Genomic DNA, 122336 nt, shown 5'->3' with positions numbered 1-122336 from the left:
TGCTTGGCGGACCCAGGAATCTCGTTAGCTCTGCCGAAGCTCTGAAGGGAGGTCCCGCCGGAGTGGATTGTCGCCGGATTGGACGCCGATGACAGTTGCGATACCCGTCAGTTTTTCCAGACAAGGAAAAGGGACCCTGGACGCCGGACAAGGACCAGACGAAGGTGGGAAGTCGGAGGCGTTCCGCTTGGTCATAGACTCACTATTAACACTAGTTAACCGGCCCTGGACCCCCACGGCGTTGCGCAGATGCGGTTGAACCCGAAGCGACAAAATCGACAGAAGCGACGATGGAGACAGGCAGCAAACGGAGTCGATCGTCTGAGACCAGCGAGCGTGTCCGTCATCGGCTTCCATTAGTGTAATGTCCTCGGTCAAGGGGAGCGAAGCCATTGATGATCGAGATCTTTAAACTACACTACGAGGTAATTGATTTAGTTATTTTCCAACGAAAGCGGGTGGCCGATTTACAACCTACCTTGCAGACAAAGCAGGATGGACTGATGCTTTTTTGTTGGAGTCAAAATCTCCGACGCCTGTACGGGCTAATGCTGGTTATCCTGCTTTTCAGGCCCAGTTCTCGAAATTGCTGGTGAAGGCTTGAAGCTGTGTTACTGCAGTACAGCCCCACCACGGCTCCGTTGCCTTCAGTGTACGGATCCGCAAGTGCTCTGCGCTGTGGTCGGCCAAACTCAAACGTTTTGGGATCGTCTACCAAGGGCTTGGTTCTGTTGAGCAGGCGGGTAAGGAAGCCAATCTGTCTGGGTTAGTGTACACTACACAGTAGCCTAACAACCGGATTCATGTACTGTACGGATACTGTATGTACTGTACAGTACATACCTTATTAGGAGTGCATCAGTGTACATACCCACCTAAGTATGGACTGTGTGGCCGGGGATTGCGGGAGATACACTAGCATTCCGCAGCTAACTTACCCGCTGCGAAAGTTTAGCGGATGTGCGGATCACCGTCTCTAAGGTTCCTCCTACTACCTATGAATTTGTATGTAGGTACGTACAATACATACATACAGGTACATACATACAGTACGCTACACTCCATGCTACCTACCAAGGTGTCTAAAGAAAATGGCAGCTTCAGGGGCCATCAGGAATACAGGTGGTTTATTCTCGGATAGAAGGCGCCATAAAAAGACCTTGGAAGACACCGCCTACGGGGTACATCTTCTAATGCCTGTAGGTACGTTCCTTCTCAGGCCAAAACAGAGCCACAACGCCCTCCTAACCTTGCTCTTCTCTCTCACCGTAACTAGAGCGGCCAGCGCTACGGATCCCATTCACTTTATCCACAGTCTCAATCCTTGTCAACCGGCGCCGTTATCTGCTTAGTTCACACACTACCGTAACACCTTAGAACATACGGAGTAGGATCCTCCTCTACCGAGGCAGACGGAGCGCGACACAATGGCGAACATCAGCGCGGCATCGCTCTGATGAGCGTTGATGGGATCGGAATCCTTGTCACCGCGGTGTTCAGTGCCATCGACCCTCCTCTGTTCATGAGCTGTTTCGGTGCAGTGTGCTAAGCGTTGGCTCCTCGACAAATCTGCGCAGCTCTCTTCCGCGGCCAGAATCGCTCCAATGGTCCGGCTTGGCTTCTTGTACGGATTGCATACGTAGTGTCTCGGTCGCTCTACGTTCGTCTTCACAAGAGGCTCCTGAATCGGCTCACTCACTCCCTCGCTGCTAACTCGTCCAAAAATCGTGTCGAAGCGCAGACTCCAAGGCCCGGAGAGTGGAAGAAAGCCGTAACTGTGTTCAAATCACGTGTCAGGCGATGACTACCCAGTCCCATGAAAATGGTTTGCTTCTTGTTCTCCCTTGGCCGTGTTGGATAGAACGTTGAACGGGTCAAGAACGAACCTACACTATATGTATGAGAGCTTGATTGCACAGGATAAAGTTTATCTTTGCCCAAAGGGCAACCCCCCAGTGCGGACGGGCATTTCCAGGATGTGAATAAAGTCAGTCTTGGGTGTTTTGTTGCGGGTACTTTTAGGCCGTCTTGCCAAGGACAGCGATAATATCCCTCGGGAAGCAGGGGGAGGCTTTGATCTGGTTGAGTATCAGGAGTAACGGATCTTCGCTGGCGAGTTTTCAGCCATATAGTAGTTGCAATCCGTACACAGAACGACTTCAAGCTGTTTTTTGGGTGCCGCGAACCGTGGAAGGGATGAGTGGCGGCCTTATGAACTTGGATTGTGGCGTTCGAAGATGTGACAAGAAGAACCCGGACCCATGGTCATCACGTTTTTCTGAATATTTCATGATGCCCCGGGAGGTAGAGCAAGAGGATCTGTCTGGAAGTCTCGGCCAAGACAAGGTTCTGGATGCACTTGTTCAGTGCGAGCAAACTGTTCTACCTCTCAAAACAAACATTGAAGGAGCTCTAGGATCGAGACGCTTGATTTCACGATCATGACCAGCTGGACATGCGAAAAGTTACAATCAGGTCCAGAAAGGCAAAAATACACAATCGGTTCACCTGCCCATAACTTGTTATTGATTTGCATTAATTCCCAAGGTACTCAAGGTGGAAGGGGCTCTGTTGTCGCCGAGTTGTCGAGGCCCGTCAAGTCACGTGAACGAGCGCCGCGGCTGAACGCTCCTACCCCATTTTTTAAACGCGTCCGCGCGAAGCCGTTGCCAGTTTCTCTGCGGAAGTGCAACTGAAGTGGAACCAACGACAGCACCGATTTCAAGACGTCAGGGACCAATCTTTATTTCAAACACAGCCATATCATTTGTCGTTAAGATGCCTCCAGGTGAGCCCACTGTCATGCTGGACGCCATTTGTGAACACGCCGACCTGCTGGAAATCCAACCCTTGGACCCTATAACACCTGGCAGAAATCCAGTCTGACAAGGCATTTTGCAGCACTCAGTGATGAAGAAGCTTCCGATCGGGAGGAGTTCGAGCGCCTGTCATCGCCCAAGAAATCCGGCCGCTCGAGGAGTTCGACTTCATATAACCAAGACATTCCCGATGATGATGATATGAAGGGCAAAACCAACGGCAATGGGGGCGAAGATTACGAAGAAGATGAGGAGGAATTCGAGGAGGAAGTGTACGACAATGGACAGTGCGTTCGTAGCCGGCTGAATGGTTACTAACCATGGCGTTTAGGTATGTGGTCGAGAAGATTATGTCACACATGATCGATAAGGTGAGGCACCGCCAATTGTTTTCCGGGACTCAACTTGTGTCTGACGTGAGCAGAATGGAAAACCGTTCTTTGAGGTGAAGTGGGAAGGGTATGAAAAGAAGTCTGATCGGACATGGGAACCGGAAGAGAACTTGATGTAAGAATTGGCATCCCCAAGTTATGCGCCCGCGCTGACATATTCCGTCCAGTGAGAACGCTTCCGAAGCGCTGAACGAGTACCTCGAGAGCATCGGCGGCCGAGAAAAGTTACACGAAGAGACAGCGAACGCGCTCAAGACCAAAAAACGAGGGAGGCCATCTTCAACCACTCCGCAAGGGGGTGGGAAAAGATCGAAGCGAAACGGCGACCACCCGGCGAATTCGGAGCCGCCTCTGAGCGCAAAGGCGGCGACATGGAAGCCACCGCCAGGGAGCTGGGAAGACCATATTGCGCACCTAGACGCCTGCGAGGACGAGGAAACTGGGAAGCTAATGGTCTACCTCACGTGGAAGAACGGCCATAAAACGCAACACCCCACCAGCGTCATTTACCAAAGGTGCCCTCAAAAGGTATGCTACTTCTTTGCAATTTTGCGAGTCCTAGAGACTTACCTGTCATAGATGCTGCAATTTTATGAGCAGCACGTCCGAATAGTCAAGCGCGAGCCGTCAACCGAAGCCCAATGAGCACCAGCCATTCCGTCCTTGAAGCAACCGACAGATTCGAGAACAAGTCAATCTTCATCTTCCGTTTCGTTCAATATAGCGTTATGATATGGCACTCTCTTTGGCTGCATGACGTACCTTTCGGACTAATTTGATACTGCCGTTTGGATGTCGACAGAGAAAGGAAGCCTTCTCGCCTTCGGCTCTTGGCTTGGTCTCAAGATGCTGTGTCTCAATGCAAAGTGAGTTCTTTTAGGTGGCCGTCTCTCTACGCAATCCAGGTGGGTTGTATGAATTAGGCACAATGGACTTCGATGTCGCTGTTCCATACAAGAGCAACTGCATGGGAGCTCGCTTTCCGAAGACAGTGTTTACTCGTTGAGAGTTTCGGCTATGACGTCCAGGCGCAAGAGCCCTGTTGGCATGTTGGCAACAGCTGACACAGCTCGACGGGAGCTGGTCCCCTGTCTCCCGCCGAGCACGGGGCGAATGAGAGCAAAGGACTGCTGGAGAGGCTGGTTGAGGCCCCACCGAAACGGTCTGCCAGCACCCCTGTCGAGCCGGGGTCTTTTGCGCCAAGCTCGCTCGATGGGTGTGCCAGCCTTCTCTTTTATTGACTTTTATCAGGTGGCGGGGCAACCACCCTATTTGACTGCGTGCGTCTGCTGCCGCCGCTGGCGGCTGGTTGCCCAACTTGACCTGCACTGCTGCGTCCCGTTTTGTTCCCATCTAACGACCTGAGGGGAATTGTCGCGTTGTACTTGTATCGTTGATAATATTTTCGACAAACTATTGACGGAACACCACCGGCACGTCCTGCACTCCTTGCGCAACGTCGAACCCCGCCATCGACGGCGAGCTGCTTGTTCCTGTAAGCTCTCCCCTCGGGTCTCTTCATACCCGATATTCAGAGCTCTTGCAGCTAACGTTTGACGAAAGCCCGTCTCAAACTGTGACGACTTGGCACACTTGCACCGTCTAATATTAGACTTGAAACTTGCTGTAGCCTTACGAGCGGCTTCTGGCTTTACTACCCGCCAACTTGACCGACGCGCACAAGCATCGCCGCCGCCGCGGACTGCCGGGTTGTACTACCGCAGCCTATCTTTCTCCCGCCGTGCCACGAGCCGCCCTATTTTACGCCCATACTCCAAGAGAGGGCCGCCGGGGCACCAAAGAACAGCCAGACGGGAGAGAGAGAGGGCAGGGAAAACCGGAAAGATGAAGAAGAACGACGTCATCGCCGTTATTATCATCATCCTGTTCATCGTGCTGGCGCTGATTGCGTTTGGCATCTACCAACTCGTCAGGCTCGCACGGAATAACGTGCATGGAACAGTGACGACGTCGTCGAGCGGGAGTAGTGGGGAGTTGGGAGACGATTAGACCAGCTCTCCCCCCGCCCCCCCCCCCCCAAAAAAAAAAAAAAAAAAAAAAAAAAAACACACACACACACAGCGAAAGAAAAGCCCGAAGACCAAGGCGGGCAAATAGTCACGGAGAGCAAGGCGCTTCATCTCGGGGGTGCCTTCGCGGACGTCGCTCGCCATGATGCGCTGTCGCTCGCGCTTGGGGCCAGTAACCGGGGATTCCCCCCCCCCCCCCCCGGGAACGTTTCGGGTTTTGTGACAGGAACCAAGGCCCTGGGAAAACGTATTGTGGATGCCGTGCCCCCCTCACACTCGGGTGGGGTTCGGTTTAAGTCCGTGCGGGAATGAGAAACGGTGATGGTATCTTATGACGACACATGGGTGGGTGGACGGCTGTTGTTGTCTGTTTGCATTGCATATCACGGCGGGATGCGTTTGGGTACACGGCGTTTATGATGATTTGTTGCGCACGAACTTTGTGTGAGGGAAACGAGTTTTGAAGACAGCGATGCAAAATGAGGTTGCTCAAAGATGGATGGACTTGCTTGGAGGTCATGTGTATGTATGGAAGAGATCTCTTGTATACCGGGGACCTGGTGGATGCCAGTTAAGAATAGTTGGAAGGCAGCCTTGTGCCATCGCATGATAGCGTGGTGACAAAATCCGAGGTTTATTAGTTATCTTGAAAATCCGGCCAAGTACAGAATTCGCCTGTTGGGCTCATTTGGAACAGAGAGCGCGGCTTTGCACGCCCGGTGGCTCAGGATGTCCTCGGCATTCAGAGCCTCGTTGATACGGCCCATGACCCGGTGATTCAGGCCTTGATGGGCGAGGCGGCTGAAGGCGAGGTGGTCAGACCGGAAGGTGGCAGGACCGTGACTGCCCTCACTATCGACCTCGAGGCGCGGGACCGGGTCAAGTTGGCAGGGAAGATGGTCGTCCCGGAATACTCTGGCAACCGCCTCTACCAAACACTTAGGGGCTTGGTTGAAACCGGAGAAAACGGGGAGTTTCGCATCCGCAGGCCAACATCCTGAGCTTGTTCAGCCTTGGACTTGCGCGCAGTGCCACTTGGACGGGTCGTTGTCGGCAGGGCCCCTGGGTGTTGCCCTTGGCCAGTAGTGCTGTTGACGACAACAATCCTGACCATGAGACTAGGCCCACGGGAAGAGGATAGTGGAATGAAGGGCCATTTGCAGTGTGCAACAAGTGACTTGATGTTTCGCCAATTGATGCACGGCATGGATACAAGAAATTGCCTGCTTGAGAAATACTCTCTAGCGTTTCTTCGTCTTTGGTCATCATCGCATTTGTGGCTGCAGTGAGGTGGTTGGCCGCTTGCTGGGCCTGGAGGTTTCGACATTTAGAACATGCAGCTGTCTCTGTCCTGGGAACTCATGAAACTTTGTTCATCACTTGTTGTGTACGTTAATAAAATAAAGCATGCACAAATACTCCGTACGCTCACAATTTGTGTCCTCTGAAAGGGGAAGGTGTCTCGATAGTAATATCTAGTAGGTACGTAGAGGCAGTAATTGCGGGCCATAGGTAACAAACAACAGGAGCTTTCTTCTAGAAACAAGAATGATTCGTAGTGTCAACGACACCGTAAACTCGATTTCCCAGTCTCGCAAATAGCCTCGATGTAAGGTGTTCGTTCGCAGTCAAATTGTGGAGACATCGAGTCCAAAATCTTGGTGGTCTGGGAAGCAATAGATCTAATAAGTCAAAGTTTGGTGTTAAAAAGATTCACTGTGTGAACAGCTCTTTGCCACCCCGCAGCGGGCGGCTGCCTCCATTTCCGAGGAATCGGTGCTGTTAAAACTTGTGATCCAGTGTGGCACAAAAACATTCTAAAGGGATGTGAAACCACTTCTGACCAACACAAGAGGTCACCCGGTCGGCAGAATAAATCCGATTAGAAACCAGTGTAACAGCCCGAAGTTATCACACCGTTTTTTCCATTGCGCGAGCTGAGGAGTGGGTTGCGTGTTTTTAGCCAGGCTTAACTCCGGCAACGGACATTGAACGAGCCCAGGGACAGCCCGCTGGGAAACAAAATTGCTAGGCAACTCCTGTGGTTCTGTTACAGACCCCCGCGTCAAAGGCTTAATAAGTCGGAGGAAAAGCCCACTTTCCATACCTTCGTACTGCCTAGCCACGACCCCCGTCCTCTTCCCAACACCTACAAAGCGCCTCAATACCCTATTGCAACCTCTCTCACCCGACCGGCGTCACTGTTAGCGATTGCATCGTCACAGCCGCCATCCCAATTGGTAGATACGGTCGCGGCGCCGGCTTTCGGCGACATCATCACTCATTATCCGGATTCCGGCCGGCCCCGTCCTTGCCGACGAGCTGCCTACCGTGCCCCGCATCCTCGGTAGAGCACCTGCGATCGGACCCTTGTTGCGTCGCCCTTCCCCCCCCCCTCTCCTCGCCCGCCATCCGCGACAGTCCTCTCTCTTCAACAGCATCACGACCTCCGAAGCGTCTTCCAAAATGTCGACTGGATCTAGCGATTCCGGCACTCAAACGCCCTCGGCGACCGTGGAGCAACCGAACCTCAATGGCGCTCAGCAGTCCTACACTTTTCCAACCGAAAAGCTGAAGCGCCGCCAAACACAGCCTGGGAAGACACCCCTCGTGCTGGTGGCCTGCGGGTCGTTCTCTCGTACGTTTCTCAGTTGCTACTTGCTGTCCCATTCCCACTGCTGACGGATACTATGCAAGCAATAACCTTCCTCCACCTCCGCATGTTCGAGATGGCAAGCGACTTTGTCCGGTTCAACACCGACTTCGAAGTGTGCGGCGGATATCTGTCACCGGTACGACTCGGAGAACCCCCTCCCCAGAGCAGGCGAGAAGCAGGGCTGACAGAGGTATCATCACGTGTGCAGGTCAGCGACGCTTACAAGAAGGTGGGGCTAGCGCCCGGCGTCCACCGGGTCAATATGTGCGCGAGAGCCGTCGAGCAGTCGTCCTGGCTCATGGTCGACCCGTACGAGACGGTCAATTGTGACGAAAAGGGGGAGCCGCGATACGTGCCGACCGCCAAGGTCTTGCGCCACTTTGATTACGAAATCAATGAAGTGCTCGGAGGTATCGAGGGCACAGATGGGCAGAGAAAGAAGGCTCGGATTGCGCTTCTGGCTGGTGCGTCAAGCTTCGCCAACAGGCCGTCGAAGGTTTGCTGACCTCAATGTTGTTTCAGGCGCCGACTTGGTCATGTCTATGGGTAGGTTTGCTGTCCAGTCATGCTCACACGACGCCGACTAACTTGGTTTCTTAGGTGAGCCTGGGCTTTGGGCACCAAAGGATCTCGATACGATCCTCGGCCAGTACGGCGCTTTCATCATCGAGCGCTCCGGGACGGATATCGACGAGGCTCTCGCCTCCCTCAGGCAGTATGAGCACAACATTTGGGTGATCAGCCAGGTCATCCAGAACGACATCAGCTCTACTAAGGTTCGGCTGTTCTTGAAGAAGGACCTTAGTGTCAGGTACCTGATTCCGGATCCCGTCGTCGAGGTTTGTTCTCGTGCCCCAAATCTTAGATCGTCGAACAGTACGCTCACGACGCCACAGTACATCGAGGAACACGGCCTGTTTTCGGAACCCAGCGCGAACAAGTCTAGGAGCCGGACACCGGATGTTGCTTCTGGGCCTTCAGACAACAAGCCTACCAAGGGCTGAATAGGCTTGAACACTCGAAGACAAGCCGACCTCAAAGAGAGACAGATGCACACAATTATAGAGCGGGCGATTGTGACCCGCCCCATCATGAGACAACCCCGCCAGGGACGGGGTCAGCAAGACGGGCTCGGGATGGTAACGACTTGTTACGCCGCCCAGCACCTACAGCGTCCGAATTGGGCGTTGAGATACCCGGATACATCTTACCTTGAAGAGGCGTTTGGAGTCGGGAGTTACTTGGTCTTTAAGCTCAAAGATTCGCACGGCAAGCTCCAGTCTGAGGCAGCGGGAGCGTCCGAATGGGGTCTTTTGAGGAAATGCCTGTCGGAAGAGCGGCCAATTGTTTGGTTCTGGTTTCCGGGGATAGATATGTTTTTCTCGTAAAGGGCGGGCGGCCATGAATGTCTTTTGCGATGACATCATTGGCGATTTGTTGCGCTCTCGTGCGTTCGTCAATGCTCTGGATTGGTCGGGGTTTGGGGCGGATTTGCCATGGCATGTGGCTTGCATAATGCAATGGGAGCATGCACTGCAGATTCCAGCCTCTACGGCTCCGGCCCGTTGGGTCGGGGCCAACTCTTTGGACAGCAATGTTGTTTAGCCGTCACGGTTGTTGCTTGGGTATGCATTAGATTGCTGGCATAGGTCGTTATTATCGATAATTTGGATAATTCACGAGGCTCGGTTTTTTTTTTCTTTTTTTCTTTTTTTCCCCGCACACTATTGTCCGCACGACACATGGCACCCGCGTCTCTCTCTCTCTCTCTCTCTCTCTCTCTCTTTTGGATTGGACTCTCTCTGCCAACTTTCCCTTTGTTTTCAGCGTGTCTTTGATCCAAGCCACGCTGCGGACGTGGAAACATGGTGAGGATGACGAGTTCGAGGAGGGAGAGGAGAATGCTCGGCAGATTCCTGTGCAACAAATAAAATCGACGACGATAGAGAGGGTTCCGCCATTTCAAGTCACGCTTGCCTGGCAGCGGTTCAATGTGTGTGCGTGCGTGTTCGTGCGCATTTTCCATGAGCAACAGAAACTTGACTCCCCAGGAGCGTGAGACACAGACACACATAAACACACATACACCTTATTTTGCTTACAGTTACAACCGTGAATTTGAAAGAAAACAAAAGCCATATATACGCGACGGGGGTATCTCCGATCTACATGGACATATCACTACGTCTTTCTATGCGGCCTACGACCCATCTCTTCCTTCTTCTTTTTCTCCCCCAAAGTCCTCGTCAATCCTTTCCCTGAGCCATTCCGCAATCACCTGCTCCGCCTCCCCCTCCAAACCAAGACCCTCTTCAAAAGAAAATGAGGAAGGGGAGGAGGAGAGGGAGCAGGAGAGGGAGGAGGAGAGGGAGGAGGAGAGGGAGGAGGAGAGGGAGGAGGAGAGGGGAACCTCGAACGTCTGCACCCGCCTCTCAATCTCCTTCCACCGGTCCTCCTCCCCGTCCGCCACCCCCTCCCCCCCTTCCTCCTTCATCGCGTTGGCACCCGCAGTGATGCCCTTCCGGGGAAACTGTTTCCCCGGCCGACCGGTCCCGCCGCCGCCGCCACCACCGCGGCGCCTGAGCTCGTGCATGTCCAGGCTGCGCATCATCAGCCCCGCCAGCTCGGCGGTCTGCGCGGCGAAGCTGTTCCTGCTCTGCTTCCTTCTGCTTCTGCTGCTGCTGCTGTCGCTGCCCGCCGGGGGACGTGGCCCGTGTTGACGGGAGGAGTAGAGGAAGAGGGCGGGGGGCAGGCGGAGGGTGGAGTCGCGGGGTGGGAAGACGAGGTAGCCCTTTCGCGGGGGTTTCTGCTGCTTGGCGAGGAGGGCCGCCCTGGAGAGGAGCTCCGCGGCCGTCTCGCCGTCTCCTTCTTCTCCGCCTCCTCCCCGTTCTGCGGAGGCGGATGGGGAGGGGGAGCGGTTGGCGAGGGCGTCGATTGCGGCGGTGAACTCGGACGAGAGCGTGCTGGCGGGACCGGAGGCGGAGAGCGGAGTGGTGAAGTCGTCGGGCACGTGGAGGTTGGCGGAGTGGAAGAAGAAGCAGGCGGACGCGAAGGGGTCAAAGAGGTTGGAGGGTTCGGCGAACAGGCCGGGGGCGTGACGTTCGAGGTCGGTGAAGATGCCTTCTTCTTCGATAGGGTCCTCGTTGAGGTTGACGAACGGGGACGCTAGGCCGCGCCTTCTTCTCCTCAAGCTGGACTTGCTCCTGAGCCTCTGGACGGGATGATCGGGTAGGAACATGGTCCAGTTATAGATGCCATTGTAGGCTATCAGACCACGGACGGTCATGGGCTGGGGCGCGGCAGGGACGTGGGACTCGGTGAGTGCTAGACCGGCGGCGAGGCTGGCGCCGAGGTAGGAGCCGTATACGTAGGCGTGACGAGGCTTTGCAGATGCATCGGTGCCGGACCCGAGATTGTTCATGATCCAGGAGTATCCAAAGTTGACGTCGTGGAGCGGAGTGGGCCAGTGAAGGGGATGCTCTGGCCGTTCATCTCCCTTCTGTTCCTGTCCCTGCCAGCGGTAGTTGATGACGGCGGTCGGATAGTCCTGGAAACATGACGGGAGCTGGTTGGCGGAGCTGGTCTCCTGTCGAGAGAATGGCGGAAGGACAATGACCAAGGGAGTGCTGGGATCGTGGTTGGAGATGTTGTGGAGGCTGTTGCGCTGTTTAGACGAGGCTCTCTCGCTCACTCGCTTTGCTCACGAGAAAGCTTCGAAGCTCACCTCACAGTAATGTGGCCCGCGGATGCACATGGGACACGGACATGTTCAACCGACGGACGGGTGCTCAGGAGCCTTGGTCGCCCGAACCATTGAGGAGTTACAACGACACGCCACCGCACTCTTGTTAGACACGACCATCGCGACATGTCTGTCGTTTCCGTGTTTTGATGGCCAGGTCCCAAATAGAGGTGAGAGCAAATCCTGGTCTCATTGCATTCTCGATTCTGAATGTTAGGGATTGGTTTAACAAAACAGGAATCCGCTGGCCCTGAGAGTAGATCCAAGTGAACTCAGTCTTGCATCTCAATGCAGATTTGGGTGGAATTGGACCCGAAACCCAGACGCCCCCAACAATGTTTCGATCGAATCGGGATAGATGTGGTTTGGGACGGTTTGGGACGGCCTACACGAGAAGCCCAGAGCTGCACCTGCATCGACCAAGCCTAGCCAATCACAGGCCGCCATTGGCAGAAGAAGGACATGAATTTCGTTTGGTTAGAACCTTGCAGGCCTTGCAACCAGACGCCGTGGGTAATTTGCAAACACCGCCAGTAACGGCATCTCACCGAACAAGCGATGGAACTGAATGAAATGCACCCAACTTGATCGTCGCCTATATAGCTACTTATGTCGTCTGCTATCCCCAGGCTGCGAGCTGGCGTACGCTGAAGCTGAAGACCACCATATTTCTTCCATAATACCTGTTGGTCGAAACCGTGATATACTCGAGAACGAAGATCACAGCATTTCGATAGTGCCACTGCTCAATGGCTACTATGCGAAGCAAACCTGTATCTGGTACGAAATGATAAGCCTCGAGATCTTGCCTTGTCTTCTAACCCTTCCCAACCGCCCTGCTTTGTAAGATCCCGCAAGACCGAACGCCATACGCCATGAATAATAGATGTTAATACGAGAAACGGATCGCATCGTCTATCTGAGCGAGGAAGCCGTTGTGTTTGTCGCAATTTCCTCCAAGGAGCCGAGGAATTGATCGGCGAGTTGGTCGTAGGAGGAGACCACGAACCCAACAACTTCGCCAAACGCTAGTAATCCGATGTTTCGGAAAATGGAAGGAGGGAGTCCGTATGATCCCATAATTAAAGAAGCCGTCGGGAAGACAACGAACGGCCACCAACTCCGGGCTACGCGGCTTGCAAAGAGCGACTCGTTCATCGAAGTCGCCACGGCGGCTGTCTCCTCCAAGGAGTCGAGGATATCGTTTGTCATGTTGCTGACCTGCTTGAGCATGCTGGAGTGGTCTTCAAACTTTGTCGCGAGCTCTTCGGTTGCCGTGCTCAGGCGCTCCATGCCTTGCTCGAGAGTCTCTTGGCGATGGGCGAGCACGGTGGTTTGGTGATGGGAGAGTTGCTAGATGGGTGGTCAGCAGGGGGGCGCCAAGAACGTTCAGGCCTTGACTCACGAGTTGCTGCTGGAGAGAAGTGGACGAGGCAATCGCTGACGAGACAACCTCTATCAGCGCGTTCATGTCATCGTTGATTCGCTGCGATGCTTGTTGCACCGACGTCTCATGCGCGAAAGCAAGCTGAGAGTTGCTGTCAAGAACGTTCCCGACCAACAGCCCTAGCAGCTGCTGCAAGTTCTCTGCGTGATGAAGGCCATCGCGGTAGGATTCGGATGTCTTCTTCAGTGCTAGATCCAGATCCTCGGAGAGGAAGCTTTCTAATCTTGCCAAACCTTCACTCAAGCGGTTGAGTTGTGGGTTGAGCTGGTCAAGCTTTTCTGCCGACTGTCGCGCGCGCCTGTCAAGCTCATCCATGCGCTTTTGAAGCTCAGACTCGACGCCGTCGGTAAGCCGGGCAATGACTCTTGTGAGTCGCTGGTAGAGCAAAATATGCTGGGCTAGACAACGGTTAGGCACGTCTGACTACGAGCCTCTTCGGAAAATAACCCACCCTTTTCGTTGTCTGCTCTTGCAGCCTCGCAGAACCGCAGCGCCTTGTGACGATAGCTCACCCAGGTGCTCCAAGCAGCGTCCGACGCCGCCAGTCCTGAGAGGCAGAGACCAATCTCGCCCGGGCTCACATGCAGCTGGGGTTCATTCCTTATGGCGATTTGGCTGAGGGACGGTTCACGGAACTTTGCGCACTCTTTCGGTATCGTGAAGCTGCCGCGCTCCAGGTCGCAGATGGCTAAGCTGGCGGCGTACGAGTCGACAAAGTCGCGAACCTTGCGGCCGCTGTCGGTGAGGATCGTCGCTTCGTCCTTGCCATCCACGAGCTCGCAGTTGTTGACGAGAAGACGAGCAGCGACGCGATGGCAAAGCGGTTCCGACTCAAGTTCTTGGAGCTCGCTCAGTGCTACAGCGTAAATGTTGGGCAACCGGGACTTTTGCAGCATTTCGGGGGGCTTGTCAGAGTTCGTTGCGACTGCGAAATTAGCTGAGCCGCATAAACTAGGAAGTTGGGGAAATACGTACAGGATCCCGCATTTCTTATGTTTCTCCAAGAGACACTGCTGATGCAGGGGACCCAGAGAACCAGAAGGACTAAGAAGGTCTGCATGTTGGTCGTCCTTTGTTGCTACGCGAGCAAGTCGCAAGTCAAGTGAAGTCAACGAGAGTATGTTCAACGAAGGCGGGTGTGTTGGTGTTTCGGCTTCCAGAACAATATACGATGATGAACCGGAAAGGCTTGTGATGGGTGTTAAGGAAGAAAGGGAAGGGCGGAAGTCGGGCAGTGGGAAGATTCGTGGGAGTCCATGGCGACATTTCGGGAAGGAGCATCCTGAATGGGTTTGGGACGTCGGACTTTTTGGCGGCCAAGATTGTTGGATGGCTGTGTCGTGAGTGATTTGAGGCTGTATTTTGTTCTTCGTGCGTCCTAGACAAGGTGTAAACCACGAACGATACTGCAACCTTGGCCGCCTCAACTGGAACATCATGAAGAGCGTAGAACCAGGCGACTCTAGTGTTCGAATCATGAACTATCCACCTTATAGTGTACGACAATTACAGTAGGATTACAGTATGTAATAGAGGATTGAAAAGAGGTTTCTAGCTGCCAATTCTGGAATCCTGCGACTGAGCTTGTCAGTAGAGTGATGCTCGTTAAGGGTGAGGCGTGAACGGCAAGAGACCCCTAAGGAAAAATAAAGAGTGTTTGGGCCATGGTACGAGATCAAATTTAAATGTTAACTTTGCTCAGACAGGCATCGACAAATCACGAAGGCAGCCTGGCTCAGACCGCAAACAATGTACGGAGTAATTCGGCAAGTTGGCGATGGTCTTGTGGTGGTGAGAGACATCCCCCGAGTGGATGAGTCAGCAAGTGACCCACATCTGCAGTGGCACCGCCCGATGCTTTACCGGGGCTGGATCTTTTTTGAGCTGCAGCAGCATTAATCGCATCAAGAGCGAGTCGCACCGCGTCGCGAGTTGCCAGTCCGCCGTCACCCCACAATGCTCGCCCTAAGGACAGGGCGACAGGCCCTGCGGAGGGCACTGGCCGCCACTCCCTCCTCGGCCGTCACCTTACCCGGCTTCCTCGTCCCTGCGTTCCAGACGCCGACGGCGCGAAACTTCTCGGCGACGACACACCGGCCCTCCAAGCTTGGGAGGACACCGCTCTCGGTGCCGCCCGGCGTGGAACTCCAGATAAGCGAACCGTATATCAAGAAGAACATGACGTCGTATCTGAAGACGTACAAGAGGAACATCACAGTGACGGGGCCGTTGGGTGAGCCGAAATCCCATGCCCGGGCGAAGCGCTGGGAAGATAGCCATTGGTCGGCATGCTGACCTGTTACAGGGACGCTGAACCTGGAGATTCCCGATTACATCAACGTCAACCACGACCCGGCCGCTAGGAGGGTAGAGCTCAGCGTGAAGGACCAGAACCAGAGGAACCAGCGAGAGATGTGGGGTACGGACCATTGGAACAGACGAGCCGAGCAACCGGAGCAGGTGGGCTGACAGACCGATCGATAGGCACCACATGGTCGTACCTTAACAACTACATCATGGGCGTGTCAGAAGGGCACACGGCCGTTCTCCGCCTCGTGGGTATCGGATACAGGGCGACGGTCGAGCCGCGGCCCGAGATGGAGGAGTACCCCGGGCAACAATTCGTCTGCCTCAAGCTGGGCTTTTCGCACCCGGTCGAGATGGGCCTGCCCGAAGGCGTGAAGGCTAGCGCGCCACAGCCGACAAGAGTACTGCTCGAGGGCATCGACAAGGAGAAGATCATGCAGTTTGCCGCCAAGATCCGCAGGTGGAGGGTGCCCGAGCCGTACAAGGGCAAGGGAATCTTCATCAACGACGAGACCATCAAGCTGAAGCAAAAGAAGATCAAATAGACGAGGCATTGGTGGTCAGTATGTTGTGTATGTCTAGCTATATTCTCCGCCGCCGGGATATTTTTTTTGGGTGGCGCTGTATCTTGTGTCTGTGCCATAGATATGTACATTATTGGGGCGTTCAGATGGACAAGAAAGATTTGGCTTCATTTCAGCCCGAGCACTTCCTGTACGACCTCGAGAACGCGTCCGTGGACTGCGGCGGGAGCGGCGATCACGCCGCTGTTGGTCGCCAGCGTCCTGCCGACGCCAAAGTCGAGACGCTGCCCCTTGGTGTCGGTCACCTGGCCACCCGCTTCCCGAACGATCAGGTCCCCGGCCGCATGATCCCAGATCTTCTCTTGGTACGTCTTGGAGGTCGGCAGGCGTAGGTAGATGTCGCCAGCGCCGCGGGCGATCGAGCCGTACTTGGCCTGCGAGTCCATCCTGACGCTGGGCTTGGTGATGCCCAGCCTCTGGGCGATCTGCGCAGCCTCGGACTGGTTCGAGTGGCAGGACTCGACGCTCTCGCAGAAGCTGGCGCTCGCCATGTCGGTGACCTCCTTCATCTTGATCCGCTTCCCCTGCGCGAGCCCGCCGGTCCCCAGCGGCCGGCTCGTCGCACCCTGGCCCACCACGGCCGAGAAGATGACGCCCCTCCCCTCCGCGTCCGTCTGGTTGGCCCCGATATCCGCCGCCAACGGCGCCTCGTCGTCGACCGGCAGGTTGGGGCACCCCAGCACGCCCACCTTGACGTCCCCGTCCTCCAGCAGCGCCAGCGCCAGCGCGTACTGCCCGCCCCTCAGGAACCCCTTGGTCCCGTCGATCGGGTCGATCGTCCACACCCGCCCCTTCCTGCCGCCCGGGCTCCGCCCGAGGTCGAGGACCTCGAGCAGGTCGTCCACATCCTTCACCCCGCCGCCCAGCAGCCGCTCGGCCGCGTCGTCCTCCAGCTTGGTGTCCCGGACGAGCCCCCAGATCGGCTCGCGCAGCTTGTCGTCGCTGCGCAGCTGCGCGGCCTCCTCCTCGGCCACAATGGCGTCGCCGGGGAAGTTGGCACGCAGCGCGGCGATGATGAGCGCCTGCGCGCCAAAGTCGCCAATCGTGACGGGCGAGGCGTCGTCCTTGGAGACGGTCCCCTTGGCCTTCTCGTGGAAGACGCGCTTGGTGAGGATCGCGGCGCGCTGCACGGCCAGCTGGGCGATCTCGAGCTCACGCGCGTAAGGGGAAGCCATTCTGGTGTTGGTGGTGGTAGTGGGGTTGGCGGTGGTGATGGCGGTGGTGATGGCGGGGTGGACCGTTGAAGAGGGGCGAGGGAAGTTGTGGTTGAGGTGGTTTAGAATGAGACCCAGGCGCCGGGGGATGGAGGTGCTGGTGATGTTTGTGAAGACCGCCAGGACGAGAATGGTCAAGGAAAAAATCGAGATGGGATGGAGGGTCAGTTTAGACTTGCGTCGGCTCGAAGAGGCGGCAGTTGATGGTTTCTTCTTGGGGATGCTCATCAATCCTTTTTGGCAATGTGAGAGATTAAGTGACGTTTTTGGCCCGCTTTCTGTTTCTGCCCTCGTGTGTGGCTTTCTCCGCACCGCTCACAGCAACAGATGCGGGTGGTGAAACTTGGCATATATAGAAATAGATACCAGTGCGTGACTTTGATCACACAGTAATTCTTCTGGTGCCCTGCTTTCTTGACGTTCTCACTTCTTTCGTTGTATCCTCGAGCCGCACGGCGGTACTACTGTAGCATGGATGGGAATCAGTACTGTGGTACATAGTAATTACGTTGCATGTAACTACGGATACCTTACGGGTTACAGAGTACCGACTGGCAGGTGCCAACAGCGATACCCAAATCGGCATAGTGGAGCTTATCGAACTTGAAGATTCAGAACTATAGACATTTGGCATTCATTTAGCGGCCCAGGAAGTTCCTTTTCATGCTCTTTTCCCCTGTCCTCTCGTCTAGTTAGGCACGGGTCATTTTACGTCTTCTCTCTACTTTGGCTGCGCGGTCCTTCATTGGAACTCACTATGTAAAACAATGTTTAGAGAAGGCAAGTAGCTAACCGTATGTGTAGAACGCGTCAAGAGCAATGTAGGGTGATCTACATCGGGAGTCAAGACACCAAAGGAAGCAAGATACGTCGACCCAGACGATATAATTACGTATAAGTCTGACACAGATATTTAACGATATGATAGTTAGAGAAGCTCGTTCGAGACCAGCGATATCAAGATTCTCATTGGATGCCTAGTCCTCATTTCACCCTCGAACAGGAGCGAACTGTGTAAGCGTTCTCGATCTTCCACCGAAACATGCAAGTTTCCGAATAAGTAGTTGCAGATCCGTCTCTCTGAGAACAAGAAGAATTCACTAGAGACTTAACTTTCATGCCTGTGATTTTGGCTGAGCACAGCACAGCACATGATATTTTCATTCAGTTCGTAGCAGCTTCACAGTTTGCCTTGATACGGCGTCCGTCCCTTGGGTTGTTTCCCCTGATAAGACAAAGTGATCTTGGGACCCCTCAAGATTAGAAGGGAAAATGAATTTGGAACAAGTCCTCGTTGTGAACCTTAACATATCAAAAGCACTCCGTTCCCCTCAGCACTCCATCGCGGTCCATGATCACGTCAATAGAATTGTACGCTAATCCTTCCACATTGATCAGGAATGACTCAGTTAAAGTATCTAATATGTTCCTTTAGTTTAGTAGTATACAAGACACGATCAAGTTCCCTATCCCGCGACTATACATGTCCACGTTCCAGGTTATGTGTCAGAATGTCTCTAAAACAAGGGAGGAGAATCTGACAACTAAGGAGCAAAAAGTGTGGGATAACCAGGAATCGAACCTGGGTCCTCTCGGTCGCTGTGTCTAAAACCACAACGAGAAGTACTAACCACTATACTATTATCCCTTATTTTAATTTGGTCCAAATTTGGGGTCCATGAGGGGTTGCCCAACAGCGCTGGGCGGCATCCTTAACCAGCATACAATGTTTTGTCTGCTTTCATTGGAAATGGTACCCATGATGTCATATTTCAGAAAACACGCTCAGTCGTGATGTGGAACGATGAGTAGATCGAGTTCCGCAGGTGTGAGCTGAGGAGGAGTGTTGAGGGCTGAGAACTCCAGGGTTACTTTACAGTGGGTCTCTAAGGAAAGTTTACGCTACTCATTGTCGTCTATTTTTCCTTCTCTTCACTAATCGGTATCCAGCGCGCTAGCAGATAACCAAGAAATGGTCTCACACCGAGTCGCAGCTCCCTTAGTCATACCAGATCGCGTTCATGCCGAACCCGGGCTCGGGGATGCGCACGCGCGCCACGCGGTGCAGGAACTCGTCCTTCCAGCGGTACATCTCCAGCCAGCCCTCCTGGTCGTCGGTGATGGCCATCCAGTCGTCGCTCCACGGGCAGGGCGAGACGGCGTTGCTGTGCCCGCCGCTGGTCGGGGTGGGATTGAGCAGGATCTGGCGCTCGATGCTGCCGCAGTCGCGTAGCTTAAAGGCGGCGACGTAGCCCTGCAGCTCGAACTTGTTCGCGCGCGACGAGGCAAACATGTACCGGCCGCTCGACGTCAGGGCCACCACATCGGCGCGGTACAGGCCCTTGCCCGTCTCCCTGTCCCGGGCCGGGATGCCGGGCGGGATCACGGGGTAGCTGTGGTGGGTGTAGACGGGCATGTGGGTGGCCGGATCGATCACGTACTCGCAGATGCGGTTGCCGGCCTCCATCAGGGCGTACAGATAGTTGCCGGACGGGTGCATAGCCACCCAGCGAGGGTGGTCGCCGGGGTCGGGAGCGTCGATGCTTCCGATCAGCTCGACCTCACCCGAGGGCAGCTTGCGGTGCGTCCACAGCTTGTTGGCCGTCAGGTCGGCCGAGTAAAGGTACGTCTCGGTCGGGTCGAACACCATGCCGTGAATGCCCGTATTGGGTTGGTATGGGTAGTTCTGAATGTTGGTCTCGAGTTTGCCCGTCTCCGAGACGGAGAAGACGTTGCCGTAACCAGCATGGTTGTAGAAAGGGTTGGCGTAGACGGCATACGGCGGCTTCTGTGCCGCGAGCAGAAAGATCGCACGCGTGTTGGTGTTGGCGTCGTTTGCCTTGGCTAATGAAGGATGGGACGGTCAGTGGATCGGTTCGGCTACAATAATTAGATCACGAGATAGGGAACACACGGTCACCGCCCATGGGATGTGACGCCTCGTGAACTATTTCAGTCGGGCTCCGGACGGCAAAGCTTGACCATTTCTTCATGGCCGCGCCGTAGAGGTTCTTCCTGGCATGCTGTGTCCATTATGATTAGCAACTGCCGCGTCCACTGCGCGGTCAATCGGGGTCGTACGTCGAAAGTCATCCATGATATCGGCTCATCGTACGGGATCTCTGTGCGCTTGACCAGCTTCAGCGTCAGGTTCTCGTCGTCAAACTGCACAGTGAAGATGGCCCCTGGCGGGGTCCAGGTGCCAATCATCAAATGGTGGAGGGGCATGGCTCGCTGTGGCGTCCGGCTGCCAGTGCCGAAAGCTGCTGGGGGAGTTGCGGAACAGTTGCTCGAAATGCAGAAACAGAGCCTTGAGGAAGGAGCAATCGTGAAGAAGCAGCGCAAATCGTACGATACAGAATTAGAGTTGAACGGGAAATCGCCATTGCTTCCCAATAGCTATCCCTCAATCTGTAGCATTTTCCCTGTCCCTTTCCCTTTCGTTTGCTACTTTCTTGGCACCTGACACCATGCTCCATGAGCGAGCTGTGTGAATCTTTTTCCCCCGGCGCGGCCTGGCTCTCGGAATTGCGACGGTGGGGTCGGCAGCAGTGGCGGTAGATGGGTGATCGCCCAGAATTCCCGTTGGCGGGTTATTCTGGCGCCCGCGCTGCTGCTCCCCCGCCACGCGACAGTGGGCGGACCCCGGCACAACCGCAGAACCTTGTTCCACATTCCTCCCACGAAGTCCCGCGCGCCCATCTCGCGCCATCCCACGCGCACCCGCCCTTTGCCGGCCAGAGCGTTAGGGTAAAGGCTCATCCCCGCTACCTCTCACCTACCAAGTCCTGTATGGATGTATATCCAGTACACGGTCATGTGCTAGAGTATGGCGAGGGCGAACTCCTGGAGGCCGTCCACTGGACGTTCACATCGTCATACAGAATGGAAGAAGGCCACCGCGCGGGAAACGACGCATCGGATCTTCGGTAGAGCCATTTGAACCCGTACCGGACCACTTCCGATCCAACATTGGGAGAGGACAGGACTTAACCGAACGACGGACCGACGCTCTTCACCGGGGGTTACGAAGGGTCCAGCGCAGCATTCCCAGCGACCTGATGTCTCGGCTGAGGAGCGCGCTTCACCCATGGATCCCCTGCCCCGCCCGGAACCCCTTGATGGAGCCCCTCGCAGGGCTAAATTTGTCCCGACTTGCCTCCCACCCCCAACCCCACTCCCGTGATGGTGACCTGGGAACGGGCAAGCTGCCGTGACAGCACCCCGATTGATTTCAGCGGGGAAAATGATGCCACAGGGGAGCTCTGCGCCTATCACGTTGGCGGGATTCACAACCGGCCGCGATGTCTTCACTGGAGCGTAGGGCGAGATGAGATGACCACCCTCATCTCTATATAAATCAGACAGAACTCCTGGCTTCCTTGCTTCCCTTTTCCGCTTCCTGTTCCCATCCATCACCTTGCGTATCTCTGGCCTTGTGCTTTCTGCCATTTCCTCTTCTTAAGGCTCCCGGTATCGTCCTCCAAGGCTCGCCCTTCCACGACATAGCTCCCTTCTCCTGTACACCACACGCCCCAATTCTATCCTGATACAAATTTTTACCCCAGGCTTCACAATGGCCTCTGATAAGCCCTCCCACCGGTTCGACCCCAACTTCACCAAACAGGTGATTGAGGGTATGGGCCCCAACACCAGCCCTCGCGCCCGCGTGGTGCTTGGTGCCCTGATCCGCCACATCCACGACTTTGCTCGTGAGGTTGAGCTTACCATCGACGAGTGGATGGAGGGCGTCAAGTTCATCAACTCCCTGGGCGAAATCTACGTCAACAGCAACAAGACCCGCAACGAGACGCACCGCATCTGCGATATTCTCGGTCTCGAGTCGTAAGTTTTTGCCATCATTTGAACATAAATAAGACCCACTGTTCTGACAGCCACCGCAGACTCGTTGATGAGATCGCCCACAAGATCGTCTCGGACACCGGCTTGGACCCCACCTCGTCCTCGATCCTGGGCCCATTCTGGTCGCCTAACGCCCCTTTCCGTGAGCTAGGCGGCGTCATCTTTCAGGACGGCGTGCCGCCCGGTGGCCGTGTGGTCAAGATGCACGGCGTGATCCGCGACATCGTGACGGGCAAGCCCATCCCCAATGCCGTCTTCGACATCTGGCAGGCCTCGGCCAACGGCAAGTACGACTTCCAGGACCCGGAGAACCAGACGCCCAACAACCTGCGTGGCAAGTTCCGTGCCAATGACGAGGGCAAGTACTGGTTCTACTGCCTCCACCCGACCGCCTACTCGCTCCCGCGCGACGGGCCTTCGTGGCAGCTGCTCACCTTGATGGACCGCCACCCCATGCGCCCCGCTCATATCCACATCATGGTCACCCACCCAGAGTACCAGGGATGCACCACCCAGCTCTACCCCAGCGACGACCCGTGGGTCAAGAGCGACACCGTCTTCGCGGTCAAGGATGACCTCGTCGTCACGTTCAAGCCCCTTGAAGGTGACGAGAAGGCGACGCTCGAGCTCGAATACAACGTCAACTTGGCCCCCAAGGGCTACAAGGGCCGCCTCTAGAAGGGGGAGCGATAGGCTGTGAACAGCGGCTTGGTGGATGAAGATGTCGTGTTGTTTTTTGTACATATGTTGTCCTGTATATACTCTGCTTGTGGCACTTGCCCCAACGCGGTCGAGCGGCGGTCTTACGAAGAGAGTAGCGATTGCATTTTTAGGGGGTGTTGGATGGTTGCCCCTTCATCTTTCAGAATCAAAGAAACGTTCATAAACAAGAGAGCGGGTGCCTGCGCCTCATTGCGAACAGGACTCTCGACTTGCTGCCTGCAGATGCCAGAGCCGTCAAGTGTCTAGGGTTCAAGGGAGGGTAGCTGAGGACCTTTCAAGAGAATTTGCAACGACTCCGGCCATTGGGACGATACGGTTCCCTATCGTATGTCAACCCTCTGCCCGGGGAAGTCAAATCTGGCCCTGCGTAATGGTAATTATCGGCTGTTGATGTTTTGTGTCTCGTACCGACTACATGGTCCGGGGAGGCTTGGAGGGACCTCAACGGCCGAGGCTGAACAAGGGGGCCAATGAGCTTTGCGTATGTACTAGTATGTATGCAAAGTATGCACAAGATCCCCCTTTTTCTACTCGCGAGCTCTGAAGCATAGCACAATGTGCCTCGGAAGGCTCTCACAGTAAGACAGACTTATACATAGGCACTCTCTGCTTGAGCCTAGCAAACTTGTTCACGGTCAGTACAGCTTATACAGAGTGCCTGCCCAAGTCTCTCATATGACAAAGGTTGTATGTAATGAAGTATTGGTTGGTAAACACGGCTGTTGGGTGGCAAGAAAAAGGTACAACAAAAACTAAGAAAAGTAAGAAGCAGCAAACAGTAATCCCGCCGCTTGCGCACCTGAGCACAAGCTTGCTGCATAACAAGGGTGAGATTCGAACTCACGCCCCTTTCGAGAACACGGAGACTCTCTGGGAGGGCTGCGGATCAAGGATTCGCTAACTCCCTAACGTGGCGCCTTGGACCGCTCGGCCGCCTCGCCTAGGCGGAAAACTGAAGAGCTTGTTAAGGTTTGTGGGCTAGGTTTCGGTTTGATAAGAATGCTGCACGGCGGAGGGTTGGATGTGTTCTCCCGTATGTGGAGTTGGGAGGCAGAAAAGAGCAATTGAGAGGGAAGGGTCCAACAAACAACGCTCCCAGAGCTTTCTAGTGTAGTGTAAGGGAACGGGGTGGAATGACGGGCCCAAAGGACAGCTAGACAGTTCTCAGATCTTAGAGCTCTTTTTGAAGGATGATGACCAGGAAGTATTCAGATTCGGATTCTTCTGGGCTGCACGGCCCAGCATCACCTATCGGACGACATAAAAAGGCCACACACTTCTCACTTTCCGGCACCGTCGATTTTGAACAATTCTTCTTTGACAGGATATGTACAGCACCACAAACGGGTTTATTTCTTCTCTTCCGTCTTCTCCTCCGGTTTCGGCGTAGGCAGCTTGAAGGTCTCGGGTGTCCGATCGACACCAGCGCCGACCTGCTCCCAGGCGCTGGACCCTCCCTCAAAGTTGCGGAACGCCTGGGTGAGCTCGAGCGGTTCCGTGACAATCCGCTTCTTCTCCTCGTCGTACCGGATCTCGGTGTAGCCGGTAAGGGGGAAGTCCTTTCGCAGCGGGTGGCCTTCGAAACCGTAGTCGGTCATGATGCGGCGCAGGTCGGGATGGCCGACGAAGAAGACGCCAAACATGTCGTACGTCTCCCGCTCGTACCAATTGGCGCCATCGTAGATGGGGGTGAGGCTGGGCACCGGCGTAGTCTCGTCGGCATAGGTCTTGACGCGGATTCGGGAGTTGTGTCGGGTGCTGAGGAGGTTGTAGACGATCTCGAACCGCTGGTCGCGGGTGGGGAAGTCGACGGCAGTGATGGTGCTGAGCTGGGTGAACTCGGCGGCAGTGTTGTCTACATCGCAGCGATCAGAGATTACCGGCCCAACCACACCCTGCCTGTCAAGAAGCCGACTCACATTTGAGGAAGGAGAAGACGGGGATGACGCCGGAGGGGCAGATGTAGATGGTCAATTCGTCCTTCCAGACCGAGAACTGCTGGATGTACTTGGGGAGACAGCCCATGAGCCACGAGCCATACTTGTGCAGGTCGTCGGCCTTGGACTGGTACTTGTCGGCCGGGTTGACGATGGGCACCTTGAGGGCGCCGACCTGATTGCGGGGCGCGGTGCGCGGGTTCTGGGCATCCTTGGGGACGGCAACGTTTGCGCGGGCGGTTGTCGCGAAACACCTCACGACGGCGACGGCGTCATTGCGGGCTGCGACCGACGGGTTCGCCGGCCGCAGGGCTGAGGCCAGGGCCCTATTTCTGCAGAGCTTGCTGGCCATGGTCAGGGTCGGGAGGCGGCGCCAATTGATCGAGTAATCAGCCGTTGTGCCTCGATCGGAGGTGTGCTTTACGACTCGATTTCGGCTTGACGTCGAGCTCGAGCTCGGTCCATGCAAGGCCCATTAGCGAGTCATGTGCAAGATCACGTGAGGGTATGATTCGAAGTACGTTAAGCGAATATGCTTCTTCAACAAGGTCTGCTCTTTCCCCATTCTGTCAGCGACGTTTTTCTTAGAGGGGCCTTTACATCCCCTGCTCGGTGACCAAGTTTTTCCGACTACTTCTTTGCAGCATCTCCGCATCAAGTACGAATAACTCCGTACGGCCGTTCAGCTGGTGGTTTTCGTCGAGGGCTCCCTTTCTCGCGTCGCTTCTTCGCCCAACCACAACCGGCGCGACACGTGCAGCAAGATACGCTAAGCCAAAAGCTTACTAGCGCCTTTTTTGGAACCTTTTGCTGGAAGGCTCTGCATTGCCTCCATTCCCTCTCTGCAATCTGCAAACCGCTTCCCCTCGTCCAATTCTACCATCAAGCAAGCGTTGTGGAGGATACCATACCCATGCCCTCCTTGTAAAATTTCAACCGGCGACAGGCGTTCAACAAAAGGGATCATTTATTTATTCTTTCTTGCTGTTACGCGATTTACTGCGCTCCGTCGACGACACATTAATTTTCCCGCCTCTCTGCTCGCTCGCGACTCCGTCTTCGCACATCACGACCCTGCTGTGCCCCAGCCGAGGTTCTCTGGCTGTAGCCGATCACCTTGCTCGATCTTGGCACATATAACAAAGCTGCAACCATGGCGCCACAAGACACGTACATCGACGATGAGGAGGACTGCTGGTACGGACTTCCCCTCGCTCTCGCACCCTTGTCTTGGAGCTGCCGAAATTCCGGCCGCTGACCGCGCATCTCACAGCCCTCTCTGCATCGAGGAGTTCGATCTCTCCGACCGGAACTTCCGACCGTGCCCTTGTGGATACCAGGTATGGAACCCCAGCGCACCTATCCGTTCTCTCCGTGCGTGGCCTCTGACAAGCCGTAGATCTGTCAGTTTTGCTTCAATAACATCCGGACGAATATGAACGGTCTGTGCCCCGCTTGTAGGCGCCCGTACGATGACAAAACCATCCAGTGGAAAGTGGTCACACAAGAAGAGTAAGCCGGATCGACCGTTGGACATGGGAACGCCTGCTGACCGCGGCTAGGGTCGCCGAGTTTCGAGCCAACATTCAGAAAAACCAGAAAAAGCGTGCTGCCGAGCAGCGCCAAAAAGAGGCACAGAAGCGCGAAGCCGAGAAAGAGAACCGCAAGAATCTGGTTGGCGTCCGGGTGGTTCAAAAGAACTTGGTTTATGTGACCGGTTTGACACCGACAATCCGCGAAGACGAGTTGCTCAAGACCCTTCGCAAGCCCGAGTTCTTCGGCCAGTACGGGAATATCCTCAAAATCTCCATCAGCAGTCGCAAGGGCACCGACGGACAAAGCCAGTCTCTCGGCGTTTATGTGACGTTCGAGAAGCCGGAGGACGCCGCTCGGTGCATCCAGGCTGTAAATGGGTCCCAGAATGGCGACAGGATCCTGAGGGCCCAGCTGGGGACCACGAAATACTGTTCTGCCTGGTTGCGACATGAGCAATGCACAAACCGGCAGTGCATGTTTCTCCACGAGCTGGGCGATGAGGAGGATAGCTACAGCCGGCAGGATCTATCTTCGATGAACAGCATCAACTCGCAGCGTCCGATCCATAATTCGGGCCCCACTCGCTCGGCTTCGAGGCAGCAAGCCCACCCCTCGCCATCCCCCGCAGTTGCGCAACCCATGGCGAGAAGCTCGAGCAAGGACGGATCGGACCATGGCGGCGATGGACCGGCGCTTCCGCCCTCAGCAAACTGGGCACGCAACCCACAGGTCCGGAGTCGCAGAGGCAGCCACGCGACAAGTGCTGCAGCTCCCAGCCCTGCTACTTCGAATTCGGTACCGGCGACTGCCGGATCCGCCGTCGAAGACTCGTCAGCGGATTCTTCTGCTGCCACGGGTGCCGCTCGGCCTGCGGCGGCTACCGTGTCAAAGAAATCTTCAGCCACGCCAGCGGAGAAAGCAAAGCGGATTCCCCAGGATGCTCTGAAGTCGCTGCTAAAGTCTCTGGAGGGGTGTTCGCTTGCCTGGCCTAAACCCGGTGGCGATTTACCGCCAGAGGAGTTCAATAAGCTCTATCCTCCGCTCTTCGACATCCGCGGCGGAATGCGGCGCCGCGCCCTACGTGCGGCCGAAGAAAACAGCAGCGTTGGAGAACAGCAGTCGGGTGGCGCCCAGGAGGCGTCCGAAGGCGAACCTGAGAGCAGTGGTAGTCTGGCACTAGGCGGGGAACCCGAAGATCGCGACCATGGCCGCGACGGGTCCGGCTTTGACCCCCGCCGCGTTGCGCAGCTGCCGATTCAGAGGGCCGGCACAAACGATCTTTTTGGCCAGGCAGTCGGCTCCGGTTTCGCTCAGACCACCGCGAATCTGGCTGCCATTGGCGGGAGCCGCACAGTGACGCCCCAACAGCCCGCGTTCATGCGCCAGCCGGGTAACTTTGTCGACCACCTGTCTGCGCAGGCGAATCTGTTCCAGGGCCAGGGTCACAACCGCCAGGGCTCGCGTTTCAACTTTGCCAACGACGGGAGGGATGCTGCGTCGGCTACGTCAGTGAAGCTGGCGGCCAACCCCAGGATCATGGCACAGCAGTCGTCGATGATGCCGTCGTCTTTCCACAACCAGCCCGGCGGCCAGTACTATGCCAACTCCATGCCCGGGCCGCCGCCCGGTCTCAAGTCGACAGGCACGCCTCCAGGCGTGTTTGGACAGCACGGCTTCGGCTCCGCCGCATTTGGCGGCGCTACGAAGGACGCCAATGAGATGCTTCAGCTCTTCCGCGGCCGGGGTGCCGGCGGCCAGACGCACGATGCCGGAAAGCGTGAGTACATGTTTTCTTCCTTCCCTACTCAGTACCCACCCTCCGCCTCCTCCACCCCAGCTCCTGTTTCGAGCCACCTGGCAACGCTCTACGGTTCTCAGCCGGGAGCCTTCCAAGATTTGGGTTCAAAGCAGAAGAAGAAGGGGAAGAAGCACAGACACGCTAACACTTCCTCCTCTGGGGGGAGTGGTCTAGTTGATCTTGCGGACCCGAGTATCCTGCAGGCGAGAATGCAGTCTCAGCAGCACTTGCAGCAACAGAGCAATGCCGGACTCGGACAGGGACTGTTCGGTGGTCAGTCGCAAGGTGGGTACACCAACCCCGGCATGATGTACAACCCGAATTACCGAGCCTGGTGATCTCTGGATCCTCTGCACCATTTTCGATTCTTACTATCTATCGTTTCCTTTCCTCGTCTTTTTTTTTCTTTTTTTGTTCTGGGAGGGGGCAACACACGTTTTGTTCTTTTTATCACACTATATATCACGACGGCGTCGGTAGCAATGAGCGGGATGATGGTTCACGAGAACAAACAATTTTCGATTCCGCTGGAGCATCTCACGGAAACCGGTTCCGATGGAGGAGCCGCCTGGCATTTGGCGTCAATTGCATTTTCTGGGCAAAAAGTATGGGCACGGCACTTTTTCTTCTTTTCTTTTTTTGCGGGAGAATTGCGAGCTGTGTCTCGCTATGCCTCATTTGCTTCCCGAGGTCAGGAGCTATTGCATCACCGCGGGTTTTATCGGGTTACGTCAGGCAAGCTCTCTTCGTCTTCCTTATGGTTTCCCCATGTACGTTAACTTGGGCCCCAGGTTTTGCACCGTCGGGGCTGAGGTGGCATCGGTGGTCATAATAGAGCATCATTACACCGGTTTCTCAAACAATCGGTCCTCGCACTTCACATATTTTCGGAAGACGATGTTGGTAGTCTTGACGTAACCCAGAGCCCTCTCCTGTACATAGCGCCGTTGGCTTGTTGTGTTGCTCCCTCCCTCGCACGAGTCGTTTTGTTGTCTTCAGCTCTCCTTGTCTTTATCTCACTGCATTGCTGATCGACGGGCTAATTTTCTTGGTTTACGTAGACGATGAGCTGCCCTCCCTCGACGAGGTCAGATCAAGCGTAGATGCCCTCGTCGCCGACGAGCCCATCAACGCAAATATTCGGCTGCCTCCGGGCGCATTCGAGTCGCTTAGCCGCTCAGGGACACCGTCAGTACCTCCAGGGTTCTCAATCCCCAGCGCCCACCCGTCCCCGGCCGTCTCGCATTCGTCTCTGTTAGCCAACAGCGTCGGTCGTCAGACCCCTCCGGTTGCGCTACCTAAGGTGCCTGTCAAGCCTCCCGTCGCTGCATCTAGCCCGCTGCTAAAGAAGGCCGTTACGCCGGTACCCGAGTCCAAGAAAGCGGTCAGGACCCTTGCCGCCGAAAGCGGTTTGTCGAAGGACATTGCCAAAGCGAAGCAGAAGGTCTTGCAAGATGAAGACTTTCCGGCTCTTGACTCGCCTAAGCCTAAACCCGCGACCACGCCCGTCGCTCAACCCAAGCCAGCAGTGATTAAATTAGGTGCATCAGGCAGCAAAAAGTCACCGGAAAAGGCGGCGGACAAGGTGAAGGAGAAGGCTAAGGACAAGGACAAGGAAAACGAAAAGGACAAGGAAAAGGAGAAGGAGCAGGAAAAAGAAAAGGAAAAAGAGAAGAAAGAAACGGAAAAGGGAAAGGGGGAGAAAGAGCAGGACAAGGAGAAGGAGAAGGACAAATCCTCGCCAGCGGCGGCGTCCAACCCGGCCCCAACCTCCGAGAGAAGTGAAACGTCTACGCCGGGGACCAAAAGTTCCGAAAAGGTCTCGGACAACTCTTCCGAGAAAGCGGCCGACAAGGTGGAGAAGCGCCCAGTCCCCGGTGTCCTGAACATCGCCGCGGCGACCAAGGTATCCCAGGTCAAGAACTCAGAGGCAAACTCCGCGACGGACAAGGCGACCTCAGAGCGCGATTCGGCTTTCCCAGCGTTGCCGACCCCGACTCCCGTCTCGGCTCCGTCTCCCCTCCCTCGGACAGGTCCGAAAACTCTTAGAGTCGTGTCCACGCCTAAGACAGAAACACCGTCGACTCCGGTCCTGGCCGGCCCTGGTGTGAAGTCCGTGGCGGCAGCAGCGGGGGTACGCCCTGACACCCCCGCCAGCGAGTTGATTTCGGACAGCGCGTCCATTATCTCGGCTTCTATCTCCGCTTCGCGCACCAATTCTCCGCCTCCATCCAAGATCGGCTCCGCCCCTCCCCGAACCACGACCAAGAGCCAGCAGCGTAAACAGCGCAAAGAGGCCTTGAAGAAGGAGTCAGCGAGCATCGCCGCGCAGCCCGTCAAGGTCGAGCCGGCCGTTGAGATCGGCCCTATCGTCGGTCGCAAGAAGAAGCAGAAAAAGGACAAGGAGAAGCCAAGCAACAAGACTGCTACTCCTGCGGAAAGTCGTCCCGATACGCCTTCGACGACCAACCCAGCCTCTGCCAAGGAGACCAAAGAAGGTTCCGAGAACAAGGAGACTAAGGAGACCAAGGACGCCAAGGACGCCAAGGACGTCAAGGAGGCCAAAGAGGTCAAGGAGGAGTCTTCGGCCTATCGGTCGACGGCAAACGAGACGACCACCTTGACTGACGATCCCCCGTTGCAAAGCCGGTACGCTAGCTTGAAGAGTAAGGCCAGCGACAAACAGGACAAGAGCCAAGATGCGTCGACTCCGAGAACCCTGCCCACTCCCGCCTCGGTTTTGCGCGACCTTCAAGCGGCCGAGCTGGTACCGAGCAACTTGGAGGACCTACCCATCTTCAAGCCGGTCAACGTCCAGGTTGACAAGTCGCGGAACGAGGCTGTCATGACGGGGCTTCGGGAGCAAGCGGCCAAGAACTCCATGGCACCAACCAAGTCGATCGTCACGGAGGACGACCAAGCCGCGCTCCTCGCGGGCAAGCCGGTCCGCAAGGTGGTGGACGGCACCCGCATCCTCCTGACTCCCAACGGGGACTGCATTCGAAACCTCAGCCCCGAGGAGGAAGATCGCTTTCTCGAGCTCCAACAGCGCGTTGCTGAGGCGGCCGCCAGTCCCGCCGCCTTTGTCTCATCTCGACATGAGGCCGGTGGTGGCTTCAGCCTCATCAAAGGCCGCGCAGTGCCCAACGGGCCCCCGAGTTATTTCCCACCGGCACCCGGTGCCTATCCCTCCGACCCGGTGAACAAGATCCAGCGCGAGGAAGCCATCTATTATATCAACCAATACGTTCTCCCGCGGCTGAACCTCAACTCCCGGGATATGAGCCTGCCCAAAGCAATGTCAACTTGGACTACTGACCCGCGGGGATCTGCCGCCGCGAACCTCAGCTCAGTCGCGCCGTGGCTGTATGGCAGTATTGGCGGCAGCTCATCATCCCCTTCTCACCTGCCACCGCTGTCCCACGATGACATCCTAGACGCCGGCGCCGCCGCCCCGGAGCTGAGCTATCCGGGTCCGGTAGGAGCATTTGCCGACGACTTGCACCACCACGACACGTACGTCGATATCAATGCCCTCAACGCGCAGCTGCCCACCGTAGAGGAAGTGCTTGGCAATGCCTCGGCCTCCACTTCCTCCTCCAAACAGCACCACCACCATCACCACCACCACCACCATCATCATCATCACCACCACAGCCAACAACCACAGCAACAACAGCAACAGCAACCAAACCAAGCCGCATCCTCCTCCTCCTCGTCGTCGGCTCTCCCCGCCGGCACGGCCGCCGGCGGAGGCAGCGGCGGCAGCAACAGCGGCGGTAGCAACCTCACTTCGCCCGGCGCCTTCGGCAACGTCCCGCTGATGTCGCTCGAGGACGCCGAGCAGGCACTCTCCGCGGCGCGCAAAGAGACGGAGAAGCTGGAGAAGAGCCTCAACCAGCTGATGCGCAAGAACCGCAGGCTGCTGATGGCGCCGGTCCAGGGGCCGCCGGCCATCCCGGCCGGCGGCGGCGGCAGCGGTGGAGGGGACGCGGGCCATTGACTAGCCTGGGCGCCGTCGCCGTCATCCCCCTTGTCGTCCGGGCTCGGCGGCGGCCCCATACTGGGCAGCGTTGGTCCTGCGGCGGCGACGGCGGCGACGGCGGTGGTGATGGAGGGGAGGTATCAAGGCGGCCGGCGCGCCCCGGGCGCCGCCGCGGGGTGGAGGAGGAACGGAGAGGGAGGGAGCGTGTTTGCCAGCCGCCGGGACGCCGTGGCGGCCGCGGCCGTGGCCGTGGCGCTCGCGCGCCTGCTCAGGGGGCTGAGCAGCATGGGGGAGGCCGTCTTCGCGGCGGTCTGGATGGCCGTGGTGCTGATGGAGAGCGTGGTTGCCATGGCGGCGAGGGGGGCGGTGGTTGCGCTGGAGGTGGTTTGTGCGGTTCTGGATTGGGTTGGCGCGGAGTACTGAAATGTTGTCGGGAATTGGGAGAAGCTAAGGTACGACAAGGGGGTGGGGGTTTATTTGGGCGAAGCCTAAGACCTTTGGGCTCAGGTTTCCGCTTCCCCCCCCCTCCTTCCTCTCCGTAAGAGCTTTGTTAGGGGATATGTATGGATGACGGAGTCGTGCAGCGTACATTGACGCTGTGCCTGGCGAGAGGCAAGACGTGGGTGCTCTGCACCACGACATGTGCGATCATCTGACGCTATAATTCGTGTGTTGGAATGTCTGTGGGATACACATGCTGGAAAATTGACGGCAATATTAGGCCATCGATCTGCTCTTTATTTATCTACCAGCCAGCATATCGGAATCATCAGCACTTGATCTGTACTTCATTAGATAGCAATTCTTCTACGCTGCTGCTCCAGTACACAGAGCGTTGGGCGTTACAATTTTTGACGACACATGTAACCCGTATTACACCGTTCCCGATCTTTTCCCCTCCCCATCTCAACGTTTAAACTGCTCGTGGCATCCCGAAGGCGTGGAAATAAGGGCATACAGAATGTATTATACCGGTGCCGGGGATTCTCACTCAAGAATCGCCTATCGAAGGATCTTTTGCCACTGTGCCTCCTCCTCGTGAATGACTGACTTGTGAATCATCTGACGCAATCCCCCGTACCTTTCCTCTTCTTGCTTGCTTGCAGATGCCGTCTTGGCTATATGCTGAAGTCGTCTCCAATGTCATCACTCCCTTGGTTGAGAACGGACAGTGTGTCTATGTCGCCTTTCTCAAGCGGGTATTCGGAATAGTCATTGAGATGATATGATCAAGATGGCCAAGTCGGAAGCAGATAGATCTTAAGGCAAACCTTGTTATTCCGGGCGTATTTGAGGTACAATGCCGGGACAAAGTGAAAGGGGAACGAAGTCGATCGTGATGCTGGCTGAGCGCAAACGCGGCAGACTCCGAGCCAGCTCCGACGGGGAACGGCAACCATTGCCCACTTAGTGTAATGGTAGCTCATGCGATTTCAAGACCGCGATTGGTGGCGGAGATTTTCAGGGGAAGAAGACTTTAGGTTTCCCGCGCCACCTCGAGCAGGCATGCACATAACACCTCCTGACCGAAACTGCGTTTCTCGACAGGTCCCTTCCCGGAAGGGCCACGTCCTCGGCTAGGAGATAAAGACAAAAAAAGAAAAAGGACCCAAGAATCTTCGAGGTCCGCAGAGCGTCGCTTGGAGGCAACGGAACTGGCCCAAAAAGGGGCTCGAAAAGGGGGGCAAAAGGTAATGATTCCTTGGAAGGGGCTCAATCGGGGATCGAACCCGAGACCTCGCACATCTTCTTGCCTGTTTACTACAGGCGGTGGGTTTTCCACCCGAAGCGCGAATCATACCACTAGACCATTGAGCCGAATCCATTGGTTGATTTCAGGTGACGGAGATTTGGAATCATAAGGATTAAACTGAGAGAAGACCAATCAACCTTCAACCTGTACGGTTCTTTCAAGAGCGAAGGGTTTCGCAGCCGCTGCAAGCCACGTGCAAAGGAACCGTTTCGTCGGGCGACTAGATACATTGTGCAACCTTCCCACGTGAGAAGAGAGTCCTTATTAATTCAAGACCTCTTAGTTTAGTGTTTGCTGAAGCAAGCAGTCTGGACCACAAGATTCGGAGCCAGCTTCGATCTGCAGTGGCCTGCGGTGGGAAAAAAAAAAAAAAAAAAAAGCCTCCGATACCGGAAGGGAAACTCTTCTTTCGCAAATCGAGGTAATGTGCCCGAGGGAAAATGTGTTTTGCAAGCAGGCCGCAGCCAACATCAGCTTAATTAACTCTGTGGGCTATTGTGTGATTCTCCCTCGTTTCTCGTTTTCCCTGGGCGTGCTTGTCAGTCAGGTGCATTTCTGAGTGATATGCGAGGCCCTACTAACCTTGTGCGTACATTCCCTAGTGTACTGTGTAGAGCAACTGCGGTTAAATCATTCTGTTTCTCTGGACTGACAAAAAATAAGGTAGGACGCCACGTGGGCAGGTTTCCAACCTTAAGAGCAAGGACCATGAGGTATTGAGACACTGAGCTTCAGCTGGCTCGGGCGGGTTACCGCATTTAGTAGTAAGATGCGGAGAGAGTGAGACAGCGTTGCACATTTGCGAACGAATTGTAAGAAGGTGCAGGCTGCTTCTACCGTCTCGGTGCTTTGGCACAAAGTCTGGGTAAGGTATGTCGTGCTTAGGAGCGGTGATGACTATTTACGCCGTACATACCTACCAGTTGCCGAGTGAGCTAACCGCCTGTTATGGTCTGGGCTGCTGTGATTGCCGTGACCACCGCGCCACGGCAGAGGGTGCCCCTGGCGATGATCCAACAGGAACTTTCCAGTACGAGCTTGGCAAGAGCCTTGGTTACACAGCAGGGCAGTCCTGTCAATAACCGTTTGGATTGACATTGTACGGAGCACAAGAGATCCAGAAATTCCCCTTACCCTGATACGACCATTGGCCGACGCCGCGGGGTTGAGCAGGAGGATGATGATCAGCTCCCCTTTCAGCCAAGTGATGATGCATGGCAAAGCCTCGCCTCCAAGCTCAGCCTCCGAATCGTCCACCGCAGAGCAGGACGAGACCTCAGCCGGGGCCAGCCGCGGCTCAAGATGCTTGGACATCTTTTCACCCTTAGCTTTCTCCTCACCGCCTCGAGTCTTTTACCATCAGCAGAACACGCCCCCCCCTTCCTATTAGACCACCCTCATCCAACCGAAGATCTGAGGTCGCAGAGAAAGCCCAAGTTCGCATGGCGGACGCGCGCGATCCGGCTGGTGCTGTTGGCCAGCCCGACCACAGCACGCTCGAGGTTGTCGAGGGACACTACCACGACAAGGCAGTCTTCAGCAAGAATGACAAAGTCGCCTACGTCCCCTCCCGCGGGGACTACAAGGTAGTCGTCCAGCAAGAGACCGACGCTCAGAAGCCCGCCACGCCGGGCGCCTACAGCGACCAGAACCAGCCCGAGCAGTATTCCCCCCAGACGACGTATGCCCCAGGCGCATCTGCCTGGAAAGGAGACGCCTTCTCGGCGAGGGAACCTCCGCAGACGGACGGGGGAGGCAAGAAGATTCTTGGATTGAAGAGGCGGACCTGTTTCACCGTCATGTGGGTCGCCTCCCTCCTGGTGGCCATCGGCGTCGGCGTCGGCGTCGGCGTCGGCGTCTCGATGCGTTCAAGCAGCGGCAGCGGCAGCGGCAGCGGCGGCAGCGACGAAGGGGCCGACCTGGGGTCCGACTCCGCCATGCCTCCGCGGACGACGACTCCGGGGAGCACGGGGGCCGGCTCGGCCGACAGCAGCAGCAGCGTGACCGTGACCGGGTCGGCCTCGCGGGGCGCGACCCCGAGCTCCGTGACCCTCACGGCGCCGCGGAGCACGGCGGCGGTGCAGATCGGCGGCGTCGGCGGGAGGTGCTCCAACAACTGGGGCGCCGACTGCATCTGCCTCGACCGCGACGTCTGCGTCAACCGGTGGCAGGGCGAGCCCATGACGGGCACCGGCCCCGGCGACTGGCCCTGCCCCGATGATCCCAACAACATCGTCGCCTGCATCGTCAAGCCCTGCCTGGGCAAGCCGGAGGGGTCGCAGTGCATGTGGAGCGAGGCGTGCAGGCAGGTAGATAACAGTAAGTGCTTTTTTTTTTTTTTTTTTTTTTTTTTTTTTTTGCTTTGTTTTCTTCCTTTTCCCTTTCGTTGATTCCCCTTCTATCCCCTTTCTTTTTTTCTTCTCTCTTTCTCCTCTTCTGTTAAACTGTTAATTCTTCTTTCTTCTTCTCCTTGGGTATCCTGCTGCCACTTCGTTCTTCCTCCTCCTCGATGGATGTTTGGAAAGTAGCGCACTCCAGGCGCTAACCAGCCGCAAGCAACCGCTTCAGGTCCGAGATGCCCCGGTGGTGAGGACTTTGTCTGCTGCGACCATCTCTGGTAGACAGAAGAGTTCGAGCTTGCTAGGGAGGTCAGAGGCGATCAAATCGCAGGGTATTGTACCTTCTGCAAACGGTTGCTTCGTTGGCTCTCCTTACCTATGCGTTGTGGGAAACTTGAGTTGGTTCAAGACGGAAGGTGCAATTTCCTCTAATAATTGGACTAGGAACGCAGACCGCTTCATCTCGCGGGAGAAGGGCAAACCGCGACTGCCTCGAAGAACCGGCGTCCGCGGCAAGAGCCCAAGGCGTCAGGGCTCAGCACGGAATCTTGTTGTACGATACCTAGGGTTTTGCCATGGCTGCGCATTACGAAGAGGCTATGAATCATGTGATGGGTAATGTGCTTATGACCGGCTAGGGTGCATAATAGAAGAACCCGTCTTATTTCCTTGGGTCCTGGACATGATCATTTTTTAATCATTTCCCGGACGTCTCTTGCCTTTTACAAGGTGCATTCATGGACCTATATTAGCAGAGCTGCCTTGTTGTGCTGTTGATGGTTATTATCTTGCTACTCAATTTTTTGTAAGAAGTCCGAACCTGCTGATTATTAAAAGGAGACTCTGACAAATTAGCAACAGTTGATAACCTAATTAATCCAAACGAACTAGATGCCTGTTTAATCAACATACCCGGGCTGTGAGTCAAGCTGCATGCTCTTCATATATATATGCTGTGCAGCCTTTGAATGGTTGATATTAACTCGTCCCAGGTCCCTGAAACCGACCAGCAGCAAAGGACCTTAGCAAAGCCCCTCGAGTTCAGTGCTTACTAATTTAGGCGCGCATATGCGCTTGGATCCCTTCTTGCAGTGATGTGCTCAAGAAAAAAAACAAACGCCGCCCAACCTTGACAGAACCCCACATCATACATCAGGCGAAACATTGTCTTACGTCAGGAAATTATAAGTCCTCGTTGAGTTCTTCTGCAGAGAACGCGACCATGTGCTTAGACTTTTCCAATTCAAAACGAAGGGAACTCGCGAAGCTTCTCCTCTCCTTTCAATCACCCTTTGATCTCAAATTGGCTCCGATATCGCACACGAGATGCAAGCGGGCTGTTGGTCTAGTGGTATGATTCTCGCTTTGGGACCGCAGTGTTTTGCGAGAGGTCCCGGGTTCAATCCCCGGACAGCCCCAGACGCGACCAATTTTTGGTGTTACGTGTGGCTGATCTTGTGCAGAAAAGGTGAAGAGCAACAATGAATGCTCTTGTTTTTGCATTCCTTTATGTTTCAAGGCACCATTGTGATTATAGACCCTGGTTAGCACGGCTTTGTCAATTTGGTACCCAATTCGGGACGTCTAACATCAACCAGATTATAAGTGGTTTTATATTTGTCGCCGTTGTTCTTCTGAGCCTAGGACATAACGATGGTGTCCGAGGCCACGGCTCTATCGTAGCTGCCCCTTCCTTCCCCCTACCTCTTCCTTCATGCTACTCAAAAACCGCACAAAGCCCTACTCCCCACCACCGACATTCGAATGCGACGTCCCGGGCCTACTCCCTCCCAACCTGCGCAGCTTGCTCCCGGTCTTGGTGTTGAACAGGCTCTTGACCCTCCTCAACCGCGACATCATGTCCTTGTCCTTCTTGGCCCTCGCCTCCTCGTCATCCAGCCCATCGGCGCTCTGCCGCACCCCATCCCTATCCCCATCCCCATCCCCATCGTAATCCTCATCCGCGTCCCCGACCGTGATCCTCGGCTGGCAGCCCGCTGTAACCGGCCGCCCGGGCGTCTTAGGCACCCCGTCGTCGGCTCCGGCCCTTCCTCCGCTACCATCACCGCTCAACGACGACGACCCCGCCCCGGGCGCGGGGACGCTGCTCTTGCTCCTCCCGTGGCCAGGGAGGACCGCAGCCTCGATCCTCCGCCCTTCCTTCTCCGTCGCCTCCTTCCGCCTTCTGGCGGCGCTCCCGCTCCCGCTCCCGGCCCCGGAAATCCTCTCCCGGATGAAGGCCTCGTTCCTCAGCCCCTGCACCAGCACTTCCCAGGCCGCCATGCCGGCAGGCCCCGACGAGGAGGAGGAGGAGAAGGAGGAGGAGGAGGACCGCGCGCCCGGGTTCCGCTGCGCCGCCGGGTTCTTCCACGGGCAGAAGAAGCGGTGCTCGCGCAGCGGGTCGAGGTGGTCCATGGGTGCGGGGACCACCACGGCGCCCGTGGCCGGGTCGACCTCGCGCGACTTGAACATCCACAGGCCGAGGCGCCGCAGGCAGGTGTGGCACGACGCGCTGTTGGGGACCGGGTTGCCGAGCTGCGGGTGGGTGAGGGACTGCCACCCGAAGAGGGCGAGCGCGAGGGCGGGGCGGTTGATCGTCGGCTCGGCCGGGGCAGCCGAGGCAGCCGGGGAAGGTGTGCTGGCGGGGTTGGAGTTGGAGTTGGGGTTGGGGTTGGCTTGGTGATTATTATTATTATTATTGTTTTTGTTATTATCTGCCGCCGCTGCGGGGGGATGCTTCGGCGGCGGGTCGGTGAAGAAGGTGGGCGGGAGGTACGTGATGATGGCGTCCAAGTCGAGACCCGGCGGTAGGCGGAGGTTAAATTCGTAAGGGAGGAAGGCAGCGCGCTCGCACAGTTCGTCGTAGCGCTGGCGGAGACCTTGCAGGGCGAGCTTGGGGTTGGGGAGGGGCAGGCGAAGGAGGGAGTCTGGTCGGGCAAGATGGGTTGGTTAGTTAGTATGCGAGGGATGTGCTGCGAGGTACAGGACAAAATAAATGTACCAAACAGGCAAAGGGAAGGGGGGAAAGAAAAAAAAAAAAATTAACCCACCATCACAGCCCCTCTTCCTCCAGAGACAGTCCTCCGCGTGCGCCTCGACAATCAGCCTGACGTAGGTGTCGACGACGGACTCGGCGACCTCGGACGCGATCAGCACCGCGATCTCCTTGCCGTCCACCTCTTTCCGGTTCACCTTGACGGCCAGCTCGCGGCCGCACAGGGCGCACTTGACGCGCTCCTTGCCCTGGCACACCCAGCCGCGCTTCGCCCACTCCACCTCGTTGACGCGGTCCGGCTTGGGCGCCCAGTCGGTCAGCTCCTGGAAGGTCGCGAGCCGCCGCAGCAGCTGGTCGCGATCGCCGGGGCAGTACTTTGGCGGCGGCGGCAGGCCGTCTCTCGGGTCGGGCGCGGGGCTGGCACTGGCACTGGCACTGCCGGGCGTCCACTTCCTCAGCGTCACGTTCGAGACGGTTGTTGTTGTAGTTGTTATTGCCGGCGGAACGCTGCGTATGCTCGCGGGGGACGACCGCATCGGGGTGGTCTGTAAGGTTGCGTACTTGGAGGGCGTCGGCGTCGTCGTCACCTCGCCGAGACGTCGCCTCTTCTGGAGATCGAGACTGCTGTCGCCGCCCGCCATCGTCCTCGACGGGTGCGCTGATGACCGCTGCGAGAGTGGCGACGATGCGGGATCCAGGCTCTCGCGGTCGCTGCGGTCGCTGCTGTACTCGTTCGGTAGCTGGTTGCCGATGCCCTGGAGGAGCGCATTGAACTTGCGCTTGACGGTGGAGTTCATTTTGCTGTGTGCCGCGATGTGCCTCTTCCACCGTGTACTGTGCTCGGCGGCTGCACTGCGGCTGCGCTGCGGCTGGCGATGGGTGCGGATGGTGGTCGCCCGAGTGACGGACCCCACTGTTTGGGTCGTTCGCGGCTGGCTTCAGCAGCAGCGTTCAGTGGGGGGAAAAGAGCACCAGCCTGAGCTTCGTGTATGTACAGTAGTTAGTGCAACAAAGCTAGGTAGGATAGACGGTGTGCAGAACATCAAGATCAGATGAAGTTAAAAATAAAGCAAATTTTCTTCTGCCCGAAATGCTCGTTCCTGCGAGCTTTTTGACCCCAGACAATTTGCGATGGGAGCTTTGACAAGTTAGAGGAGAGGACCTGGAAGAGCAGCTGGATTTGTTGGCGTGTTAGCTTCCAAGCCCCGCACAGTGCTAGTTAATATTCAACCAACTTCATACCCCAAACTCAGGGACTTGCACTACTGCTGTGTGTATTAAGTTATAGTCTTGTTTGGTATCATCAAGCCACTTTCTGACGGAGCGTCTGCCGCGAACCTCTCTACCACACAAATTGAGTGTCATTGATCACGTCATCAACGGGACAAAACACACATCAAACATGTTCTCTGTAGCATTCAACAAGAACATTATAGGGGTATCTAGAGCAATGCATTCCATGTGGATCCCAAACTCCCTCAGTCCCCAGATTCCCTTAACGTCCCACTCTCTCATGTTTTGGCCAAAACCTTCATTCTTAGTCGTGCGAGAGTAAACCTGCTATCCCAAAGAAAGACGAAAAAAGAATGTAAAAAAAAAGAGCACCATCTCACTCGATCCGCCTCTCGCGGTACCCGATCCCCTGCACCCTGACCCGCAGTGCCAGGGAGCTGAGCACGACGCTGATGCTGCTCAGCGCCATGGCCAGGCTCGCCCACACGGGGTCCAGCCGGACGTGCTGCCCGCGGCTCACGATGGGGTAGAAGGCACCCCCAGCCACGGGCAGGGCGATGCAGTTGTACACGACGGCCCAGCCAAAGTTGAGCTTGATGCGCGAGAAGACGACGGCCGACAGGTCCAGCAGGTCGACTACCGCCCGCAGGTCGCTCTTGACCAGCACGAAGTCGGCGCTGCTGATGGCCACGTCGGCCCCGGACCCGATGGCGACGCCCACGTCGGCCGTCGCCAGCGCGGGCGAGTCGTTGATGCCGTCGCCGACCATGGCGACCATGGCTCGCTTGGTGGCGGACTGGCCCCTGCTCCCGCTCCCGCTCCCGCCGGCACGCGCTTTGAGCGTCGACTGGAGGTACTTGATCTTGTCCGCTTTGCCGGTCGGCAGCACGCCCGCGATGACCTGGTCCGGGGGGATGCCGAGCTGGGAGGCGACCGCCGAGGCGGTGGTCGGGTTGTCGCCGGACAGCATCCACACGCGGGTGCCCCGGGACCGGAGGGCGCGGATGATGCGCGGTGCCTCGGGGCGGATGGGGTCCGAGATGGAGAACGCCGCTGCGAGAGTCCATGATTGGGAGTCCGCGGCGCGGGTGGCAACGAGAGCGACCGACTTGGCTTCGGATTTCCAGCGCTCGAGGGCGGCCGCTGTCTGGGCGGGGATGGCGACGGAGAAGTCAGACATGAAGGATTCATTTCCGACGGCGAGCTCGAAAGATGATGCCGGGTCGGTGGCCCGGTACGTCGCTCTCAGCCCTTTTCCGGCAACTTCTTGGAGGTCATCAACCGTGGCCCGGGAGGATGTTTGGGTGCTGCAGAAGGAGACAACGGCCTTTGCGATCGGGTGACTGCTGTTCTCTTCGACCGCCTTCAGCGCTGCGAAGAGGGCGTCCCTCCGGGCGGCCTCTTGGGCGTACACCTCGGAGTCGGTGATGCTGGGCTCGCCGCCCTTGGTGAGGGTGCCCGTCTTGTCGAAGACGACGCAATCGATCCTGCTAGCCTTCTCAAACGCCTCGCCACCGCCCTTGGCGAGGATCCCATGCTTCGCTGCGAGACCACTGCCCACAAAAATCGCGGTCGGCGCCGCGAGAGCGAGGCCGCAGGGGCACGCCACAACGAACACGGCAATGGCGAATTGCAGCGAGAAGGCGACCCAGCCGCCGGAAGTAACGTCCAGGTAATGCTCGGGGATGTGGCCACCTAGTCCGAGCGAGAGCCAGAGGATCCAGGTGAGGACGGCAATGAAGGTGACCACGGGGACGAAGTACGACGTCAGCATGTCCGCGACCTGCTCGATCGGCGCCCTCTTCGTCTGGCCCTCGCGGACGACGTGGACGATCTGGTCTAGCATCGACGACCCCGCCACGCCGGTGATGCGCACCAAGAGCGAGGCATCCTTGTTGACCGTTCCCGAGAACACCTGGTCGCCCACCGCCTTCTTGACCAGCCGTGACTCTCCCGTCAGGCTAGACTCGTCAAAGTTGCTCTCCCCCCCCACGACGGTGCCGTCCGCGGGCGGCGACGCGCCGTGAGTGACGCGCACCACGTCGCCAAAATCGAGCAAGTCGGCCTTGACAAGCACGTCTTTCTCCTTGTCCGTCCCGTACCCCTCGACGAGGGTCGCGGTCGTCGGCCGCAACTTCCCCAGCATCTCTACCGCGTCTCCGGTCTTAGACTTGCTGTAACCCTCAATCAACCGGCCCAAGAGCAGGAAGAAGGTCAGGAAGACGACCGAGTCAAAGTAGAAATTGGAGTCGTTCACCTCGTCCAGCTTGTTCGCGGCGGCGGCGATCAGCTGGCTCACGGACGAGATGTAGGCAATGGTGGTGCCGAGCGACATGAGCGTGTTCATGCTCCCGAAGCGGTAGAAGCGCTGCAGGATGGGGACCCGGCTGCCGGGGCGCCAGAGGGTGCGGATCTCCTTGATGGCGCGCCGGTGGAACAGGTCCGCGGCAAAGAAGTAGACGGGCGTCGCCATGATGAAGAGCGCAATCTGCGCGCGGCTGATGCCCGACGTCCACGGCCTCATCAGGAAATGCTTGGTGGGGTTACTGGAGGGGAGCAGGGACATGTAGACGATGCCGATGATGAAGGTGGGGATGCAGACGACGCCGGTGAAGATGACGCGTAAGAGGATCTGGAGGCGGTGTTTGCGCTGGATCTGCTTAGAGCGCTCTTCGAGGGTGGGCGGGTGGTAGATGGCGGCGGTAAACCCCGGGTCGCTGGCCTCGATGGCGGCGAGGATCTGGCGCACTGTGAACGTGGGCGCGTCGGGGACGTAGCTGAGCTTCATGATGGGCCGTTTGCGGCTCGGCGGGGTGAGAACTTCGAGGTGTCGCCTGAAGCCGGCGAGGCTTTTTGTCACGCGGTCCGGGCAGTGTTCGCAGTAGAGGCCGTCGACCCGGATCTCGACGGTCCGCCTGCGTTCTTCGGCCGCTTCTTGGGCGAGGTTGATTACCGTGTCAAGGGTCGCGTCGTAGCCAAGATCCTCAATCGCTTCCACTAGCCTGTCGGCGTTGGCCCGGCCCTCAATGTCGGCCGAGGCGCTATTGGTGAGTAAGTTGACAGTGATGTCCTTGACCCAGTCCTTCTTCATCAGTTCCCTGGTGATGGTGTTGGAGCAAGCGGCGCAGGTCATGCCCCCGATAGCAAGGCTCGCTCGCCAGAGATCCGAGCTTTCCGTGGCTTTGCGCTTCCCTTGGCTTAGGTCAGTGACCGAGTCCAGAGTCGCCTCGTATCCGAGGTCCTCAATGACTTGAACGAGCTCGTCGGCTTTGTCCCTTTCCTTCACGTCCACCACGGCGCTGTTTCCGACGAGGTTGACCACAACGTTTGCGACCCAGTCGTTCTTCTTGAGGCCCTCGGTAATCATGTTGGCACAGGCGGAGCATGTCATGCCTCCCACGGCGAGCGATACCCTCCAGAGTGATGGCTGATCCTTATCGCCTCCGATGGCGATAAAGGGGCTGGATGACGTGGTGGGTAATGGAGCCAAACTAGTGATGGGCGTGCTCGGAGTGGTGGTATGTTGGGACACGATGTTCAATACTGCCTTCTCGTCCGTCAGGGTGCCCACGGTGCTCCGGCACTGTTCGCAGTTCTCGAGATGGGCCCGGCTCTTTTCAGACGGGGAAGCCTGCGACGGCACGGGCCGGAACCAACGGGCGAGGCCAGACACCGGAAGGCCCATGTCGTTGGTGCTGTTGCTGAATCTGCTGTCGCTACTCTCGCCGTTCGGCTGAAACTCTCCCGTTTCAAGATCCGAGTCGGAGATAGTGCCAGACGAGGTGGTTATTCCGCATACTTCGAACCCGCTCTCCTCAAGGGCTTGGCGCATCTGCCGGAGAGATGCGTCTGGGGCGTGCTCGACGGTCACTACAGAGGTGACAACGTTGGGTGAGACCCATTTGACGAGAGAGCCGCAGGATCCGTGGAGGGCGCTCTTTATCGTCGACACACATGTGGGACAGTGAAGGTTGGCGAGCAGAAATGAGGTTGAGACTGTCTCGGACGGCCCGGCTGCCACCGGTCGGCGGCTGGAGGGTGGTGCCATGATGGTACACAAAACAGCACCTGGCTGCGGGCTGTCCAACTCGGGCTGCTCTACCCCCACTGCTTAACTGTTGATCTGCTGAACCAAGAGAACAGGCAAGCAGTGTCAGAGCCCGGGTGGCCGGAATCTACCGGTGCCTCTTCGGCTGCTTGGTGCCGAATTGGTAGCAGAAGAGTATGTGTGCGACCTTGGGTGATTGGCGATGTGAGTTGAACGTGGCACACGAACATATATTAAGGGTTGCCCTTCTGGGAAATATGCGGACCTTCGGGGTGCTGTCACCCAGCAGGGTTATATCGGCTGAAGTACGAAGTAGCTGTTCTGTGCAGCGTTTGCTACCTTATTTGCTCGTAAGGAAGAGGTAGTAATCTTGGAATGCGGGACGGGAGGATGGATGCAGGTTGGAATGAAGAAGAATTGGCGAGACGATGCATCGAACAGGAATAGAAGTCGGACTGGATTATATTAAGATTGATGATCAGAGGGGGGCAAACAAAGGGCGTATTATAAATTATTAGGACGGGAGGGGGGGCAACTGACCTGTTTCCATACGCAGAAGGTCATCGATGGATGAATGGTTTCTACGCTCGTCCCCGTACCCGAGTGATTCATCAGCTGCTCTTTTACGCACAAATGTCGCAGGGTTTGGTTTGTTGCCGGGTGCCAAGATTAGCAGCGGCGGTCTGGATTCCGTGATGTTTTGGGGATCCGCCAGTCAAGGGTGGTCAGTTTGGGCAGGGTTCATGCGCAATACAGCAGAACATGTTATTTTGTAAGTGGTCGCGGGTTGACCTGCCCTGCTTTGCTTCGTGCAACGGCGTGATGACGGTGACGGGACGACGGTTGCTGGTTTCCCCGGATTGTTATACCTCTGTATTTCGGATCTTAAGTATACACTCTCCGCCACAACACACAGGATTGGCGGATTTCAAGAGGAATGTCGTCAGTTGGCTGATCCAGTTGTGTTCTTCTGGAAGTCGATGCCAAGATTTCGATGCAGCAAATCAACGGAGGAAATCAGGGTGCGGCCAGGCAAGTCAATCGAAGGGAACAAGGTGTGGCAAAGATCCAGATGGGTTCTTCTCATTGGTGCCCAAGATTCGGCGCACAAAAGCCGCAGCCGGGTTCGGGGACCGGCTGCCCATGGCCCCACATGACGCACCTGCCACTGCCCGAGCTGGAACCCACTTTTGTGCCCGGCGACTTCTTGCTCTGCAAATGGCTGGAAGTAACTACCTATGGCCGGGGCGGAAGTCGGCCGGCATCCTCACGGTTCCGCTTAGGTCGGCATGGCATCGAACACCGACTGCCGCCACCCTTCCTGCTACGCAGTATTCCGCATATACTCCGTAATAGCGCGTTCCGCCATCCGGCTCAGCGGTCGAAGCAGTGCTTCGAAAACCACTTCGCACTATGCATTAGATGCCAGGCTAGGAGAAAGTGTTTTAGCAGCCTCACGACAGCTCCTTCTCCCTCGCACTTCTTGTATGTACTTTGCTTACTCTTAGCATACTCACCCAATCCGGAAAGAGCGACCTAGGTGCTCGAACCAGTCGTTTCGTTCCACTCTTGAAAATAATGAGCTCATGCTCGGCCCTACAGATATTCTTCTTCAGCACGGAGTACTGTGCTGCAATAGAAACCAATACCAGTTGTAACTTGAAATGTTCAGACTTCAGACTCCGGGTATCGGAAGCGCAACCACGTGCCAATCCACGTGTGCACTAACGAAACCTTTTTGACTGGCTAGAGCCCCCCACAGAATTACCCATATACGGCTAGCGTAAATCACGCCATCGACCTCCATCAAACGCGATTTCGAGACGAGGCCCAGCGAGGCAACATTTGGAACGGCTCAGGGTCCAGATTTTTTCGCCATGAGACTGCGGCACTTATTATTACGGAGCAGCCGCGCGGGCGACGTGGGTTGCGCAGGCTGCGCGGGCGGAAAAAAAAAAATATATTTGTGTACGTAGGATAGCCGTCTTGTTCGGTATTTTCTCGGCCTCGCCTCAATAATTACACCCTCTCCCCCCTTCTCTCTCTTGTTGAGGTCCCATATTCCCCAGCAGTTCTCGCTGGCGCAGTTGCTTCTCTCCACTGCTGCAGTTCGCAAGTGCTTCGAGGTAGCCCCCGCGCCCTTTTCTGCCCTCCTACCTCGTTCTCTCGCGAGCGGTCGGGTTCGTGCTCTTAAAGAAGCGTTCAAGGGCCGGTTCGCCACTGCCATTGAAGCCTGCGACAACTTGCCGACGATGCAATTGAAGGACGACGCCGCGACGGGCGGCATTGCGCCGGTCCCCGAGACCAGCGCCGTGCCCGACGTCCTCGACAAGACCCCCCTCGGCTCCATCTCCGGGCCAACCTACGCCACCGGGCAGCTGCTCGTCCAGCAGACGGCCTACAAGCTCTCCGACAAGATCTTCTCCTTCTCCCCGGAAACCTTTGATCTCGACCTGGCCGTCAGGGAATGGTCGCGGGCCGACGAGAAGAACATCCACGGCGAGACGACGACGGTCGTGCCCCTCCAGACCCGCGCCGGCGCCGGCACCTTTGCCCTGGGCTACATCTTCTCCAGGGACTTCGACCTCAGCAAGCGCCACATCCCCCAGACCCTCCTGGCACCCTCGCTGAGCCTCCGGCACCTGCGCGCCACCCTGGACCAGCTCTCGCTTCTCTACGGCGTGGCCAGCCCCTTTGTTGCCCACATCGCCGCCGCCGACTACTCGGCCCGCGACGGTCTCGTTGCCGACTACGAGAGCGCTCTGCAGATCGCCGAGGACCTCGGCCTGGGGCTCGTCGCTAGCGCCTCCGCGTACGAGGCCCAGCACATGTCCCTCCTCGCGACCCTCCTGGCGTCCTTGCTGCCCACGCTGCACACGTACGACGGCCTGCGCACCGCCCGGGAGACGCTCAAGGTGGTGGACGCGCTGAGCGAGGGCGCCATCGCCGAGACGTATAAGAAGCTCGCCCGCCAGGTCGGCCTACTCAACAAGAGGCTGGACACGGCCGGCAAGGTCGTCGAGCTCCTGCGCCTGTTCAACGCCGAGCTCGGCACCTCGTACGCCCCCTTCGAGTACCACGGACACGAGTCTGCGGAATCCGTCCTCGTGGTCTTTGGCAGCGCCGAGGCCCAGCTCGCCAAGCAGGTCGTCGACGCGCTGGCCGCCCGGGGCGAGAAGGTCGGCGCGGTCAACGTTCGCATCTACCGGCCCTTCATCGAGGAGGCCTTCCTGGAGGCTCTGCCCGAGTCGGTGCGTCGGATCGCCGTGCTCGGCCAGGTCCGCGATGCCGTGGCCGTGGGCGACGCCTCAGTGCAGTCTGCCCTCCACTCGGACGTGCTCACCGCCGTCTCGTTCGCCGACCGGCCGCGCGAGCCGGTCGTGGTCGACGTCAAGTACGCCGCGTCGACCGTGCACACTCCCAGCTCCATCGCCACCATCATCCACCAGCTCACCGCCAAGGAGGATGGCCAGGGCGAGGTGAGCCTGGTCTTGCACGCTCTCGAGCAGGCACGCCAGTACACCTTCTGGGACGTCGACGACTCGTCGGCCGTCGGCGCGCCCGCGGCCCTTGGCAAGCTCCTCGCTCGCGAGGCCCCGAGCCACGTCTACGTCCACGAGACGTATGACAACCTGATCCAGGGCGGCGCGGTTCGCACCGACATCAGGATCACCGAGAAGCCCGTCGAGGCACCGTTCGCCGTCGAGGAGGCCGACGTGGTGTTTGTCGGCGAGGAGAAGCTGCTGAAGGATGTCGACATCGTCAAGGGTTCCAAGCGGGGCGGCAAGCTGGTCCTCCGCCTGCCCAACTTCAAGGAGGAGGATCTCGAGAAGCGCATCCCCGCCAGCGCGAGGAAGCAGGTACGGGAGAAGGGCCTGGGGCTCCTCGTTTTGGATTCTTCTCTCTCGCCTGCTCTGGAGAAGAAGGACGCCGAGCTCCTCCTCGCTCAGCTCGCCTTCTTGAAGGTTACGCAGCCCGAGCTCACGGTCGCGGAGCTCTCCAAGTTTGGCCAGCTCGGCCGGGACAAGGCGGCCCTTGCCGAGCTTGCCGACGCTCTCCGGCAGGCTCTCAAGGCGGTCGAGGTCCCTGCCGCCTGGGCCGAGGTTTCCGAAGCCCCGGCTGCCCCGCTCAGGGCGCTGAAGCCGACCAGCTTCGCGCCGTTCGAGAAGGACGAGCAGGAGCCGGCCGTCAAGCTCGACAGCTGGCAGGAGGCGGCCAAGGGCCTCGTGTTCAAGGAGGCGTACGGCACCCGGACCGAACTGCGTCCCGACCTCACGGTCAAGACGTCGACGGTCCGCGTCAAGGAGAACCGCCGGCTCACGCCGCCCGAGTACGACCGCAACATCTTCCACATCGAGTTCGACCTGGGCGACTCGGGCCTCACCTACAACATCGGCGAGGCGCTCGGCATCCACGCGGACAACGACCCGCGGCAGGTGCTCGAGTTTATCAAGTTCTACGGCCTCGACGCGGACGACCTCGTGCAGGTGCCGTCGCGCGAAGACGCGGCCGTGCTGGAGACGCGGACTGTGTACCAGTCGCTCGTGCAGAACCTCGACATCCTGGGCAAGCCGCCCAAGCGCTTCTTCGAGGCGCTCGCCGGGTTCGCGACGGATGAGGCCGAGAAGAAGAAGCTCGAGTTCCTGGGCGGCAAGGAGGGCGCCGAGGAGTTCAAGCGGCTCTCCGAGGTGGACACGGTCACGTACGTGGACGTGCTGCAGATGTTCCGGTCGGCGCACCCGGCGTTCGCGGACCTGGCGCGGATTGTGGCGCCGCTCAAGCGCAGGGAGTACAGCATCGCGTCGGCGCAGGCCGTCACGCCCGGCTCGCTCTCGCTCATGATCGTCGCGGTCGGCTGGGTCGACACCAGGGGCCGCACGCGCCACGGACAGGCGACGCGCTACCTGTCCGGGCTCGAGCCCGGCGCGGCCGTCACCGTGTCGGTCAAGCCGTCGGTCATGAAGCTGCCGGCCAGGGACACGGCGCCGCTCATCATGGCCGGCCTCGGCACCGGGCTGGCGCCCTTCCGCGCCTTTGTGCAGTACCGGGCCATGCAGAAGGCCCAGGGCAAGGAGATCGGCTCCATCCTGCTCTACCTCGGCAGCCGCCACCAGCGGGAGGAGTACCTGTACGGCGAGGAGTGGGAGGCGTACCTGGACGCGGGCGTCATCACGCTGCTGGGCGCCGCCTTCTCGCGCGACCAGCCGCAGAAGATCTACATCCAGGACCGCATGCGCCAGACCATGGCCGACATCGTCAAGGCCTACATCAAGGAGGAGGGCTCGTTCTACCTGTGCGGACCGACCTGGCCCGTGCCGGACGTCACCGCCGTGCTGGAGGAGGCGATCGCGGCGGAGGCCGAGCAGAGCGGCAGGAAGGTGGATCCCCGCAAGGAGATTGAGCGGCTCAAGGAGGACGGCCGCTATGTCTTGGAGGTGTACTAGATCGGATTGTTTATATGTTGCGAGCGAGTTGGCATCTTTTGTTTCTTTTTTTTTCTTTTTTTTTTTCTTTTCTTTACTTTATGTTGCTGTCTTAGACTATACCTCAATACCTCAACACCGATCGATACTTTTCGTTGTCAAGTCCAGTGAAGTCCCGTCACCACGCCAAGTCCTGAACTGCCAATTCCCCTTTGAGCGTTGTCAACAAGAATGGTGATTGGGACAGCTACGGACCGTACATAGTAATAATCAGCGGTGACGGGGGTGCCGTGCGGGGGAGCTCCGCCTAGTGGGCCGGGGCGGTGCCACTGCCCTTGAACGGCGGAGAATCCCAGATCTGGGGGTTGGTGGCCTAGTGTAGCGCTAGCCTATTAGAGGCACACAGAGCGTGTTAAGTCCGGCGTAACCCGCCGCAGCCCGCCGCAGCCCGCTCGGGAGTTGCTTAACCGGGGGTGTGGGGTAGCTTCTGGGGGGTTCGGTCCGGGGGAGCAGGAGCGCCCCTCGGAGTGTTTTGTCGGAACACGCATCATTGTTCAATTTGTCGTATTTCTGCTCTTCTACCGAGTCCTTTGTACAACTTCTTACCCTTCTCACCAACATTCTGTTTGTTTTCGACCAGGGGCTACTGGGGGTTAGCCCTAATTACGTCTTGACATTGGAACTTCTAGACAACCGCCAAAACAAACGGCCTACTCTCGTAATTCAACATACATTTCCCCAGTTGGAACTTTACTAATCAGAGCAGTTCGGAGTTCGGGATGGGAACCGCAATCCGCGTCCTGCCTTCTGTATGCCTCCCGCCTTCCCACATCATGCCCTCATCTGTCTTTTTTTTTATTATTATTTTTTTTCTTTCAGACACTGACCGAGAGAACTCAAGAGGGCCGCCCGCGCCGTCAACCTCCTCCGTACGGTGCAGTACACCCACCCGCCGTCGTGCCCATGCCACGCCAACCCGGGCCATCACCACCACGCCGGCCCGTCGGCGTCGGCGGCGGCGGCGACGACGGTGTCGCGATTTGCGGACCGCGCCTCGTCGGCGGCGCGTGGCGGGCGGCGGGGGTACGCGACGCCGCGTGATGCGGCGCAGCAGAAGGAGTACGCGTTCGAGATGGCGGCGTCGTCGATCCGGTTCGGGCCCGGGGTGACGCGGGAGGTGGGCATGGACCTGCGGAACATGGGGGCCAAGCGGGTGTGCGTGGTGACGGACCCGACGGTGGACCGGCTCGAGGCGATGCGGCAGGTGCGCGAGGCGCTGGACGGGGAAGGGGTCGAGTACCGCGTCTACTCCGGGGTGCGGGTCGAGCCCAAGGACTACAGCGTCAAGGAGGCGGTCGAGTGGGCGCGTGGGTACGCGCCCGACGCCTTCCTGGCCGTGGGCGGCGGGTCGGTCATGGACACGGCCAAGCTGATGAACCTGTACACGTGCTATCCGGAAGCCGACTTCATGGACTTTGTCAACGCGCCGCTGGGCAAGGGCCGGCCGGTCGACCGCAAGCTGCTGCCGCTCGTGGCGATGCCGACGACGGCGGGCACGGGCAGCGAGACGACGGGGACGGCCATCTTCGACCTGGCCTCGCGCCGGGCCAAGACGGGCGTGGCCCACCGCAACCTCAAGCCGACGCTGGGCATCTGCGACCCGCTCAACACGCGCACCATGCCGGCCGCCGTGCGCGCCTCGTCCGGCCTCGACGTGCTCTGCCACGCGCTCGAGTCGTGGACCGCCATCCCCTTCAACGAGCGCACCCCGCGCCCGGCCAACCCGATCCTGCGGCCGGCCTACCAGGGCGCCAACCCGATCAGCGACATCTTCTCCCTCAACGCCCTGCGCCAGACCGTCAAGTACCTGCCCCGCTCCGTCCGCGACCCGGACGACATGGAGGCCCAGACCGAGATGCTGCTGGCCAGCACCCTGGCCGGCGTCGGCTTCGGCAACGCCGGCGTCCACCTGTGCCACGGCATGTCCTACCCCATCTCGGGCCAGAACCCGGGCTACCGGCACGCCGGATACGAGGTCGACGCGCCCCTGATCCCGCACGGCGTCTCGGTCGCCGTCTCCGCCCCGGCCGTCTTCCGCTTCACGGCGCCTTCCAACCCGGAGCGCCACCTGGCCGCCGCCGAGGTCTTCGGCGTCGACGTCAGCAACGTCAAGCGCGAGAGCGCCGGCGAAGTCCTCGCCGACGCCCTCACCCGCTTCCTCGCCGACCTCGGCGACCAGCCCGCCGGCCTCCGCCACCTCGGCTTCACCCGCGACCACATCGACGACCTGGTCGAGGGCACCATCCCCCAGGCCCGCGTCCTCTCCCTCGCCCCGGGCCTGGCCAAGGAGCTCGAACAGGAGCGCGACCAGCTGCGTCGCCTGTTTGAGGATGCTCTCGAGCATTGATGACATTTTGTCTTCGTATTTTCCCATTTTCTTTTTCTTTTTTAATCTTATCGATTTTTATTTTTTTTTCGGATGAAATCAGACCGCGCTCATTGTGCGCAGGGGGTATAGCTTGTGGTTATTGTTTGTTGATGGCTTAGCATTGTGAGTAAGGGGGGAAAATTCGCATCGATCCGAAGCCTGAGGGCATAACGTTGTATGACTTGACAGTATAAAAAGAGCACAATAGCCGAGGAATCAACTCAATCACAAATCAACATGGCAATTCTCTGAGCGCAAATGGATTCAGCACACCGGCTACTGTACAGGTAAGTTATTGTTATGCTCATGGTCTCGACGCCCGCCGTGTATATGCATAAATAATTCTAGCTTTCCCTGTCTACGCCCGAGACGAACGCTCAACGAAGGGTACACTCGCAACGTACTCGTGAGGACTAGAGCCGAGACCGTCCTTTGATATCCAGCTGCCTAGCATTTGAAGACCTCCAGATCGTAACTTGCCCTCAATTTCTTTTGCACATCACCATGGTGACCCTCGGCTCCTTTTGTCGCCGACCCCTGGACCGGGTACGGTCAAATGCTCCGGACAACGGCAGCACCTTGGAAGGACACGGCGCAAGCGATCTCGACGGTACCATTACAGCCCATGACCCGTCTGATCTCACCCATCACGCCGGCCCCGTCGGCCAGCAAGCCGAAAGCCTACCTGACGAGACCGCGTCGTGGCCGCGCTCGCGCCCGGACGCAACCGACCTTCATCTGACTTTCGAGAGCAACACCCGCCATGAGGGTGACCTTGCGGCGTCGGGGATCGCAGCGCTGGAGTCGCCAAGGGCAGGCGACCACAGCGAGGCGGGTTACCGCTGTCCTTCCAAGTGCGCCTGCACCGAATTCTACTACGACGCGGACGACGAGCGGGATGAAGAAGACGAGGACGGCGACGACGACGAGGATGAGGTCTACGACCAGCCAGCCGTCGTCATCATCCACCAAGGGGCCAGCGGCGCCATCCCGTTGTCTTCCCGCCCCGCCCTTCTTCACAACCCCAACAACGCCTTAATATTCGCCTCTTTCGCTTCCCGGCACGATTCCCCAGCCTCGTCCACCCTGCGCGCCTGGTTCGACCTGCCCTCGCCCGGCGCCTCCGCCTGCGCCACCCCCTCGGTCGTCGCCGCCAGCCGGGACGAGGAAGTCAGGATCGGCATCGACGACGACGACGCCTCCGCCTCAAGCACGGCCGACGACCGCTCCGCGCTGACATACTACACCGACACGGCCTACGGCGACTACGACGACAACGACAACGATGATGACGAGGAACACGTCTTCCGCTGGCGCGGCGACCTGGTCACGGCCGCCGAGCTGGCCGACGCCGCCGCGGTCGTCGAGCTGGAGCTGGAGATGGGCCTGTTGGCGGACGGGCTGGCGCGGCGGCTGCTGCAGGGGAGCAGCAGCGGTGGCGGCGACTCGTCATGGTCGTTGTCGTCTTGGTCGTTGTCGGGCGGCTTTGATGAGTCCCAGTCCGGCGGGTCCGGCAGCAGCGACGCGGACTCGGTGTGGGATGCCGATGGCTGACGGGACTCGGGCTGCGGGTCAGAGGAAGTGGGAATGGGAAGGGTCCAGAGGATGAAAAGGAAATGAGAAAAAAAAAAAAAGAAAAAAAAAAAGGGGGGGGGGGGGAGGGGGGGCAGCGGCGTCCGGAATCAAGGTCGAATAGGGACGGACGACAAGATCCGGGTAGGCCCGGGGCTCCTCGGTACGGGAGGAGAAGAGGGTAATTAAGCTGGGTTCCGCTGGTCGGTGTGCCATTTTTGCTCTGTAGTGAATAATGTCTATGTATGTATACATGGAAATCCTAGTGACGTTCATGGACGTAAAACTGCCATAATAATTGGTCAGCAAAGTGCCGAATTTGCGCACCGAGGTAACATTACCTGCGTTGGTTGGTTTCAATATGAACTAACCAGTTGACCAACACCACCCCCAACAGGACCGGCTTTCGTTTCCGCGTTTTCAAAGCAACAAGACAGACCGCCAGAAGCAAGGTATCTCTCCGGAAGAAGGAAACTGTATATCTTCATGAATCCCCCAACACCCGGGACTATCAAGACATGTCCGCATATACATAACCCCCCCTTTTGTTTTGTTCATTCCTCACCTGGCTCCAAGACTTGAAAACGCTGCCCTGACCTCGGCACGCGGCCATTCGAACAGCACGTCCCCGCCATACACATCCGTCGTGACCCTGCCAATGCGCATTTCCACTTCCCCATAAAACTTCTCGCACTCCTTGGTCACCCGGGCCACAAGGGTATTGTTAGTTCCCGAAATCCCGCCTCCTCCAGCACCACCACCAGCACCACCGACGCCCAAGCTTCCGCTACCTCCTTGGCCTACTCCTCCGCCTCCGCCAATACCGACGGCATCCTCGTCCCCAAAGTGCTTCTCCACACGCTTCCTCAGCGCCTCGATCCCCTTCCGGACCTCGCGCCCGTCATAGCCGCTCAGGATCTTGTTGAACACGGCCTTGCTGTTGCTCGGCTGGGCGGCGACGGCGGCGGGGCTCTTGCCGCCGGCCTGCAGCTGGGCCTCGATGTTCTCGAGGTGCTCCAGCAGCTTGCCGAGCGGGCGGCGCACGACGGCGTTGATGTACAGGCCCATGTGCTCGGCCAGCTCGCGCTGGGCCGCCTCGCGCCAGTCGTCGAGCACCTCGAGGTGGCGCGGGTTGTCCACCTCCTCGAGGAAGTGGTTCATGTTCTCGATCAGGAGGATGTGGAAGTTGAGCGCCTCCTTGTCCTCCGGGTCCGCCGCTGCCGCGGACGGGTGGGCCGACGAGAGGGCCGTCGCCGGCCCGGTCCCGGGTGCCGGATTCTCGCGCGCAATTACCTTGAGAGAGTCGAACATGGACTTGAGCAGGCGGTCGTATTCGCGGTCGACCATGCGCCGGATGGGGAGCGACGGGTCGACGTTGGCCAGCATGTTCTCCACGGCCGTCGTGAAGTGGGGGAAGATGCGGATGAAGTGGATGACGCCCTTGCGCTTCTTGATCTTGACCTTGGTCTCCTCGATCGCCCGGACCTGGTCGTCGACAAACTTCCTGAACTTGGCCTCCAAGTTCCCGTGCAGCTTCTGCAGGATGTTGTTGAGGAAGTCCTGGTTGGACTGGCTCATGTCGGCCATCTTGCGTTCCAGGGTCGCTAGGACGCCGACGCCTTGCCTGCAGGGGTTCGTTAGCAATGGGGACCTTTTCGCATAGGCGTAACGAGCAATAATAGGGTTAAGTCTTACAGAGGGTCCATGCTGAGCACCCAGTCCATCAGCTGCTGCAAGCTCGACTCGAGGAACGAGAAGATCGATTCCATCGCCTTGGTGACCCGGCGGGCAAGGTCGCGATCGGGCTCCATCAGGCGATGCCGCTTCAGATCCCCACCGCGGCGATCCTGGGGACGCGAAGCCGCGACGAGCTCCGGAAAGTCGGACTGCTCGAGGGTGGTTGCGTGAAACAAGTCGACAATGAAGTTCTGCTCCATTTCCACCAACGGTAGCAGATCATCCAGAACGCCGGCAAACACCTCGTACGGCAGCGCCCGGCCGTCGGGGGTCTTGTCCGCAGCCAGATTTGTCCGGCTGCCGTCGCCGAGCGGCGACCGGAGGCTCCTCGCCAGCGTCTGGCTCCGTTTGACCGTGAGCTTCCGCGCCGTCGTTGCCAGCCCCTCCTCCTTCTTCTCCTGCTGGGACGTAAAGAGCAGCTCGCTCTCGTCGCCCGTCACCTTCCTGACGTTCTTCTTCCAGGCCTCCACGGCGTCCCTGAACTCGGTCTTGTAGACCGGATGGCCCTTGTCCTCGTAGATCTGCAGGATGCGGTCCCAGTTGGCGAGGTCGACGTCCCTGGCGTAGAGGATTAGCGGGCTGTACATCCACAGCAGGTCCCTGCCGGGCTCGTGGTTGCGGGCGTCGGCCTTCTTCGAGAGAGCCCCGTCGAGTGCGGCCTTGGTCTGGCGGAATGCTTCCGAGAACTGCCGTTCCATGAAGATGACGAGCCGACGCATGAACTGCGAGCTCTCGGAGAGGTACGTCTCCCTCTTCTCTTGGACGATGCGCATCTTGCCGTAGTCGCTGTCGAGACCCAGGCTCTGGTCACCGTTGAGGTCATCGCTCTTGCGGGACTCGTTGTTGCCCAGGGTCGGGTCGATCTTGATCATGGCCTTGAACAGCGTGACGAGGGCCGCCTCGATGTCCTCGACGCCCGAGGCGGTCTCGAGTGGCGCTGTCTTGAGCGCGGCGAGGTCGGATTCGCCAATGGCACATGTCTCCAGCAGCGACTCGAGCTCCTTCTTCAGAAGCTTCTGGTTCGCGGCCTGCACCTGGAGACCTTGGCCCTGGGCCTCGATGTATGCAATGTCGTCCGAGAGCGTCTGTGCCGGGTTAGCAGGCGAACCCCACGCCGATCACGCAATGGCACTGGACTTACGGATAATTCGACGCTATACAGGGTGAGCAGGTTATCGAGCTCATCACACTCGCTGATCGCAAGGTCGATGCCTCTCTTGATGGCCTCGACCCTTTCGTCCCCTTCCTGGAAGCGAGCGAGCCAGCCGCCAGCCTGAGCTTTGCTCAGTTCGCGATCCAGGTCTGCGCGCATCTCCTCAAAGGTCCGCGACCGCATCTTCTCGCCTGGCACCCACCCGAAGTAGTCCAGCCACTTGGCAAACTCGTTCGCGCGGTTGTCGAGGAGAGAGGGATCTATGCCGAGCGTCGTGAGGTATTTGGTGTCGTTGCCTGCCACAACAGACCGACGAGGTCCTTCCTCCTCGGCCGAGGCTTCGGCCGCCTTCTTGTCCTCGGCCTCCTTACCCCCCGACGATTGGGCCTTGCTTGACGTAGTGGCGGAATCGGATTCGGTCACCTTGACCTCCGGGATGCCCGGGGCGGCGTTTCTATCGGCTGCCTTGGGTGGCGGCTCTACACCGGGGGCGGGCTCCGGCGGCTTTTGGGCCGGTCTGGGGGGAGCCGGGACCACACTTGTAATGCCATCTGGGCCGTCGCTGGGTTTGTTCTGACTTAGAAGCAGACGCTCTGCTGCGCCGCCAGGCCGCGGCTTGAACGCGCTGGCAGCATTCGCGGCTTTCCGAAGCGCCCCGGCAATCTCTCCTCTGGATCTCTTCTTGATCATGGGCCCGAGACCCGGTTTGGTTTCCTCCTGCGGCTCCGGAGGAGGCTGGGGCGGGGTATTGTCGGCCGGAGGGGTGGGAACGGGTGATATGGCAGTTGTCGGGGGAGGAGCAGAGGGTGGGGTTGAGACGGCTGCGATGGGTGAGCCCGCCGGTAGATCCGGCCTGGTGGTCTCCTGGGGTGTCGTGACCTGTTCCGCTCGCGGCGCGGGAGCCGGTGCGGGGGCGGGAGCGGGAGCGGGAGCGGGCGCCGGCGCAGGCTCATTCTTCCGACTGATCGAGTCCTTCCGTGGTGAGACTCTCTCCACGTTTCGCGGCGGCACCGTGGGCTCCCGGCGCATGCCCGGGCTCATGAGCGGCGCGGGGATCAGGTTCTTGTCAACCTGCAGCGGCCGCAGAGGGTCCATTGGAGGCCGCTTCCGCGCCGGAGGTTTATCCTCGGTCACTGATTGCAGAGTCTGCTCGGGGGTCCCGTAGGGAGACGCTCCGTTCGCCCCGTCTCTCGTGCTCGGCCGCAGACTGGCACCATCGTCGCTTCTCGTGATGGTGGACGCGGCTATCGATTCCTGGCTCTTGTTACTAGTTGCTAGCCTGAGCAGCGACTGCTGTTCTTGAGATGGCCGCCCGGTGTCGATGCTTTGGGCGGGAGAAGACTTCCCACTGGGGCCCAGGGCGCTGCGAGATGGCACCCTTGCTGAGATACCCGGCGCGGGCATGCCTTGGCCGCCATGGGGGGGGTTGTATCCAGAGGAACCGGCGGGGCCCGCGCTGCTCGCGGCGCTATCGGGCGCAGACGGCCGAGGAGGCGGTCGCTCCTGACGACGGGACACCTGGGCTCCGCCGAGCACTTGTTCAAGCTCGCGCTGCTCGAACCCCGTCAGCGTGGGGTTGCGTCCACCGGTATATTTATTGTAGATCTTGATCAGACTGGCGATGAAGAACTTCTTCTCCTTGTCCGTCTGGGCCTCCCAGTAGTACGGCTTGCCGAGCGTCACGACGAAGCCTACATCTCCGGCCCACTGCTGCGCGTTCGGGTTGACGGTCGGGCTGGTGAAGGACTCGATCGCGCTAAGATCGTCGAGAAACCAAGTCTTTCCAATTGAGAAGGTACCATTGGGATTCTCCTTAGACTTGTGCACTCGGACGCGGCCCGACTTGCGCACGGCCACGATGATGACCCGCGGTTTCTCATATTGGGGTGCTCTCGCGGACGGGGGCGGCGGCGAGGACGGAGACGTCTGGTACTCGGTGATTCTGATATGGGTAATGTACGTTTCGATAACTATATGTGACGCGAGCTATCAGCGGAAAAGCCTCGTCCCAACCTTGGGTAAGGTAACGAGAGAAGCTCTCGACGGGGGGAGTGGGCGCGTACCGGAACCGTCCTCGTCACGCTTGGCGAAGCAGCTCTCGATGATCCTCCTCTTCTCGTCTTCGAATATCTCGGCCCTGTTCACCTCGCGACCGTTCATGGCTATCGCAGCGACGGAGAGGCGCTCCCGTCAAGCGAAAGGATGCGGAGTATATCTGAGAAACTCATGAATGATCGGGCAGCGACTGTTGGTGGGGGAGCCGTGACATTTTCGGGGTTGCCGCTCGCAACAGTGGATTGAACAACTTGCGCGCGAATCTCTGTTGGCGAAACCGGTCGGCATTCATGGACTAGCCTAGGCTGCGGAACGGCTCCGATGCGCGGCCGGGTCTAAACTTGGGGGTTGCACCAGCGCTGAGCTCTCTTCTTTTGCTTTGAGATCCAATAGTAGGGATTGTGGAGACGTCGAGTTGGATGAGAGACTTGAGGCGCGCGAACCCCTGTGACGGCACTGAGCTCGAGAGTGGCAGCCGCCCCAAGTGGCTTATCAAGGCCCGTGCGGTCTCAAAAATCCCATGCTTTGATCCACAGCACCCAAGACGTACTAGTAGTGTAGGGGGCCAAGCCGAAGCCACCCCCGCCAAGAAATCTGTCAGCACGGAGTACTCCGTACGGATAACCACATACTAACTCCATAGAGAGATAGTTGCTCCAAGGGAGGGAAGGCACATATACACGAGGATATCCAACGTTCGAGTCGAACATCACTTTGTGTCACACACAGTTATCCTTTCCTCCCCTCGAACAGAAAGAATATATATTGCTTCGTAAAACCGACCATTTTTATGGATCGAAGGCCTCATGTTCACACTCAGCACCCGTCAGCCCCTAGCCAATCGAGACCACGCCCTTTTCCCACTGACAGCCCACCACAACAGGCCCCAACTCCAACCCCGAGCCAGCGATATATGCGACGCAAGTTAAAAAAAGGCCAGACACTTTCCCACGGACCCTTACTCCGTACAACCCACCATGTGGCCCTTCCGATGAACAAACATAAAGTAATCCGTACAGGACCAACGAGCCAACCTCTGAACCCAACGCCAAGACAAAATAAGCTCACTACACCCCCCACACTCCTCTCTTATTCTACTTCTTCTTCTTCTTCTTCCTCCTCCTCCGAATCCCACACCTCCACAGGCGGAGGCGGCGCCTGCCCCTCGTCCACCAGCAAGCTGTCCGGCGGCAGCACACCGACCTGCGACGACGACAGGTGCAGCAGCAGCCCCGTGCCGCCGCCGCCGCCGCTCCTGTCCCGGTCGTACCGCGGCAGCTCCGGGAGCAGCGACAGCTCACCCGAGTCCGGCAAGGGTGGCCGGGGCACCGAATATGCCAGGTCGGACGACGACGACGACGACGACGACCTAGCTGGAGGGAAGGACGGGGACGGCGCCTGGCTTGGGGACGCCGAGACGTCCGAGGCGGTTGTTGCCTGTGAGGGGGGCACGTAGCGGCGCGCGTCGCCGTCGTTGCCGTTCGATGTCGAAGCCTGGCCCGTGGTGGTGGTGGGTTGTCGCCGCGTTTGACCTGGACTTCTTGGCTGGCGGCGGACGCGGAGCTGCTGGCTCGAGTGTGGGGGTGGCATTGCCGCCGCCGCCGTTTCTGCTGCTGCTGGCGCTGAGGCCTTCAAGGCGACGGAGCGCTTCTCGGTTGGGCTCTGGCTTGCAGGGATGAGGTACTCGTCGTCTCGGTGCTGCTGACGGCGGCGCTCGCTCGACATGAGCTGCGTGGAGTGAATAATGTCGCTGCGTATTTGATCCGCCAACTCCTGCGATATGGTCATCTCGCCTCCTTCTTCTTCTTCTGTCTCCTTATCCCCCGTCTCCTCGCCCTCGTCCTCAAAATCTCCTTCCGCAAAGAGCGGACAGCGCAGATTCATCAACAGCTGTCCCACGATCGCCGGCGGCACGTACTTGTACCTCTGCGGCGGCCCGGCGCCCAGTCCGTTGTCTTCCATCTCAGCCAGCGGCACCGGGTTGTTGAGCTGATACACTTGTAGCAGCTTATGAGCAAACTTGTAGCCCAGCGTGCCCCGGTTGAATTCGGTATTGCCGCGACCGCTGTGGCTGTCGATCTGCCCCGGTTCCTGCGCGGGCCCTAGGGTGGCCATGTATTTCACTTCGCCCACCGGCAGCTCGGTGAAGATCCAGCAGCGCGATGCTTGGACAGGGAATCTGTAGTTGCGGAACACGTGGTCCCTGATACCGTTGACGATGTCCTCGACAGTTTTTGCGTCGATCGAGATGAGGATATCAGACCGGTCTGTCTGCGGGCTGAGGGAGCGGATCACCTCGAGCGGGACGCGCTGGCTCTCCAAGGCCTGGCTGTAGAACTGAGACCTGGCCTGGGACCGGGACTGCGTGTGCCGCTGATAGATGGGCGACGACCCGTGCGGTTCCCGCGGCGTCTCCTTGCACACTTCCTCTCCTGACGACTGCGGCATCTCGATCTGGACCTTCCGGACGATTGGTGTTGGGGTGCCCGGCGGCTCGCTAGTTGATGACTCGGGCCCGTTGGGCTCTGGCGTAGACTTGCGCTTCGTTGTGCCATCTGCGCGCGGCACGCCTTGCGACGTTGCTTTCCGAAGGATCGAAACCGGCATTGGCTCTTCCTCGGCCTCGCTAGCCGTCTCTTCAGAGTCACCCAGTTGGGGGGTGGCATGGCGACCCCTGCAACTTGACTCGCCCATACTGCCATGAAACCGCGATGCTCGTGGGGCCGCAGACGGCCGCTCGCTTCGGAAGACCGTTGGATCCTCGGCCACTACTAGTTCGGTTAAGGGTTCGCGAGAGGTACCGCGTCGCGTTCCTACACATCCAACATTCTCCGCCGACGCCGTCCAAAACTGGGATGCGGTATTGGGGCTAACCTGGCCCGCCCTGTCAGCCGTCTGCGACCTTTTTGCCCCCTTTGGAGTTGGGGAGCCGCCATCATCCCCTTCACCAGCCGCATCTTCATCTTCCCACATCTTGATGGCGGGGGATTCGTTTTCCTTGTTCGACCTGCTCGAGCTTGCGGGGGTCTCCGTAACCGCAGCCCGTGGCTCTCGTGATGACTGCGAAGGAGGAAGACTTGGGTCTGCCGCTATCTCAAAGTTGTCCACAACAGGATCTCTCCTAAGGGGCGTCTGCTGCGTGGATCGCGTCTTGAAAGGTGTCGAACCAAGACTTTCCAACTCATCGTCCGAGTCTGGAATCTCCGTGAACAATCTCTTTCTCCTTGTCGTTGGCGTCTCCCCGCTTGGGGTGGAGCTCACACCCAGCTCGAGACTGGCAACGGGTATCTCGGCCAACGGCTCCCGTTTTGGTATTTGCGAAGGCGTCTCGCCCCGTTCCCTCTTAACCGGCGTGTCGCCTGCTGTCGAGGAAAGGTACCCCGCGCTGCTGCCGTCCATACTGTAACTATCCTGGATGACCAGACTCCGCGGCAGTTTGGAAACCGTTTCGATTGTTGGGAGCGGGGCATCGACATTCGTCGATTTCTGGGTCAGCGGAGATCTGGCGGGTGGAATTGGGCTGTGGCCTAACAAGGGCGTGAACGGCGTAGGCTGCGAAGACGGCACCTCGTCAAGGTTGACTTTGATACGCTTGCCCGTTGGAGTATGGGGTATGGGCGTCGCCAGCGCCTTGCCCTTCCCCTTCTCGGGCGGCGCGGAATGCTTGACGGAAGGGCCACCACCTGATGACGGCAAGCCCGCCGACTCGGCCTCGTCTTCCACTCGCAGCTCGTCCCTATCCATTTCGGGAACCCGATTACCCAATAACTGCGTCAAAGTCTGGGTCTGAAAGCTCGGCCCCTTCTTCTCCAGGTTCGGAGTGGGCATATCCCCCATCGTCTTCCTCCTCTTCGACCTTGGATCGGCGGTTTTCCTCCTCCCGGCAACGCTCGCCGCCTCTGCTTCTCCTTTCGACTTCAATCCCTTCTTTTCCTCATGCGGGCCCCCGATCACTTCGTCTTCAAGCAAGTCCCCTTGCTCGAACCCAGACGAGGAGCGCACATAATCAATTTGAGTCAACGTCTGCTGCTTCAGACTCCTTCTGCTGGCGGTGGCGGTCTCCTCCTCGAGCCGCGCGGGCAGCGACCGGCGGCCGCCATATTTCCTTACTATCTTGCGGCGCGCGGGGAAGGTGATTTGTTGGGGTACAGGAGTGGATTCATATCTTTTTGTCTTCGTCGCTTGGGTCGTCCGCGAGGTTGTGGCGGAGGTTGCGTCCTCGGCTGGGGTTGCGCTGTCGTTGGTCGTGAGTGTGGCCGGATTGCTCTTCGTGTCTGGCGCGCCCGCGGACCGCCGCGGGTTTCTTCGCGGTGGCATTTTACTTTCGTGGTGTGAAAGTATTGCTGTTTGGCTGGGAAGGGTCTCGTGTCTGCAATCTGGCGTGACTTCGTAGAGAGGGCCGGTGGATATGCGTGGTTATAAATGTCAGTGTTGGTGTGTGGCTCCGACTCGGCAATGCGACGGAGCAAGTAGGTCGATCAGACCATATACAGTCGACGATGTCGTTGTCTCCCAAGGCCTCTTCGATATATTTCGATATAACCAGGCTATTTTCTCAACAGGCGGACACCGAACAAGCGGACCGTAGTGGATCGTCTTCGACTTGGAAACTGAAGTCAAGTGTCTTCTTGTGCTTGGATGCGAGGCTTGGCTTCGCTGTGGTCAGTCGAGTGCAGGGCGTAAAGCGCGTCAGACAACGCGTTTCAAGTGGGGCACTGCAATCTGAGTGAGCGCGTCCGATACTCCGTAGGTAACTACAGTACCTGCTGAGTACAATGAGCTGCTGTAAATTACCAAATCGAGAGCAAGGCCAAAAAATGACATCATAGGATCTCAAACCGCCGTCACTAATCTCGCAAGATTGTGCTGCTCTGACAGGAATTACGATTTGAAACCAAAGATCGACTCAAGATAAAACAAAGTGAAAAACTGCCAACGGTGCCTGGAAACTCTCCTAGAAGATATGAAACCAGCAAAACATTCCAATAGTTTTATCAACCATGTCAAGTCTCCAGACCCCGCAAAACCCAACTGCCACTGGAGAGAATGATGCCGTCGGTCACCAATCTGAAGTGTATTAAGTAGTGTACTCGTGCACTCCGTAGTGAGGCTGCGAAGTCATGCCCTTTGAAAGAGCCCCCGAGTAGACACTGAGAACATATCCTCCTGTCTCCTTCGCCTCGCAACTGGAAGCAGACAAAAAAGAAACAACTAAAAAAAAGCCATCGCTATTCCCCATCACCCACACATTATCTTGGCCGCAACCAGCAGCCAACAAGAAATCGCTTGACCCGCTTCCTGGACAGGGACCTCGTCCGCCTTCGACCCAGCAGTCCAAAATCTTCCCAATGCTAGTGCCAACGTCCATTTGCCAGTCTAGATAACGGTGCTAGTTGAAGAGGCAGAAAAGAAAAGGTAAAAGTCAACATCCGCAGCAACCGCCCAGTCCCTGCCAGATTCACGGCAAGACCAGACAACGACACCCTTCCGAACCATTCCGCTTTGCTTGCATTCATCGCTCTTCGACGTCGCCTTTCGTCCTACCTCCTCCTTTCCCCTTCTTCGTCCATCTTCCTCACCATTTGGTCATAAACGGCAAACCAGACAAAATCAAGAACATAGAGTCAATCCCCAACAAACCAGATCGCCGAGTTTTCTTCATGTCATGTCGAAGCCCATCCCTGAATGCCAGTCCTTTCCACGCCGAGTTCATGCCATGCTGCCCAGTCTGGTGTAATTTGATAACGACGACGCGCTCCTCAACAAAAAGCAGCTACCAAAAGGAAGAAGAGGGTTTTCGTCCGCCCGAGGCCAAAGAAAATCACAACAAATGCAACTACAATGAGTACAGAAACCATTAACTTTGTCCCTCTGCCGCAGCGTCCTTGTTCATTACGACAGATGGAACGCCCCTTGGCCCTCTTTGATGGCCGTGAAGAGCTTCTCCCGCAGGACGTCAATGCTCGAGTAGTCGGGCAGCTTGAGGTAATTCACGCATGTCATGACGCTGGGGAGATAGTCGTCCGACGTGTAGGGCGCCTCACTAGGCTTGCAGACCACAGTGAACATGGGCGTAAGCTTTTTGAAGCCTGTTGTTGTCGGAAGCACGGGTTAATCATCATGCGACCTGAGCGAGCCAACCAAGGGAGAGAGAAACGTACCGCCAATGGGGAGCTTGGGGCTCCCGGTAGTGAATTGCAGGAAGTCGCGGCGCTGGGCCGGCGTGAACTCGCTCATGGCCTGCAGCAAGTTTCTAACCGTCTTGCTGTCCATATTGTACCCGTGATCCGCCTTGACCGAGTCCATGAGAGCTGGAAAAAAGAGATTAGCAGTCGTTCGCAATGTGTGACGGCGGACCAGCAATGCTTACTCTCTAAAGACCAATCCTCGTCTACCCGCCCAAACAACGAGCACAGCTCGTCCGGTGTGAACGCACTCAGCGCTGAGTACGGGAACACCTGCGAGAAGCCAGCCCGGAACGCATCGATCTGTCGACGGACCCCGGATCCCAGAGTCATGTCGATCACCTTCTCCAAATAGAGGTCGACGTTATCAATGGTAACCTGAGTCTGCGCTCCATTGGGAATGAGCTCAATCTCGGGGTAACCAGGTAGGGTGAAATCCAGGTATAAGTCGTCAATGCGGATCTTGTCGATCACGATGTTCTCGATATCGATCACCTTCTGCGCCGCGGATCGGTTTGGGTCCTCTTCGATCGCCTTCTTGGCCGAAACAAACTTCTTAACCACCATGAGCGACTTCGCAACGACAGGGTCGACAGACTTGATCGCCCCCAGAGAGGGACGAACAGCGGCGGACTCATCGCCGATGCGGAAGAAGATGGGGTTGAAGTTGATGTCGATAATCCGTGAGTCGATCATAGACCGTGCGACAAACTTGCCCAGTATCTTGAAGAGCTGCAAGATCTTCTCCCCTTCCTCCGAGGCGGCAAATTCGTCGCTGAGCGGCCTGGGAAAGAGCCCGTTGGTCGCAGAGACATATTCGTCATGTCCGTTGGGATCGTTATCACGCCATAGCTTCAGCTTCTTCTTGCAGAATTCTTTAGAGACAGTTGAGTAGAACTCGAGCGTGGGCCCGAGTCCAGTGCCGACTTCGTCGAAGTACTCGACCTCCAAAATACTCTGAGAAGCGCCGTAGAGCTCCATGACTTTGACGGCCGACTCGAGAATCTTGGAACGAGAGATCCTGACCTTCTGACGCTGCAGACGGCCGAGGAATGGCCTCTCGTCCCGACGATCTCTTCGAGCCTCTTCCTGGGACTGGGCGTTTTGCCAGCGGCTCATAGATCGGGCGTAGCCGAACGAGGTGGACTGCAAGAAGAGATGGCGGGTCTCGAACGGAAACAGGAAGGGGTAAAGCCTTGCCAGGTCCTCGCTCCAGCTAGGGAGGCAGTTGCTCGCCACGATCAGCGGCTCTTCGAGCTGCCGATTCAGCTTAGCTGTAAGCTTGGTGTTGACGAACTGCGACAGGGGCTCAACATTAACCCTTAGCGTCTCCTTGTTTTCGGCAAGAACGTCGTCAATATTGGCGTTGAGGTCGTGCAGTTTCTTGAGGAGGCGCAGGATGGATGCAGTAACCGGTGACTTGGACAGAGATCCAGGTGTGCCACCCTCCTCGGCGTCCGACCCGTTCTCAGCCGTGCTGCCAAAGGCGGCAGACTCTGCTGGAGGAGCGCCGGGCACCCGCCTGAACTTGATGGGATGCACGGTCGACCAGATATTGCGGCCATATTGATCATCAGTGTTCTTTGCAAAGCTGTGCACGGCTCGGTAGATGGTGGTATCATTGGGCACGACTTTGCCGTCGATACTGAATTCGATATGCCAGTCTTGCGGGACCGACTGGATGGCAGCCGCATAAGACATGGGCCGCGAAGACGCGGCTGGGGTTGGACTTGCCGTAGCCGACGTCAACGCACTTGAGCGGTTGGGCAACGCGGCCGTGGGCCGACTCTGACTCTGCGACGGCGTTGGCACCTTGGTTCCGTCCTCCTTGCGGGCAGTCACTTTGCCTCCTGCGACCTCCAAGTTCACCGCAGAGGGATCTGGGGTAGGCGCGTCCTCCATTCCCTCGTCGACGTCACCAACCATATCAAGGGCGCCGTCGTCGCCCATCTCCTCGTCATCGGACAGTTGTCTCTCGTCAGCACACTCGAGCGAGTTTTCGAACTTGTCCTCGGCAGCAGGCAGCGGGTGCGCCGGCGTATCCCCATCCGACACGGCTTGGCGACGAGAGGACCGACGCAGAGAAGTTTTCTCCCTCGAGGACGATGGTTCAGGCGTCGCCGGGGAATCATTCGGCGGGTCTGACCTGGACTTGGATTTCCGCGCCGACCGCGGCGTGGGAGAGTGCGAAGAAGCAGCAGCCGGGGGAGGAGGGGGCGGAGTCGAATTCGAGCCGCTTGACGGGGGGAACGAGCGCTCCATGAGGCGAGCTGCGGCCGCACTCATGGGTAGACCCGAGCTGGCCATTGCGGCCAAGGCGCGAGAAACCGCGTCCCGTTTGGAGCCACGGGGTCTATCTGAAAGACTGATCCGCGGCCTCAGGTAATCATCGAGGGACTTGAAGGTCGTGATGGCGTGGATCGAAACCATGATGTTTCGGTAGTGCCGAGGAATGTCCGAATCTTCATCTGCCACGAGTTTGAGCCGGAGTTGCTTTGCGAGCATAGAGGCCGCACTGCTGCGGTTACTATCAAACGATTGGTGGTGAACGGTAATGACCTCGAAGTGTTCGGACCTGCTCAGCAGATCCTGAAGCTTGTGGATCAGGACGCTGAGAGGAGTGGCTGGAGAGTCGGCGGTAGCGGTCTTAGGCTTCGACTTGACTGTGTATCCCATAAAAACCTGCAGGAATGCCGTCTGTGCCGCTACGGCAAGTTGCTCATCGGGGTTACTCAGGACCTCTTCAAGAACACGGACAACGCCGGACGCGAGCAGCTCAGCACTTGTGACACTCTCCAATAGGTCGGAGTCGAAGTATGACGCCAGCTTCCTGAAAAGCTCGGTGCCACTCTCAAGCGCGAGCTGCGACGGGAAGGCACGTCGAAGGTAAAAGTTCTCGATATCGGACGCCAGCGCCGACAGGTTGTCAAGGATCTCGGTGGCCTTCTTCTTCATTGCCTTGGACTCCTTTTCATTTTCGTGTATTTCGAGGAAGCGCTTGGCATTCGCGATGATTCTCGCCTTCATGGAAGGGAGATCCGAGATGAGCCGTCCCGGAGGGCCAGAAATCGACATCGTCGAGCCTTCGGAACTGAACGGAGAGGCCGATAGGTCGTCACGGTTCTGGTCATCCTCATTGTCATGTTCCTGACCCTCGTCGTCTTCATCATCATCTGAAGAGTGGTGAGAGCGATCCTCGTCCTCTTCCTCAGCCTCCCCATTCTCGCCCTCATCATCCTCGCTCTCGGACTCAGCATGGTCAGATCGGTCGTCGGCGGGCTCTGCGGACGACCTGTTCGACTCCGGCTCGGGCTCCGTTTCTGGCTCAGCCGTCTCCGGGTCCGGGGACGGGGACCCATTGGTCGAAAGCTTTGCTTCAGGCTCCAGATCCTGACTGGCCAGCTTCGTGATTTCGGAAATGACACCCTCGCGGTAGAGTTGGTACCGGTATACCGATCCCAGTCGCCTCATGAGTAGGTCAGCGGCTCCCACGGCAGACAAGACCAGGGAAGGGTGGTCCTGCTGTGAGATGATGGAAGCCAAGAAGGAGGCATAAGAGACGGGTTTCAGGGCTTCAACGAGAATCGCCTGGTCAAGATTCGAAAGCATCTTGAGTTGGGACATCAAGACCTTTTGACGAACAGTCAAGTTGACAGTGCTCGAGTAGGCGTCGGTAAGTGTCGGGAACAAAATCATGGAGAATCGCCGGACCTCTTCCTTGCAGTCTTCCAACAGTTCAATCCGCTTTTCATTTGAGGTCTTCTTGCGAGAACCCGACGAGGTTGCCGAGACGGATTCCGGGGAAGAGCCGACCTCGGGAAGGCCGACTAAGGCGGGATCCGCCGATCTTGGCAGGTTCGGCAGGAGCTCGCAGATAACGTTGAGTGTCTCGATAATCTGATCCCGGGGGCGGTGGATTAGTGCCTGCATGATGAGGACACTGTCGAGTTTCGATGCGAGATCGTCGGTGCCGCTCGGCGGCGAAACACCAGTCAAGATCTGATAGAGCGTCTCGACCACGTTCATTTTAAAGAGCTCGGCTGAGAGGCGGGGGCTCGCCCGCGCGGCGATAGCAAGAACCCGAAGGAACTGCGTGTGGATATGGTCCCCAATCAAGTTTGTGCTGCCCGGGAGAAGCAGACGGAGAATGCCCCTGAGCAGGTCGACGCTGATGAGCTCCTCCAGCTTTGAAGGGTGGAACCTAAAACTCTCGACGATGCGCGTGACGCACAGGGAGCCTTTCTCCACGACCTTTTGGTCACTGCTTCCAAGGACATTGAGCAGGATGGGCATGACATCTCGAACGACGGGAAAGGATTCAAGGTCGAGATTCTGGCAGCAGTTTGCAGCGGTAGTGACTGCGACACGCTGCGTGCTAGTCGCGAAGAACTCTAGGTAGGAGAGACACGCGGTCAAGCCACCTTCGCGAACAATAGTCGAAGGGTACTCGAGTGAAATCTTCTCCAGCGTGCTGAGCGCTTGCTCGGCCAGGTCGATAAACGAGATTTCGAGCAGCTTCTGGCACAGAATAGGAACGGCGTGGCCATAGACAACATTTGATGTGGTGGCCGGCAGGGCTTCCATGAGATTTGCCAGACAGCGGCAAGCCAACAGCATGATCTCTGGGTTCTCCTCCCCCGTGAGCTCGTTTGGCTGCATCAAAGCTACCAGCTCCTTCACAAAAGCATCCGGCGAGAAGTGCCCCGAGAGCGTGTCCTCGTTGTGGATGAGCAAAAGCTCAGAGAGCTCTTGCAAGGCAATGAGCTGCATCGTGGGGTCACCCTTCTGCCGAAGGTTGTTCAAGATATCTCGCAGCCTCGCAGATGTGCCGGAGACCATGCCGGTCAAGGTCCGAAGAGTGTTACTCAGGCCTGGGACCGATCCTCCTGGGCCGCCGAAGCCGCTGAAGGGATCGGCATCCTCGTCATCGTCGTCATCATCGTAGCGTCGCAAGCCCTCCTCATCCTCGTCATTCTCTTCACTGTCCTCAGGAACTCGGTCCTCGGGAGGAGGCGGCGGCGGCGGCGGAGCCACCGATGCTTTTTGGTGTTCTTCGGTACCGCCCATTACCACATCCTGGTCCTGCGGGGCTGCATCGTTGTGGGCAGTCCGTTTCGATCGCCGGTTCGAGCTAGTAGCGGGGGCAGTTGGATCATCTAGAAACGGTCGTGTGAGATATGTGGCAGCAGGACGGAGGCTGAGTGGGAAAAGCATTACCTTTGGCGGTTGACGCACTCTTCTTGTTCCGGCTGGATCGCCGACTGGACGATGCAGAGGTTGGATTGTCCAGGTGGCTCGCAGGACTTGTCGGGGATCTGTGGAAGATGTTAGCATTCTGGTGACACCCCCCCCCCCCCCCCCCCCCGCGCGGGATGTCACGAAGGATGACGAGTCGAGTTCGACATACCCTGGGCTCGACATAGTTGCGGGAGCTTTGCCCTTCCTGCGGCGAGAAGAAGATGGAGTCGCTGCTGAGGCCGGGGACGGCTGCGGATGTGGTAACGCCTGTGTCACACGCTGTCGCTTGGATCTACGGGTTGATGAAGGTGACTCGATGGCAACCTGCGGCGGGCTGGTATGGTTTTTTCGCTTCCGGCCGCTCGGTGCCGGCGTCGGAGTCGGTGGAATCGGCGGCGGCGGCGCCGGTGCGGATGAGGGAGCACCGGCGGTCGTGGTTGGATTCGCAGACGCTGCTCTTTGGCTCGCGGCTTGACGGGCGGACGAGCGGGTGACCCTGGACGACATGAGTAAATATGTGTTCAAATCCTGTCTGTCATGGAGTCGACAGCAGGTAGAAGAGAGAAAGGATTGTAGGAGGAATTTGCGGAGGGCGAAGGCATGGATAATTTTTGGTGGCAGCCGCAACAGAGATCGCGGTCAAAGGTGGCCGGCCAGCTGTGGAAGGGAGAACATTCGTTGTTCCGAGCCTGTGGGGCGGTCGATGGCGACTCGAGTTCCTTGTATGCGTGACAGCCCAAGACGAGGATCGATCACCAACGCGGAGTACCAAACAGCCGGGAATAAAAAATGCCACAGAGAAAAGCACCGATTTCCTCTTTCCCTTTTACTGTTCCTTCCTTTGGCTTCCGCACTTTATGCACTTTTGCACCGGTCTTTTTTAATCGCTGCGGGCGGTTTGTCAGGTCGCCAAAAGTGCAGCGGTGTGTGGTCTCGATCGCTCGGCTGGGCACGGGGGGAGGCAATTTGGTCGGAACCCCGAGTCGATAAGAACGCAGGCACAGCACGGGGATAAAAAGACGGGAAATCACAAACTGGGTCGCATGAGCGGAGGGGAGATGTACCTTGCAGAAGGAGAAGGCAGATAAGAGACAGCTGAAGTGAGTGAAGCAGTCGCGGCTGGAGAAGAGAGCGGAGGTAGAAGGTGCGTTTGGTCGTTATCGAGAGCCGATCTGGACCGCTGTTCTTCGCTGCGTCGTTCTGCCATGGATTACGCCATCGGAAGGCAGGCAGGCGGCGGTTCAGACGGGAGGTGGCTTGTGTGAAAATTCAAATCACTCATGGGCCGGCTTGACGGGCTGTATGTGTTGAGTTATCAGGCTGCGGTTCTGCTTAAAGGTACGGTCGGGGACGGTGGCAGGCCGATTTCAGGCAGAGGTGGTTGGGTTGGTGGAGATGCTTAACCATGACGAGTTCGTTGGACGAGCTCCAGACAAGCCGCTGTTTGATGTCGGCTCAGTCTGGTTGGGGTCTCTCGCTCAGGCCGGCTTCGGCCAATTAATCCCACTGCTGCAGGATTGACATGGGTGGCACGGATCTCCACCTAAGGCCCCGATTCTGTTTAGTGCAGTACTACATACGGATCTGTATAACTAGTACACTACAAACTCGGTACGTATATACATACATACAGAGTAGAATGCCGTAACCCTGCCATTGCGGCCCAGTTGGGTACATGCAAGTCCTGCTAGACACTCGACGTAAAAGATTCCCATACTATACCCGGTGGTTAGTTGCTAACTAATTAGTTCAGGACTACCACCTATCTCCCGATAGGTAGGGCCAAAACCCCCGGACATGCTAATATAGCCGGACAGGTACGCGTCCAAACCCGTGTCTAATTTTACTAGTCAACTCCCTATATTCAAAGACATAACCACTACTATAAGCCTAGTTAAACCTACTCTCCTATATACGATACCTCTAACTAACCAAATCTAGGAACTAGCTAGTATATAGGCCGCTAAATAGCTCCTTACCGCTTAAGCTTGCTACCGAACTAGCTATTTACCCTATAGAAAGTAACCTAGTATTTAGTATACGGCTTAGCTATTTAAGACTAGAAAGACCTAGGTTAGCTAGCACTTAAAGTCTTTAAAGGATACTAGACTTCTAGCTACTAGTAGTAACGTAGTTAGAAGACTTTGGTTACTTCGAAACGACGAAGATTTTGCCCTTGAAGGATACGTATACTAGCTTATCAAATCTAGTTCTCTTGTTACTAAAGATCTTCTCTAAGATACTACTAACCATTTATAGGTATATTATGATCCTCCTTACCTTCCTGTTAATAAATACTAGTAGTTATATTAGAAATAGAATTATCTATAGTTTTAGCTAATATTCTTTAAACTAGTTAAAGTAAACTAACTCTTGGCTAAGTAGTAAGTAAAAGAACTAGAGATATTCTTTAATAAGCTTAAAGATATTATTGAAAGCTTTAAGATTACTATATTTAGCTATTAGAATATAGATAAGACTAGATATATACTTATAATATTAAATAGGTAGTTTGAGATCTTAATAATTAAAACGGATAAGAAGAAGAAGGTTAATATCTTCCTCTTTTCTAAGTATTAGTTTAGAATAAGTATTAGTTTAGAATACTAACTATAGTAATTTATTAGCTAGAGATTCTGGACCTTTATAACCAAGAGTTAATAAGTATAATTAGCGTTAGAAATATTATTAGTAATATTATCCTAGTATTTTATATCTTTAAATAGTAGCTATTAAAAGATTAGGATGTTAAATGTCTTAATAAGGAGATATAATTCTATAAGTTAGAGATAGTATTTAATAATGCTAAGATTATAATAAATTAGATATAATATTTTAATAAATATTCCTTTACTATCTATACTAAGTTCTAGTAATATAATATAAGCTTTAAGGAATAGTTTAGTTATAACTATTATAACTATAGTCCTACTCTTAGTATATACTTTATTAACCTAGATAATATTACCTTTAAAGATTCGGTCTATATATCTATACTATTAGGAAAATATATATATTGACTACTTATCCTAGATAACTTTATAGGATATTATAACCTTAAACTTTATAAATACCATCTTTTATTTAATATTATTATTATCTTCCTCCCTCCTTATTTAATATATTTTATCTAGCTAATGGATATAAGAGTCTTTTACTATCTTAAGGAAGTATATTAACGATATCTCCGGTAGATAGTTTAAAATAGTAATCTTACATTTACCTAGGCAGACTTTATTAGAGGATTTTAGAAAATCTAGGAAGCTAGTTTTAAATGCCAAAATATTATAGTAAGATTCGAAAAGACTAGTCTTTTTCTACTAAACTAACGTATTATAATAGACCAGATTAAGGAGAAATGTCACGAGCCAACCATATACTACGACCCGGTGGAGCGCAGCAGGCTAAACGAGCTACCAATCAAGAAGGGCACGGAGCGAGGCTGATACGGGATCGCTAGGGAGCGCAGGCTACCATAGGCGAACAATTGCCAAAAGGGAAAGATAGTAGAGGATAGCTAGCTACCAAAGGCAATCCTAGGGCAGGCTAGAAGGGGACTATAAGTGACTAATAGAAGTATATATATATATAAATAATCACTTATTATAGTAGACTTTAGGAGTTTACTAGTAATAGTAACCTATAATTATAATATTTATACTAAGTATCGCTAACTACTATAAGAGATAACTCTAGTGTTATTATAAACCCTTTAGCTTTACTAAATCCCTTAGACGACCTATACACTTGTCTTGCTTAATTTACCTCTATCTAAACCCTTTTAGAAGAAGTCTAAGTTAGGTTTGTTATATATTGCTATTACTCCCTTTATTCTATTATAGTTTAGGACGAAGGTAATTTTGACCTCGATATTGATATAGCTACTAATGTTATAGCTAAATAGCTGCTTGCCTAGCTTGGTCAACTCTAGCAGCGGATCTAGGAGTTAGACTAGAGAGATAAGGCTACTTAAGCTCGAATTAAGGAACTCGAGAACGGCGAAAAGCACTTGTAGAAGCTAGTTAACAAGGCCTATATTAGAATCAAGGCACTCGAGGGCGCTAAAGCGAGCCGTATTAAGATCGAACTACCTAGTAAATACGGAGGAACTAAGGAGGATCTTGTAAGATTCCTAACAAACCTCTGATCCTATTTCTGGCTTAATAATAATAAGTTTCTAGACGATAAAGCTAAAGTCCTTTATATAGCTACAAGACTAGAGGGTAAGGCATTTAGATAGTTTAAGCCTATATAGAATAACTATCTTACTAAGGAAGATAAAGATGACCGAGATGTATTTATATAGGTAGTCTTTCGATCCTATAATAGGTTTGAAAAAGAGCTTTAGAAGGTTTTTAGTGATAAAGATAAGAAGATTTATATATAAGAAAGACTTACTAATATCCGATAGACTAAGTTAGTAGCCTCTTATATTATATAGTTTAGATAGGATATATTTAAGTCTTAGCTTAACGATAAGGTATTAATATAACTATTCTATAATAGCTTAAAGGAAAAGGTTAAAGATAAGCTATATAAGTATAATTAGCCTAAGACTTTAGATGAATATATTATATAGGCTATTAAAATCGATAATCGACTTTATATATAAGAGTAGTAGAAACAAGGTTAGATATATAGAACTATAGTTAAGGCTAATAACAAGAAAAAACGAGTATATGTTAGCATCTTATATAGGATGTATCCTAAAGCTATAGATATAGATATAGCATAGAAGCAAGATAAGAAGAAGACGACTAAAGACAAGTCTAACGTTACCTACTATAACTATAGGAAGAAAGGGCACTATAAGTGAGAATGTCAAAGCCCGAAGAAAGACTAGAAACTAGTCCCTAGAAAGGAAATTATAGCTATTAATAAAACTACTAAGGATGTTATCAAAGTAGCGGCTATAAGCTATAAAAATAGGGATAGTAATATAGATAGTCTCGGACGTAACGGCGATGGAGAAGACGAATAAGTACTGTACTCTAAACTAGTTACTATAAACCTAGAGATAGGTCTTACTAAATGGGATACGGTAGGAGAGTATATACTACTAATTTCGATTCTCCTAACCCTGAGGTAGTAGGGTTTTATAGTTACCTAGAAGTAGGATAGATCGTAGACAACCGATACCTAAGGAATCGAAAGACCTAGACCTAATGTTCTATTCCTCTAGGAACAAATCGAATAGTACTATAATGAAGTTTTCCGGCTTAATATAGAACTACATGAATAGGATAGACGCTTGATTCGACTTACCTAGTAGAACGATAAGATAAGGGACGAGATAAGGGAACTCCGACGTATTGTGGAAACTATTAAGGGGGAATAGCCTGTGATATATGATAGGCCTAATAGCTATACTAAGTATTTTGACGATTAGTAACTTATCTATAACGTACGGAACCTAGAGTACTAGTTTATATGTACGAACCGTAGAAAAGACGAATATATATAGGAAAACTACTAGAAGAAATACTCCTACCTTAGCATTAGAGTACCTATAGTCTATATATAGTAGGAAGGATTTGGAAAAGAATTCTAATACCTTCTAGGTAACACTATATAACTATACCTACAATACGAGGTATATATATAAGTGCCCTAGTTCTAATATATATTATATAAATACTAATATTACTTTTGCGACAAATTCGAAAACAATTACTAGCCGACCTAATAAGGAAATAAGGATAGAAGCCTCTACCTTATAGAATAGGTCTATAATATAGGAAATAGAGCGGCCGAATTGCTCTAGAAGATCGAAGCCCACGATCTAGAAGGCATTATAGTAGTACTAAAACGAGCCTAGCCTAGGTACTACGGAATAGGACGAGACATATAAGACTCGTGCCGGAGTAATAACTACCTCTACCACGCAGACGAAAAGAAATCGTAGATCTAGGAGCTTTAGATAAAGCTATAGCACGTACAATAGAAAGCAGAATAGACCTAACGGTAGGAAGCTACTAGCACTTAATGGCTTATAGAAATAAGCACGATCGACGAAGCTGCTATTAGCCGAATAACTAAAGAGGTTAGCACTAACCTAGGAAACGGGTTAAGGCCCTCCGAGGGGCCCGAAAACCATTAACGCCTATATAGTAGAGAGTAGTAGCATAGTATAGGAAGAACTAGCGTAGGAGACTACTATACTAAGACCTCCTAGCAGAAATATAGGAAATCGCTATAGTCTTTAGGCAACGGCGGCAAGACAAGCGATTATAGATAACAGCACAATAGAAATAGCACGAAATGCTTGTACTAATGGATAGTAGAGCAGAGATAAATCTGATTTTGCCGACACTTGTAAATTAGCTACAGATACCCTAGAGAATAAAGCAGAAGTATAGTATAGTCAAAGGGCTATTTCTAATATAATAGGTATGTAGGGAGACTGAACTAATTAATATTACTATAGTAGGAAAGATTATAATAGTTATATTTAGCATTATAAATATAGGTAACGATAAAGATATAATATTAGGGTTACTATAGTATAAAGATTATAACCTAGATATTAGCTAGAAGAATAATAGCTACCTATGACCCCGAACGGAGTCGTATTTAACTAATAAGATAGGGAGCGCGTAAAGATTACGAGTAGACGATACTTAGGGGAAGGTATATCCTACAGATCTACTGTAAGAGATAGATAGTGGTAGGCAGACTACTATAGACTCTAGAAGAAGCGGTATAACGATACTAACGTTATAACAGGAGAGATAAGCCGAACCGCCGATAGCTATTCTCTCTATTAACGAATACAGAGCACTATGACTAAAGTAGTAGGTTAAGATAGGAGAAATTGCTAGTATCGCTATAGATAGAACCAAGTTTATATACTATTAGAAAGCCAAGAGATAAGATAAGACTAGGGAAGTATTAAAGGAATATAAAGGACACCTAGCATTCGAACCGAAGTATCTAAAAGGATTACTAGAACACGGCCTATAGGATCACGAGATCAAGCTTAAGGAAGGAGCACGACTAAAGTTCTTCAAGATTTACTATATAAGCTAGATATAAAACGAAGAACTTAAGTGATATTTAGAGGAGAATCTTCGAAGAGGATATATCTGCCTGTCGATATTGCTAGCAGGCTACCTAATCCTATTTGTGCCTAAGAAAGATAGAAAGCTATAGTTATATGTCGACTATCGGCAACTTAACGAACAGACTATGAAAAACCGATACCTGTTACCGCTAATCTTACGGCTCCGAGATCAATTAACAGGAGCCTAATATTTTACACGTCTTGACTTGCTATCGGCCTATAACTATATATAAATTAAAGAAGGCGACAAGTAGAAAACAGCCTTTAGGACACCCTATAGCTACTATAAGTACCTTGTTATGCTATTTAGACTTATAAACGCGCTAGTAACGTTCTAAGCCCTGATCGATCAAGCTATCTAACCCTTTCTCGATAAATTTACAGTATATTATCTCGACAATATACTTATCTTCTCTAAAATAATAGACAAATACTAGAAGTATGTAAGAGTAGTACTAGATATATTATACATATATAAGCTATTAGTTAACAAGGAAAAGAGCAAATTCTATATTAGGAAGATAGTGTTTTTAGGATATAAGATATCCCTAGAACAAATTTAAATAGAACCTTTAAAGGTTAAAGCTATCAAGAATTGGCTACGACCGACGTCAGTCACGGAAGTATAAAGTTTCATCGAGTTTACGAACTTCTACTAGATGTTCATTAGGAACTTCGGAGCGATTATACGACCTTTATATAAACTTACTAAGAAGAACGCTAAATTCTAATAGGAAGAGTAATATAAGCAAGCATTTACGTAAATCCGCGACGCTATTACTAAAGATCTAGTACTAGTGCTACTAGACCCTAAGAAGCTATTTAAGGTAGAAACGGACGCTTTAGACTACGCTATTAGAGGATAGTTAGGATAACGAAACGAATAAGGGAAGCTATATCCTATAGCCTTCTTTTTAAAGAAGCTCGATAGACCATATCTTAATTATCTAATCCATAATAAGGAATTACTTACGATTATCGAAGCTTTTAAGGAATAGCAACTATACCTTAGTAATACGATTAAACTAGTATAAGTATATATAGATTATAAGAATTTGCGATACTTTATAACGACAAAGGAGCTTAACAGACGATAAATACAATAGGTAGAATTCTTTATAAAATTCAATTTTAAGATCCGCTATAAGAAGGGCAAAGAGAACGTACAAGCAGACGCCTTAAGCCAACGAACAGATTATATAGAAGGACGAACGGAAACAACGCTACTATTATTTAAGGAATAAATAGACGGAACGCTATATTACGAAACATAGACACCTATAGAAGATGATTTACTCGACTTGTTCCTAGAATGTTATATAATCTTTCGAGAAGAAAGGATTAACGAGATATAGTATTAAGTAGTACCTAGACTAGTAGTACCTAATAGAGTAGAAGAAAAAGATAAGAAACTCTAGTACCAAGGCAAAGCATATATCCATAACAGGCATCAATAGCTACAAATGATTTGAGAACTTTACGAATCAAAACTCGGAGGATACAAAGGAGTTACGAAGACTGTTATATAAGTTAAGAAACATTATAACTTTCTATAGTTAATGGTACAAGTTAAGGAAGTCATATAGAACTATGATATCTATAATCGAAGCAAAACGGCATAATATAAGCTATATAGGCTACTTTAGCTACTGCTAATAGCTAACAAACTATAGAGTTTAGTTATAATGAACTTTATTATAAAACTACTAGAATCTAAGGATATGGCCATAGGGGTAATCTACGATAGTATTCTTACTATAGTAGACCGCCTAACTAAATAGGTATACTTCTTTCCCTATAAGGAGTCCTAGATAGTAGAACAGTTAGTAGATATAATCTATTAGCAAGTTATATTAGTATATGTTTAGCTATAGGAATAGATTACTAATAAAGATACTAAGTTTATATTAAAGTTCTAATAAGCGTCAATATAACGATTAGGCGTTAATAGCAAGCTGTTAACGGCATATTACCTATAGATTAACAGACAAACAGAGCGACTAAACCAAGTTATTAAGTAGTACCTCTATTCTTACGTTAACTACTAGTAAGACAACTAGGTTATACTATTACCAATAGTATAACTCGCTTATAATATAATGCTAATGGAAACGACTAAAGTTATACCGTTCTTCGCGAACTATAGATATAAAGCAGACCTTAGGCAAGGACTAAAGGTCATAATGCCGAGAGTAGTAATTAAAGTAAAACAAATATACGTACTATATAAGAAGCTTAAAAAGGAACTCGAGTTTGTTAGAACTAGAATAAAGAACTACTATAACAAACATAGGCTCGAGGGACCTCGCCTAGAGAGGGGAAACAAAGTCTACCTAATTATACGAAACTTATAAACTAAACGACTAAGTACAAAGCTAGACTTTAAGAAAGTTAGACCCTTCGTTATTAAAAAGCGAATCTCGACATCTAACTACCGACTATCGTTACCGTTATCTATATGACTATAGATAGATATTTTTTATATTTCACTTCTCGAACTAGTACTAAAGAACGCTAAGGTTACTATATATATTAAAGCAGAGGATGAAGAGAAAGAATAGGACGTCAAAGAAATCCTAGATTTATATATTATTAACGGAGAACTATAGTACCTAGTCAAATAGCTTAATTTTAGACTAGAAGATAACTTATAGGAACTAGTTAAAAACCTAAGTTACCCTAAGAAACTAGAGTAGTTCTACTAGTAGAATCCTAACTAGCTATAAGAACCGGCTCTAAAGCCTATTCCCTAATAGAAAAAGAGGGGAACCTGCTAAAATTAGGACTAGGATCTAACCCGATCGACTCCTAATCAAGTACGTCAAAAGTACCTAACGCCTAAGCCTAACCTGCGAGGGTCTACGTCTCTAATATCGGTAGAGGAGTATCTAGTTCCTCCTCCTCCTCTAGATAAGCTACGCCACGATAAAAAACTTTGGTACCACAATCGCGCAGGGATTGCTACAAACAACGTAATCAACTTAAACGGCTTAGTGTCTAAGCAAGAAGTGCCTCGGTCTTAGTAATCTCTTTCGAAACCTTCTCTTACTCTGACAAATTCGAAAGGACTAAGACAGTTAGTAACCTAGGACTATAAAGGAAAATAATAAGGAACCTATAGGCATCTGTAACGTTTAGGCTATTATACTTCTTACCTATATAAATATAGTTCTAACACTTGTTTAAACCCTTTATTATTATATAACGCTTTTATAGCTTCGTATTCTAATAACACTTATAAGGTATAGTAACCTTATAACCCTTTTACTTAATCTTAATTATAATAGTATGTTATTCGTACTTGAGATTGTAACGGTTCCTAGGAATATAATTAGCTATAGTAGAAGGAAGCTAGCAGAAGAAAGACATTACCTATAAGAAAAAAAGGGGATATTAGTAGTATTTGAAACAAGTTATAAGAAGCTTTCGGGTCGAAAGCCCTAAAGAGGGGGCATCGTATTACAAGCTAACTATATACCACGACCCGGTAGAGCGTAGCAGGCTAAACGAGCCACCAATCAAGAAGGGCACGGAGCAAGGCTGACATGGGATCGCTAGGGAGCGCGGGCTACCATAGGCAAATAATTGCTAAAAGGGAAAGATAGCAGAGGATAGCTAGCTACCAAAGGCAATCCTAGGGCAGGCTAGAAGGGGACTATAAGCGACTAATAGAAGTATATATATATGTAAATAATTACTCATTATAGTAGACTTTAGGAGTTTACTAGTAATAGTAACCTATAATTACAGTACTTATACTAAGCATTGCTGACTACTGTAAGAGATAACTCTAGTGTTGTTATAAACCCTTTGGCTTCACCGAATCCCTTAGACGACCTATACGCTTGTCTCGCTTAATTTACCTCTGTCTAAACCCTTTTAGAAAAAGTCTAAGTTAGGTTTGTCATAAGAAAGTATTATCTAATATAAGTATTAGATATCTTATAATAATTCCTAATAATAAGTAATAAATATATATAAAAAAAGGTATTAACTATATTTAAAAGTAGTATCTTAAGCTTTTTAGTTTACTAATATAAGAATACTTTTAGGATATTACATTAATAGTTAATAAAGGTTAACTAATATATAAATATTTAAATAACTTTGCTAAGAATAAGAGAGCTTATTTAACTATACTATCTACTAAGAAAATATAAGGCTAACTTATTAAGCTAATAAGAGAGGTTATAATAAATATAATTATCCGGTAAATTTAATAGTTTTAAGAGATCTAAGCTTAGAAAAGCACTAAGGTAATTTGAGATACTAGCTAAAAAGCTACCTATATTACTATTAAATGGATTAAATAACAGTATAAAAAGGAATACAAAGTCTAGAAAAGGCGCTTAGAAAATGAGATTCCTAATACTAATAGGCATCGCCTTTATATAGTAACCTTTACTAAATTCTTAGAAAAGACTAACAAGAATAACTATCTTCCTCTTAATAATAAGGACCCTCTCTAGGTTCTACTAAAAGATCATTAGCTACTAGTATTTTTCGACTTTAGAGATAGAAAAGAAGTCCTAATCCCCTAGTTAGCTAAGAAGCCATTATTAGAAGTTAAACTCCTATCCCCTAAACGTCCTAAGATATAAATTAGCAGCGTGACTATAATGTCAATTAACGATAGCGATAATGACAGATTTAACTTTACAGATAGTAAAGATAGATAAGAAGAAGATATCAAGTCATTATCTCTATCTAAGGATAAGAAGGAGTCTCTATATATAACTATTATTAAGGATATTAAGAAGTTTGAGAAGTAATATACCTATAAGTCTATAGTAGTAACGCTAGGGATAGAAGATAATAACTATTACTAGGAGGCTAAAAGAGAAGGTACTACCATAATTAGGAGCGTTAAGAGTAATAGGGATAGGGGGTATAATATAGAGAGAGAAGGAGACAAAGGCAAGTTATATAACCTATTATTTAACTAGTTATAACTAGGTAAAATTCAATTTTACTACGTTTTTAAGCTTTTTAGAGCTTAGTTTATAATTAAACTATTCATAGCTATTTAAAGCTATTATTACAAAGGTAATTAAACCTAAATTAAACTTAAGAGCTATCTTACCATCTTATATCTAACTACTTCTTAAGAGTAGGAAGCTATATAAGCATTTTAAATAAGAGAAAAACTTACAAAACTACTATTGCTAGAAAGCTCTCAAAAAACGCTATCTAACGGTACTACTTTCAACCGCGTACAAGCCGTTATAGGTGTACAACAGGTATCATAAGCGTTAGAACCAGACCTGACCATAATCCGACCGCACCTCGTACGCCCGTCAAAATTTTCACTGTACAGACCACCTAGCACCCCTAAACGTAACATTAATTTAAAGCCTACCACTAAGCTACTAAGTAGAGAGGCCTATAGCTTTGAACTAATTAAAGGGGGGCTTACTATAGGCCTACCTTACCTTGGATATTAAGGAACTAAGGGGTCTTATTATATAACTAGTTAACCTTATACTAAGCCCTAGACAAGGTAAGGTATAGGACCTTGCTAATAAGCTTTTATAGGGCCTTATAACTATTATTATAGGCCTAGTTCTAAACCTATAAGAACTTATAGCTAAGGAAGTTAAAAAGGGGCTAAAAGAAGCCTTTAAGGCTACCCCTTGCCCTACCTAGGTATAGGTAGCTATAGGCTTATAATAAGGGGTAATAGGCCCCTAGAGAGGTCTACCATCGGCTAAGGCGGTACCATTATAAGCCTTATAGGAGGTTATAATATAGAATATAAGCCTATAAGAGGACCTTAAAGCCTAAACCTTAGCCGAGATAGTCTAGGCAGTTAATAAGGCTTTTAGCTACTAGGGAGTTATTATAGCTAAGAAGCTCCTAAGTAGGGATATGGTTATAGTTTTTAAGGATAAGGCTATTAAGGATTAGTATTTAGTTAATAAGCGATAGGTGGTTATAGCCTTTAGAGAGGAGGTTAGGAAGGTTAGTAAGGTCTATATAGTCCTAGCTAAAGGAGTCTAGAAAGAGAAGCTATAGGGGGTTAGCAAATAAGACTTTAAAGGGGCCGTAGGCCTATACTCGATCGAAATAGTCAAGTTCTGGCTACTAAAGAGCCTATAAAGGAAGTAGGCTATAGTATTCCTAGGCCTATAGGACTGTCACGGAAATATACATACAGGACGCTACCTAAGCCGCCTCCCTAACAGGCCAATAGGACAGCAGGAATGATAGACTAATCAGGACAGGATCACACTTAGCAAGAAATAATCCTAGCAGAGGATCACTAGCTCACGATATAAGCTAGGTAAGCTAGTACAGAGGATCACTACAACTATTAGTAATCCTGGGATTATATATATATATATAGATAGTTACTTATTATAATAGACTCTAGGAGTTCACTAGTAATAGTAACTCATAATTACAGTACTTATATTAAGCATCGTTAACTACTATAAGAGATAACTCTAGTATTATTATAAACCTTTTAGCTTTACCAAATCCCTTAGACGACCTATACGCTTGTCCTGCTTAACTTACCTTTATCTAAACCCTTTTAGAAGAAGTCTGAGTTAGGTTCGTTATACGTTGCTATTACTCCCTTTGTTCCATTATAGTTTAGGACAAAGGTGATTTCGACCTCGATATTAACATAACTACTAACGTTATAGCCGAATAGCTGCTCGCCTAGCTTGGTTAACTCTATTAACGAATCTAGGAGTTAGACTAGAGAGATAAGGCTACTTAAGCTCGGATCAAGGAACTTGAGAATGGCGAAAAGCACTCGTAGAAGCTGGTTAACGAGGCCTACGCCAAAATCAAGGCACTTGAAGGCACTAAAGCAAGCCGTATCAAGATTAAACTACCTAGTAAATACAGAGGAACTAAGAAGGATCTTGTAGGATTCCTAATAAACCTCTAATCTTACTTTTGGCTTAATGATAATAAGTTTCTAGATAATAAAGCTAAAGTCTTCTATATAGCTACAAGACTAGAGGGCAAGGTATTTAGATAGTTCGAGCCTATATAGAATGACTATCTTACTAAGGAAGACGAAGACGACTAAGACGTGTTTATATAGGTAGTCTTTTAATCCTATGACCATTTTAAAGAAAAGCTTTAAAAGGTTTTTAGCGATAAGGATAAGAAGATTTATATATAAGAAAGACTTGTTAGTCTCTAATGGACTAAGTTAGTAGTCTCTTACGCTATATAATTTAGATAGGATATACTTAAGTCTTAGCTTAATAATAAGGCGTTAATGTAACTATTCTATAATAGCCTAAAGGAGAAGGTTAAAGATAAACTATATAAGTATAACTAGCCTAAGACCCTAGATAAATATATCGTATAGGCTATTAGGATTAATAATTGACTCTATATACGAGAGTAATAGAAATAAGGTCGGATAAATAGAACTACAGTTAAGGCTAATAATAAGAAAAAACGAGTATACATTAGCACCTTATATAGGATATATCCTAGAGCTATAGATATAGATATAGCATAGAAGTAAGACCAAAAGAAGATAACTAAAGATAAGTCCAATATTACTTACTATAACTATAGAAAGAAAGGGCACTATAAGCAAGAATATCAAAGCCTAAAGAAAGACTAGAAACTAGTCCCTAGAAAGAAAATTATAGCTATTAACGAAACCGCTAAGGATGTTATTAAAGTAGTAATTACGAGCTACGAAGATAGGGATAGCGATATAGACAGTCTCAGACGCGACAGCGACGGTAAAGACAAACAAGCACCGTACTCTAAACTAGTCACTATAGACCTAGAGATAGGTATTGCCAAATAGAATATAGCAGGAAAATATATACTACCAATTTCGATTCTCCTAGCCTTAAGGTAGTAGGGTTTTATAGTTACCTAGAGGTAGGATAGATCGTAGACAACCGACACCTAAGGAATCGAAAGACCCGGACCTAATGTTCTATTCCTCTAGGAACGAATCGAATGGTACTATAACGAAGTTTTCCGGCTCAGCACGGAACTACGTAAACGGGATAGACGCTTGATTTGACTTACCTAGTAGAGCGATAAGATAAGGGACGAGATAAAGGAACTCTAATATATCGTAGAAACTATTAAAGGGGAACAGCCTATGACATACGATAGGCCCGATAGCTATGCCGAGTATTTTGACGATTAGCAACTTAGCTATAATATATAAAACCTAGAGTACTAGTTTATACACGCGAACTGTGGAAAAGACAAACATATATAGGAAAACTACTAGAAGAAATACTCTTACCTTAGCATTAGAGTACCTATAGTCTATATATAGTAGGAAGGATTTAGAAAAGAATTCTAATACCTTCTAGGTAACGCTATATAACTATACCTATAATATAAGGTATATATATAAGTGCCCTAGTTCTAATGTATATTATACAAATGCTAATACTACTTTTATAATAAATTCAAAAATAATCACTAGCTAACCCGATAAGGAAATGAGGATAAAAGCCTCTACCCTATAGAATAGGTCTATAATATAGGAAATAGAGTAGCCAAATTGCTCTAAAAGATCGAAGCCCGTAATCTAGAAGGTATTATAGTAGTTCTAAAACGAGCCTAGCCTAGGCACTATAGAACAGGACGAGACATATAGGACTCGTGCTAGAGTAACGATTGCCTCTACCACGCGGACAAAAAGAAATCGCGAATTCGGGAACTTCAAATAAAGCTATAGTACGTACAACGGAAAGCAGAACGGACCTAATAATAGGAAGCTATAAGCACTTAATGGCTTATAGAAATGAGCACGAACGATGAAGCCGCTATTAGCCGAATAACCGAAGAGGTTAGTATTGACCTAGGAAACGGGTTAGGGCCCTTCGAGGGGTTTGAAAATCATTAATACCCGTATAGCAGAGAGTGGTAGCATAGTATAGGAAGAACTGGCGTAAGAGACCACTATATCGAGACCTCCCGGCAGAAATATAGGAAATCGCTATAATCTTTAGACGATAGTAGCAAGACAAGTGATTATAGATAATAGTACAATAGAAATAGCATGAAATGCTTATACTAATAGATAGTAGAGCAGAGATAAACCTAATTTCGCCGACACTTATAAATTAGCTATAGATACCCTAGAGAATAAAGCGAAAGTATAATATAGTTAAAGGGCTATTTCTAATATAATAGGTATATAAGGAGACTAAACCAATTAATATTACTATAGTAAGGAAGACTATAATAGTTATATTTAGTATCGTAGATATAGGTAATAATAAAGATATAATATTAAGGTTATTATAATATAAAGATTATGACCTAGACATTAGCTAGAAGAATAGTAGCTACCTATAACCCTAAATAGAGTCATATTTGACTAGCGAGATAGGAAGTATATAAGGATTATAAACGGACGATGCTTAGAGGAAGGCATATCCTATAGATCTACCGCAAGAGATAGATAGTAGTAGGTAGACTACTATAGACTCTAGAAAAAGCGGTATAACGATACCGACATTATAATAGGAAAAACAAGCTAAACCGCCGATAGCTGTTCTCTCCGTTAACAAATGTAGAGCATTATAATTAGAGTAGTAGGTTAAGATAGGAGAAATTGCTAGTATCGCTATAGACGGAACTAAGTTTATATACTATTAGAGAACCGAGAGACGAGACAAGACTAGGGAAGTACCGAAGGAATACGAAGGACACCTAGCATTCGAACCGAAGTATCTAGAAGGATTACTAGAGTATAGCCTATAGGATTACAAGATCAAGCTCAAGGAAGGAGTACGACTAAAGTTCTTTGAGATTTACTATATAAGCTAGATATAGAATAAAGAACTTAAGCGATATTTAGAAGAGAACCTTCGAAGAGGATATATCTACCTATCGATATCGCTAGTAGGCTACCTAATCCTATTTATGCCTAAGAAAGATAGAAAGCTATAGTTATACGTTAACTATTGGTAACTTAATAAATAGACTGTGAAAAACCGATACCTATTACTATTAATCTTATGGCTCTAAGATTAGTTAGTAGGAGCCTAATATTTTATATATCTTAACTTGCTATCGGCCTATAATTATATATAGATCAAAGAAGGCGACGAGTAGAAAACGGCCTTTAGGATACCTTATAGCTACTACGAGTACCTTGTTATGCTATTTAGACTTATAAATGCGCTAGTAACGTTCTAAGCCCTAATCGATTAAGCTATCTAACCCTTTCTTAACAAATTTACGGTATATTATCTCGATAATATACTTATTTTCTCTAAGACGATAGACAAATACTAGAAGTATATAAAAGTAATGCTAGATACGTTATATACGTATAAGCTATTAGTTAATAAGGAAAAGAGCAAATTCTACGTTAGGAAGACGGTGTTTTTAGGATATAAGATATCCCTAGGACAAATTCGGATAGAACCTTTAAAGGTTAAAGCTATTAAGGATTGGCTACAACCGACGTTAGTTACGGAAGTACAAAGTTTCATCGGATTTACGAACTTCTACCGGATGTTCATTAGGAACTTCGGAGTAATCGTACGACCTTTATACAAACTTACTAAGAAGAACGCTAAATTCTAATAGGAAGAGTAATACGAGCAAGTATTTATATAGATCTATAACGCCATTACTAAAGATCTAGTACTAGTGCTACTAGACCCTAAGAAGCTATTTAAGGTAGAAACGGACGCTTTAGACTATGCTATTAGAGGATAGTTAGGATAACGAAACGAACAAAGAAAGCTATATCCTATAGCCTTCTTTTTAAAGAAGCTTAATAAACTATGTCTTAATTATCTGATCTATAATAAGGAACTACTTATAATTATTAAAGCCTTTAAAGAATAGTAACTATACCTTAGTAGTATAATCGAACTAGTATAAGTATATATAGATTATAAGAATTTGCAATACTTTATAACAACAAAGGAGCTTAATAGACGACAAATATAATAGATAGAATTCCTTACGGAATTCAATTTTGAGATCTGCTATAAGAAGGGCAAAGAGAATGTACAAACGGACGCCTTAAGCCGACGAACGGATCATACGGAAGAACGAACGGAAATAACGCCACCATTATTTAAGGAACAAATAGACGGAACACTATATCACGAAACGTAGACACCTATAGAAGATGATCTACTCGACTTGTTCCTAGAATGTTACGTAATCTTTCGAGAAGAAAGGATTAATGAGATATAGTATTAAGTAGTACCCCGACTAGTAGTACCTAACAGAGTAGAAGAAAAAGATAGGAAACTCTAGTACTAAGGCAAAGTATATATCTATGACGAGGATCAATAGTTGCGAATGATTCGAGAACTTTATAAATTAAAACTTAGAGGATATAAAGGAGTTACGAAGACTATCGTACAAGTCAAGAAACACTATAACTTTCTATAGTTAATAGTATAAGTCAAGGAAGTCGTATAGAGCTACGATATCCATAATCGAGGCAAAACAGCACGATATAAGCTATATAGGCTACTCTAGCCACTGCTAATAGCTGACAAACCATAGAGTTTAGTTACAATAGACTTTATTACAAAGCTACTAGAATCTAAGGATACGGCTATAGGGGTAATCTACAATAGTATTTTCACTATAGTAGATTGCCTAACTAAATGGGTATACTTCTTTCCCTATAAGGAGTCCTAGATAGTAAAATAGTTAGTAGATATAATCTATCGGTAAGTCGTATTAGTATATGCTTAGCTATAAGAATAGATTACTAACAGAGACATTAAGTTTGTATCGAAGTTCTAGCAAGCGTTAATATAACGATTAGGCGTTCATAGTAAGCTATTAATAGCATATTACCTACAGACTAATGGATAAATGGAGCGACTAAACCAAGTTATCGAGTAGTACCTCCGTTTTTACATTAACTACTAGTAAGACGACTAGGTTATACTATTACTAATAATATAACTCGCCTATAATATAATACTAATAGAAACAACTAAAGTTATACTATTCTTTATAAACTATAGATATAAAGCAGACCTTAGGCAAGGACCAGAGGTTACGGTGCCGAGAGCAGCAGTCAAAGCAGAACAAATGTACACACTATACAAAAAACTTAAAAAGGAACTCGAGTTTATTAGGACCAGAATAAAGAACTACTACGATAAATATAGGCTCGAGGGACCTTACCTAGAGAGGGGAGACAAAGTCTACCTAATCGTATAAAACCTATAAACTAAACGACCAAGTACGAAGCTAGACTTTAAGAAGGTCAGACCCTTCGTTATTAAAGAACGAATCTCAACATCTAACTATTGACTATCGTTACTATCATCTATATGACTATAGATAGACATTTTTCATATTTTACTTCTCGAACTAGCGCCAAAGAACGCCAAAATCGCTATAAATATCGAAGCAGAGAACGAAGAGAAAGAATAGGATATCGAAGAAATTCTAGATTTACGTATCATTAATAGGGAACTATAATATCTAGTTAAATAGCTTGATTTTAGACCTAAGGATAACTTATAGGAACTAGTTAAGAATTTGAACTACCTTAAGAAACTAGAATAGTTCTACCGCTAGAACCTGGATTAACCGTAAGCACTAGCTTGGACAAAATAGCTAAGTCGGCCTCTGATAAATCTAGGCCTAAAGAAGACTAATTAAATAGGACGTTAGTACCCTAGGACCGTACGTCACTGACAACGCGTGCCTTAGAATCCCGTACCCTCCGTTCTTCTACCTCTATTTCCTTTATAGAATATATACCTCAACGAAATAGCTCGGAACCCTACTCCTTTAAGAAACGTTTCTAGCGACAAAGACGAGCTAATCGACCAACAGCCGTCTAAAGTTAAGTCTAAAGAACGAAAAGGGCCTCTTTAGCATTGGCCTCTTCTTATTCTACGCGTTTCTGTTTAGATATAATCTTCGTTATTATAAAAGATTAGCTATAAACATTAAGGTAACAAGCAAGGCTATAAATAAGCAAACGCTATATCGGAACTATTATAAGAACAACCCTAACGTATACACTTGCTATAGTAAGAGGAGCCTGACGCTATATAATAAGCTAAGTTCTGCTTAAAACACTATAAACATGGTATAACGTCCACGCTAGAAGAATTAATAAAAGAAGCAAGCGCGGCACGCTATTAGGATTTCGAAGATCGATGCTTAGAGATACGATCTACTATCTTGTTAGTCACTAGTAATATAGAAAAAGGAGAAAATTACGAGGTATATATAGAAAAGGATATTAGCGCTATTTAAAATAGGCCTAAGATAGGCTTTCAGGTCGAAAGCCTTAAAGGAAGGGCATCGTGTCATAGAAATATATATATAGGACGCTGCCTAAGCCGCCTCCCTAATAGGCCAATAGGATAGCAAGAATGATAGACTAATTAGGACAGGATCACACTTAGCAAGAAATGATCCTAGCAGAGGATCACTAGCTCACGATGTAAGCTAGGTAAGCCAGTACGGAGGATCACCACGACTATTAGTGATCCTAGGATTATATATACATGTAGATAGTCACTCGTTATAGTAGACTCTAGGAGTTTACTAGTAATAGCAACTTACAATCATAGTACTTATACCAAGCATCGTTAACTACTGTAAGAGACAACTCTAGTGTTGTTGTAAACCCTTTGGCTTCACCGAATCCCTTAGACGACCTGTACGCTTGTCCCGCTTAACCTACCTTCGTCTGAACCCTTTTAGAAGAAGTCTGAGTTAGGTTCGTTATAAGGACCTTAAAGAGGCCTAGAAGGCCTATAATAAGGGGGTAGTCTAGGATGCCTAGATGCTAGACTATAAGCCTTACTAGGATACTCTAGAGCTAAGGTAATGCTATAGGTATTAAGGCTTTAGCTATACCTAATGGTACTACTAGCGGCCGGCCTGTTATAGCTATTACGGTATAAAGGCCTATAGGGAGGGGGGGAAGGCTAGGGAGGCCTAGTGCCCTACCTACTCTAACTAACTCCCTTATAGGTATATAGCCTATAAGGGCCCCTATATAGCCTAATATAAGGGCTACTCGAAGAAAGTCGAGGCCTAGGAAAGGGCTAGGGAGGCCTACTAGTATAGACCTTAAACTTTTTAACTACTAGAGCAACTATACTAGAAGGTAGCCTTTAAGTTTAATAACTAGCTAGAAGATAATAACTACTATTAAACTAGGGCTAAACGCCCCTATAAGAGGCCTACCCTGGCCTAATAGGTAGCTAAGAGTACCTTATTCGACGCCTGACAGACCTATATCTCCTTTCTATAGCCTAGAACCCCCTCCTTTTTGTAACCGGCCGAGGGGGTAGTAGTTATAGAGCTAGCTACTATACCCTTGGCCTCCGCTCTAGCTACTTCAAATGCAAATTAAGATCCTTTAGTAAAATACCTAAGGTAATAAATAGGCCTTTAAGGTCCTACTAAAGGAGGCTGAATACAACCTACTAGCTATCTAGGAACTATAGATTAACTAGTTTATAAGGTTAATATACTACTCCTAGGCTTCGAAATACTACCTAGTTTATAAGCCTAAGGGTAGGGCGGCTATTCTAGTGGCTAAGCGCTTCCTAATTAGCTAATAGAACTATTCGGCAGAGGAGAACTAGTATAAGGTAACCTTTCTAGCCCTAGGAGAGAGGGGGTTTGTCACGGAAATATACATGCAGATGCCGCCTAGGCCACCGGCACAAACGGGCCAATCAAGCCAAAGGAACGGAAGGACCAATTACAGCATAGGAAGTACAGTAATCACTACGCTCACCAGCGATCAGGGTGATCACCACCATGCGATCACTCACGATCACCGTAATCAGGAGTGATCACTAGGATTATATATACATATAGATAGTCACTCGTTATAGTAGACTCTAGGAGTTCACTAGTGGTAATAATTACAATCACAGTACTTATACCAAGCATTGCTAATTACTATAAGAGACAACTCTAGTGTTGTTATAAACCCTTTAGCTTTACCGAATCCCTTAGACAACCTGCCTACTTGTCACACTCAATCTACCTCCGTCTAGACCCTTTCAGAAGAAGTCTGAGTTAGGTTCGTCACACGTTATTACCACTCCCTTTGTTCTATCATGGTTTAGAATAGAGGTAACTTCGACCTTGATATCGACATAGCTACTAACGTCACGGCCGAACAGCTGCTCGCTTAGCTTAGTCAACTCTAGCAGCGGATCTAGGAGTTAGACCAGAGAGACAAGGCTGCTTAAGCCCGAATCAAGGAACTCGAGAACCGCGAAAAGTACTTACAGAAGTTAATTAACGAGGCCTACGCCAAAATCGAGGCACTTAAGGGCGCCAAAGCGAAGCGTATTAAGATCGAACTACCTAGCAAATATAGAGGAACCAAGGAGGATCTCGTAGGATTCCTAACAAACCTCTAATCCTACTTCCGGCTCAATGACGATAAGTTTCCGGACGACAAAGCCAAAGTCCTCTATATAGCTATAAGACTAGAGGGCAAGGTACTTAGATAGTTTAAGCCTATATAGAACGACTATCTTACTAAGGAAGACGAAGACGAATGAGACGCGTTTACGTAGGCAGTCTTCCAATCTTACGACCGTTTCGAAGAAGAGCTTTGGAAAGTTTTTAATGACAAAGACAAGAAGATTTATACGTAAGAAAGACTTACTAATCTCCGACAGACCAAGTTAGTAGCCTCCTATACTATATAGTTTAGACAGGACATACTTAAGTCTTAGCTTAATAATAAGGCGTTAATGTAATTGTTCTATAATGGCCTAAAGGAAAAGGTTAAAGACGAGCTATATAAGTACGATCGGCCTAAGACTTTAAATAAATATATTATATAGGCCATTAGGATCGATAATCGACTCTATATACAAGAGTAGTAAAAATAAGGTCGAATAAATAGAACTACGGTTAAGGCTAACGATAAGAAAAAGCAAGCGTACGTTAGTATCTCGTATAGGATGTACCCTAGAGCTATAGATATAGATATAACGTAGAAGCAGGACTAAAAGAAGGCAACCAAAGACAAGTCTAATATTACCTACTATAACTATAGAAAGAAAGGGCACTATAAGCGAGAATACCAGAGCCCGAAGAAAGAATAGAAACCAGCCCCTAGGAAGGAAATTACGGCCATCGACGAAACTACTAAGGACATTATCGAAGTAGCGGCCACGAGCTACAAAGATAAGGGCAGTGACAGGGATAGTCTTGGATACGACGGCGACAGAGAAGACAAACAAGCACCGTACTCTAAACTGGTCACTATAGATCTAGAGATAGGTCTTGCCGAATGGGATATAGTAAGAGAGTATATACCGCCAATCTCGATTCTCCTAGCCTTAAGGCAGCAGGGTTTTATAGTCATACAGAGGCGGGATAGATCGTAGATAACCGATACCCAAGGAATCGAAAGACCTAGACCTAATGTTCTATTCCTCTAGGAACAAATTAAATAGTACTATAATAAAGTTTTTCGGCTTAACATAGAACTATATAAATAGAATAGACGCTTAATTTGACTTGCCTAGCAGAGCATTAAGATAAGGGACGAAATAAGGGAACTCCGACGTATCGTAGAAACCATCAAAGGAGAACAGCCTATAATATATGATAGGCCTGATAGCTATATCGAGTATCTTAATGGCTAGCAACTTAGTAACGACATACGGAACCTAGAATACCAGTTTATACGAGCGAACCGTAGAAAAGATAAGCGTACGTAGGAAAGCTACTAGAAGAAATACTCTTATCTTAGCATTAGAGTACCTACGGCCTACGTATAGTAGGAAGGATTTAGGAAAGAATTCCAATACCTCCTAGGCAATGCCACGCGACTATACCCTTGACACGAGGTATATATACAAGTGCCCTGGTTCTAGTGTATGGCACACGAATGCTAATATCACTTCTACGACAAATTCGAAAACAATCACTAGCCGACCTGACAAGGAAATAAGGACAGAAGCTTACGCCCTGTAGAATAGGTCTACAATGCAGGAAATAGAGCGGCCGAATTGCTCTGGAAGATCGAAGCCTGCGATCTAGAAAGCATTACGATAGTTCTAAAACAAGTCTAGCCTAGGCACTACGGAACCGGACGAGACATATAGGACTCGTGCTAGAGCAACGATTACCTCTATTATATAGATAAAAAGAAATTGCAAATTTAGGAGCTTTAGATGAAGCTATAGCACGTATGACAGAAAGCAGAACGGACCTAATGGTAGGAAGCCGCAAGCACTCAATGGCTTATAGAAATGAGCACGATCGACAAAGCTACTATTAGCCAAATAACCGAAGAGGTTAGCACTGACCTAGGAAATAGGTCAGGGCCCTTTGAGGGGCCCGGAAACCATTAACGCCTGTGTAGTAGCAAGTGGTAGCGTAGTATAGGAGGAACTAGCACAAGAGACCACTATACCAAGACCTCCTAGCAGAAACATAGGAAATCGCCGTAATCTTTAGACGATAGTAACAAGACAAGCAGCTATAGATAACAGCATAATAGAAATAGCACGAAATGCTTGTACTAGTAGATAGTAGAGCAGAGATAAACCTGATTTTGCCGACGCTTGTAAATCAGCTATAGATACCTTAGAGAATGAAGCGGAAGTATGGCATAGTCAAAGGGCCATTTCTGACGTAATAGGTATATAGGGAGACCGAACCGATCGATATCACTATAGTAGGGAAGACTATAGTAGTCGTATTTAGCATTGTAGATATAGGTAACGATAAAGATATAATATTAGGGTTACTATGGTATAAAGATTATAACCTAGACATTAGCTAGAAGAATAGTGGCTACCTACGACCCTGAACGGAGTTATATTTGACTAGTAAGATAGGGAGCGCGTAAGGATCGCGAGCAGACGATGCTCAAGAGAAGGTATATCCTATAGATCTACCGCAAGAGATAGATAGTAGCAGGTAGACCACTACAGACTCTGGAAGAGGCGGTATAACGACATCGATATCGTGACAGGAGGAATGAGCTAAACCGCCGATAGCTATTCTCTCTGTTAACGAATACGGAGCACTGCAATTAGAATAGTAGGTTGAGACAGGAGAAATCGCTAGCATCGCCATAGACAGAACCAAGTTCGCATACTATTAGAAAACCAAGAGACGAGACAAGACTAGGGAAGTACCGAAGGAATACAAGGGACACCTAACATTCGAACTAAAGTATCTAGAAGGATTACTAGAACACGGCCTATAAGATTACGAGATCAAGCTTAAGGAAGGAGTATAACTAAAGTTCTTTAAGATTTACTATACGAGCCAGACATAGAACGAAGAACTTAAGCAATATTTAGAGGAAAACCTTCGAAGAGGATATATCCACCTATTAACATCACTAGCAGGCTACCTAATCCTATTTATGCCTAAGAAAGACAGAAAGCCATAGTTATACGTTAACTATTGGCAACTTAACAAACAGACCGTGAAAAATCGATACCCGTTACTACTAATCTTACAGCTCTAAGATTAGTTAGCAAGAGCCTAATATTTCACGTATCTTAACTTGCTATTAGCCTATAACTATATATAGATCAAAGAAGGCGACAAGTAGAAAACGGCCTTTAGGACACCCTATAGCCACTATAAGTACCTTGTCATGCCATTTAGACTTATAAACGTGCCGGCAACGTTCTAAGCCCTGATTAATCAAGCTATCCAACCCTTTCTTGACAAATTTACAGTATATTATCTTGACGATATACTTATCTTCTCTAAGACAATAGACAAACACCAGAAGCATATAATAATAGTACTAGACACGCTACACGCGTACAAGCTATTAGTTAATAAGGAAAAGAGCAAATTCTATATTAGGAAGATAGTCTTTTTAGGATACGAAATATCTCTAGGACAAATCCGGATAGAACCTTTAAAGGTTAAAGCTATCAAGAATTGGCTACGACCGACGTTAGTTACGGAAGTACGAAGCTTTATCGGATTTACGAACTTCTACCGAATGTTTATTAGGAACTTTAGAGCGATCATACAACCTTTATATAAACTTACCAAGAAGAACGCTAAATTCCAATAGGAAGAGTAACACGAGCAAGCATTTATACAGATCCGTAACGCCATTACTAAAGATCTAGTACTAGTACTACTAGACCCTAAGAAACTATTTAAGGTAGAAACGGACGCTTTAGACTACGCTATCGGAGGACAATTAGGATAACGAGACGAACAAGGGAAGCTACATCCTATAGCCTTCTTTTTAAAGAAGTTCGACAGACTACGTCTTAATTATCCGATTTACGACAAGGAACTACTTATAATTATCAAAGCTTTTAAGGAATGGCAACTATACCTTAGTAGTACGATTAAACTAGTACAAGTGTATATAGATCATAAGAATCTACAATACTTTACGATAATAAAGGAACTTAACAGACGACAAATACAATAGGCAAAATTCCTCGTAGAATTTAACTTCGAGATCCGCTACAAGAAGGGCAAAGAAAACGTACAAGCAGACATTTTAAGTCGACGAACAGATCATATAAAAGGACGAATAGGAACAATACTACCATTATTCAAGGAACGAACAGACAGAACGCTATATCACGAAACGTAGACACCTATAGAAGATAATCTACTTGACTTGTTCCTAGAATACTACGTAATCTTTCGAGAGGAAAGGATCAACGAGGCATAGTATTAAGTAGCACCCGGACTAGTAGTACCTAACAGAGTAGAAGAGAAAGATAGGAAACTCTAGTACTGAGGCAAAGCGTATATCTATGACAAAGACCAATAGCTACGAATGATTCGAGAACTTTACAAGTCGAAACTCGGAAGATATAAAGGAGTCACGAAGACTATTATACAAGTCAGGAAACACTACGACTTTCTATAGTTAATGGCACGAGTTAAGGAAGTCGTAAGGAGCTACGACATCTGTAATCAAAGCAAAACGGCACGATATAAGCCGTATAGGCTACTTTAGCCACTGCCAACAGCTAACAAACCATAGAGCTTGGTTATAATAGACTTTATTACAAAGCTACCAAAATCTAAGGACATAGTTATAGGAGTAACCTATGACAGTATTCTTACTATAGTAGATTGCCTAACTAAATAGGTATACTTCTTTCCCTATAAGGAGTCCTAGATAACTAAATAGCTAGTAGACGTAATCTATTAGCAAGTTACATTAGTATATGCTTAGCCGTAAGAATAGATTACTAACAGAGACACCAAGTTTATATCGAAGTTCTAGCAAGCGTTAATATAACAATTAGACGTTAATAGCAAGCTATCAACAGCATATCACCCGCAGACTAACAGGCAAACGGAGCAATTAAACCAAGTTGTTAAGTAGTATCTCCGTTCTTACGTTAACTACTAGCAAGACGACTAGGTTATACTATTACTAATAGCATAACTCGCCTATAACACGACACCGACAGAAACGACCAAAGTCACACCGTTCTTCGCGAACTACGGATATAAAGCAGACCTTAGGCAAGGACCAGAGGTCACAGTGCCAAGAGCAGCAGTCAAAGTAGAACAGATATACGTACTATATAAGAAGCTCAAGAAGGAACTCAAGTTTATCAAGACCAAAATAAAGAACTATTACAATAAACACAGGCTCAAGGGACCTTGCCTAGAGAGGGGAGACAAAGTCTACCTAATCGTACAAAACTTACGAACCAAACGACTAAGCACGAAGCTAGACTTTAAGAAGGTCGGACCCTTCGTTATCAAAGAACGAATTTCGACATCTAACTACTAACTATCGTTACCGTCATCTATACGACTACGGACGGATGTTTTTTATATTTTACTTCTCGAACCAGCACCGAAAAACGCTAAGGTTGCTACGTATATCGAAGCAAAAGACGAGGAAGAAGAATAGGACGTCGAAGAAATTCTAGATTTACGTATTATCAATAGGGAACTATAATACCTGGTCAAATAGCTTAATTTTAGACTAGAAGACAACTTATAGAAACTAGTTAAGAACTTAAACTGCCCTAAGAAACTAGAATAGTTCTATCGGCAGAACCCGGATCGGCTAAAGGCAAACCTAGGACAGAACCGAAAACAGCGCCCTAGTTAATAACGTCGACACTACCGTTAAGTTACACGACGGCCCCCGATTCCTACTATTCTACCGCCTCCAATTCGTCTAGATTCGACAAACCCCATATAACCATGTCTGCCCCCTTCTCTACTAGGAACTCTCGTTATTTACAAACCCGAGTCAGACAGGCTAACGCCTTAGAAGCTTTATATTGATATTCCCGTAGCAAGGCTTCGGCCTCTTTCTCTTTAGCCTTCAAACGACGTTGCTCGCGTATAATACGATCCACTGCATTACGATCAGAGACGTGCCCTCGCAAGAAAACAGGAACTTACAAGAAGAAACTAGAACGCCGGAACCATTGTAAGCACGACCCTAACGTACGTAAGCCTCGTAGCGACGAGATTTTTCAATCATCTTATACACTCGGTTGTACTCTACGTAATGGGAACACGCCATCACTACGAACCTGTAATCGGAAATAAACTAAGCCAAACACTTACAACGAATAGACGCTAGGGATCTACGTGCGTTAGACGGCATGATTGATAGCACGAAGGGTAACGAAGACTAAGGAGAAAAACACGTACAAGGAACGCAAGGGATGTTAGTACTATTTGAGACGGCCTAAAAGAGGGCTTTCGGGTTAAAAGCCTCGGAGGGAGGGCATCGTATCACGGAAATATGTATACAGATGCCACCTAGGCCACCGGCACAAACGGGCCAATCAAGCCGAAGGAACGGAAGGACTAATTACAGCATGGGAAGTATAGTGATCACTACGCTCACCAGCGATCAGGGTAATCACCACCATACGATCACTCACGATCACCGTGATTAGGAGTGATCACTAGGATTATATATACATGTAGATAGTCACTCGTTATAGTAGACTCTGGGAGTTCACTAGTAGTAACAATCACAATTACAGTACTTATACCAAGCATTGCTAATTACTATAAGAGACAACTCTAGTGTTGTTGTGAACCCTTTGGCTTCACCGAATCCCTTAGACGACCTGCCTGCTTGTTACGCTCAATCTACCTCCGTCTGGACCCTTTCAGAAGAAGTCTGAGTTGGGTTCGTCACAGGGTTTAAGCTCTAGTTAATCTATAATAATAAGGGAGAGCAGGCCTTCTTATAAGACCTACTAGCCTTACCTTGGCCAACCTACTCCCTAGTTCTGATAGGTGACTTTAACCTCTACTACCTAGTCTAGGACCTATTTAATAGGCTTAGCCTAGGGGCTAGGGACCTCCTTAGCCTTATAAACTAGTAGGACCTTAACCTATATATACCTTATAGCTAGGTCACTAGGGCCCCCTAAAGGGACTAATATAGCCGGCCTTCTATAATAGACCTATTCTAGGCCTCGGCCGGGCTAGAAGCGACCTATAAGGATATTATAGAACATAGGAAATCTAACCATTACCTATAGGCCCTAAATATCTCTTTCTAGAGAACTAATAGACCTATATTAGCTAGTAAAGGGTAGGACTAGAAGAGCCTAGACAAAGAGGTCATGTAGGCTAAGGCGGCCTACCTCCTACTCTAGCTTAGTAGGTAGGTATTAGCCCTGGCCAGGCCTGTCTTCCGGGGCCTAGAGGAGCTTCTATAGGCCTTTAACAGGCTTATAGAGGCCCTCGAGGAGATAGCTACGGTCTCGGCCCTAGTAAAGAGGGCTAATATAGGTAGTAAACAAGCTTAATAGTGGACAAAGGAGGTTTAGGAGGCCTAGAAGAAGGCTAAAGAGATAGAGAGGGCCTATAGAAGCACCCTAAACCCCTATATATAGGAAGTACTTCGGCAGGCCCTATAGGACTAGGCTAAGACTATTACGGCCGCAAAGACTAAAAGCTAGAGAGCTACGTTATAGGAGGTAACTAACTAGCTAGACCTATTATAGAGACTAGAGCGGTAGGTAAGGCTATAAAGCTACCTACTAGTTAACCTTCTAAAGCTCCTAGCCTTTAAAGGAGGGCTTATAACCTACTAATAGAAGGCTAAAGCACTAGCCGAAAAGTTCTTTCCGAACTTAGAAGTAGACCTGTCAGATATTGACGACCCGGATCTAAATGACTACTAGGAGCCGAAGTTCAAAATAAGCTAAGAGGTTATAGTAAGCAAAGTCAAGGCAGTACTAGCTAAGGCAGCCCTATAGAAAGCCCTAGGGGAGGACCTCCTCCCTATAGGTCTATTAAAGGCCTATAGGCAGCCGCTCTACCAGATACTAGCAAAACTAGCCTTAGAGAGCCTACGGCTTGGCTGTTTTCTAGCCTAGTTTAAAAGGGCTAAGACAGTAGTCCTTTATAAGCCTAACAAACCCCTATAAGCCTACTTTACCCTAGGTAACTATAGGCCTATAGCGCTCCTACTAATAGTAGGCAAGGTACCAGAGGCTATAGTTGCCTAGAAGGTAACGGCTATTATAGAGGCTTATAGGCTTCTCCTAGCCAAACAAATAGGTAACCGGGAATATAGGTCTATAGAACTAGCTATTTGGCTTATTATAGCTTAGGTCTAGGAAGCTTAGAGGTATAAGGTAGCTGCCTCCCTCCTATAGCTCGATATCTTAGGGGCTTTCGATACTATTAACTATATCTAGCTATTAGCCACTTTACGGAGCTAGGGCTTCCTAAAGTAGGTAGTAGTCTAGGTTAGGGAGTAGCTATAAGATAGAGTAGCTATCCTTTGCTTCGATAGCTAGGAAATAGAGGATATAATAGTAAGGGCTAAGGTTCTATAAGGATTACCCCTCTCCCTTATACTAATTATCTTCTATATAGCCTCCCTTTATCAGGCTATTCGCTAGGCTAGCCCTATGGTTAGTTTAATAGGCTTCGCTAATAATACTAACCTCCTAGCCTTTAGGAGGGCCGAAGAGGCCTATAATGGCTAGCTATAGAGGGCCTAGAAGGCCTGCCTTTGGTAGGTAAAGACCTAGGGTATAGCTTTTACCCTAGGAAAGTACAAGCTTATCTACTTTAATAGGGGCCGGAAATAGTAGTCGTGACCGCTAGAGCTCCTATAGCCTAGAGGGGGTACTACTACTATAGCCCTATCGAAGTCGGCTAGATTCCTTAGGGTCTAGCTAGACTAGAGGCTATTATAGGGCCCTTACTATACGAAGGTAGCTAAGAAGCTAGAAACCTAGGAGTTTACCTTAACTAGGCTTACTATAAAGAGCTAGGGCCCCGGCCTCCTATAGGCCTATAAGGTCTATACTAAGTATATCTATAGCGCCTTAGCTTATAAGGCCTTAAACTTCCATAAGCCTACTAAGCTAGGGGGTAAGCTAGAAGGCCCTGCTAAGGAACTATCGAAGGCCTAGTATAGGGCCCTTTGAGTAATTACTAGGGCCTATAAGGCTACCCCTATCTAGTGCCTTAAAACGGAAGCTTAGGTGCCGCCCCTTGACCTTTATCTTAATAAGAGGCTAGCCGACTTCGAAGCTAGATTCGACTAGCTACTCCTATAGACCAGGGTAGGTCTAGGGGCCTCCTAGGTCCCTATAAGGGCTCTTATCTAGTAGGCCTATAATAGGCTAAACTAGAGGTTCCGGAAGAGAAGGGCTAGGGCAAGGGGCTAAGAGCTAAGGCCTATAGCCCTCGAGGTAGCAAGGTTAACAGTCCGGTAATAGGTTTAAGAGGGCTACCGAGGGGGTTAACCCCCCCTTTAGACCCTATAAATAAGGCTATAGGCCACGGAACTAGCCGTAGTAGCTAGCTAGAGTAACCGCTAGAGGGCTAACTAAGCTAGTAGGAAGATATAACGTGTGTCGGATAAGGACCCCCCCTGCCTAGTTTTTACAGGGGAAGGCCTACAAAGGCACTAGAGCGTAACGAAGGCCTAGAGCTCCCTACTAGTATAGGCCTATATAGGGGCTATCGGCCTCTATGACTTTCTATTTAGGGTTTAAGTCCCGGGGGTTAGTACCCCTTACTATGCCTATAGCTAGGGGAAGGAGACTATCGAGCACTTAGTTATTTAGTGCCTAAACCTACTAAGAAGCCGAACGTAGGAATCCTAGGAAATATAATCGTAAAGGGACCTAGACCTCGTTTTATAGGGTATAGGGGCCTGTAACTATCGTTTAGTAAGGAGGGTCCTATAGTGGCTAATAGACCTAGGGAGGCTCCTGGAATACCGCCTTATAAGAAGGCTAGACTAGGAAGAAAGGCCTCTTTAGGGCTATTCTAGCCACTTCTCCTTTTCTTCGTAATATATTAATATTCTAGATTAGGCGTTAAAGAAAGGATAGAGGTTTTTATCTGGCCTATTAGGTATAGTTTCCTTTATATATAACTAGAGAGGCTCTAATATACTTATTGGTATAATAGCGTAGGACTAATAATAATAATAATAATAATAATAATGGTTTCCTACCTATAATCGCTATCTACCCTATTTATAAGCTATCTATTGATCCCTAACTATACTGTCTAAATCCGTTGAAATTAGAGAACTCTTTTTCTATATTACTAGCTAGACATTCTTTGGCTAGCTATTAAGGTTAAATTTAGCCTGACCTATAAGCCGAGGGTCAGGATCTTAGGAGCTATCATTAACTATATCTTTCTATAAGCATTTTTTATTACTCTAGTAGTAGTTTCTATACCATCTATTTAGGATAAGACCTATTAAAATATAGCTATAGAATAGCTATATAGTATAGATAGTAACAGGCTTCTTATTCCTTAAAGGGATAACCTTAGTTATTAACCTTTGGTAGGACTATTTATAAGCCTAGTATAGTACTAGATTCCTATATCCCTGATTAGCTCTTCCTCTAATTAGAAGGGGGGAGTTATTCTTATATGTCTCTAAATATCTAGATAAATAAACTAAGAACTTAGGCCTAGTAGGTAATTATAGTATAAATCTATTGGCTAAACGGACTACCGTTATTAATTTCTATAAAAACAAGGTATAACTGCTTTACTAGAGCTTCCTTATAGGTACGGAAGAATTTTATATAGGTAGGAGCAAGTCTTAGGATTCTAAATATCTTCTCTAAGGTATTAGGATTAGAGTTTAGCTCCTAGTAAATATATAGGACTACCTATATCTTAGGGTACTTAATGAAGAAGAATCTATAGTACAAGAGGAACAATTTATACTAGTACTATATCAAGGCTACCTCTAGATAATCTAAAGGCATTAGGGGATCTTTTAAGCAAGCTACTCTTATTACCTATATAAACTTATGAGGTATAAGGAACTAATTATCCTAGGTAGTCGTTAAATTTACCGGTCGGTTAGTTATCAAGGGAAGTATAGGCTTAGTATCCTTGTCAATTTCTATATCTTCCTAGATAGAGGATTTATATCTCTAGCGCTTAACTCTTTTAGTAGATATAGTAGTTAAACTTGCTTATAAGAGTTTATAGCAAGTTTAAAGGGGAAGTAATATAAGAAGAAGCAGTACTAGCTGCCTAAGTGGAGGAAGATAATCATAAGCAAGAGTTAGTTAGAAGGGTAGAAAAGTAAGAAGAAGTTTAAAGAGAAATAGGGGATATTTATCCTTTAAATAATTTAATAGTTAAGGTACTAGAACCACTAGACTTCTATTTAAAGAAGGTATACCTAGGCTAGAATGACCTATTATATAATAGGTTACACTCCTTTATTATTATTAGATAAAACGTAAGTTAAGGTTATTCCTTAAGGTTATAATAAAGAATAACCTAGTTATATAGGGGCTAATATAGTTACCTATTAGATAGTACTAGAACTAGTAAATATAACCTAGAATAGCTAGATAAGAAAGGTATCTAGAAGGAACTAGAAGGTCTATAAATACCCCTAACTTAAGCTTCCTCCTCTCTCTCTTTTCTATAACTAATAACTATAAACTATAAATCGCCAACTTATAAAAACGCTAAATAAAATGTCTTCTCTACCTAGTTAGATAGCTAGGCGCTATTAGGCAAGTATTCTACTAAGCGATTCTTTTCTAAATATCACCAGTCTAGGTTTTAAGCGACTCTACGTAAGTCTCCTAATAGCAAATACATATAGAGACAACGTTAGAGAGTTAGATTAAAGAAGAAGAGAAGGATCGGTCCCTCTCCCTCTGACTAGAGGGCCGAGCTAACTAAGTATAAGACTACCTTTACTCCTTCTAATAGAGGATCCCGAAACCCTAAGGCTCTTTCTTTGGTACCTCTTTATAACTTAGGTTCCGGGGGAAGAAATCGCTAACTACCTAGAGAGCGGTAATACCTAGAAGCTCTTTAATATGCTATATACTAGGCCTATTCCCTATCCTAGGGAAGTAGTAGCTAGAAGGCCGGAATAGCTTACAAGTCTTGGTCTTAAGACCAATAAGTAAATCGTTAGCTATTTATTTCCTTTATATACTAGGCTATATAGCTAGGGGAAGATATACTTTAGCTAACGTTAGTATAATCTTACTATAAGCCTATATAATATTAAAAGGCTTATATTAAGGAAGGAATACCTAAATAGCTATAACCTCCTAAACCTACTTTAGTATATATTAGTAGCTTATAAGCTATATATTTATATCTTTCTAGAGGCTATTAGTAATTTAAAGCCTAAATAGTTAAACTATCCCTATGGAAATAAAAGGATATAGTTAGAAAACGATTCTAGGTAATCCTTTACTACTTATAATAGTTATGTTAAGCTATAGCTATATATAACTAAATAGAGTCCTATCTCTATTATATAGACTCCTATCCTTCTAATAAGTAGAGTCGAAAAGATCTATTTAAGACTCTATAAGATAAGGTTATTCTCCCTAGCTTTCTTTTTCTACTACCTAGAGGTTATATATACTAGCCAATAGTATAGGTAACGTTAAAGCAAAAAGGCTAATAGGAATATAGTGTCTAGGTTGCTAAGTTCTATCGCTTTTACTTTTAAGAGATATAATAAGAAGATAAGATACGGCTTAAGCTCCCCTAGCAAAAGGGCCATCTATATATAAGGCTAAAAGTAATAAAGGCTAAGAACAAGATGTTAACGCTTTAGCTTAGAATAATCTAGATAGCTCTAGGTTATCTACCTAATAACTCCCTTCGGCTAGAAAAGCTAAAGAACCCTTAAGGGGATATCAATCCCTATTAACTACCTAGATAGCCTATAGATAAGCTACTTTATAGGCTGCTAGTTCTATAGCTATAGCTATAGCTAAGATAGGCAAAATTAGTTATCTCTATCTAGATAGAGGAAGGAAAAGATAACTTATCGCTAATAAAGGCGTAACTAGTTATAAAGAAGGATCGTTAGGTTCCTTTAGATAATGCTATCTAGTAGTTTTTTAGCAAGGCGCCTAAGGGACTCAGGCCGCCTTAGCTACTCTAATAGGTGCTCGAGTACCCCTATAAACCAAGGATAGCTATCTACTAATATATAGTAAAATTGGTAAAGGAATAACCTATAGCTATAGAAGGACAAGGAAAACCTTTAGGGTTATAGTAGTAATAACTAGTTAAGCAGGCGCCTTTAGCAATATAATAGCTGCCTAGTTAGACTAAGACAAAGCTAAGTAAGCTAGTATAGATATAGGAGATACGCCTAACCTAAGCTGCTAAGAAAGAATAGGCTTATCGGTATTATTCTAATAATAATCTAGCCAAATAGACTTGACCCCTACTATTCGAATGTTTAGGGCCTAAAGATCTTAAGCTAGCTTCTAAGTACCTACTATAGTTTATAGGCTAGGACGTGCTAGATACCAAAGTAAAAGCCTAGTAAAGGTATTAGGTATCTAAGAAACGGCCCTTACCTAAAGGTAATAGTAAAGCCAAATAGGCTAAGCATTATAAGGAACGTAAATAAGGTTTTAGGTCTAAATTTGTTAGTAAGAGCCTTAGGCAAATTTGAAGGGGAAGTATAGACTAAGGCTAGGAATTCTTAATATAATTAGAGGGGGTATAAGGTATAATTTTGTTTTTCCGGTTCCGTTAAGCTTTACTATATATAATAGATATAAATGGGGGTTACCTATCTAGAAGGGTACTAGACAGAGAGATAAGAACAATAGATAGCTTTTAATACTCGTTTACTCTAATAGATTAGAGTAATAAGATATAGTTCTTCTTTCTTTCGTAAGTTAGGATTATTCTTTTCTATATAAGTAGGCTCTTCTATATCTGTCTAGAGGGACATCGCTATCGCTACCTTCGCCTCTATCCTCGTTACCATCCGGATGGTCAGACTTGCCTACTGTGACCGCGAATACTTAGATGCCTTGGACATTTTGAGCCGAAGCTCTTCCCTATCTAACTAGATAGAGGTTTGGTTCTAGAGGTGCTAAGTAGTGCCCTAGAGGGTTAGTACTAGCTTAATATATTTTTAGATAGCTTCTTTAAGTGCTTCTAGTACTTAGAACAATTAATGCTTTTATTACCTACTTCTATAGACTGTAATAGTTGGTCTAAGAGTGCTACCTATAGCGTGAATACCGCTATAGTATTGTACCTTTGTAGCCTTTCTAAGCTATATTAATTGTAGCTACTAAGCTATAGCAACTCTCCTCTTGATATATCTAGCATTTAGGAATAATTAATTAATTAACGAATTATTACCATTTCTAAGTTTTATACAAAAGTTCCCGGAGTGCCTACTATAGCGCCCTTACCACTATAGTTAGTTAGGTCTATAGCACATCTAGCCGTCCTATAACAGTTTGGCTTAGGTACTTCGTCTTCCTCTCTCCTTATACAATCGTGCTGTTCTCCCTAATCGTAGTAGGCAAGGTACCTACGTAGTAGGAATTGCTATAGCACGGCAGGGTGCGCTGCAATTAGAACAACTATAGTAGTATAAGCGCTATAGTAGGCACTGCTAAAACTTCTCGTATAGTCCTTAGAAGTGGTAATAATAGTTATTATTTTATGTCAAGTGCTGGAAGCACTAGTACAAGCTCTCTAAATATATACTAGACCCCGGTCCGTTAACCCTAACGGTAGGTCTGCTAAACCTAGCCTCCGAAGACCTTAATCCTATGACAGGAACTATCTAAGACCTAATGACGCCTGCTGTTTGGTCATATAGTTAAACGGGCTACCTTTAAGTCAATCGTTAGAATAGGACATCCAAATTCAGAATCCTAAGATAACTAGACAGTGCTTTAGTAGAAAGAGGAGGAAATTCTAGTTTCCTAGAGGACCTTATTAAAAGGCCTTAGGCTCGCCTAGGTATAACCGCTAATTAATTCTAAATTAAGTACTTTATAGCTTATACCGTTTTAGCGTTTGCTAGCATCTGTAATATACCTAGTAGTTAGTTACTAACTAATTAGTTTAGGACTACTACCTATCTCCTAATAGGTAGGGCCAAAACCCCTAGACATGCTAATATAGCTAGACACATCGCTACTAAATTTCCTATACATTCGCGTCTTTACAAAAGGTACTATTAAGTTCAATTTATTATCATTATTATTATTATTAGTCCTAAACCGTTATACTAATAAGTATGCTAGAGCCTCTCTAGTTATATACAAAGGAAACCGTACCTAATAGGCCAGATAAAAACCTCTGTCCCTCCTTTAACGCCTAATCTAGAATACTAATACATTATAAAGAAAAGGAAAAGTGGCTAGAATGGTCCTAAAGAGGCCTTCCTTCCTAGTCTAGCCTTCTTACAAGGCGGTATTCTAGGAGCCTCCCTAGGTCTATTAGCCACTATAGAACCTTCCTTGCTAAACAATGGTTACAGGCCCCTATACCCTGTAAAACGAGGTCTAGGTCCCTTTATAACCGTATTTCCTAGGATTCCTACGTTCGGCTTCTTAGTAGGTTTAGACACTAAATAACTAAGTGCTCGATAGTCTCCTTCCCCTAGCTATAGGCATAGTAAGGGGTACTAACCCCCGGGACTTAAACCCTAAATAGAAAGTCATAGAGGCCGATAGCCCCTATATAGGCCTATACTAGTAGGGAGCTCTAGGCCTTCGTTACGCTCCAGTGCCTTTGTAGGCCTTCCCCTGTAAAAACTAGGCAGGGGGGGTCCTTATCCGACACACGTTATATCTTCCTACTAGCTTAGTTAGCCCTCTGGCGGTTACTCTAGCTAGCTACTACGGCTAGTTCCGTGGCCTATAGCCTTATTTATAGGGTCTAAAGGGGGGGTTAACCCCCTCGGTAGCCCTCTTAAACCTATTACCGGACCGTTAACCTTGCTACCTCGAGGGCTATAGGCCTTAGCTCTTAGCCCCTTGCCCTAGCCCTTCTCTTCCGGAACCTCTAGTTTAGCCTATTATAGGCCTACTAGATAAGAGCTCTTATAGGGACCTAGGAGGCCCCTAGACCTACCCTGGTCTATAGGAGTAGCTAGTCGAATCTAGCTTTGAAGTCGGCTAGCCTCTTATTAAGATAAAGGTCAAGGGGCGGCACCTAAGCTTCCGTTTCGAGGTACCGGATAGGGGTAGCCAAATAAGCCCTAGTAACCACTCGAAGGGTTTTGTACTAGGCCTTTAATAGTTCTTTAGTAAGGCCTTCTAGCTTACCCCCTAGCTTAGTAGGCTTGTAGAAGTTTAAGGCCCTATAAGCCAGGGTATTATGGATATACTTAGTATAGACCTCGTAGGCCTATAAGAGGCTAGGGCCTTAGGTCTTTATAGTAAGCCTAGTTAGGGCAAACTCCTAGGTCTCTAGCTTCTTAGCTACCTTTATATAGTAGAGGCCCTACTATAGCCTCTAGTCTAGCTAGACCCCGAGGAATCTAGCTAACTTCGATAGGGCTATAGTAGTAGTACCCCCTCTAGGCCGTAGGAGCTCTAGCGGTCATGACCACTATTTCCGGCCCCTGTTAAAGTAGATAAGCTCGCACTTTTCCGGGGCAAAAGCTATACCCTAGGTCTTTACCTACTAAAGGTAGGCCTTCTAGGCCTTCTATAGCTAGCCATTATAGGCCTCCTTAGCCCTTTTAAAGGCTAGGAGGTTAGTATTGTCAGCGAAGCCTATCAAACTAACTACAGGGCTAGCCTAGCAAATGGCCTAGTAAAGGGAGGCTATATAGAGGATAAATAGTATAGGGGAGAGGGGTAACCCTTATAGGACCCTAGCCCTTACTACTATATCCTCTATTTCCTAGCTATCGAAGTAAAGAATAGCTACCCTATCTTATAGCCACTCCCTAACCTAGACTACTACCTACTTCGGGAAGCCCTGGCTCTATAAAGTGGCTAATAGCTAGGTATAGTTAATAGTGTCGAAAGCCCCTAAGATGTCAAGCTATAGGAGGGAGGCAGCCGCCTTATACCTCTAAGCCTCCTAGACCTAAGCTATAACAAGCCAAATAGCTAGTTCTATAGACCTATATTTCTAATTACCTATTTATTTGGCTAAGAGAAGCCTATAGGTCTTTATAACGGCCGTTACCTTCTAGGTAACTATAGCCTTTAGTACCTTACTTACTATTAATAAGAGCGTTATAGGCCTATAGCTACCTAGGGTAAAGTAGGCTTATAGGGGTTTGCTAGGCTTATAGAGAACTACTATCTTAGCCCTTTTAAACTAGGCCGGAAAATAGCCGAGCTATAGGCTTTCCGAGGCTAGTTTTACTAGTATCTGGTAGAATAGCTACCTATAGGCCTTTAATAGACCTATAGGGAGGAGGTCCTCCCCTAGGGCTTTCTATAGGGCCGCCTTAGCTAGTACTACCTTAACTTTACCTATTATAACCTCTTAGCTTATTTCGAACTTTAGCTCCTAGTAGTCGTTTAGATCTAGGTCGTTAATATCTAATAGGTCTGCTTCTAGGTTCGGAAAGAACTTATCGGCTAATACCCTAGCCTTCTATTGGTAGGTTATAAGCCCTTCTTTAAAGGCTAGGAGCTTTAGAAGGTCGACCGGTAGGTGGTTTTATAGCCTTATTTACTGCTCTAGTCTCTATAATAGGTCCGGCCGGTTAGTTACTTCCTATAATATAGTTCTCTAGCTTTTGGTCTTCGTAGCCGTAATAGTCTTAGCCTAGTCCTGTAGGGCCTGCCGAAGTACCTCCTACGTATAAGGGTTTAAAGTACCCCTATAGGCCCTCTCTGCCTCCTTGGCCCTCTTCTAGGCCTCTTAAACCTCCCTTATCTACCATCGAGCTTATTTACTACCTATACTAGCCCTCTTTACTAGGGCCGAGACTATAACTATCTCCTTAAGGGCCTCTATAAGCCTATTAAAAACCTATAGAAGCTCTTCCAGGCCCCGGAAGATAGGCCTAGCCAGGGCCGATACCTACCTACTAAGCCGGAGTAGGAGGTAGGCTACCTCGGCCTACGTAACCTCCTTGTCTAGGCTCTTCTAGTCTTACCTTTTACTAGCTAGTATAGGCCTATTAGTCCCCTAGAGGGAGACATTTGAGGCCTATAAGTAGTATTCGGATTTCCTATATTCTATAATATCCCTATAGGTCGCTTCTAGCCTAGCCGAGGCCTAGAATAGGTTTATCGTAAAAGGCTAGCTATGTTAGTCCCCTTAAGGGGCCTTAGTAACCTAGCTATAAGGTATATATAGGTTAAGAACTTACTAGTCTATAAGGCTAAGGAGGTCCCTAGCCCCTAGGCTAAGCCTATTAAATAGGTCCTAGACTAGGTAATAGAGGTTAAAGTCACCTATAAGAACTAGGGGGTAGGTTGGCCGAGGTAGGGCTAGCAGGTCTTATAAAAAGGCCTGCTCCCCCTTATTATTATAAATTAACTAGAGCTCGAACCCCCTCTCTCCTAGGGCTAGAAAGGTTACCTTATACTAGTTCTCCTCTGCTAAATAATCTTACTAGCTAACTAGGAAGCGCTTAGCCATTAGAATAGCTGCCCTACCTTTAGGCTTATGAACTAGGTAATATTTCGAAGCCTAGGAGTAGTATATTAACCTTATGAATCAGTTAATCTATAGTTCCTAGATAGCTAGTAGATTATATTTAGCCTCTTCTAATAGGACCTTAAGGGCCTACTTATTACCTTAGATATTTTACTAAAGGATCTTAATTTATATTTAAGGTAGCCGGAGTAGAGGCCGAAGGTATAGTAGTTAACTCTATAACTACTACCCCCTCGGCTAGTTACAAAAAGGAAGGGGTTCTAGGCTATGAAAAGGAGATATAGGTCTATTAGGCGTCGAATGAGGCGTTCCTAGCCGCCTATTAGGCTAGATTAGGCCTCTTATAGGGGCGTTTAGCCCTAGTTTAATAGTAGTCGTTATCTTCTAGCTAGTTACTAAATTCGAAGGCTACCTTCTAATGTAATTACTCTAGTAGTTAGAAGGTTTAAGGTCTATATTAGTAAGCCTCCCTAGCTCTTTTCTAGGCCTTGACTTTCTTTAGGCAGCCCTTATACTAGGTTATATAGGGGCCCTTATAGGCTATATACCTATAAGGGAGTTAGTTAGAGTAGGTAGGGCATTAGGCCTCCCTAGCCTTCCCCCCTTCCCTATAGGCCTTTATGCTATAACAGCTATAATAGGCCAGCTACTAGTAGTACTACTAGATATAGCTAAAGCCCTAATACCTATAGCATTACCTTGGCTCTAAAGTATCTTAGTAAGGCTTATAGTCTAGCACCTAGGCATCCTAAACTACCCCTTCGTTATAGGCCTTCTAGGCCTCTTCAAGGTTCTATAGGCCTAGAAATACCATAGCCTACTTCCTCTATAGGCTCTTTAGTAGCCAGAACCTAACCGTTTCGATTAAGTATAGGCCTATAGCCCCTTTAAAGTCTTGTTTGCTAACCCCCTATAGCTCCTCCTTCTAGACTCCTTTAGGTAGGACTATATAGGCCTTACCAACCTCCCTAGCCTCCTCTTTAAAGGCTATAGCTATCTATCGCTTATTAATTAAATACTAATCTTTAATAGTCTTATTCTTAAAGACTATTACTATATCTCTACTTAGGAGCTTCCTAGCTATAATAGCTCCCTAGTAGCTAAAAGCCCTATTAACTACTTAGACTATCTTGGCCAGGGTTTAGGCTTTAAGGTCCTCCTATAGGCTTACATTCTATATTATAACCTCCTATAAGGCCTATAGTAGCACTACCTTAGCTAATAGTAGGCCTTTCTAGGGGCCTATTACCCCTTATTATAAGCCTATAGCTACCTATACCTAAATAGGGTAGGGGGTAGCCTTAAAGGCTTCTTTTAGCTCCTTTTTAACTTCTTTAGCTATAAGCTTCTATAGATTTAGAACTAGGCCTATAATAATAATCGTAAGGCCCTATAAGAGCCTATTAGCAAGGTCCTATACCTTGCCCTATTTAGGGCTTAGTATAAGGTTAACTAGTTATATAATAAGACCCCTTAGTTCCTTAATATCTAAGGTAGGGTAAACCTATAATAGGCCCCCCTTTGATTAGTTCGAAGCTATAGGCCTCTCTACTTAGTGGCTTAGCGGTAGGCTTTAAATTAATATTACGTTTAGGGGCGCTAGGTAGTCTATACGGTAAAAATTTTGACAGGTGTACGAGGTGTAGTCGGATTGCGGTCAGGTCCGGTTCTAACGCTTACGATGCCTATTGTATACCTACAACGGCTCGCGTACGGTTGAAAGTAGTACCGTTAGATAGCGTTTTTCGAGAGCTTTCTAGCGATAGTAATTTCGTGAGTTTTGGCAGGGTATTCGCAAAGATGCAAGAGAGCCCTTTTTTTAGGTAGGGTGTTAGGTAGGAAACTAGGGATTTAGGGAAAAGGGATAAAGGCAGTATAGAAAAGGGGTAATTAGGGGTTTAAGTAGTAAAGAGTAAATAGAAGTAAAACTAAATAAGGTTAACTTATACTTTTATTAATAGTTTAAAAGTTAAAATCTAGGTGGTTTCCCTCTAGTTAGTTTAATTATAAGCTCCTACCGTTACTATTATTACTCTTAGGCTTTAGATTTAGTAAGTCGGTCGCTCGGTTATAGCTACCTAGTTCGTTTGGGAGCTTCCTCTTCCACTACTACTTCTTTAAGCGCTTCTAATAGTAAAGAACTTACTTCCTAGTTCCAAGGGTTCTATTTGCCTAGAAAACTATTAGATCTATTAGCTTTAAGCTAAACCTTATCCTACTTAAAGAACTTCTTAACGTGGTTTATAGAATATAGTATCTATATAGTTATATTATTAAGAGTCTCTAGGTAGTAGGTATTCCTATTCCTAACTTCCTAGACCTAGTACAGGCTATACTATTAATATTAGAGTTTTTAAAACAAACTTATATCGATCTACCGAATGTTATTATAAACTAGAATAAGATTGCCTGCTTTGACTTAGGTATTCTCGGCTTTAAACTTACGGTAATAGGCTTCGTTTCGGCATTTAGCTATTTTTTATCTAGCTCTAGTAACTTTTTTAGCGGTAACTTCTAGATCAAATTCTATATTAAGTAATACCTTAGTATAGAGTTCTAATAATTGTAGATAGGCTTTTACTTGATTTTCCCTATTTAGTCGGATAGCTATAGAGTCCTAATAAAGAATTCACTAGGTAAGGACATCGTTTTTAATTAGGCTGATAGGATTATAGTTATAGATAAGGTTAAAGAGTAAGCGGCTATAGCTCTTTCGAATAGTAATATAATTAGTATATAGAATATAGGGAAAAAGCTATCGCTAGTTCTTTCTAATCCTTATAGTTATCTTTACTAGGGTAGCCGTAATAGGTATATACCTAGCCTTACTAATACCGTTAGCCCTAGAGTTATAGAGAGAGATGATAATACATTTTATCCCTAGTTTCTCTAGGATAGCTTTTGCTTCCCCTTTGAATTTAGATCCCCTATTAATGATTATAACTACCGGGAGGCTCTAACAAAGGAGAATATTACGATTAATAAAGTTCTTTACTACTCTAGCTAACTTATTAGGTAGGACTTCGGCTTTTACAAATCCTAAAAGATCGTCACGTACCTTAAAGAGGAAATAGGGCTTCCCCCTCTAGTTAGAGGGTATAGACTAGATATCTAAGTGCCATTTTGTAAATAGGATTAAAGAAGGTTCCGAATACAAATATATCTCTTTAAATCTTTTAGTATCTTATACCTAATACTCTAGGCAGGTATAAATCTACTCTACTATATTAGTATATATTCCCTTCTAGTAATAGTAGTTAGTGACCTTCTAGTAAGTAGCTTCTCTACCTTTATAGCCTATCTTATTATAGTAAGCTTGGAAAATTCGTTATCTTTCTTCCGGGGTATCTACTATATAGCAAGGATTCTAGGTATTATTTACTAGCCAAAGGAATAGATAGCCCTTATCTACTAAATCTTTAAGCGCTTCCTTCTTAAACAGACGTCGCTACTAATATAGTTAGATAGCTATAGGTTCTTCTAAAATGTAACGAACCCAACTTAGACTTCTTCTAAAAGGGTCCAGACAGAGGTAGATTAAGCGGGACAAGCAGGCAGGTCGTCTAAGGGATTCGGTAAAGCCAAAGGGTTCACAACAACACTTAGGGTTATCTCTCACAGTAATCAACAATGCTCGGTATAAGTACTATGATTATGATTATTATCACTAGCGAACTCCTAGAGTCTACTATAACAAGTGACTAGCTAGCTATATATATACAATAGTCTGTCCTTCTTTAATAGTTATCACTAGTATCACTTCTCCTTTCACTTCGTGATTCTACGTTATCGACGGTGACATGTTATTATCACTAGTGAAGACCTTAGTCTTGGCGGTGATAATCTTCTGATTGGTCCGTCGAGTGATTAGCTGTCGGAATGTCCTGTGTCCTAGCTATAGCCTGCCAGGCCGCCTATGTGCTTATCCGTGACACGATGCCCCTCCTTTAAGGCTTTCGACCCGAAAGCCCTCTTAGGTCGTTTCAAATAGTGCTAACAACCCTTTACTTGTAAGTACTATATTCTCCCTGTTTCTATATTATAGTCACCATGCTGACAAAATGCCGATAGAGAAACGGAAGTCGCATTCTGTACGTTACCGTGCTTCCCTTGCTTAGAATATCGCTAAGAACGGTTTTGTCATTATGCCTTGCTCTTGGTGCGCGTCATAAGGCCTTATCTGTAAAATGATCGCGCACATAAAGCGTTACAAGGCCTGTATTCGTTAAGGTCGTTCTTACGATGGCTTTAGCATCCTACTTTCTTCCTGTAAGCTTGTCTCCTTTTTTTTTTTTTTTTTTTTTTTTTACTGTAATTCCTAATATTCGTTCTAGTGGATTGCATTCTTCAGGAGCAGTGTCATATCAAAGATACTAAATATCGTGCCGAACTTGAGCTAGATAAATCCTAACGCCGTCTGGAAGAGGCCTAGCATGAGTTGTCCGAAAAGCTTACACGGCTCCGGCGTCTTCGTCAGCAAAAGGAGTTTTTGGTAGAGAAAGGTGCCGATATAGTAGCGCGTGGTCTATCGACCTTAGACGAGTTAGAGGAGGTTGAGTGGCAAGAGACGCCTGCTATGCCCTTATTATAGATTAATGATGCTATCGATGCTATCGACTAGGGCACCGTCTTTAGTTCTGTCCTAGGTTTTCCTTTGGTCGATCTAGGTTCTGCCGATAGAACTATTCCAGTTTCTTAGGGCAGTTCAAATTCTTGACTAGTTCCTATAAGTTATCTTCTAGTCCGAAATCAAACCATTTAACTAGGTACTATAGTTCCCTATTAATAATATGTAAATCTAGAATTTCTTCGACGTCCTATTCTTCCTCTTCGTCCTCTGCTTCGATATACGTGGCAACCTTGGCGTTCTTTAGTGCTAGTTCGAGAAGTGAAATATGAAAAACATCCGTCCGTAGGCGTATAGATGACAGTAACGATAATCAGTAGTTAGATATCGAAATTCGTTCTTTGATAACGAAGGGTCCAACCTTCTTAAAGTCTAGCTTCGTGCTTGGTCGTTTGGTTTATAAGTTCCGTGTAATTAAGTAGACTTTGTCTCCCCTCTCTAGGCAAGGTCCCTTGAGCCTGTGTTTGTCATAGTAGTTCTTTATTCTAGTCTTGACAAACTCGAGTTCCTTTTTAAGCTTTTTATATAGTACGTGCATTTGTTCCGCTTTGATTGCTGCTCTTGGCACTATAACCTCTAGTCCTTGCCTAAGGTCTGCTTTATATCCGTAGTTCGTGAAGAACGGTGTGACTTTGGTCGTTTCTATTGGCGTCGTGTTGTAAGCGAGTTGTACTGTTAGCAATAGCATGACTTAGTCGTTTTACTAATAGTTAATATAAGAGCAGAGGTATTGCTTAACAACTTGGTTTAGTCGCTCCGTTTGTCTATTAGTCTATAGGTGATATGCCGTTGATAGCTTACTATTAACGCCTAATTGTTGCATTAATGCTTGCCAGAACTTCGACACGAACTTGGTATCTCTATTAGTGATCCATTCTTATGGCCAAGCATGTACTGATATAACTTGCCGATAGATCATATCTACTAACTATTCTGCTATCTAGGACTCCTTATAGGGAAAGAAGTATACCTATTTAGTCAGGCAATCTACTATAGTAAGAATGCTATCGTAGGTCACTCCTATAGCTATGTCCTTAGATTCTAGTAGCTTCGTAATAAAGTCTATTATAACTAAACTCTATAGTTTATTAGCTATTAGCAGTAGCTAAAGTAGCCTATATAGCTTGTATCGTGCCGTTTTGCTTCGGTTATAGATGTTATAGCTTTGTACGACTTCCTTAACCTGTGCCGTTAACTATAGAAAGTCGTAGTGTTTCTTGACTTGTGCGACAGTCTTCGTAACTCCTTTATATCCTCCGAGTTTCGACTCGTAGAGTTCTCGAATCATCCGCAGCTATTGATCTTTGTCGTAGATATATGCTTTGCCTCGGTACTAGAGTTTCCTATCTTTCTCTTCTACTCCGTTAGGTATTACTAGTCTGGGTGCTACTTGATACTATGCCTTGTTGATCCTTTCCTCTCAAAAGATTGCGTAGCATTCTAGGAACGAGTCAAGTGGATCATCTTCTACGGGTGTCTACGTTTCGTGATATAGCGTTCCGTCTGTTCGTTCCTTAAACAACGGTAGTGTTATTCCTGTTCGTCCTTTCGTTTAATCTGTTCGTTAGCTTAAGATATCCGCTTATACGTTCTCTTTGCCCTTCTTATAGCAGATCTTAAAGTTAAATTCTATAAGGAATTCTACCTATTATATTTATTGTCTATTAAGTTCTTTTGTCGTTATAAAGTATTATAGGTTCTTATAATCCATATATACTTATACTAGTTTAATCGTGCTACTAAGGTATAATCGCCATTCCTTAAAAGCTTCGATAATCGCAAGTAGTTCCTTGTTATAGATCGGATAATTGAGACGTGGTCTATCGAGCTTCTTTAAAAAGAAGGCTACAGGATATAGCTTCCCTTGTTCGTCTCGTTATCCCAATTGTCCTCTAATGGCGTAGTCTAAAGCGTCCGTTTCTACCTCGAATGGCTTCTTAGGGTCTAGCAGTACTAGTACTAGATCTTTAGTAATAGCGTTACAGATCTATATAAATGCTTACTCGTATTGCTCTTCCCATTGGAATTTAGTATTCTTCTTGGTAAGTTCGTACAAAGGTCGTACGATCGCTCTAAAGTTCCTAATGAACATTTGGTAGAAGTTTGTAAATCCGATAAAGCTTCGTACTTCCGTAACTAACGTCGGTCATAGCCAATTCTTGATAGCTTTAATCTTTAAAGGTTCTATCCGGATTTGTCCTAGGGATATTTCGTATCCCAAAAAGACTGTCTTCCTGATATAGAATTTACTCTTTTCCTTGTTAACTGATAGCTTATACGCATATAGCGCGTCTAGCACTACTTTTACGTGCTTCTGGTATTTATCTATTGTCTTAGAGAAGATAAGTATGTTGTCAAGATAATATACCGCAAATTTGTCAAGAAAGGGTCGGATAGCTTGATCAATTAGGGCTTGGAACGTTGCCGGCGCGTTTGTAAGTCTAAATGGCATGACAAGGTACTCGTAGTGGCTATAGGGTATCCTAAAGGCCATTTTCTACTCATCGCCTTCTTTGATCCGTATATAGTTGTAGGCCGATGGCAAGTCAAGACACGTGAAATATTAGGCTCCTACTAACTGATCTTGGAGCCGTAAGATTAGTAGTAACAGGTATCGATTTTTCATAGTCTGTTCGTTAAGTTGCCGATAGTTGACGTATAACCGTAGCTTTCTGTCTTTCTTAGGCACAAACAGGATTAGGTAGCCTGCTAGCGATATCGACAGGCAGATATGTCCTCTTCGAAGGTTCTCCTCCAAATATTACTTAAGTTCTTTGTTCTATATCTGGCTCGTGTGGTAAATTTTAAAGAACTTCAGTCATACTCCTTCCTTGAGCTTGATCTCGTGATCCTATAGGCCGTGTTCTGGTAATCCTTCTAGATGCTTTAGTTCGAATGCTAGATATCCTTTATATTCCTTTGGTACTTCCTTAGTCTTGTCTTGTTTCTTAGCTTTCTAATAGTATACGAACTTGGTTCTGTCTATAGCGATACTAGCGATTTCTCCTATCTTAACCTACTACTCTAATCGTAGTGCTCTGTATTCGTTAACGGAGAGAATAGCTATTAGCGGTTTAGCTCATTCCTCTTATCGCGATATTGATGTCGTTATACTGCCTCTTCTAGAGTCTATAGTAGTCTACCTACTACTATCCGTCTCTTGTAGTAGATCTATAAGACATGCCTTTCCCTAAGCATTATCTGCTCGCGATCCTTATACGCTCCCTATCTTGCTAGTCAAATATAACTCTATTTAGGGTTATAGATAGCTACTATTCTTCTAGCTAATGTCCAAGTTATAATCTTTATATTATAGTAACCCTAATATTATATCTTTATCGTTACCTATGTCTACAATACTAAATATAACTACTATAGTCTTCCCTACTATAATGATATCAATCGGTTCGGTCTCCCTATATATCTATTACGTCAGAAATAGCCCTTTGACTATACTATGCTTCCACTTCATTCTCTAAGGTATCTATAGCTAATTTACAAGTGTTAGCGAAATTAGATTCATCTCTACTCTACTGTCCACTAGTACAAGCATTTCGTGCTATTTCCACTATGCTGTTATCTATAATCGCTTGTCTTGCCGCTGTCGTCCAAAGATTGTAGCAATTTCCCATGCTTCTGCCGGGAGGTCTTGATATAGTGGTCTCTTACGCTAGTCCCTCCTATACTACGCTACCACTCGCCGCTATACAGGCGTTAATGGTTTCCGGGCCCTTCGAAGGGCCCTGACCCGTTTCCTAGGTCAGTGCTGACCTCTTCGGTTGTTTGGCTAATAGCGGCTTCGTCGATCGTGCTTATTTCTGTAAGCCATTAAGTGCTTGCGGTTTCCTACTATTAGGTCCGTTCTGCTTTCCGTCGTATGTGCCATAGCTTCGTCTAAAGCTCCCGAATTTGCAATTTCTTTTCTTCCGTATAATAGAGGCAATCGTTGCTCTAGCACGAGTCCTATATATCTCGTCTGGTTCCGCAGTACCTAGGCTAGGCTCGTCTTAGAACTATCGTAATGCTTTCTAAATTATAGGCTTCGATCTTCTAGAGCAATTCGGCCGCTCTATTTCCTATATCATAGACCTATTCTATAGGGTATAAGCTTCCGTCCTCATTTCCTTGTCAGGTCGGCTAGTAATTGTTTTCGAATTTGTCGTAGAAGTGGTATCGGCATTTGTGTACCATACACTAGAACTAGGGCACTTGCATATATGCCTCGTGTCGAGGGTACAGTCGCGTGGCATTGCCTAGGAGGTATTAGAATTCTTTCCTGAATCCTTCCCATTGTACGTAGACCGTAGGTACTCTAGTGCTAATATAGGAGTATTTCTTCTAGTAGCTTTCCCACATACGTTTATCTTTTCTGCGGTTCGTATATATAAACTGGTATTCCAGGTTCTGTATGTTGTTACTAAGTTACTAATTGTCAAGATACTTAGTATAGCTATCAGGCCTATTATATATTATAGGCTATTTTCCTTTGATAGCTTCTACGATACGTTAGAGTTCCCTTATCTTGTCCTTCATCTTATCGCTCTACTAGGCAAGTCGAGTCAAGCGCCTATCCTATTTACGCAGTTCCGTGTTAAGCCGGAAAACTTCGTTACAGTACCATTCGATTTATTCCTAGAGGAATAGAACATTAGGTCTAGGTCTTTCGATTCCTTAGGTGTCGGTTGTCCACGATCTATCCCGCCTCTACGTGACTGTGAAACCCTACTGCCTCAAGGCTAGGAGAATCGAAATTGGTGGCGTATACTCTCCTGCCATGTCCTATTTGGCAAGACCTATCTCTGGATCTATAGTGACCAGTTCGGAGTACAGTGCTTGTTCGTCTTTACTATTACCGTCGTGTCCGAGACTGTCTATGTCACTACCCTTGTCTTTATAGCTTGTGGCTGCTACTTTAATAATGTCCTTAGTAGTTTCGTTAATAGTTATAATTTCTTTTCTAGGGGCTAGTTTCTATTCTTTCTTTAGGCTTTGGTATTCTTGCTTATAGTGCCCTTTCTTTCTATAGTTATAGTAGGTAACATTAGACTTGTCTTAGGTCGTCTTCTTCTAGTCTTGCTTCTATGCTATATCTATATCTATAGCTCTAGGGTATATCCTATACGAAGTACTAACGTACGCCCGCTTTTTCTTGTCGTTAGCCTTGACTATAGTTCTATTTGTTTGACCTTGTTTCTACTACTCTCGTGCGTAGAGCCAATCATCGATTTTGATAGCCTATATAATATATTTATCTAGAGTCTTAGGCCGATCATACTTATATAGCTTGTCCTTAACCTTTTCCTTTAAGCCGTTATAGAATAATTATATTAATGCCTTATCGTTAAGCTAAGACTTAAGTATATCCTATCTAAATTATATAGCATAAGAGGCTACTAACTTGGTCTATTAGAGATTAGCAAGTCTTTCTTATATATGGATTTTCTTATCTTTGTCACCAAAAACTTTCCAAAGCTCTTCTTCGAAACGGTCATAAGATCGGAAGACTGCCTACGTAAACACGTCTTGTTCGTCTTCGTCTTCCTCAGTGAGATAGTCATTCTACATAGGCTCAAACTATCTAAGTACCTTGCCCTCTAGTCTCATGGCTATATAGAGGACTTTGGCTTTATCGTCTAGAAACTTGTCGTCATTAAGCCGGAAGTAGGATTAAAGGTTTGTCAAGAATCCTACAAGATCCTCCTTAGTTCCTCCGTATTTGCCAGGTAGTTCGATCTTAATACGCTTCGCTTTAGCGCCCTCGAGTGCCTCGATTTTAGTATAGGCCTCGTTAACTAACTTCTACAAGTACTTTTCGCGGTTCTCGAGCTCCTTGATTTGAGCTTAAGCAGCCTTGTCTCTCTAGTCTAACTCCTAGATCCGCTACTAGAGTTAACTAAGCTAAGCGAGCAGCTATTCGGCCGTAACGTTAGTATCTATGTCGATGTCGAGGTCAAAGTCACCTCCGTTCTAAACCATGATAGAACAAAGGGAGTGGTAATAACGTATGACGAACCTAACTTAGACTTCTTCTAAAAGGGTCTAGACGGAGGTAGATTGAGCGGGACAAATAGGCAGGTCGTCTAAGGGATTCGGTGAAGCTAAAGGGTTTATAACAACACTTAGGGTTATCTCTTATAGTAATTAACAATGCTCGGTATGAGTACTGTAATTATGATTGTTATTACTAGTAAACTCCTAGAGTCTACTATAACGAGTGACTGGCTAGCTATATATATATAATGGTCTGTCCTTCTTTAATAGTTATCACTAGTATTACTTCTCCTTTTACTTTGTGATTCTGCGTTGTCGACGGTGATATGTTATTATCACTAGTGAAGACCTTAGTCTTGGCGGTGATAATCTTCTGATTGGTCCGTCGAGTGATTGGCTGTCGGAATGTCCCATGTCCTAGCTACAGCCTGCCAGGCCGCCCATGTGCTTATCCGTGACATAAAATAGCCAAGTACTATATAATGGCTCTAGAGTGTTCGGAGTACCCTTCTTTAAGGTTTAGGTTTATAGGTTTAGGAGGATTAGTGATACGGTTAATATAGATTTATATGTCAACCTAATTATTAATATCCTCTTTATTTGCTTTCTCTATCTGGTTAGACAGACTAGGAAGCTTCCGTAAAAGCCTATTAATAATAGCATTTTTAGAACCTAGA

At 49.5% G+C, this 122336-nt stretch overlaps 22 protein-coding genes and 4 non-coding genes across 26 annotated transcripts; 12 read left to right on the top strand and 14 right to left on the bottom strand.

Annotated features, from left to right (window-relative positions):
- Window positions 1–2707: 2707 nt before the first annotated feature.
- Window positions 2708–3856, top strand: MYCTH_82678 (uncharacterized protein; the record flags this gene model as incomplete). Its single annotated transcript, XM_003663971.1, has 6 exons — window positions 2708–2788; window positions 2902–3091; window positions 3151–3190; window positions 3244–3326; window positions 3379–3739; window positions 3791–3856. Exons 1-6 carry the CDS (start codon window positions 2779–2781, stop codon window positions 3854–3856), a joined length of 750 nt encoding a protein of 249 aa, XP_003664019.1. The 5' UTR covers window positions 2708–2778.
- Window positions 3857–4559: 703 nt separating this feature from the next.
- On the top strand, window positions 4560–5250 carry MYCTH_2315506 (uncharacterized protein). Its single transcript, XM_003663970.1, has one exon. The coding sequence runs from the start codon at window positions 5057–5059 to the stop codon at window positions 5219–5221; it is 165 nt and encodes a 54-aa protein (XP_003664018.1). The 5' UTR covers window positions 4560–5056; the 3' UTR covers window positions 5222–5250.
- A 2277-nt stretch (window positions 5251–7527) lies between these two features.
- Window positions 7528–8982, top strand: MYCTH_2306323 (uncharacterized protein). Its single transcript, XM_003663969.1, has 6 exons — window positions 7528–7879; window positions 7939–8033; window positions 8106–8361; window positions 8420–8443; window positions 8498–8736; window positions 8794–8982. The coding sequence occupies exons 1-6, from the start codon at window positions 7708–7710 to the stop codon at window positions 8899–8901; spliced, it is 894 nt and encodes a 297-aa protein (XP_003664017.1). The 5' UTR covers window positions 7528–7707; the 3' UTR covers window positions 8902–8982.
- A 772-nt stretch (window positions 8983–9754) lies between these two features.
- On the bottom strand, window positions 9755–11413 carry MYCTH_2306320 (uncharacterized protein). Its single transcript, XM_003663968.1, has one exon. The coding sequence runs from the start codon at window positions 11316–11318 to the stop codon at window positions 10098–10100; it is 1221 nt and encodes a 406-aa protein (XP_003664016.1). The 5' UTR covers window positions 11319–11413; the 3' UTR covers window positions 9755–10097.
- Window positions 11414–12554: 1141 nt separating this feature from the next.
- On the bottom strand, window positions 12555–13982 carry MYCTH_102790 (uncharacterized protein; the record flags this gene model as incomplete). The annotated part of the gene is made up of 3 exons (XM_003663967.1): window positions 12555–12992; window positions 13045–13484; window positions 13538–13982. 3 exons carry the CDS (start codon window positions 13980–13982, stop codon window positions 12555–12557), a joined length of 1323 nt encoding a protein of 440 aa, XP_003664015.1.
- Window positions 13983–14976: 994 nt separating this feature from the next.
- On the top strand, window positions 14977–15820 carry MYCTH_2306316 (uncharacterized protein). The gene is made up of 2 exons (XM_003663966.1): window positions 14977–15319; window positions 15392–15820. The coding sequence occupies exons 1-2, from the start codon at window positions 15043–15045 to the stop codon at window positions 15553–15555; spliced, it is 441 nt and encodes a 146-aa protein (XP_003664014.1). The 5' UTR covers window positions 14977–15042; the 3' UTR covers window positions 15556–15820.
- On the bottom strand, window positions 15821–17671 carry MYCTH_2306314 (uncharacterized protein). The gene has a single exon (XM_003663965.1). The coding sequence runs from the start codon at window positions 17150–17152 to the stop codon at window positions 16085–16087; it is 1068 nt and encodes a 355-aa protein (XP_003664013.1). The 5' UTR covers window positions 17153–17671; the 3' UTR covers window positions 15821–16084.
- A 1081-nt stretch (window positions 17672–18752) lies between these two features.
- Window positions 18753–18839, bottom strand: MYCTH_t112. Its single transcript has one exon. It is a non-coding gene; the product is annotated as a tRNA-His (tRNA).
- A 351-nt stretch (window positions 18840–19190) lies between these two features.
- Window positions 19191–20419, bottom strand: MYCTH_102792 (uncharacterized protein; the record flags this gene model as incomplete). Its single annotated transcript, XM_003663964.1, has 3 exons — window positions 19191–20035; window positions 20106–20214; window positions 20273–20419. The coding sequence occupies 3 exons, from the start codon at window positions 20417–20419 to the stop codon at window positions 19191–19193; spliced, it is 1101 nt and encodes a 366-aa protein (XP_003664012.1).
- A 333-nt stretch (window positions 20420–20752) lies between these two features.
- On the top strand, window positions 20753–21124 carry MYCTH_2127818 (uncharacterized protein; the record flags this gene model as incomplete). Its single annotated transcript, XM_003663963.1, has 1 exon — window positions 20753–21124. One exon carries the CDS (start codon window positions 20753–20755, stop codon window positions 21122–21124), a length of 372 nt encoding a protein of 123 aa, XP_003664011.1.
- A 643-nt stretch (window positions 21125–21767) lies between these two features.
- MYCTH_52082 (Intradiol ring-cleavage dioxygenase-like protein) lies at window positions 21768–22732 on the top strand (the record flags this gene model as incomplete). Its single annotated transcript, XM_003663962.1, has 2 exons — window positions 21768–22036; window positions 22096–22732. The coding sequence occupies 2 exons, from the start codon at window positions 21768–21770 to the stop codon at window positions 22730–22732; spliced, it is 906 nt and encodes a 301-aa protein (XP_003664010.1).
- Window positions 22733–23596: 864 nt separating this feature from the next.
- On the bottom strand, window positions 23597–23718 carry MYCTH_t111. The gene has a single exon. It is a non-coding gene; the product is annotated as a tRNA-Pro (tRNA).
- Window positions 23719–23940: 222 nt separating this feature from the next.
- MYCTH_2306309 (uncharacterized protein) lies at window positions 23941–25140 on the bottom strand. Its single transcript, XM_003663961.1, has 2 exons — window positions 24697–25140; window positions 23941–24632 (listed from the first exon to the last, which is right to left on the bottom strand). Exons 1-2 carry the CDS (start codon window positions 25064–25066, stop codon window positions 24127–24129), a joined length of 876 nt encoding a protein of 291 aa, XP_003664009.1. The 5' UTR covers window positions 25067–25140; the 3' UTR covers window positions 23941–24126.
- A 727-nt stretch (window positions 25141–25867) lies between these two features.
- MYCTH_2081074 (uncharacterized protein) lies at window positions 25868–32374 on the top strand (the record flags this gene model as incomplete). Its single annotated transcript, XM_003663960.1, has 8 exons — window positions 25868–25911; window positions 25988–26054; window positions 26123–26226; window positions 26277–28027; window positions 28223–28337; window positions 28840–28898; window positions 29110–31568; window positions 31728–32374. The coding sequence occupies 8 exons, from the start codon at window positions 25868–25870 to the stop codon at window positions 32049–32051; spliced, it is 4923 nt and encodes a 1640-aa protein (XP_003664008.1). The 3' UTR covers window positions 32052–32374.
- A 1368-nt stretch (window positions 32375–33742) lies between these two features.
- Window positions 33743–33851, bottom strand: MYCTH_t110. Its single transcript has one exon. It is a non-coding gene; the product is annotated as a tRNA-Pro (tRNA).
- Window positions 33852–35048: 1197 nt separating this feature from the next.
- On the top strand, window positions 35049–36942 carry MYCTH_2306305 (uncharacterized protein). The gene is made up of 2 exons (XM_003663959.1): window positions 35049–36105; window positions 36570–36942. Exons 1-2 carry the CDS (start codon window positions 35229–35231, stop codon window positions 36689–36691), a joined length of 999 nt encoding a protein of 332 aa, XP_003664007.1. The 5' UTR covers window positions 35049–35228; the 3' UTR covers window positions 36692–36942.
- Window positions 36943–37459: 517 nt separating this feature from the next.
- MYCTH_t126 lies at window positions 37460–37543 on the top strand. Its single transcript has one exon. It is a non-coding gene; the product is annotated as a tRNA-Pro (tRNA).
- An 84-nt stretch (window positions 37544–37627) lies between these two features.
- On the bottom strand, window positions 37628–40293 carry MYCTH_2306302 (uncharacterized protein). Its single transcript, XM_003663958.1, has 2 exons — window positions 39176–40293; window positions 37628–39052 (listed from the first exon to the last, which is right to left on the bottom strand). Exons 1-2 carry the CDS (start codon window positions 39915–39917, stop codon window positions 37866–37868), a joined length of 1929 nt encoding a protein of 642 aa, XP_003664006.1. The 5' UTR covers window positions 39918–40293; the 3' UTR covers window positions 37628–37865.
- Window positions 40294–40729: 436 nt separating this feature from the next.
- Window positions 40730–44401, bottom strand: MYCTH_102797 (ATPase, P type cation/copper-transporter; the record flags this gene model as incomplete). The annotated part of the gene is made up of 1 exon (XM_003663957.1): window positions 40730–44401. The coding sequence occupies one exon, from the start codon at window positions 44399–44401 to the stop codon at window positions 40730–40732; it is 3672 nt and encodes a 1223-aa protein (XP_003664005.1).
- Window positions 44402–46311: 1910 nt separating this feature from the next.
- MYCTH_2306300 (uncharacterized protein) lies at window positions 46312–50195 on the top strand. The gene has a single exon (XM_003663956.1). It carries the CDS (start codon window positions 46654–46656, stop codon window positions 49843–49845), a length of 3192 nt encoding a protein of 1063 aa, XP_003664004.1. The 5' UTR covers window positions 46312–46653; the 3' UTR covers window positions 49846–50195.
- A 313-nt stretch (window positions 50196–50508) lies between these two features.
- Window positions 50509–52503, top strand: MYCTH_2306298 (uncharacterized protein). The gene is made up of 3 exons (XM_003663955.1): window positions 50509–50542; window positions 50591–50633; window positions 50726–52503. The coding sequence occupies exons 2-3, from the start codon at window positions 50604–50606 to the stop codon at window positions 52229–52231; spliced, it is 1536 nt and encodes a 511-aa protein (XP_003664003.1). The 5' UTR covers window positions 50509–50542; window positions 50591–50603; the 3' UTR covers window positions 52232–52503.
- Window positions 52504–52756: 253 nt separating this feature from the next.
- MYCTH_2111026 (uncharacterized protein) lies at window positions 52757–53806 on the top strand (the record flags this gene model as incomplete). Its single annotated transcript, XM_003663954.1, has 1 exon — window positions 52757–53806. One exon carries the CDS (start codon window positions 52757–52759, stop codon window positions 53804–53806), a length of 1050 nt encoding a protein of 349 aa, XP_003664002.1.
- A 436-nt stretch (window positions 53807–54242) lies between these two features.
- On the bottom strand, window positions 54243–58969 carry MYCTH_2306297 (uncharacterized protein). The gene is made up of 4 exons (XM_003663953.1): window positions 58778–58969; window positions 56703–58684; window positions 55520–56646; window positions 54243–55448 (listed from the first exon to the last, which is right to left on the bottom strand). Exons 1-4 carry the CDS (start codon window positions 58872–58874, stop codon window positions 54386–54388), a joined length of 4269 nt encoding a protein of 1422 aa, XP_003664001.1. The 5' UTR covers window positions 58875–58969; the 3' UTR covers window positions 54243–54385.
- Window positions 58970–59668: 699 nt separating this feature from the next.
- MYCTH_2306295 (uncharacterized protein) lies at window positions 59669–63205 on the bottom strand. The gene has a single exon (XM_003663952.1). The coding sequence runs from the start codon at window positions 63084–63086 to the stop codon at window positions 59859–59861; it is 3228 nt and encodes a 1075-aa protein (XP_003664000.1). The 5' UTR covers window positions 63087–63205; the 3' UTR covers window positions 59669–59858.
- A 1194-nt stretch (window positions 63206–64399) lies between these two features.
- Window positions 64400–70840, bottom strand: MYCTH_2306290 (uncharacterized protein). The gene is made up of 5 exons (XM_003663951.1): window positions 70362–70840; window positions 70172–70269; window positions 65140–70110; window positions 64931–65080; window positions 64400–64858 (listed from the first exon to the last, which is right to left on the bottom strand). Exons 1-5 carry the CDS (start codon window positions 70697–70699, stop codon window positions 64662–64664), a joined length of 5754 nt encoding a protein of 1917 aa, XP_003663999.1. The 5' UTR covers window positions 70700–70840; the 3' UTR covers window positions 64400–64661.
- A 47433-nt stretch (window positions 70841–118273) lies between these two features.
- Window positions 118274–118426, bottom strand: MYCTH_2028839 (uncharacterized protein; the record flags this gene model as incomplete). The annotated part of the gene is made up of 1 exon (XM_003663950.1): window positions 118274–118426. A coding segment is annotated over one exon (153 nt), but the record flags the coding sequence as incomplete, so codon positions are not given.
- Between the last annotated feature and the right edge of the window lie 3910 nt (window positions 118427–122336).

This window comes from Thermothelomyces thermophilus, chromosome 4 (assembly GCF_000226095.1).
Source record: "Thermothelomyces thermophilus ATCC 42464 chromosome 4, complete sequence".
Lineage (NCBI taxonomy): Eukaryota > Fungi > Ascomycota > Sordariomycetes > Sordariales > Chaetomiaceae > Thermothelomyces > Thermothelomyces thermophilus.
This window is presented reverse-complemented; position numbering and strand designations above follow the sequence as displayed.

Excerpts from the sequence above, each read along its gene's own strand:
- MYCTH_2306320 (XM_003663968.1), bottom strand. The coding sequence starts at position 11,318 with ATGAACAATCTCGGGTCCGGCACCGATGCATCTGCAAAGCCTCGTCAC.
- MYCTH_2306298 (XM_003663955.1), top strand. The coding sequence starts at position 50,604 with ATGGGAACCGCAATCCGCGTCCTGCCTTCT. Across the intron at positions 50,634-50,725 it reads CAATCCGCGTCCTGCCTTCT|AGGGCCGCCCGCGCCGTCAA; the intron begins GTATGCCTCCCG and ends AGAGAACTCAAG.
- MYCTH_2306295 (XM_003663952.1), bottom strand. The coding sequence starts at position 63,086 with ATGCCACCGCGAAGAAACCCGCGGCGGTCCGCGGGCGCGCCAGACACG.
- MYCTH_2306316 (XM_003663966.1), top strand. The coding sequence starts at position 15,043 with ATGCTCGCCCTAAGGACAGGGCGACAGGCCCTGCGGAGGGCACTGGCC. Across the intron at positions 15,320-15,391 it reads CACAGTGACGGGGCCGTTGG|GGACGCTGAACCTGGAGATT; the intron begins GTGAGCCGAAAT and ends GACCTGTTACAG.
- MYCTH_2306290 (XM_003663951.1), bottom strand. The coding sequence starts at position 70,699 with ATGTCGTCCAGGGTCACCCGCTCGTCCGCCCGTCAAGCCGCGAGCCAA. Across the intron at positions 70,270-70,361 it reads GCAACTATGTCGAGCCCAGG|ATCCCCGACAAGTCCTGCGA; the intron begins GTATGTCGAACT and ends CATCTTCCACAG. Across the intron at positions 64,859-64,930 it reads CCCCAAGCTCCCCATTGGCG|GCTTCAAAAAGCTTACGCCC; the intron begins GTACGTTTCTCT and ends CGACAACAACAG.
- MYCTH_2306300 (XM_003663956.1), top strand. The coding sequence starts at position 46,654 with ATGCAATTGAAGGACGACGCCGCGACGGGCGGCATTGCGCCGGTCCCC.
- MYCTH_2306302 (XM_003663958.1), bottom strand. The coding sequence starts at position 39,917 with ATGAACTCCACCGTCAAGCGCAAGTTCAATGCGCTCCTCCAGGGCATC. Across the intron at positions 39,053-39,175 it reads GAGGAAGAGGGGCTGTGATG|ACTCCCTCCTTCGCCTGCCC; the intron begins GTGGGTTAATTT and ends TTGCCCGACCAG.
- MYCTH_2306323 (XM_003663969.1), top strand. The coding sequence starts at position 7,708 with ATGTCGACTGGATCTAGCGATTCCGGCACTCAAACGCCCTCGGCGACC. Across the intron at positions 7,880-7,938 it reads GGCCTGCGGGTCGTTCTCTC|CAATAACCTTCCTCCACCTC; the intron begins GTACGTTTCTCA and ends ATACTATGCAAG. Across the intron at positions 8,737-8,793 it reads TTCCGGATCCCGTCGTCGAG|TACATCGAGGAACACGGCCT; the intron begins GTTTGTTCTCGT and ends ACGACGCCACAG.
- MYCTH_2306305 (XM_003663959.1), top strand. The coding sequence starts at position 35,229 with ATGGCGGACGCGCGCGATCCGGCTGGTGCTGTTGGCCAGCCCGACCAC. Across the intron at positions 36,106-36,569 it reads GTGCAGGCAGGTAGATAACA|GAACGCAGACCGCTTCATCT; the intron begins GTAAGTGCTTTT and ends TAATTGGACTAG.
- MYCTH_2306297 (XM_003663953.1), bottom strand. The coding sequence starts at position 58,874 with ATGAACGGTCGCGAGGTGAACAGGGCCGAGATATTCGAAGACGAGAAG. Across the intron at positions 58,685-58,777 it reads GCGTGACGAGGACGGTTCCG|TTATCGAAACGTACATTACC; the intron begins GTACGCGCCCAC and ends CGTCACATATAG. Across the intron at positions 56,647-56,702 it reads TGTATAGCGTCGAATTATCC|ACGCTCTCGGACGACATTGC; the intron begins GTAAGTCCAGTG and ends AACCCGGCACAG.
- MYCTH_2315506 (XM_003663970.1), top strand. The coding sequence starts at position 5,057 with ATGAAGAAGAACGACGTCATCGCCGTTATTATCATCATCCTGTTCATC.
- MYCTH_2306314 (XM_003663965.1), bottom strand. The coding sequence starts at position 17,152 with ATGGCTTCCCCTTACGCGCGTGAGCTCGAGATCGCCCAGCTGGCCGTG.
- MYCTH_2306309 (XM_003663961.1), bottom strand. The coding sequence starts at position 25,066 with ATGGCCAGCAAGCTCTGCAGAAATAGGGCCCTGGCCTCAGCCCTGCGG. Across the intron at positions 24,633-24,696 it reads CGTCTTCTCCTTCCTCAAAT|ACAACACTGCCGCCGAGTTC; the intron begins GTGAGTCGGCTT and ends GCTGCGATGTAG.